Source organism: Dipodomys spectabilis, unplaced genomic scaffold (assembly GCF_019054845.1).
Source record: "Dipodomys spectabilis isolate Male_0828 unplaced genomic scaffold, ASM1905484v1 ptg000424l, whole genome shotgun sequence".
Lineage (NCBI taxonomy): Eukaryota > Metazoa > Chordata > Mammalia > Rodentia > Heteromyidae > Dipodomys > Dipodomys spectabilis.
Genome location: NW_024871101.1, coordinates 1729427 through 1873605, shown reverse-complemented (window position 1 = coordinate 1873605; position 144179 = coordinate 1729427). Strand labels below are relative to the sequence as shown.

The 144179-nt window shown below is 36.0% G+C and overlaps 1 non-coding gene and 1 pseudogene across 1 annotated transcript; both read left to right on the top strand.

Moving 5' to 3' along the window:
• Positions 1-4873: 4873 nt before the first annotated feature.
• LOC122097696 lies at positions 4874-4980 on the top strand. The gene has a single exon (XR_006145565.1). It is a non-coding gene; the product is annotated as a U6 spliceosomal RNA (small nuclear RNA).
• Positions 4981-54919: 49939 nt separating this feature from the next.
• On the top strand, positions 54920-83937 carry LOC122097669 (annotated as a pseudogene).
• Positions 83938-144179: the final 60242 nt, after the last annotated feature.

The window sequence follows — 144179 nt, the reverse complement described above, 5'->3', positions numbered from 1 at the left end:
CAACCTATTGAAAGAAACACATTGAGAGTAAATGTTTGCTTCTTAAGAAAAATGTTATACCAAAGCATATTAAAATACATTCATATTCATTATCACATTCTAAAATTTAGAAATAAATATCAATATTAAATTATTCATGCTAAATCTGGTGGGATAAAAGCTACCATGATTACATAATTGTAATAATCGGATATGCTGGTAAATGCAAACTGATTTTTTAGGGATAAATTGGAGCTTGTAATTGTGGCTGATGCAAAATGCTATCATTAGAAAAAAAATGTTACCCCTTATCAATCTTTTTCATGTACATACAGTGTTTGGTGGTATAAATGTGTTCAACATATCATATACATCATTGGGCTTAACTGTCATGGAATTATAGTGAGAACAGATACTTGCTGTGTGTGAAAGGCTCAATGGACTAAAGGGTATAGTGCTTAAAAAGAATTCACAAGACTATTATTGCATATACTAACTTTCATATATAATACTTCTCTCATATTAAAGAGGTAAAGTTCTATATTGGTTTATTCATTCTTTATATTCTTGAGGATAACTATCACTATCATTTCTGTTTGCCCAAAAGAACTTACAAAATATTAGTTGAATGTCACTTTGCAACAATGGTAAAGCAAGGTAGACTACTATATTTTTATCCAAAATGAAAACAATTTATAAAACCATAAGACTGCTGAGCTTTAACGAATGCTTAAAAGGCGAAAGATTTATATAATCTGAAGAGAAACCAAATTGTTTAAATAGGGATACAGGTGGACCCATTGCAACAATGAGATGTACAAGTCGTTATGTCAAAAAATGAACTTTACAACTTTGGCGGGGTGGTGGGGGGGAAGGGAGGATGGGACAGGAGATGGGGGGGAGATTGGAAGGGATGGGAAGGGGAAACAAAGGAGGAGGCAACAATGCTTGATAAGAAAGGTACTCATTATCTTGCTCATGCAATTGTAACCCTTCTGTACAGTATTTTCACAATAAAAAAATGTTTCACAGAAAAAAAATAAATAATGTTTACTGTATATGTCCAATATAATATGCTCAGATATTTTTATAATTTGGGTAATATCTGGAAATTAAATGTTTATAGTATGCATAAACACTATAAATGCAATTATGTATAATTCTATAGTCATGTACATATACAGTGATTATGTGACTATTTAAGTGCCTTACTAACCTAAGTAAATAAATCTAAGAGATTAAATAAATTCCATTATGGAATAGTTCTAGAATTATATAATCTTCTTGAATTCCAGGAATGATACTTTAATTAGAATTGTATTGATGGTACTCAGGAAAATCCAAACATAGAATTTAGCATTGTAAAATCCTCTAGTAGAACTAGAGAAATAGGATCATCTGGAAGTGGAGCTGTGTCTCAAGTGGTAGACTCAAGTGGTAGAGAACTAGCCTTGAGCTGAAGAGCTGAGGGACAGCGCCCAGGCCCAGAGTTCAAGCCCCACAATCGACAAAATAAAAAAAAAATTGGATCATCTTACTTGACATCTGTAGGAGAACAGACTTTGATCAAACATTTTATAAAAACCCAATTAGGCAATAGCAGATCTGTGTCAGTGAGAAGACAAAAAAGCCTATTCTGCTTCTATCTGTATTATTCTACTTGTTTATGGAATGGGCTGTTTGTTTTATTTTAAGCCATTTAAATTACAAGTATTTGGACAGTCTGATTAACCATATAAATAACCAGACCAATCCTTAAAGATTAACAAACTAAATTGATTTACACATCAGGTTTGGAATTTTTTTCATTTTATTTTATTGTATTTTTTTGTGAACATACTATACAGAGGAGTTACAATTACATGGGCAGGATAATGCATACATTTCTTATCAAGCATTGCAGCCTCCTCCTTTGTTTACCCTTCACATCCCTTCCCAGCCTCCCCCCCACCCTCCCACCCAATCCGTCCCCCCTCCCCCCCCCCCCACACCAACGTTGTAAAGCTCATTTTCAACATGACAACTTGTACTTCTCATTGTTGCAACAGGTCCACCTGTATCCTTAAACGACTTGTTTTTCCCCATCTCCTCCACAAGTTATACCGACATCAAATATAGTGAAAGCAGGGGTTATACTGTGGGGGAGGGGCATACAAAGCAACAAAGAAATAATCTTATAAATGCGTTAGAAACAAATGCATGAAAGAAAAAAAACATTAAAATAGATATCTAAGGGTTCATTTTCCTAACATCACATTACCTGAACTTTTCCACTTGACTCATACATGTACTAGATATTGCAAATAAGGGAAACCATGGGACCTATGTTTCTTTGGGCCTGGCTTACTTCACTTAATATAATTTTTTCCAAGTCTTTCCATTTCCTAACAAATGGGGCAATGTCATTCTTTCTGATGGAGGCATAGAATTCCATTCAGGTTTAGAATTTTTGTAATTTATCTGTCATGGGAAATAATCAATGTATTTGGACACTGTAAGGAGCACTATGAACATGAGTTGATAGAACATAAAATATCTGACAATGCTATTTTAAAATTTTCCTATTTGAAGTTAATCATTTTATATTCATGTTATAAATATGAAAAAGGAGTAGTTTATAATGATGCTGACTTCATTTGAATGTTTTAGGAAGATCAACAATTTACCTAAATATGTATTTTATACATATTACATATAAACTATATAAATTGATGACATAGGACAAGTTTAAAATTCTCAATATGCAAATTTCTTCTGCAAAGAAAACTTTTACTTCCTTATGGAATTTTTTCTTTGCCAATATAAGTGAAAACATTTTCTTGTGACCTAATCTGAAGGTTAGAATCTCTATATAAAACATTTATAATATGGTTTAAAGGGAAACCTTAATATTGCTTAAGTGATATTATTGAAACAAAGAATTATTTTCCATACAGCAATTGACAAGACTTTTATGTGAAAATAAACAACTACAGACATGATTAAATTAACTAGCTTGCAGAAAGCAGAAGTCCTCCATCAAAAAAAAAAACACCAGTAAACTCCATTTAGTGACTTATATCTGGCTCAGGGACATTAAGAAAAAAAAGGAAGGAACAAAAATGTTATTTTCCACATGCAATCATAGTAAGATCTTGCAGAGACAAAACCCTCTAACTTATATGTTAGTGGCTCATACCTGTAATCCTAGCTATTCAGAGGCAGAGATCTAGATAATCTTTTTCAAAGACAGTCCAACTATTAAATTCTGAAAGGCTCTATCTCCAATTGATCAGCAAAATGCCAGAATGAAGTGGTGGCTTAAGTAACAGAGTATCAGCTATGAGCAAAAATGCCAAGCAAGAGCACAAGGCTCTGAATTCAAGCTCCAGTACCGGCGTGCATGTGTGCACACACATATGTCCAAAATTTAATTTCACTTTACACTAGGAATGTAGCACAGTTCATTAATATTCAACTTTTAGTCACCAGTTAAATTACCTTTGCTACAAATTCCAAACTTTCTAGACTTTAAGATGATCTAGAGAACAATTTTATCTTATTATTGTGTTTTACTGTATTTCATTTATTTGGGTAGTTCTGGAGTTAGGCAATCATGCTACCACTTGACCCATGTCTCTAGCTTTTTGAGTTTTAGGTTATTTTCCAGACAAGATCTTATAGATTTTTGCCCAGAGATGGCTTCTGACTTCGATCCTCCTAACTAGCTGAGATCACATATATGAACCATCACTCAATCTATTTGTTGAATTGGAGGTCTCGTTAAGCTTTTTTGCTTTGGTTGGTCTCAATTTCTGCCTCCTAAGTATGATCCTTCTTATTTCTGCCTCTTAAGTAACATGGATTACAAATACATACCACCAGATGTGACTTCTAAAGAACTTTAAAACCACATAAAATAATTTGGTGTCAATAATTATAAATACAATCAAGCCACCTTGCCAGCATGTGGGAAATGGTGCCAGTTGAGCAACATATTATTCAACTCTCAAAATCAGATTATTAATAACCAGTTAGGTTACTTATTTTACTTTTCTCTTGCCACAACTATACAAGCGTGTTTTGAAAATAGTTAATTTTTACTAAATTACTAAGCAATTCTGAGCTATCATTACACTGATCAACCTTACTACTATATATACATCAGGGGTTGAGAAGGTAGCCCAGTGTTAGAGTGCTCACCTATCATGCATATAGCCCTGGGTTTAATTCCTCAGCACCACATAAACAGAGAAAGCCATAAGTGGTACTGTGGCTCAAGTGCTAGCCTTGTGCAAAAGAAGCTCAGGGACAGCACCCAGGCCCTGAGTTCAAGCCACAGGACTCAAAAAAAAAAACTACTATAAGCAAATCAAATGTAAGTCACATATTTTACAAACTTATTTTAAAGTATAATTATAATAAATCTGTGATACATATATACACAAATATATATGCACATCAATAAAATGGCTTATATATAATAGAATATATGTCATGGAATAAATACAGGTGACTTTTATTCATCTGGAATGTATACACCTACCAATTAACATGAAAATTAAGATTTGATGGTAATTTTGTTTTCCTCACACAGCTACTACTCATTGTCATAACAATTTATAAGATCAATAGAATCATTTTAAAAAACAATTTAACTATAACATTTAAGTGTCATGTGTGACTCATGGCTCAGGACTTAATTACCTTATACAATACAGCCAATCCCCCATATGCTGAAGATGAAAGGAACACATCAGAAAATTTCTTGTGAAATGATTTGAATTAAAACACACAGGTCAAAATAAACTCTGGATGACTATGATAGTAAAGGTGGGAAAAGTCTAACAAAATTAATACTACAAGTACTGTGTTTGGCATGATACATCTCTCAGTTACTTAAAGAGAGCTTTTGGTGCTCGCTTTGGCAGCACATATACTAAAATTGGAATGATAGAGAGAAGATGAACATGGCCTCTGCACAAGGATGACACGCAAATTCGTGATGTGTTCCATATTTTTAAAGAAAACTTCTCTGAAGAGGAAATAAGAATGGCCAATAGACGCATGAAGAAATGTTCAACCTCTCTAGCCATAAAAGAAATGCAAATCAAAACAACATTGAGATTCCACCTCACCCCAATTAGAATTGCTATAATCAAGAAATCTAATAACAATACATGATGGAGGGGATGTGGACAGAAGAGAACCTTACTGCATTGTTGGTGGGAGTGTAAACTTGTTCAACCACTTTGGAAAGTAGTATGGAGGTTCCTCAAAAGACTCCACATAGAGCTCCCCTATGACTCAGCAATCCCATTTTTGGACATTTACCCAAATGATTACAAACAATATCATATACGAAAGCTACCAGCACAGCTATGTTTATTGCAGCATTATTTACCATAGCTAAGATATGGAACCAACCCAGATGCCCCTCAGTAGATGAATGGATCAAGAAAATGTGGTATATATACACAATGGAATTCTATGCCTCTATCAGAAAGAATGACATTGCCCTATTTGTTAGGAAATGGAAAGACTTAGAAAACTATGTTAAGTGAAGTAAGCCAAAGAAACATAGGTCCCATGGTTTCCCTTGTTTGCAATAACTAGTATATGTCTGAGACAAGCAGAAAAGTCAGATAAGATGATGTTAAGCGAAATGAACCCTAAGATAGGGACACAAGTGGTTTTTCTTCCTTTCTATTGTTTCTAACCTATTTATAAGGTACCACGTGATTTTTTTTTGTTGCTTTGTATGTCTCTCCCCCATGGTATAACCCCTGTGTTCACTGTATTTGATGTTGGTATAATTTGTGGAGGGGAAGGGAAAAAACAAAATGCTTAAATAGGAATACAGATTGACCCATTGCAACAATGAGATGCACAAGATGAGATGCTATGTCGAAAAACAAACTTTACAATTTAGGCGGGGGGGGGGGGGGGGGGTAGGGAGGGTGTAGTTGAGGAGGTGAGAGGAATGGGATGGTAGGGGAAAAACAAAGGAGGAGGCCACAATGCTGGATAAGAAATGTACTCATTATGTTGCTATGTAACTGTAACCTCTCTGTACAGTATTTTCACAATAAAAAAACATTTCAAAAAAGAGAGTTTTTGAACATGGAGCATAAAGCAATACTTTCATTGGGTACATGTTCAAATTCAAGGAAAGAATTTTTAGTACTCTGACAAGTAAGCCTGAACACAGCACAAAGCCTGAAACTCCTAATCATTCTTCTCAAAATTTGACAATGACTCATTCTTGCAGAGCATTTAACTATTTTTCTCTCTCCTTCTAATTTACTCCTAAGCTAATATTTTCCATATCCAGCTTAACCAATATTAGTATGCCTATAATGTAAGGCTCTAATAAACTTTGAAATAATCATTTTATTGATTAACTTCATTTGGGGATGAAAATTAAAGTGAGTTGTCCAGATATCGCAGAGGATTGTGAACTGACATTTGCATAATAAATGAAGTATAATTTTTTCTCCCTACTACAAACTACAGTCCCTCAGAAAATGGAAAGAAAAATAGAACTTAGTAACTTTTCTTATCTATAACAATATTCAAAGTATATTTTCAAAGAGAATGAGAAAGACTTACACTGGAAAAAATAACTTTCACAGCTGCAATGCAGTTAATATGATGATTCACTGGATCTTGCAGTGAAGACAGGACTTTTCATCTTATCACTTTAAAACGTTATGAACCACTTTATCTGAAGAGAGAAGAAATCAAGAGAGTGTTTGTTTGTTTTTATGCGAGTCCTCAGGCTTGAACTCAGGGCCTGAGTGCTTTTTCTAAGGAGTTTTTGCTCAAATAATTTAGTTTCTAGCATTCTACCACAGATCTACTTCTAGCTTTTGGGGTGATAATTAGAGATAAGATTCTTATAGACATTCCAGTCCTGGCTGGCTTGGAATTTCAATTCTCAGATCTCAGCCTTCTGAGTAGCTAGGATTACAGGCATGAGCCCTCAATACCCAGCTAGCAGTGTTTCTTGGTAACTATTATGCATAAGTAAATAACCTGATCCTTGTGCTCAGTAGTCCTGGAAATTACATACACACACACACACTCACATACACATACATACACACACAGATACACATACACAGATACACATGCACAAAAAAGAAAATAATTGACTTCATTGGTAGTCTTCAAATTGTAGTACGCATCAGTTATATGAATGAATTCTAAACTAGCTGATTTCTTGGGCCTACCCACATCCAGAATTTCTGATTTATTTAGCAGGTCATAAGGAGAGCCTGAGAATTTGCATTTGTAGTACTTTTCAGATAATAGTGATGCTGTTTGTCAGGGAACCACATTTTATGAGTCACTTTAGTAAAAGAAACTGTGAAGCAATGTAAATGTACAATAGTCTCAAGAGGAATACCTTATAATTTGGCTACATCTATTTAATTTGTTTTTTTTGGGTCCGGTCGTGGGGCCTTAACTCTGGGCGCTGTCCCTCAGCTCTTCAGCTCAAGGCTAGCGCTCTACCACTTGAGCCACAGAGCCACTTCCCGCTTTTTTCTTTTTGCTTATGTGGTGCTGAGGAATCAAACCCAGGGCCTCGAGCACGCAAGGCAAGTGCTCTACCACTGAGCCACCTTCCCAGCCCCACATCTATTTAATTTTAAACATTATACCAAATAATATAAGAATTCTAATCAAAATCAATACTATTTTAAACTAGGCATTTAAAAACATTTTGTAGCCGGGTCCTGGTGGCTCACGCCTGTAATCCTAGCTACTCAGGAGGCTGAGATCTGAGGATTGTGGTTCAAAGCCAGCCCAGGCAGGAAAGTCCATGAGACTCTTATCTCCAATAAACCACTAGAAAACCAGAAGTGGCACTGTGGCTCAAGCGGTAGAGTACTCGCCTTGAGCTGAAGAGCACAGGGACAGCACCCAGGCCCAGAGTTCAAGTCCCACGAATGACAAAAAAAAACATTTTGTAAAATTCTAACACTATTTTCTCAACTATACACAGACTCATTGGAAGCTTCTCTAAAGCCTGTAATGTGTTTCTAAAATAGAACTATAACATTTCCTACCTAGAGTAAATGACTGTATGTAATAGTGGATTCCTATAGTCTAGCAACCTTCAACACACACACACACACACACACACACACACACACACACATTCATAAGTATCTACCTATAGATAAATTTTGCTCACAATCTATCGTATTTCATATGTCCCAAGAAGTATGAAATGTTGGATGATTTTTTTTATTTTTTTAAGATTTCTTAATCTTTTTTTATTGTGAAAATACTGTACAGAGGGGTTACAATTACATGGGCAAGATAATGAGTACATTTCTTACCAAGCATTGTAGCCTCCTCCTTTGTTTCCCCTTCCCATCCCTTCCCATCTTGGATGATTTATTTTTATATATTGTATTTCTTTGTGGGAAAAATGTCAGTCTGTGTGAAATGGTAAGAAATAATATTGCTGTATTTAACTTAACTGTGATTTACTCATAACCAATAATTTTTCTTTTAAAAATACATGCAGGGCCGGGCGCTGGTGGCTCACGCCTGTAATCCTAGCTACTCAGGAGGCTGAGATCTGAGGATCGCGGTTCAAAGCCAGCCCGGGCAGGAGAGACCGTGAGACTCCTATCTCCAATAAACCACCAGAAAACTGGAAGTGGCGCTGTAGCTCAAGTGGTAGAGCGCTCGCCTTGAGCTGAAGAGCTGAGGGACAGCGCCCAGGCCCAGAGTTCAAGCCCCACGACCGACCAAAAAAAAAAAAAAAATACATGCAGGGCACCAGTGGCTCACACCTGTACCTATATTCAGGAGACTAAGATATGAGAACTAAGGTTCTGAGCCAGCTCAGAAGGACAAATTGTGAGAATCTTATCTCCATTTAACCAGTAAACTGTTGGAAATGGAATCATGGCTGAGGTGGAAGTGGAAGAGTGCCAGACATGAGCAAAAAAAGCCAAATAAGACTATAGGGCCCTGAGTTCAAGTCCCAGTACCAGCAACAAAGATTAGGGATCAGAACCAATCTTAATTATTCATTGTTACTACTTTGCGCCTGGCTCAATGATGAAAATAATAAGATGATCAATGTTTTGCTGTTTTTCCTTCAAAAGCTAAAAATTGTGATGTCATTCAAAAAGTTCGTTGCTCAAAGAAAATTTTTTCATTTAATAATTTCTGTGGTGTACAGGGGGAGTTTTGAAGGAAAGAAAGTGCCACAATAGCTATATAGCACTAAGTAAGATGATTCCTTTTAACCAAATTATCTTAAATCAAGTTTGATTTTGTTTCCAATTCTCAACAGTGTAAAGAACATTTTTTTTTACCCAAAGCACTAGGATAACAAAATGAGTAAAGGCAGTAAAAACCAAAGCAAGTGGGTTGCATTTAATGTGTGATTTCTGCACCAATAGAGACATCTAGTGCTTTAAATTTCCTGATTACAGAGAAAATAAATTAAGTGTGTGTGTGTGTGTGTGTGTGTGTGTGTGTGTGTGTGTGTGTGTGTGTGTGTGCATGTGTGCGTGCGTGTGTACATCCATGCTGGTACTGGGGCTTGAACTCTGGGCCCAGCCACTGTCCCCTAAGCACTTTTTGCTCAAGGATAGCATTCTACCATTTCTGGGCAGCTCAAGGCTAGCCCTCTACCATGTGTCACAGTTTCAATTCTGGCTTTTTGGTGATTAATTGGAGATAAGTGTCTCATGGACTTTCCTGTCCTGCCTGGCTTTGAACTGCAATCCTCAGATCACAGGTTCCTGAGTTGCTAGGATTACAGCCATGAACTACCCACATCTGGCTTGTCAAAATAAGTTTTGCTTATAAAAGAAACAAAAATGTCCTTATCCAATGTAGATAAAATACCTAAAGAAACTTCATTGCCTAAAAGAATTAGTATAAACATTGAGTTCTGTAAAAATCTATAGCAATCTTCTATAAGCATTATAATAAAGTGTTCATCAGCTATTCCCAATCAATATTTACTTCATAATTTTTTCAAATACATACCTCAAGCAAAATGAATCAACTATAATGAATATTACAATATTTTCTGGGCAAATTCTGTGTTAGCTTATTGAACTCAAAATATTTACTTATAAAGCAATACTATAGTTCAGGTTAAATATGGCCAAAATTGAAGGTTTTAAATGAAATCATGCAAACATTTAAAAGAAAAATGACCTTGTGTGTTCAAATATTGAATTTTTTATTGTTTAATTTGCAATTTTAATATAGATGTGATACTTAAATAATCACAGTGCATGGATTTTAAATAAACTTTCAGAACTCAGAAGATTAAGTTATTTAAATGCATACATGAAGCTTTACTATTGTGTTGTGCATACAATTTTGAATGATTTAGATCCAGGACAATAATTACATTAAAAAAATTGTCACTTATGCCTTAATGCAATGTTGATATTAGAAGTCTATAGAATTTAAATATTCAAGAAAGAGCTCTCCATAATATTTACCTTTAGTATTAGTCATTTTTAAATTTGGTTCTGAAAACATGAATAATGATGCTAAAACTTCCAATTTAGGCCAATTCACAAACTTATTTTAGTTGCAATAAAGCTCAGATCCCAAAATATTAGCAAGAAATCCATTTATCATGGATTCTACTGATAAGATTAATGGATTAATTTTCAAAGTGTATAGCAACTCACATATATCTCAGATAACTGTGAAGCTTGTGAAAAAGGTGCTTATTTTTAAATTGTTTCTCTAATTTTTCAAAATTGACATTTTTATTATACTGAATATGAACTTATTATACACATTTTAACTGCTACACATGACATAGGTCTCAGAAATATAATTAGGCTTATTGTAATCAAGGTTGGAGAGGAAAGAAACATCAATTTTCCTTATGCCAAAAGATTGTCACAGTTTTAAAGGCATTAGTTATATTCAGATCTACAACAATCAAGGAGTATATTTTCTACTTTAGTGATTATATCTGGATTTTTTAACTTAAAAAACCCAAACAGTACTTTTTGATTCTTAGATGAAATATAACTAAGCATCACACTTGAAGAGATCATTAAAAGTAAAGAGAATGTCAAATCCAGATATAATCACTAAAGTAGAAAATATACTCCTTGATTATTGTAGATCTGTATATAACTAATGCCTTTAAAACTCTGACAATGCACTTGCTGGGCAAACACTTTGCCACTGAGCACATCCCAGCACTCAAAATATTCTTAACTAGTATATGTCTGGGACAAGCAGAAAGGTCAAAAGCTATGTACATATGGCCAGATAAGATGATGTTAAGCAAAATGAACCCAAAGATAGGGACACAAGTGGTTTTTTCTTGCTTGCTACTGTTCCTAATGTATTTATAATGGATCATGTGATGTTTTCTGTTTCTTTGTATGTTCCTCCCCCACAGTATAACCCATTTTCACTGTATTTGATGTCGGTGCCATTTATCTTGTATATATACTTCTCTAGCTTAGAGAGGGAAGGGAAAAAACAAAATGCTTAAATAGGGATACAGGTTGACTCATTATAACAATGAGATGTACAAGATACTATGTTGAAAACAAACTTTACAACTATGGCTGGAGGGGGTAGTTGTGGAGCTGGGAGGGAAGGGATGGAAGGGGAAAACAAAGGAGGAGGCAACAATGCTTGATAAGAAATGTACTCATTACCTTGCTAGTGTAACTCTAACCCCTCTGTACCGTATTTTTCAATAAAAACATAGTTAAAATGTTTTTACTGAGAATTTATACACGTTTTAATTTCCTGTCACTAATTTGTAGAAAAAACTCATAATGTTTGTGTAGGTGGATCCATAGTGAAAGAAGTCCTTTAAAAGTTGAAATGTTTAAGTGAAAGGTACATGGGGAAATTTAAGCTAATCACGGCAGGCATCTAAACAGATAAAGATGAGCCCATAAGATCCAAAAGGGAAGAACTTTGTCTTTAAAAACTTGGTGCTCATAAACTTAAAAGGAATGCCTTTTCCCAGTTAAATCTTTACTTCTAATATCAGAAAAAAAACTGTCACTTTCTTTGCTTTCCTAATCCACATATATATGCATACATGTATATTTCCTGTTTTTTTATTGTGAGAATTGTTTATGTTTCTATGACTGTTGTCTGTTGCTCTTAACTGTTAAGAGTGTGCATCAAGATAATAATCTACCAGCTCACTTCAGGTTTAGTGCTTATTCTTTACTGTGAGTCGAATAAGCAGCTAGTAACACAGCCTTTATCCTAGTCTTCCTCTGCTGTTTACAGTACTCAGTAGAAAGGGATAGCTATGCAAAGTCAGCATCCACTTGTTGGGCTTCTTTTGCTTCTGTTATATCTAATACGGAGTTGTTGTCTTTGGAAAATGCTATCAAGCAGAGATGCACTGGCATAAGACAACTCCAGTTCCCTTTGAAGGGAGTGAATTTACTCTGGCAAGTTGGGAGCTGTCACTACCTAGTAAGATCAAAATGCGCCCCCTCCCCTTCACTTGTTGCTGTTCAACTCATAGTGACCCTTACATTAAATGCAGAAAGATGATAAGCATTTCCTAAATCACTTCAGATCTCTAAACTCTTTTGTGGATATATTTGTCAAGATTCAGAAGATTAAATACACACTGGAGTCTGAACGGGACTCCAGGATTACAGTCATCATATACATTTCCACATGACACACACACACTCCATAAAAGCAAGAAAGTAGTAACTCACCAGAATTCTCCAGGAAAAAAAAAACAGTTTTTTTTTTTTAAATATCTGTTCCCATTCCCCCATCCCCACCCCGTCCCTTCACCATACCCTCTCTTAAGCCATTAAACTCACTTCACCAACTGCTGTTCTCTTCAATACCTTCCAGTCAAGGAGCAACTAAATTGGGAGAGGGGTGCTCCAGTGAGGCTCCTGAGAGAGCCTGCTGGAAAGCAAGGAATGAGGGGGGTGTTAAAGAAAGAAAGAAATGCAAAATTGTTTTAAATAGGGGGAAAATAAGGAAAGAAAAAAAGTAATAAGGAAGGAAAGAAAAAATTAAGGAAGAATGGAAAGAAAGCAGAAAGCAAGCACAACAGCTGTCAGTGCTGCTGAGCCGCTGCTGTCCAAGGATTATTGGGTGCTGAAATGACTTCCCCAACACACCCCTCTAGTCCTGCTCACCCACTCCACAGACTTCCCTTCCTTTGGCTCATCCCCCTCTGGTAGCGTAAACCATTTCCATGGCAACCTGTCGTCACACAATTTAAGGTGGTCCGTAGTAACCAGTCATGTGTGTTCTACATGCCCCAGGCGTGTGATCTTTCTACTACTTTCCATTCTCTTTTAGTGTTGAACTTTCTCGGATGAAATAATACTCCCTTCCCAGACGGAAAATCAATTTCCTTTCTTCCTTGCAAATGTTTCCTAGTCTCAAAGCTTTACTGTCTCCCACCAATACAACCTCCTCTCTCTCTCCCAAACACACACACACACACACACACACACACACACACACACACACACACACACACACACACACAAACACCCTTCCACATTTCTTGAATAATTTCTAACCAACTTAAGTTCCTGTCCAAAAGGCACTTTTGCTGAAATATGTGCTTTTTTTCCCTAGTAGATATTTTCTTAACATATTAATCACACAAAGTCTCTTCCCTTACTTCAACACCTTTCACTCTTAGTTTGGATAGAAATACTCAGGTTTTCCCTGTTTTCTACTACAGTCGCTAACACTTATAAAGAAAACAGCTGGATATAGGTTTTCTTTAAAGAAACAATTTCAAAATGTAATAGTTAAAAGCCTAAAATAGAAATATCCACTAAAATAGATATTATCCATGTGAAATCCACTAACTTTAATATTAATGTTATAATTGTTTGTAATGTTTAATTGCACTAAACCATTTCTCTAGGGCAAGATAAAGTTAATTCATTTTGCCTGTACCTAAAGATTATGTCTCATGAATGCTTTTCTTTTTAATATTTTAATTTTTTTATTGTGAAAATACTGTACAGAGGAATTACAATTACATGGGCAAGATGAGTACATTTCTTATCAAGCATTGTAGCCTCCTCCTTTGCTTCCCCTTCCCATCCCTTCCCATCCTCCCCCCCCCCCCCCCCCCCGCCCCCCCATCCTCCCCGCCCCCCCATCCTCCCTGCCCCCCCTCCCCCCCACACCAAAGTTGTAAAATTCGTTTTCAACATAACATGAATGCTTTTCAAGGAGGAAAACATCTACACAGAATCTTTGAAGTTATAGAAAAATCCATAAATTTGTAAACCTTTTGATTACCTGACTACAGCTTTGCTTTGCTATTATGTATTAATTACATTTGTTATCTATAAAAGAGATCTAAGCAGACTAACTTCAATTTCAGTTCAGTTCACAAATTTCTCAAGATATATTTTTCAAATCATTATCAGATGGTGCTGAGGTGTCAGTGTACTAGTTAATTTATCTAGGTAGTTTTGTAATTCCTTCAAACTAGAATTGTGAGTTAAGGAAATTCTGGATACTCTACCAATATATTATTTATCTATCCTATTTTTTACTCTTGGGTAAGACCAGAAAATTATATTTTTGTTCTATTCATTTATTTTAATTTTCATTGTTCTTCATAGTATATTTGTTTAATAAAAACAATTAGATAATATGAAGAAACAAACCAAAAATTACTATCCCTTGAATTCCTATGAATCAATAAATTACAATGAATAATCAGAAAATTATATTAAAATAATGCTGATTCATTTTTCAGCTCATTAACAGCTCAATTTTACCATAGTCATGATTCTAAACACAATTATGAAAAATATATTTTCTAAGACATTCAGAATACACACTCATTTGAGTGGAATAAAGTTTTTCTGGAAAAAAATGAAAATTAAATGTCAATTTCAATATCTAATCATAGTAGAAACTAAAAGGAAAATTAATGAAACTTTCTACAGGGTTTCTCATCATATCTTTGATTACATATTTTGATGAGCTTGAATTAAACGACACTAATACTCTGAAGACTCCTTTTTCAGAGTTTCCCCAACTAATCTCCTCACATTCTATGCACCTCACTTGTTATAACACCATGGATACTGTTGCCAAGAGACAAGAAATATTATTGCATCATTACTGCTCTTATAGTTAGCTTTTTCAAATGAGAAATTTAAATGAGGCAATTCAAATTTCCAAAGTATGAAGAAAAACAATGCTATGTGTAAACTAATAAAAATTAAATTAACATCCTTTAAGATATCTGGACTTAAAAACAGTAAAGATATACAGATAACCCATATAGATATCCAAATATTTTTATTTTTTGGTTTTGTAAATGTCTATTCATGAATTCAATACTAAGTGATAAGTTCTGAAATACAAACTTGTCTTTTACTCCTCAATGAGTACTATTCTCAAAAAAATCTTAACAGTCAAAATGCATTCTGATTAACATTTTATGATGTCTTGAATGCAAAAAATGAATTGAAATATTTACAATAATAAGTTCTTCCCAAGGCATTTCTTCATCAAACTATACAAAAAAATATGCACATTTGGATGGCCTCAAGGTGAATCAAGATACCTGTTTGATTTTTTTCCTGGCACTATTATACATGCTAAAGAAAACAATTTTTGAATAAATTTTAATAATGACAGGAAGAAATGGCACTGTTATTGCTGATAACATGATATAGTATATCCCTAATATTCAACCAAAATATATCTGATGAGTAAATTCAGTTAAGTTACAGATGACAAAATAAATGTATTAAGATCAATAGTGTTCCTCTATATTAAAATTAATTTTTATAAAAAGAACTGAAGCTAAAAAGTAAAATATTTTGGAATAAATTTAATCAATGTGACAAACTAAGCAAAAAAGACCAGAAGACTTTGTCTCCAAAATAATCAGCAAAAAACAGGCTGGAGTTGTGGTTCAAGTGGTAGAGAGAAAGCAGAGCAGGAAAGTCAAGTAAGTGTGAGGACTTGAGTTCAAAATATGATACTAGGAAAGAAAGAGAGAGACAGAGACAGAGGCAGAGAGAGAGAGGGAGGGAGGGAAGGAGGGAGAAAGAAAGAAAAAAGAAAGAGAGAAAGAGGACTAAAAGAATAAAAAAGAAAAAAGCAAAGAAAAAAGAATGAAAAAGGAAGAAAAGAAAAGAAAAAATGAATAAAAAAGAAAGAAACAAAGGGAGGAAGTGGCGCTGTGGCTCAAGTGGTAGAGCGCTTGCCTTGAGCTGAAGAGCGCAGGGACAGTGCCCAAGCCCAGAGTTCAAGCCCCACAACCAAAAACAAAACAAAGAAAAAAGAAGAAAGGGAGAGAGAAGAGAAACTAAGGGAAGAAAGGATTTCAATAGTACCTCAAAGTTATCTATGGAAATGTATATTAATATCCAAGTATTAAAGCTACTGCTCAAAGACTTGTTTCTTTTTATCTTTATATATACATATATTTATTATTGTAAAGATACTATACACAGGGGTTACAGTTACATGAGCAAGGTAATGAGTCCATTTCCTGTCAAGCATTGTTACCCCCTCCTTTGTTTTTCCCCGACAATCCCTTTCCTACCCAACTCCTCCTCCCCCAAAGTTGTGAAGTTAGTTTTCAACATAGTGTCTTGTACATTTCATTGTTACAGTGGGTCATCCTGTATCTTTATTTCAGCATTTTGTTATTTCCCATCCCCTTCCCAAATTAGAAAAATTGTTTCTTTAAAGAATTATTTGACATCTAATTTTCCCTAAACACATGACACAAAGCTGAGCACTACTATCAGGTATTATTTAGAAGATTTTAAAATTCTTCAGATCAACTCATTATTACAATCACTGAGGTAGATACCATTATCTACATAGTTTTTGGTGCCAGGAATCAAACCTAGGGCTTCACACACTCTAAATAGACACTGTAGCACTCAATTATGTCTCTTTAACCCATATTATCCACATTTTAAAATTTATGAATTTGAGAAATTATCTAATTTGTTCAGGTAACATTGCTTTGAAGTGGTAGAAGTTAAAAATCCTAGGTCTATTTTTTTGCACAAACAAAAGTATTTATACTTTTGTTTAATGTATACATATTACACTGCTTTTCAAGAAGCTTGTTATATTTTCATATACTTGAGATAAAGATAAATTTGCTTTATAAGTGGACATGCTCAATACATAGTGATACTTCTACTAAACTTCTTCAAATGGACTCTAGAGATGTTCCACACAGAATAAGCACAACTCTATGAAGAATAATGACATTTATAATTATACTTTAGCTTACATCTACTTTTAGGAGACACATTTTTGCCTGAATTTTTGATGGTATGTGGGCTGTGCTGGTACTCAGACTCTGGGCTTCATGCATAGGAGGCAATTGGATAATACTACACTACATTCTTAGCTGTTCTTTTACGTTTCAAGGGATTTTTTCCATACAGAGTTAAAAAATTTATAAATACTGCATATATGCCACGTTTATTCCCCTCAGGATTTATTTAATCAGACAAGATATATTTTTACTATCATACAAAATGCCCATACAATGTATATGGAAGGCACAAATAAATACTGTAGGAAGACTTTGAGACCATGCTGGCCAGCATTTGGGGGAACTAAGACTGTAACCATTCTAGGAATATATTCCAAAATACAGATACATGATAATTTAGAAAGTTTTATTTACTGAGTGATATATTTATAATTAAATATATTTAAGTTTTAAAGAGGAAAAATAGCAAATTTTGTTTGAATTATATGAATTTGAGTTTACAACATATTGATCTCAGTCACAGAAAGCCAGAATCAATTGATAAAATCAAGTAACTTTAAATAAAACAAGATTTAATTGCACAAAACAACCTTTTAAAGCCTTTTTTAATTATTTAAAGAATATAAACATTTAAGTAAGGTAAGACAAGTGGAGTTTATCCTAAAAAAAAGTGTAGTTGTTAAGAAAAGAATTAAAGGAATAAAGAGTACTGCAGGCCTAGAAGTACCAAAAGGAAATGACACTATCATTTATTTTAATATGTATTACATATCTGCTTTGTATCTCTATTAATAAGAAGTGTAATAAGTTATTTTAGTTTCTAAAAATCGGTATATAATACATGCTACATAATTTTCAAAGATAACATTCAAAACATTTGTTCAAAATTATCATTATAGATTTAACATAAGCTAAACTATCCATTTTCTTTGACTTAAGTTTGTATTTACAACTCCAGAATTCCAAGCTATATAAAATCCTCCTTAATTTCAAATAGAAAGGAATGTGCTTCAGCACATCTGTTTTCTTTTTTTTAATTATTGTGAAAATACCGTACAGAGAGATTACAATTACATGGGAAGATGATGAGTACATTTCTTATCAAGCATTGTTGCCTCCTCCTTTGTTTACCCTTCCCATCCCTTCCCATCTCCCGACCATCTTCCCTCCCATCCTCCCTCCCCCACCCCTTCTGACAAAGTTGTAAAGTTCGTTTTTCGACATATGACTTGTACATCTCATTGTTGCAATGGGTCCACCTGTATCCCTATTTAAACTTCTGTTTTCAAATCATCTTTTTCATGGTACAATAACCATCTTCTTTAAAATAATCTAGTTTGAATAGGAACAAGACTATCATAGCTCTGTGTAGATGGTGATATTTTATACTTTGTGTTAACTATTAATGGTTTAAGTTTGTTCCTTCCTATTTACTTCATCTCCCTCTTATATTTTACAGCATGGATTCTGATCTCATCTTTTCTAAGGATTTATTTCTGCTTTCATGAGAGAATTTTTAAATTGTCCCACTACTAGACTGAAAGCCCTATGAAAGTAGAGAATTTGCATATTTTTCAGACCATTGTATTCTATAACACAGAATACATGACTAGCATATTAAAAAATGCTCAACTTTTTTAAAAATATTTTTTCTTTGTTGAGATGGGGGTTTTGCTGTGTAGCTCAGGCTCCCTTTGAACTTGAGACCTTTCTGCCTTAGCTCCCAAGTACAAGGAATATAGGCATGAACCACTATTCCCAAATTTCACAATTTTAATGAATAAATTTGTGAGTGAATGAACTTCATAAAATTAAAGTGATAATAATTTCAATTTTCCTTTTAGGCTATATCTATTCTTCTCAAAATCTCACTTGTTTAATAGTTTTCTTTCTCTCTCTCTCTCCTTCCCCCCTTTTTTTTCTCTCTCTCTCTTTCTTCTTTCTTTCTTTTCTTCTTCTTTCTTTCTTTCTTTCTTTCTTTCGTTCTCTCTCTCTCTTTCCTTTCTCTCTTTCTCTCTTCCTCTCTTCCTTTCTCCCTTCCCTTTCCTTTCCTTTCTTTCTCTAGTCCTGGAGCTAGAGCTCAGAGTCTGGATGCTTTTCCTTAGCTTTTTTGCTCAAGACTGACTATCACTTAAAGCATACATCCACTTACAGCATTCTTTTCTCATTAATTGGAGAAAACAGTCTTGTGGAATTTTCTACCTGTACTGGCTTTGAACTATGATCCTCAGATCTCAAGCTAAGTAGCTAGGATTATCGGCATAAAACACTGACAACTGGCTAGTTTAATGGCTTTAGGTACTGCCTATGTGATGATAGCTTGTAAACTTCTATTCCAAAGTTGAACCTCCCTCCTTGAACTGAACATTTATACGTCTAATTGCATACTTGACATATCTACTTTGATGTTGAATGTGCTATTTGTTATCCAAATTAAGTTCACATATTGTTCACTGTCCCAAAACATATCCTGGTGAAATTTTCATACACTTTTTAGTTAATTGAGTCATCATGGACTTCATCTCTTTCTCTTACACCTAAATGCAATCCAAGTTCTATCTTTAAAATATGAGATGTCAAGTAACTTCTTATAACTCCACTACCTCCCTTCAAATCCAGAGTATTATCATCTCATACTTGGACTGTTGAAATAGACTCCTAATTAGTCTCTTTGATTTTTTCCTTACCTTTTTTTAGTACAGAAGCCAAATTAAGTCTCTTAAAAACTTTCTACTCAAAACACTCCAGAACATTCCCACTATAGTTATTCCAAATAAGATAAAACAAAGACATAACTATAAATATATTTAAATATAAATAAATATAACAACATAAATATATTACTCTTGGAATGTATCACTTTATAACATTATTTTTATTATCTTATTCATTCTCTCCTACTACAATTAAAGCAGAGTTTCTATTCACTGATACAGATCAAGCAAATAAAATGAACATATACATAGCAGATACAAATATTTCTTGAGTAATGTGTAAATTTACTATTGATCAGGCACTTTGCCAGGCACCAGATATTCAAAGAATAAGAACAAGTATCTTCTCTCAAAGTCTTCATATTCTAATTGAGAGTACATATTCTTTCAGATTTCCAGTTAGTTACATTTTATTTAATATTAAAAAGAATAACTTTTATTACAAAAAATTAAATATAGTCAATGTTTCTTAACAGAAGGTTTGGGTTAGTCTTTTCTTTTTGTTTTTTTTTATTGTAAAAATGGTGTACAGAGGGGTTACAGTAACGTGAGTAAGGTAATGAGTACATTTCCTATCAAGCATTGTTACCTTCTCCTTTATCACCTACCTTCCTTTCCCTCCCTCCCCACCTCCCTACTTCTTCCCCCACCCCAAGTTGTAAAGTTCATTTTCAACATAGTGTCTTGTACATCTCATTGTTACAATGGGTCAACCAATATCCTTATTTCAGCATTTTGTTATTTCCCTTCCTCTCCCCAAATTAGAAAAATGTATATACAAGATGCAGGGCACCGGCATCTAATACAGTGAAAACAGGGGCTATACGGTGGGGGAAGGGCACACAAGAGAAATTTTTAAAAAACACATAGTAAATATTAAATACATTAAAAACAATATCAAGAAAGAAAAAAACAGTTGTGTCCCTATCTTGGGGTTCATTTCACTTAACATCATCTTATATGGTCATATGTACATAGCTTTTGACCTTTTCTGCTTGTCTTAGACTTATATTAGTTATTGCAAATAAGGGAAACCATGGGACCTATGTTTATTTGGGCCTGGCTTACTTCACTTAATATAATTTTCTCCAAGTCTTTCCATTTCCTAACAAATGGGGCGATGTAATTCTTTCTGATGGAGGCATAGAATTCCATTGTATGTATGTATGTATGTATGTATGTATATATATATGTATATAATATATATATAATCTACTGAGGGGCATCTGGGTTGGATCCATATAACCATGTAATTAATATGTCATATAAATAAATGCATAGCATGGATATAGTGAAATAAATGTTTCTTAAATATATAAAGTATATGTAAAATAAAAAATATGATGATAAGAGAACAACTCAAATTATATCAAATAGCCTTCTTCACTGTAGAATTGTACTCTGAAAAATATCTGGAAATTACATTTTTCCTAATAGCATCTATTAAATGCTTGAAATGGGACTGAAAATTCTACATTTCATTGAAGTACAGGAAACATCTGCTTCAAATTTAAAATAAGATTCCTACATTTTCAAATAGCATTGTGATAAACTGAGAAATAAAATTTTTATTCATATATATTTATCATTTCATACAAACACTTCATGAGTAATAAATTTAAAATGTGTAAACATTTATGATCAGATTCAGAGTTACAATGTTATTTTCTTAATTATGAGTTATAGAGTTCCTGGTAAATTAGCCTATTTAGCTGATATGAATGATACTTGCATAAAACTCTTTTTAAGATTAGAAACGCCATAAAACTGGATGTAAAGGTGTAGCTCAAAGTGTTAGAGTGCAAGCCTTGAGCAAAAAAAGTTCAGGGACAGCACCCAGGCATTGCGTTCAAGCCCCACTACAAACAAAAAGATTACAAACAGTAACAGGGAATCGTGTGTGTGTGTGTGTGTGTGTGTGTGTGTGTGTGTGTGTGTGTGTGTGTGTGTGTTGTGTGTGTGTATGGTAGTAGAGTGGTTATCTCATTCCTGTAATCCTAGTTACTCAGGAGGCTGAGATCTGAGGGTTGCAGTTTGAAGCCAGTCGGGGCAGGAAAGTCCATGAGAGTTTTATCTCCAATTACACCAGAAAACTGGAAGGGGCATTGTGGCTCAAAGTGGTAGAGAGCTAGCTTTGTGAAAGAGCTCAGGGTCAGTGCCTGAGTCCTGAGTTCAAGCCCTGTGACAGAGAGAGATGGAGAGAGAGAGAGAGAGAGAGAGAGAGAGAGAGAGAGAAGGGGGGGAGAAACAGTAGTACCAAATCCCTCTTCCATGCACATTAAGCTTAGTACTGATAATTCCTTTACTTAGAATGTTCTGATTGTAGTGTCCAGATTGTACTAGATATTAAAAGGTAAAAGGTAAATTAGAAAAAGTATCAGTTTTCCAAATGTCCACAGACAATATATTACTTATTTCTAAGAGACACTACTGCCATATAATATGAACAGTTCCTCTTAAAACTAACATACTACAGAAGCCTTGGAAGCTTTACCTAGAGCTTCCTACTTCAAACAGTTCAAGTCTCCCATCTTATGTTAAGCCATACAGGTCTTTTCTCTCTTCCTTTCTAGGTATTCCATATTCAAAATCTAAACAATAGATGAAAAGAAAGTATTTAAAAAAAAAAAAAGAGACCAGGTGGGGCTGGGAAGGCAGCTCAGTGTTAGAGTGCTTGCCTTGCAAGCATGAGGCCCTGGGTTCAATTCCTCAGAACCACATAAGCAGAAAAAGCCAGAAGTGGCGCTTTGGCTCAAGTGGTAGAGTGTTAGCCTTGAGATGAAGAGCTGAGGAACAGTGCCTAGACCCAGAGTTCAGGCCCCACGACTGACCGAAAAAAAAAAAAAAACATTCATTGTACTCATAAATTGATGTAGTGAACTGAAACTCATTTTTACAACTCCATAAAGGTAGTTAAAAAAAAAGAAAAGAAAAATGGCCAGATGCTTGTAGAGCATGCCTATAATTCAAGCTACTCAGGAGATTGATCACTTTTCATATCCAGCCTGGGTAGAAAAGTCTGTGAGACTCTCTCCAGTTTACAAGCAATATTCCAGACTGGAGGCATGAGCATGGCTCAAGTGGTAGAGAGTTAGCCATGAGCACACAAGTCCAGTGAGAGCTCTAGACCCTGAATTCAAGCGTTAGGAATGAAACAAATACAAAAAGAGGGGGAGGAGAAATAAGGGAGGGGAGAGAGAGAGGGAGAGAGAATGAATGAATAATGCCAGGTTTGGTTGCAGGGACTTCTATAAAAAAAACTGTCATAATGAAATCCACCTAAAATTATTTTTAAAAATCAAAAAACTCTATATTATAACACTTCACAACTGTCAGAGTAAATTACAGAACAGCTGAAGTATCCAACAACAGATGAAGGAATAAAGAAAATGTGATCTATACCATGAAATGTAACACAGCCATAAAAAAGAATAGCTGAGTATTGGTGGCTCAGATCTGTAATCCTAGCTACTCAAAAGACTAAGATTTGGCAATTGCTATTCAAACCATCCCAGGCAAAAAAGGTTTGTGCAACTCATCTCTAATTAACCAGCAAAAGCTAGAAGTAGAAGTGTGATCCAAGTGGTAGAGTGCTAGTCTTGAGTTAAATAAAGCCAAGTGAGAACATGAAGCTCTAACTTCAAGCCACTGTATGATGTTGCATGCACACGCACATACATGTGCGCACGCGTGCGCACACACACACACAGAATACATTATTTGCAAAAAATGCAGTTAAGAGGATGACATATTAAGTGAGACAAGCCAAATTAAAAAACAAACATTTTATTTTCATGGATATACACATATATATGTATACATATATAATATGCTTACGCAGATAAATACAATTAAGAACAGAACATGAAACTAAGGTACTTAGGAGGAGACAAGTAAGGGGTAAGATTAGAAAAAAGAAGGTGAATATTTTCAACATAACATCTTGTACATCTCATTGGTGCAATGGGTCCACCTATACCCCTATTTAAACAATTTGTTTTTCCCCTTCTGGCGTGGGGGGGGGAGGGGTGCTGTCAGGGGGGTGGGGAGGTGGATGTGAAGGGATGAGAAGGGGAAACAAAGGAGGAAGCAACAATGCTTGGTAAGAAATGTACTCGTTATCTTGCCCATGTAATTGTAACCCCTCTGTACAGTATTTTCATAATTAAAAAAGAAGGTGAATAATTTTAAAATATGTTCTGAAAGAGAATAAATATGGTCAACATAGATTGCTTGCAATGATGAAAATTGAAACAGGAAACCTGCCAAAATTGTTTTGGCAAGGGGGAAAGGAAAAAAGGGAGGAAGAGTGATAGAGGGGTAAGATTGATTGGAACATATTGTAAACATGTATGGAAATTAAACAATAAAATCCCCTTCTGTATATCTAATAAAAAGCTAATAAAATTTGAAAAAAGTTTTGAAATTGGGTGGGAGGTATGAATTAGGATGAATAGTATCAAGTATGTTATTATATCTGGGTATAGAAATACCATACTGAGACCCTTGATTTTGTACAATACACAAAAATTACTATGGAAAATAATAAAAATTCTTTCTGTCATGATGTGAGTTTTACTTTCTGAAATGGAACCATTAGGAAAATCATATCTTCTAATGGAATAAATAAAGCATCTTACTACTGTACAACACACCAAAAAGTTTTAAGAGAAAACAGGTGTCAGTGGCTCAAGCTCATAAACCTAACCACAGGAAGCTGACATCTGAGAAATGCTCTTTGAAACCATCCTCCCAGGATGATAAAAAAAAAAAAAAATGAGGCTCTTATCTAGAATTAACTAGAAAAAAAATCCAAGTAAAGACATGATTCAAATTAAAGAATGTCAGCTGTGAGCAAAAATGCTGAGCAAGGGTACAAGGACCGAATACTAGCATTAAAATAGTAAAAGTTATACCTCCTTTGTTGAGAGACCAGGTATTTAATTCTAGATACAGGGAAACACAAATACTCATGTCTTTAATTATAATTACTTATTCTATCCTAGTTACTTTTGCCACCAGCTTTTCTGAACACTTGATATAACAAGTACCTTAGTTACTTATACTATATTAATATTTGGGTTCCGTGAAACACATTCTGAGCTGGAGAATGTTGGTTCATCCTTGGAATACTTGCTACCTGGAGATAGAAATCAGGAAGATCACAGTTCAAAGTCATCCCAGGTAGAACATCATGAGTCAGGATATATGGACACCTGCACATCCATGTACATTACCCCACTACTCACAATAGCCAAAGTATGGAGACAACCCAGATGCCCCACAATAGATGAGTGGATCCAAAAAATGTGGTTCCTATAGACAACGGAATTTTACATTGCCATTAGAAAGAATAAAGTAATGTCATTTGCAGAGAAATGGAAGGTACCACATTTTTTGGATCCATTCATCTGTTGTAGGGTATCTGGGCTGTGAATAGAACGGCAATGAACATGAATGTGCAAGTGTCTTTACAGTATCCTGGCTGTGATAATTTTATAGTTATGTTATAAAATGCACAATAAAAATTGATATTGTTATAATTTGTGGAGGGGAAGGGAAAAAACAAATCGTTTAAATAGGGATACAGGTGGACCCACTGCAACAATGAGACATACAAGTCGTTAGGGGAGGGTTGGGTAGGGGGATGGAGAGAGGATGGGATGGGAAGGGCAAACAAAGGAGGAGGCAACAATGCTTGATAAGAAATGTACTCATTATCTTGCTCATGTAATTGTAACCCCTCTGTACAGTATTTTCACAATAAAAAAGCAAAGAAAAAAAAAAAAAGTCATCCCAGGTAAAAGGTTCAGGAATCCTCATCTCAACCAATAAAAGCAAAATACAGTGGTGGCATGGTCTGTCATGCCAGCTACACACAAAGTATAAATAGGGCTGGGAGCTAGTGGCTCACTCTTGTAATCCTAGCAAATCAAGATGAGATCTGAAAATTGTGGTTAAAAGCCAGCCTGGGCAGGAAAGTCCATGAGACTTTTATCTCTAATTAACCACTTAAAGTCAGAGTAGAGATGTGGCTCAAGTGGTAGAGCACTAGCCCTGAGCAAAGAAGCTTAGGGATAGCACCCAAGTTCTGAGTTCAATCCCCAGGACTGGTGTGTGCATGTGTGCATTATTGAGATAATGGTCCAGAGTAGTTCAGGCAAAAAGCAAGACTATATGAAAAATGGCACAAGAAAAAAGGTACAGGAGTCTTCCTCAAAGTGGCAGAGTACATGTGTAGCAAGCATGGTGTGCTAAGTTCAGATGTTAGTTTCACTGAGAAAGAGGAGAGGGGAAGGGAGAAGTGAGAAAAAGAGAAGAGAAAAGTTTCTGAAGAAGAGGGGTGGAGAGAGGAAAAGAGTGGAAAAGAGAGGAGAAGAAATGGAGAAAGAAGAGCAAATGAATATGATGGGGAAGAGAGGGGAGGAGAGTAGAGAGGCCAGGAGAGGAAGAGAAGGGAGGAGGACATGAGGAAGAAGAGGAGGAAAGAAGGGGGGAAGAGAGAAGGAGGGGAGAAAAGAGGAGGGAGGAGAGAAGGAGGGAGAAAGATTAATTGTGATGGAGAGTAGAGGTGAGAGGAATTAATCTAATGGGAAGGGGAGGGAAGATGAAACAAGGGAGGGAACAGAAGAGAGGAAGAGGGGAGGAGAGGAGATCAGGCAAGGGGAGGGCGCAGAAGAGGAGGGATGGAGGAGAGAGAAAAATCTGATGGAAAGAGAAGGGGAGGGGGAAAAGAATGACACTGATAGAGAGGGGGACTGGGAGAAGGGAAGGAAGAGGAAGAGGGAATAGGGGAGGGAAGAGGAGGAGAGGAGGGGAGGCTAATAGAAGGAAACAAGAGGAGGGGAGAAGGGGAAGAGGAGGAGAAATGAAGGTTAAGAGAGAAGGAGGAGTGGAGGAAGAGAGCAGAAGCAGAGGAAGGGAGAAGGGGGAGAGGAGCAAGAGCTGGAGGGGAAGAGGGAATGGAAAGAGAGGAGGAGAGGAGCAAGAGAGGAGGAGGATCAAAGGGAAGAGTAGGGAAGGGAGGACATGGTGAGGAAGGAGGAAACAGGTTGGGAGGATGAGGAGAGGAGGGAGGAGAGGGGGAGGGGAATACAGGAGGATGAGAAGAAGGGAGGGGAATACAGGAGGAGGAATGGAGGGAAGGATGGAAGCAGAAGCAGGAGGAAGGAAGAAGGGAGGGAAGGAGAAGTAGAAGAGAGGGGAGGAGATGAGGAAGAGAGGAGAGAGAAGAAGAGAGGAGGCGGGAACAGGACAGGGAAAGAGGAGAGGAGGGAGGAGAGCAGAAGGAGAGGAGAGGAAGAGAGGAGAGGAGAAAGGAAGGAGGGGAGGGGGAGGGGAGGAGAAATACAGGAGAGGAGGAGGGAAGGAGGAAAGGAGGAAGAGGGAAAGAGGGAAAGAAAATGAGCACTAGGAAGGAGGGAAGTAGGGGAGGAGCAGGAGAGTAGGGAAAGAGATGGAGGGAAAGGTGTGGGAAGGAGGAGAGGATGAGGAAAAGAGGAGGGAAGGAGGCAGGAAACAGGAGGGGAAGAAAGAAGAGGGTAGGATAGAGAGGGAGAAAGAAAGAGTGCAGAGATTAGAGGGGAGGGGAATGAATCTTATGGGGAGGACAGGGGGAGGAAGAGGGAAGGGAATAGGAGAACAGGAAGAAAGGAAGAAGAGAGGAGAGAAGAGGAAGGGGGAGGGGAGGAGGAGAGGAGAGAGAAAAATAAATCTGATGGAGAGGGGAGGGGAGGAGAGAAAGAATGAAAATGATGGGGAGGGGACTAGGAGAAAGGAAGGGAGAAGGAAGAAGAGGAAAGGAAGAGGGGAGGAAACAGGAGGAAAGGAGGAGAGGAGAGGAGGAGGGGAGGAGGAGAGGAGAAAAAACAAATCTGATGGGAGTAGAGGAGAGGGAAGAAAGAATGAAAATGATGGGGAGGGCACTGGGATAGGGGAAGGGAGAGGGATGAGAGGGGAAGGAAGATGGAGGGAACTGGAAGAGAGGAGATGAGAAGAGAGGAGGGGGAGGAGGAGAAAGAAAATGAGGACGAGAGGAAAGAAGAATGAGAGGAGAGGAGGAGAGGAGAGGAGAGGAGGATGGGAGAAGGGGAAGAGGTAGAGAGGGGAAGAGGAGAAGAAATGGGGAGGGGAGAAGGAGGGGAAGACAGGGAGAGGACAGGAGATGGGGAAGGGAAGAGAGTTGAGGAGAGAAGAGGAGGGAAGGAGAAGAGGAAGGCAGGGGGAGGACAGGAGATGGGGAAGAGAGGAGGTGAGAAGGATAGTAGGAGAGGGGAAGAGGGGAGGAAGAGGAGGGGAGAGGAGGGGAGGAGAGAAGAGGAGGGGAGGAGGGAGGAAACAGGAGAGGAAGAGAATAGGAGGAGAGGAGGAGGGGAGGGGAAGAAAGTGGTAGGAGAGGAGGGTCAGGACAGGAGACCAGGAGGAGAGAGGGATTGGAAGAGGGGGGGAGGAGGGGAGGAAGCAAAAAGGGGAGGATAAGAGGGGAAGAGGAGGGGAAGGGAAGAGAAGGAGAGGAGTGGAGGAGAGGAAAAGAGGATGGGGCAGACAGGAGACAGGGAGGGGAATGGAGGAGGAAGAGAGAAGGATCGGAGGGGAAGAGAGGAGGTGGAAGGAAACAGGAGAAGGGGAGGAGAAGAAGAGGAGGGGAGGACACAGAGAGGGCAGGAGGGGACTGAATGAAAAAGGGAGAAGGGGAAGACAGGAGGAGAGGAGGAGGAGGAGGGACAGAAACAGAATAGGAGGAGAGGAGAGGAGGGGAGGGGAAGAGGAGGAGAAGTGGAGGGGAATAGAGGAGATAAGGAAGGACAGAAGACAGAGAGGGGATGAGAGGAGGAGAACAGAAGGGTGGGAGGAGAGGGGAAGGGGAGGAAGAGGGAAGGAAGAAGAGAAGAGGGGAGGAGAGGGGAAGAGAAGGAGAAGGGAAGGGAGGAGGGAAAAGGAGGTGAGGGGATGGGAGGGGGGGAGAGAAGACCAGGAGGAGGGTAGGAAGGGAAGAGGAGGGAGGAAGGAGGAAATAGGAGGAGAGGAAGAGGAGCAGAGGATGAGGAGAAAAGGAAGGTATGAGGGGGGAAGGAATGTGAGGAGAGAATGAAGAAGGGAGAAGAGTAAGTAGGGAAGGAGGGGAAGACAGAAGGGGGAAGGAAGGAGGGAAGGGGAAGAGAATAAGAGAAAAGGAGGAAGGGAGGAGAGAATGGGAAGGGAGGAGAGGAGGAGGGGAGGGGGACAGGACAGGAGACTGAGAAGAGAAGAGAGGAGGAGATAAGGATTGGAAGAGAGGGAGAAGTCAAGGAGGGGAGGAAGAAGCAAGGCGAGAAAGAGGGGAGAACGAGGAGAGGATGAGGAGGGGAGGAGAGGGAAAGAGTTGGGTAGGGGAGGAGAGGGGAAGAGGAGAGAGGAGGGATAGAGGAGGAAGTAAGGAGGAGAGGAGGAGGGAGGAAACAGGAGAGGAAGAAGAGGAGAGGAGGAGGGGAGGAGGAGGAGAGGAAGAGGGGGAGGACTGGATGGGAGGGAATGAAGAACAGGGAAGAGGAGTATGGGAGGAGGGGAAGATGGGAGGAGAGGAGATGAGGTGGGGAGGGAAAAAGAAGAGGAAGTTAGGGAGAAGAGGAGGAAGAAAGGAGTGGAGGAAGAGGGCAGAAGTAGGAGAGGAGAAGATGAGAGGAAGAGGGGAGAGAAAGGGAGTAGAAAGGAGTAAGTGAGGAGGAAGGGAGTAGTGCAAAGGAAGAGAGGAAAGAGGAGAGGAGGAAAGGAAGGGGAGGGGAGGAGGGGATTACAGGGGGAAGGAAAAATGGGAGGGCAAGAGGAAAGGAGGGGAGGAGGGGATAAGATGGAGCGAGGAGGAGAAAAGTAGGAGAGAAGAAGGGGAGTGGAGGGGAAGAGGAGAGGGGAGGTGCGAAGGAAGAGGGGAGGAGGAGGGAAGGAGAGAAAGAGGGATGGAGGAGGAGAGGAGAAGGTCATGAGGAGAGGAAGGGAAAAGGAGGGGAGGGGAGGAGGAGAGGAAGAGGGAGAAATGGAGGAGGAGGTGAGGAGGGAGGAAACAGGAGGAGAGAAAGAAGAGAAGGGGAGAAGGAGGAAAGGAAAGGAAGAGAGGGGGAGGGGAAGACAGGGAGGTAAAAGGGGAGGAGGAGCAGAAGAGAGAAGGGAACAGGAAAAGAGAGAAAGAGGAGAGGAGGGAGGAGAGCAGGAGAAGAGGAGAGGGAGAGAGAAGGAGTGGAAGAGGGGAGGAGGACTAGGGGAGGGGAGGAGGTCTAGAGGAGGGGAAGTGGAGGAGAGAAGGGAAGGAGGAGAGGAAGAGGAAAAGAGGAGGGGAGGAGGAAAAGATGAGGGGAAGAGGGAAAGAGTAGGGGAGGTGGGAAAGGGGAGGGAGGAAAGAGGAGGGGAGGGAAGAGAGGAAGAGAGAAAGAATGGATTTAATGGAGATTAGAGGGAGGGGTGAAGGGAATGAATCTGATGGGGAGGGGCATGGAGAGGGAAGGCAGGAGGACAGGAAGAAAGGAAGAGGGGAGGCAAGGAGAGCAGAAGAGGGGAGGAGGGGAGGAGAGGAGAGAAAAATCTGATAGTAGAGGGGAGGAGAGGGGAGGAGGGGAGAAAGAATGAAACTGATGAGGAGGGGACTGGGAGAGAGGAAGGCAGTTGGAAGAGGGGGGAAGGAAAGGGGAGGGAAGATGAGGAGAGGAGGAGATAAAGAGAAGAGGAGGGGAGGAGAGAAAATCTGATGAGAATAGAGGAGAGGGAAGGGGAGCGGAGAAAAAATGAAAGTGATGAGGGCACTGGAATAGAGGGAGGGAGAGGGAAGAGGGGGGGAGCAAGAGTAGAGGGAACAGGAAAAGAGGAGAACATAAGGAGAGGAGGAGGAGGAGGAGGAGGGGAGGAGAAAAGGAGGAAGGGAGTAGGATTGAAGGAAGGAAAAAGGGAAGGGGAAGGGAGGGAATTTGGAGGGGTGGTGGAGGGGAGAGGAAAAGAAGAGGTGGGGAGGAGAAGGGGAGGACTTGAGGCCAGGAGAATGGGAGGGGGAGAGATGGGAGTTGGAGGAGGAGTAGAGGGGAGAGAAAGAGGATGTGAGGAGGGGAAGAGAAGAGGAAGGGAGGAGATGAGGAAGAGAGAAGGGAAGGAGGAGGGGAGGAAAGGAAAAGGGGAGGGAGAGTAGGAGAGGAAAGCAGAGGAGAGCAGAAGAGGAGAGAAAGCAGAAGGAGATAAGAAGCAGATGAGGGGAAGAAGGGAAGAGGGGAGGAGAGGAATAGGGGAGGAAAGGAGGAGGGAAGGAAAAAAGGGGAAGTGGGGAGAAGAGGAGGGAAAAAGGAAAGGAGGGAAAAGGGAGGGGAGGAAGGGAGGTGGAAAGAATGAATTTGAATGAAGGGGCCTGGCTACTACAAGTGCTAGTGGCTCCCAAATTATTCCAATGTATAGAAAATGATTAAAAATACAGTGACCCATTCTTCTCCCACAAAATATATTATGATATATGAAAACAAACTAAAAATACAACCAACATTATAGAAAAATTTACCTAGGATTAAATGCTTTTTATATAACTGTACAGAAAATGAAGCAAATAAATATATGGTCTCGATCCTCCTTAGGCAAGCAAAATATTTACAGAACAGTAATGTATTAATAGATGATTATATGAGAAAATGCTTTTCCACTGTTTCTTTTTAGTTAGTTCCCTTATAAACTTAAATTATAATTTATTAAAATAGTTTTCTTCACATTTGTGGGAGCAAAGTACATGAAATGTTAATGAGGCAAAGTTATACCTAGCAATGATGTAAATCTAATAAAAAAGCAACAAAAATGAATCAAGTAATAAAGTACTAAAACAGTGTATAATTCATGAAGTGTTTAAAATATGGCAGTATTCATCCAAAAATACTTCTAAAGTAAACTAGCATTTTTTGAGAAATTCAAACCAAATGAGAGAATAGAAAAGAATAAGGACTATAATTTCTGAAATTCTGTATGTTACAGATTTGAGCTTTGTATGATTTGTCAGTAAAGGCTTTTACTTTTTTCAAAAATGCCATATTTGAATTAATATACAAAGTTGCACTAAAAATCAGAATGAGTTTTATTAATATTATAGAGCCACTTTTTCATAGTTTAATGTCCAGGAAAGAGTATAGATAGGAGGTATAAAATAAAAATAATAAATAAAAAATATAAAAATGCAGAATGAATTGCATGACATAGTTAACATTTGAGCAAGAAAGGTTTCAACATGAAAACATAATAGGGTTTTTTGCAATGTTACAAATCATATGCTTACTGAATGCAAACTACATTCAGGAATTTTAGGAAACAAAACATCTTTATAAGATATTGTTCCTCCCTACTAAAAATTTAGAATTTAGCTACGAATTAAAATACATACACTTTAAGCCAGAAATAGGTGGCTCATACCTGTCTGCAATCCTGACTACTCAGGAGGCTGAGATCTGAGTACTGCATTTCAAAGCCAACCTGGGCAGAAAATAAGGGTTGCTTCCCTTATGAGGTATTTCACCATGTGAATGGATGCATACTTCACCAGTGTTCGGGCCAAAGGAAAGGATCAATACTATAGAAAAGTATTTGGAAATTAAGCAAGCATATTGGGACTATGTTTCCTGATTATAGAGAAGGCATATCTTAATTATGTTATAGTATATTGTGTTATATTCTACATGATTAGTGAAGATAGAAGATCAAATATTGACCCACTTTTATATTCAGTTACTGAGTGGATTTTTCAAATGGTATCACATGCACAAAGATCAACTACTATGCATATCAAATATAAAAATGTCTAAGAGCAACTACTATGCATATCAAATGAGAAAAGTCTAATAGCTTCAAAATTAAGTATTTTGCAAGTCAGAAGAACTGCTTAACATATTTAAGAATTATTCTGCAGCTATTTTTCATAAAGGAGTATAATCTCTTGTACTATATAACACCTTCACTGCCAGTTTTATGAGGTATCATTCACCTAATGCACTATCTCAAAATGAACTAAGGTAAATAAAACCAAAATTCTAATTACAACTCAAGTTTTAGTAATAAGATAAATTTCAAAATGCACAGCAAAATAGATCATGTCACTTATAATTAGTAGCACACAAAGAAATATTGGTTATGGTCATTTCTCATTAAATATCTGGATTAAAAGATGTGAAAGATTTACTATTTTACATTTAAATTCTAGTTCTACCATTCAAGAGCTATGCAATCATGGATGAATTATTTAAATTTCACACTTACTATTTCTCAAATGCACATCCTTCTCTCACAGATATTAATGTGAGAATATGCTATGTAAAGTGCCCACATAAAATTCAGACATTAAGAGTCTTCAATAAAGTAATATTGCATGTAGAAGATCTCTAATTTTAAAATGATGTTACCTTGAATAAGTTGTTCAACATGTACAATATTTTCTCAACTGTAAACGGGAGTAATAATACTTGACATGCAACTGACTATTTGATGATTAAATGAGCTAATAGAGTAGGCATTTAAAACATACAAGCTAGTAACTTTCTTGAATTTATGACATTTTCTTTTAAGAAGTGCTTATCTTCTATGCTACTTTACAAAACACATTTTGGTCCTGTGACTGTGAGATAAAGAATAACTGTGAAAGTTCTTACGAAAAGCAATAAAGCAGACCAGGCAGCAGTAGCTTAAACATGTAATCCTAGCTACTCAGGAGGGTGAGATCTGGGGATCATTGCTTGAAGCCAGCCTAGGCAGGAAAGTCTGTGGGACTCTTAAAAGGCCAAAATTTTAAAAAGCTGAAAGTGGAGTTGTAGTAGAATGCTAGCCTTGAGGGTCCCAGAACAGGGACACATACACACACACACACACACACACACACACACACACACACACACACACACACACACACACGCACACACACACAAACAAGCAATACAATATAATCCAAACACTATTTTTCAGTGCTTTTCTGGAAAAAGATCACTACCCTGAGTGTACTGTAATAAAAAAGAAAAATCCCAAATGTAGGTTATAGTAAATGATATTAAGATATACATTAAGGTTCAAGTTACTAGGAAAATAAGGTACTTAACTATTTTACACATAAGTACACTTTTTTATTTATCTAATTTGCTATATAATTAAGGCTTTATAAAATACTGGTGGAGGGGCTGCGAAGGTGGCTCAGTGGTAGAGTCCTTGTCTTGCATGCATGAGGCCCTGGGTTTGATTCCTCAGCACCACATAAGCAGAAAAAGCTGGAAGTGGCGCTGTGGCTCAAGTGGTAGAGTGCTAGCCTTGAGCTGAAGAGCCAAGGGACAGTGCCCAGGCCCAGAGTTCAAGCCCCATGACCTGCAAATATGTGTGTGTGTGTGTGTGTGGAATAAGTTCCATAAAAATACATATACACATTTAATTTACTCTCTCCACTGGAACAATCTATTTAGTATTAAAAAATAAATATACTAACAATACTTTCACAACTTAACATACCTTGAAAAGTTTTGAAATTGTGTGAGACTTACAAATCAATTGGTTAAAGAATTTTTATGCTATAGCACAAATATTTAGAAACAAGAAACAAACACTGCTACTACAATCATTCTTCTACTTCTACCTTCTTTTTGGAGTTCATTTCACTTAGTGTCATCTTTTTTTAAAATTTTTTTGTTTATTTATTTTTTATTGTGAAAATACTGTACAGAGGGGTTACAATTACATGGGCAAGATAATGAGTACATTTCTTATCAAGCACTGTAGCCTCCTCCTTTGTTTACCCTTCCCATCCCTTCCCAGCCTCACCAGGCCTCCCCACCCAATCCTCGCCCCCGCCCCCCAAAAGTTGTAAAGTTCGTTTTCGACATGACAACTTGTACTTCTCATTGTTGCAACGGGTCCACCTGTATCATTTAAACGACTTGTTTTTCCCCTTACCCTCCACAAATTATACCGACATCTTCAGCTCAGTGGTAGAGTGCTTGCCTTGCCTTGCCTGGGTTCGATTCCTCAACACCACATAAGCAGAAAAAGCCGGAAGTGGCTCTGTGGCTCAAGTGGTAGGGTGCTTGCCTTGAGCTGAAGAGCTGAGGGACAGTGCCCAGGCCCAGAATTCAGGCCCCACAACCAGACCAAAAAAATAAATAAATGAAACAAAAATACTTCTACCTTTTATTGAACATTAGTTATCTCTTTTGTAGTTTGATAGCTTTATTATCTCATCTAATCCTTATGAGACCTCTCTGGAAAAAGTATTACTAATCTCATTTCACAGATGAGACTACCCATTATGATACAGTCACAATATAAAAATTAGTTCAAACCCCAAACCCCAAACTTAAAAAAAAAATCTACATATAGCCTTAAATCACTGATGCATTCCAATCCCAAAAATCTTAAATACATTTCAAAAAGTATTTTTTGTAATTGTACTAGGGCTTGAACTTAGGATCTTGTATTCTCACTTGGCTTTTTCGCTCAAGAATGTCACTCTACCAGTTGAGCTACAGCTCTAGTTCTCAAAAAAATAATAGAAATTAAGTCACAGAAATGTATGCACTGGATGATGTTCATAATACTTACATAGAAAATGAATATAATGCATTAAGTAAACTTTCTTCCATCTTTTTCTGTTTATGTGGTACTGAGGAATCAAACCCCAGACTTCATGCATGTTAGTCAAGCACTCTACCACTAAGCCACATTCCCAGCTCTTCAAATAAACTTTCAAAGTGTAAGTTCCTTAAGGTTAGAAACTATACTAACCACACCTGTAGCTGTGAATCCTATACAAACTTTTGCCCCTTACTTCTCATTCTATCTCTATTTAAACCTAATGCTCATATATTTAAACCTAATATCTGTACCCTGAAAAAAGGAGAAGATGAACTGAGATGCAGTCTTCCACTAGCATCATGCACATATTGCATCTCCTTTCTCTCTACCTTTTCTCATGCCTTTGTTCATAAGGGCAATAGTGGAACCTGTTACATTCCTTTCCCAATAAACTTTCCTATCACTTGCAGTACATTTTCCATACTGCCTGAATTCGTCTCTCACTGGACACTAACTCTCTAATAACATTGTGTCATGTTTTGGTCTTAAGGAACACAATTTAACAGGATGCTTTGTTATTACATTCATTGTGCTCTAAGTTAATGTTATAAGTCAAATAATTATATTATCAAAATATTATGGTATATATATCTGTTTGTATACATACATATATTTATGTTAATACATATATGTGTGTTATATATATGCCCATACATGTCAGTCCCCTCAGATTATTACCATTATCCAAGAAAAAAAGCTATTTGTAGGTAAAACTAACTTTCAAAGAATAAATAAGACTGAACCAAAAGTTCAAATATTTAAAATAATGAAAGAAAAAATTTCAAACATGCTTTCAAATAAATTTATAGATGGAAAATTTGATACATTGCTCTGCAAAACAACTGAGTCTTGAGTAAGCTAAAGATAAGGTAAAATAGTATCTTAACAAGGTAGGCATATATTAATAGGCACTAATTAATAATAGTCATACAATTATACGGATTATTCACTGGGGCTCACCCATCCACACATACATACATACATACATAAGTACATACATACGTACATACATGTATACACAAATAATCTAGTATAAGCCAGCCAAGGACACAGAAAAGTAGCATTACAGCTGGTTAAAATAACTATTAAATGAGAATTTCAAAGACCCACTTTTTCCTTTCTATTGAAAATAGATTAGTAATTTTTAAAATGTTCAAGATTCCTGATTACAATTATACCACTTTTACTTAATAACACTTCAAACAAAATAAAACTCTTACTGTTAGGACCCGATTGTGTGGCTTCAGATGACTGCATTCTCTTTCACTGCTGCATCCCTAACCCTGGGAAGATAAGAAGGCCTAATGTCCCTCCCAAGTCTACATTTTCTGGAACCGCAGCACATTCCAGATTTCTCCTTTCTTCCTTTCTGTATCAAAACTTCCAAGTGTTCCATATCCTCAATATTTAAAAACTTTTAGTCCTTGAAAACTAATTCATGTTGAAAAGTTGCCAGAAAAAAAGATGTTATTTTCTAACAGAGTATTTAAACAATTACATGAAAATCAGGAATGCTGAGAACATCTGATATGTAAGAAGATGGTGATGAGATAGGGTTAGCATCTTTAAAATGATTTTTCAAATCATACAAGACATATATCATTGTAAATACAAAAACCTCAGAAAGTAAAGTCAATTAGAGTCAATATTGACTCTAATATTGTTTATGGGACTTGGCAAGTAGGATAACAACTACCATCTTTAATCTGCTCCTCTGTAAAACAAAAGCTATGTACTAAAAATTTAGAACCTTAGAATCTCCAAATTAATTTCTAATTGTTTACTGCAAAGACACAATGTCATGTGCACATACAGCACAAAACTGATTTACCTTGGAATTACCTTTATTGCAGTTTTCAATTTTGTTTCAGTATGTACAGCTAACAGTAAAAAATATCCTTGGTGTTCTTTCATACTTTTATCACAAATATACTAAGAAAATGTTAGTATTTTATAACCTCCTTGAACACAAAGGATCAAATACACCATTCTTTTCCCATATCATTTATAACCAACAGTTATCTGTAATATTCTAAGTAACTGCTTTAATCCAAGGATTTCAAGAAAAATTATAATTTAAAGTTAATTTTAGGGTAATAGATTAGACCAAATCCAAAATTAATTCTGTTCATACCATAATTCTGCTTTATCTCACATACAGTAAACCGGTTTACATAAGAACTAACACTATTCATTTCTGAAATGATCCAAATCAAACCTTACCTAAAATTAGAAATCTTTTATTTCTAATAAATTAGTTCCACTTCATTCCTCTTAGAATATGATAGCAAATATCTCATCTAAAAACATGGTAGTAATTTAAAATCTATTAAAAGGAATAAGAAAATGTCATTTGATACCAAATACCTAAATTTTATTCACAACTTATAAATTGTCTCATAATTTGTCTGTCTACTGAATTAATAATACTAAGATCTTAGTGTGGCATCATTTCTTTTGTGTTCTATTAAATGGAAAAGGGAAAATGATATGTAAACAGGAGCAATAAAATAGAAGTTTTATTGACTTGTATTTGTTTATGCATTAAAATACTGTAATGATTTCCTAATTGCTTGATGATTAACAAAGAGCAAGTGATATCTCATCTCATTCATCTGGTTCTAAGACCTGTAAAACTCCTTAATAATTACACAGCTCTTAACAACTTCCCTTTTTATGTTGTTGTATTAGAAGAGATTCAACTAAAATTTTATTACTAAGATGATGAATTTGGTATGTATCTTTGACAGGTAGACTTTTTATTAGTAATGCCAATGAATAAATAATTTAATTATACAAAAGGCAGAGTGTCAAAATCTTCCAGTTAGGATGTAGCTATCCTGAAAGTAGAAATAGGTATCACTCATTACTTCTATTGGCTTGATCTAGTTGCTGTATCTGAAAACATTTTCCTTTCCCCCTTGGTGTATCAAATAATTTTAAGTAAGATATCTTCTATTAAACTTTTAGCATGCTAGTCAAAACTACTGCTTTCTCATTGGGCATAGGTACTTAACACCTGTAATCCTAGCTACTCGGGAGGAGGGAGATCTGAGGGTCAAGGTTCAAAGTTAGCCTGGGCAGATGAATCTGAGACACTTATAGCCAATTAACCATGAAAAAGTCTTAAGAATTGGCATGGCTCAGCTGTGAACAAAAGGAGAGCTCAAGTCCCTATGTACAAGTCCCAATAACAACACAGACATTAAAAAAAAAAAAAGCCAATTGTTTTCTACTTACAGTCAGTGCTACAATATTAATACTATTAATACCTAATGTTTTTTGTTTAATAATGCTAGTTTAATTCTTAAAACCAAAGAGGAGTTTGCTACATTTCTAAATCCTACAGTTGTGGAATGGAAGGAACCTAAAATTGTTTACTAATGGAATAGATTCAAGAAAGGTAAATCCTGACAATTACAACATCAATCCAAAAACACTGTATGAAAAATCTTACACAAAGTTCATAGAAGACTCATATCGATGCATGAGCTGGTGCCTCACACCTTTAATCTTAGCTACTGAGGAAGTGGAGATCTGAGGATCATGGCTTGAAGCCAATCCAAGCAGGAACATCTGTGATACTTGTCTCCAATAAACTACCAAAAAGCTGCAAATGGAGCTGTGTCTCAAGTGGTAGAGCACTAGCCTTGAGCAAAAGCAGGTCAGGGACAGCACTGAGGCACGGAGTTAAAGCCCATGTGTGCATGTGTGTGCATGCGCGAAGTGGCTGTTTAAAAATTTGCATATTGTTTGTGATATGTATAATATCATTTTTCCTATGATTACAAGTTTCAAAATTGTTTCCCCATTCTAGTTTAGAGACGACAAATATTTTTAAAGTTATTCTACATTTTCATAACTAATATGGTTCATAGATTAAAACTGATTAGAAATTGGTAACATTTAATTATACCACACTGTAGTTTTTTAAAGTTATTTACAATTTAAATCTTCTGTAGTCTTGTGGAGGAATATATAGCCCTTAAATAGTAATCTAATAAGAAAGAATTATTCATTTGATTTTAATTTTTATATAAAATTTATATGGCCAGGCTGGCCTTGATCTTACAGAATTATAAGCTTCTGAAGTGCTAAATTGTATTCATGAATTATTGTGTTCAACTATATATATATATATATATGTATATATATATATATATATAGTAATTATAAATTTATAAGGTCCCTAGTTAGGTAACTTGTAGTTATACTATTCATAAAGCTATCAGTCATAAAATTAGGAGCAATTTTGCTAGCAACAAATTGATTCATTTTACCCTTATTGGCCCATGTTCATTAGAGAGGGTTTTTTTTGGGGGGGGGGAGGTTGGTGCTGGTCCTGGGGCTTGAACTCAAGGCCTTAAAATTTTTCTGAATTTTTCTGCTCAATAATAGCCCTCTACAGGGGCTGGGAAGGTAGCTCAGTGGTAGAGCACTTGCCTTGCATGCCTGAGGCCCTGGGTTCGATTCCTCAGCACCACATAAGCAAAAATAAAAAAGCCAGTAGTGGCACTGTGGTTCAAGTGATAGAGTGCTAGCCTTGAGCTGAAGAGCTGAGAGACAGCACCCAGGCACAGAGTTCAGGCCCCACAACCGGACCCAAAAAAAAAAAAAAAAAGAATAGCCCTCTACAAATTGATCCATAGTCTATTTCCAGCTCTTTTGGTAGGTAAATGGAGATTAGAGTCTCACAGACTTTCATGTCCAGGCTAGCTTTGAACTGCTATCCTCATAGCTCAGCCTCCTGAGTATGTAATACTACAGGCAACAGCTACCCATGCCTAGCTACAGAGTACTTTATAGTATTAATTTGTTGGAAGTAGATTTATGCTTAGTTACTAACAGCTATCAAAATGAAAGACTTCTATTTGGATTAATCAAGTAGTTCTCAACTAGATAAATTCACTTAAGAAGCATAATTTCACAAGATATTTTTGGCTATTGAAAAGAATTTTTTTCTATCCTTTCAGGCCATTTACTTCCTCTAAATTCTTCTTAAGCATTTGCATATTTCTCTCCATATAGACAATAAGACTGGATATGATGACAACTCTTAGAATGAAAGGAATAGAACTAATTTAAAAATTATAAAACCTTGGAGCTGGGAAGGTAGCTCAGCGGTAGAGTGCTTGCCTTGCATGCATGAGGCCCTGGGTTCAATTCCTTAGCACCACATAAGCAGAAAAGGCCAGAAGTGGTGCTGTGGCTCAAGTGGTATAGCACTAGCCTTGAGCTGAAGAGCTGAGGGACAGTGCCCAGGCCCAGAGTTCAGGCCCCACGACCAACCAAAAAAATTATAAAATCTCATAAATACTAAGTATACTGTTTCAATTATTTGCAAGGAAGTCTGTTGTTTTTAAGTATCAAGTTATATAAGGAATAGAATTATTTGGTTCTAACATAGCTTATTTACTTATATGAAATAAAACACTTATAAAAGACAATAATAACCTATAACTAAAGTTGTTTTCCAGAAGATGCCACGGTGATTGTACCATTCTGACTTTTGATAACTAATTTCTAGATAGCACTTTGTCAGAAGCTCTTAAGGATTCTAGTAAATATCAAGACACATGCAACTGGGTATTAGTGGTACATGTTTATAGTCCTGACTATTCAGGAGGCTGAGATCTGAAGATCAGGGTAAACCAACCCAAGCAGGGAAGTCCATGAGACTCTTATCTCTAAATTAACAACTAAAAAGCTAAAAGTGGAGGTGTAGCTCAAGTGGTAGAACACCAGCCTTGAGCAGAAAAGCCAGGCCCTGAGTTCAAACACTAGTTTTTCAAACTGCTTTCCTGCCAGCTCAGGCAGGAGAGTCTGTGAGAATCTTATCTCCAATGAATTACTCAGAAAAAGCCCGAAATGGTGCTAACCTAGCCTTGAGGCTCAAAGATAGTGCCCAGGCCTTCAGTTCAAGCCCCAGGAACAAGAAAAAAAGAGACAGACAGACAGGCAGACAGAGACAGAGACACAGAAAGAAACAGGTAGTGTCTGATCATTAATGTATCCTCATGCTTGATTAGACCCACTTTATATAGTAAAATATTAACTAAATCTGCACCTCCATTGCATTATCTACAAATTCCAACAAATTCTATTCTAATGCACAGAAACATGTTGACTTTTATAAATATGGAGTCACACTTATATAAGTATTGCAAATAATAAAGAAAATTAAAAACTAACAAAAATACTGAGGGAGAAATACTACTGGTTTAAACATTAAAGTCATAAGATGGTAGAGAATATGCTTGTCAAATAAGCATCTGTAATTTTTTTCTCCGATTCTTCATAGTTGAAAATTTGTTTATTAAATCCATACTTCATTTCTTTTATTTTGTTCTGAGGCTGGTACTTGAACTCAGTACTTGACAGTTTAACTCATTGGCTAGTAATCTTCCAACTGAGCCAGTTTTCCAACTCTTTTATACAATGGCAGTTTAGTTTGAAATCAAGGCTTGTGTATGGTCAACTTACTTGCTCATGCTACATCACCTGAGTCATGCCTCAATCCTATTATATTGTTTATTTTCAAGATGTAATATCATGGACTTTTCTACCTGGGCTAGCTTCAAACCATGATCATCTAGATCTCAGCCTTTAAAGTATCTATGATTATAATCTTGAGCCACCAGGGTACCATGCAAGATTTCTTAATGAAATTATCAAAGGGGAGTTTCAAGATAATCTTTTCTACTCTATTCATGAATATATCTTAAATGATGAGTTTTTTTGAAGGCCAACATAAAATATTGAAGGCTTACTTCATATCACTCTCATATATGGTCATAAACAAGCTAGATAATCCATAATTTTCCATCTAATTAGTAAAATTATGCTTCATTAAACTTGGGATCTTACCTCAAATTATTAAAAGTTCAGCTAGATCGACTTGAAGTACTGGATAATTTCTTTTAACAAAGAATTAAATCTGAAAACAGGAAGAAATACAAGTTACTAATTTTTCTGTCGTGTAGATCATTGCTTAATTTGGGTTAAGCTTTAACTTCAGAACTTATTTAGAAATGGGCCCTTAAATTCAATACCATACAAATTAACTATTTTATTTTCAAGCAACACAGCTACCCACTTGATAGGCTTGTTTGTTATTCTGGAGCTTGTGCTCAGGGCTTGGGTGCTGTGAGCTTTTTTGTTCAAGGCTAGTTTGCTCTACCACTTGAATCACAACGCCACTTGTAGCTTTTTAGAGGTTAATTAGAAATAAGAGTCTCATAGACTTCCTTGCCCAAGCTGGCTTTGAATCCCAGATCTCAGCCTCTTGAGTAGCTAGTATTAGAGGTATAAACCACCAGCATCCTGCTCCCAGTTGTTTCTGAAATAAAATTTTAAAACTTTTCTTTGCCATATATGGTAACATTTGTGATCAAACTGATTGTAGTTATATGACAAAGTGAATAAATGCTATTTCAATTGTTTTCTGTGATTTAGGGCCAAAAGTAATCATGGATTAATTTGAAACAATGTGTTGTTCATAAATTTTTGTTTTGAATTTGTTTTTTAATGTCCCTTTCATTTTAGTATTGTGGTAAGACTCAATGACACACACACACACACACACACACACACACACACACACACACATATAAAATGTCACCTATCTTATTCTCAATACCCATTAAAGAAAAAATATATATACACGAAAATTTGTACTTTAAATCCCTGGGCAACAACTGACCAAAGTAGTCCTTAAAATTATGATGTTCTTATAACACTAAGCGAAATGAAATCCAAGACATGGACACAAGAGGTTTTTCTTTGGTGGTGTTGTTTTTAATGTACTATGTGATTTTTTGGTTTCTTTTGTATGTTCCTCCCCCTATGGTATATCCCCTGTTGTCACTTTTGGTATTATTTTGGTACCCTGGTATTGTATACATTTATTTGAATTAGGGAAGAGAAAGAGAACAACAGAATGGTGAGACCAAGGACAGGGGGAAACAAAGCAAAAGCGATATACACAAGACAATATGTTAGAAATGATCTGTACAACTTGGGTGGGTTGGCGGGGGGGGAGGAAAAATAGGAGAAAAATGAGGGAATGGGTAACAAGGTTACCAAGAAATATACTTATTACTTCATCTAACTGTAACCCCTCTATACATCATCTTGACAATAAAAAATAAATAAAAATAGAGCTGGGTGATAGTGGCTCATAGCTGCAATCCTAGCTACTCAGGAGGCTGAGATCTGAGGAACACAGTTGAAAGCCAGCCTGGGAAGTAAAGTCCATGAGACTTTTACCTCAAATTAACCACCAGAAAACTGGAAGTGGCACTGTGGCTCAAGAGGTAGAGTGTTAGCCTTGAGCTGAAAAGCTCAAGGAGAGCACCTAGGCCCAGAGTTCAAGCCCCACAATTGACCAAAATATAATAATAAATAAATAACAAAAATAAAAATAAAAATAAATTATGATGTTCTGCTGGGTACCAGTGGCTCACACCTCTAATCCTAGGTGCTCAAGAGACTGACATCTGAGGATTGCAGTTCAAAGCCAGCATGGGGAGGACACTCCACGAGAAACATCACCAGTTAAGCACCAAAAAGCCAGAAGTGGAGCTGTGTCTCAAGTGCAGAACATTAGCTTTGAACAAAATACTCAGATACAACACCCGGGCGCTGAGTTCAAATCCCAAGACCAGCACAAAAAGCACTATGATGTTCCAAGTGAATGAAAATATATGACAAACATGGAAGAGGTATCTGCAAATGAAAAAGGCAGTTAACCTGATAGGTATACTTACATTTTGTAGACTTTTGTCTGACACACACCAAATTTGTCCTATGGATAGACTTTCTTCTAACTGAAAAAGATAAGAATAAGAGCTATTATATATCAGGCCCATAATCCACTGTAATCAGTATTCTGTTTCTGATATGTCAGGTATGCAGTGCTAAGCACACAATAAGTAATCAATATTTCATTGAACTGTTCTTGGAATAGTTCTTGAATTTTTAAGGCACTAAACCCAAATAAAAGCCTGCTTTTTAATGAAATGTTAACATTTCTGAATAATTTCCAGCACATAAAATCTTTTAGTATATTAAATAATATTCTTTTATTTATCTAAAAATATTTACTTCTACCCTATGTCCTGGTAATTCCATTTATACCTTAGAATAGGCAAGGATGCTCTTAAACATCCTACAAAGCACAAGAAGCCTCTGAAAACAATGAACTAACCATCCCAAATAGTCTAAAGCATTATTTGAGAAACCTTAAGAGGTAAAATCTCCTGACTATACTATAGAAAAACAATGTCCAAATATCAGAGAATGTGAATATTAAAACACAGACAACTCAAAAATTTATAAGGCTCAGGTTTTTAATATAAGCTACTCAAGATGCTGAGAACTGAGGACTACAGTTTGAATCCAGCCCTGGCAAGAAAGTCTGTGAAATTCTTATATCCAATTAACTATCAAAAAGAAGCCAGAAGTAGAGATGTAGCTCAAGTAGCAGAATATTAGCTTTGAGCACAAAAGTTCAGGGACAGCACCAGGCCCTAAATTCAAGCCCCAGGACCAGCCCTAAAAAAATTACAAAGCTGGGCTGGGAAGGTGGCTCAGTGGTAGAGCGCTTGCCTTGTATGCATGAGGCCTTGGGTTCCATTCCTCAGCACCACATTAGCAGAAAAAAAAAAAGCCGGAAGTGGCACTGTGGCTCAAGTAGTAGAGTGCTAGCCTTAAGCTGAAGAGCTGAGGAACAGCGCCCAGGCCCAGAGTTCAGGCCCTATGACCGGACCCCCCTCCCCCCAAAAAAAATTACAAAGCACATTAGGCTCTGTTTTAGTCTGTTATTAGTTAAATTAAAAGAACTATGAGAATTTGTTGTTAGGGGATTTAATTTTTTGAGTTCCAAGTATATTTTAGATATGAGACCCTTATCCATTGTATGGTTAATGAAGATCTTATCCCAACCCATGGGCTTTCTATTGATCTTGCTAGCTATGTCCTTTGCCATGCAGAAGCTCTGGAGCTTCATGCGATCCCATTTGTTCAAACTTTCTTTGATTTGTTGTGTTTCTGGGTCTCACTTTAGAAATTTTCAGCCTGTGTTAAGGAGACCTAGGGTTTCTCCTATCCCTTCCTGTAACGTTTTCAGGGTGTCTGCTTTGACTCTGAGGTCTTTAATCCATTTGGAGCTGATTCTGGTGCAGGGTGATATGTAAGGATCTAGCTTTAGTTTTCTACAGGTGATTAACCAATTTTGCCAGCACTGAAGAGACTGTCTTTCTTCCAAATCCTCAAAGAAACAACTGCCTGATAAATAAGTGGGCTAAAGACTTAAAGAGAAACTTCTCTGATGATGAAATAAGAATGATCAATAGACACATGAAGAAATGCTCAACCTCTCTAGCCATAAAAGAAATACAAATCAAAATAACATTGAGATTTTACCTCATCCCAGTTAGAATGGCTATAATCAAGAATTCTAATAACAGATGCTGGAGGGGATGTGGACAGAAGGGAACCCTACTGCATTGTTGGTGGGAGTGTAAACTTATTCAACCACTTTGGAAAGTAGTATGGAGGTTCCTCATAGAGCTCCAGCAATTCCACTTTTGGGCATTTACCCAAATAATCACAAACAAGGCCACACTAAAGCTACCAGCACAACTATGTTTATAGCAGCATTATTTACCACAGATACAAAACCAACCCAGATGGCCCTCAGTAGATGAATGGATCAAGAAAATGTGATATATATATATATAGGAATTCTATGCTTCCATCAGAAAGAATGACATTGCCCATTTGTTAGAAAATGGAAAGACTTGGAAAAAATTGTATTAAGTGAAGTAAGCCAGGCCCAAAGAAACATAGGTCCCATGGTTTCCCTTATTTGCAGTAACTAGTATATGTCTGGGACAAGTAGAAAAAGTCAAAACCTATGTACATATGACCAGATAAGATGAAGTTAAGTGAAATGAACCCCAAGATAGGGACAAAAGTGGTTTTTTCTTTCTTGCTATTGTTTCTAATGTATTTATAAGGTACCATGTGATTTTTTTTTGTTGCTTTGCATGTTTCTCCCCCACAGTATAACCCCTTTTTTCACTGAATTTGATGTCAGTATAATTTGGGGAGGGGAAGGAAAAAAAAACAAAATGTTTAAATAGGGATACAGGTTGACCCATCATAAAAATGAAATGTACAAGACACTGTTGAAAAACGAACTTTACAATTCAGGTGGGGGGGGGGAGGGTAGTTGTGGAGGTGGGAGGGAAGGGATGGAGGGGAAAAACAGAGGAGGCAACAATGCTTGATAAGAAATATACTCATTACGTTGCTCATGTAACTGTAACCCCTCTGTACAATATTTTCACAATAAAAAACTTATTAAAAAGAAAAAATAACTATGAGAATATCTTTAATAGAATTTTAACCTAAGACTTTCAATCTAGGATAAAGACTGTTAAAGTGATAAGAAAGCAGCAGTAAATAAAAGCAGTCTCTGCAAGTAATGTATACTTTTAGTGGCCATGAAAACAGGCTAGAGGAATATAACAGATGTGTGAAAAAGAGCTTGCATTTTTTAACCTTGCTTTTATCTTCCATTCTGATAAGAAAAACCCTCTTCTTTTGGCTTTTTCTTGCCTTAACAATGTTTTCAACTAACTCCTTCATGGTAAAATAATGTTAAGAAAAATATTAAACAGAAATTTTTCTGAACATTTAGGAAGACTAAAGCTTTTTTCTCCCTATATCATCCCTTAAGAATCAATGAACCATAAGGGAAGGGGTTGGTCAAAAGGGAATGAAGAAATGACACAGATTAACATACATTGTACACAAGATTTCCTTTGTTAAATGGAAAAGGATTCACTATATAATCTAAAATTAAGATAAGGAAATGGGTGGATTAGGAGAGGTGAGTGAGAATGTTGAAAGGGGTGAGACTGATCAAGATACACTGTATTCATAAACTGCTTTGGTGAATGGCAATTCCTTTGTACAATTACTTAAAGATAATAAAAATGTTTTTTAAAAGAATGAACTCAATTATAAAACACAATTTTAATTATAGAAGAATAGAAAAATGTCTTGCAACAAAATGACGTTTTAAAGTCCTGACTGTTGTGTTATAAATCAAAGGTTTCCAAAATATACAGAAAAGGGGCTGTGAATGTGGCTTAGTGGAACAGTGCTTGCCTAGCATACATAAAGCCCTGAGCTCCATTCCTCAGAATTATATAAACAGCAAAAGCCACAAGTAGCTCTGTGGCTCAGGTGGCAGAGTGCTAGCCTTGAGCAAAAAAAGCTAAGGGACAGTGCTCAGACCCTGAGTTCAAGCCCCAGGCCTGGCCAAAATAGTCTCCAGAGTTTGTCTGCCTGGGCTGGTACCCTCATATCTCAGTTTCCTGAGTAGTTAAGATTATGTTGGGCCATGGTGGAACATGTCTATAATCCTAACTACTCAGGAGGCTGAGATTTGAGGATCACAGTTCAAAGCCAACCTGGGCAGGAAAGTCCATGAGACTCTTATCTCCAATTAATCACCAGAAAACCAGAAGTAGTGCTGTGGCTCATGTGGTACAGTGCTCGCCAGGAGCTGAAGAGCTCAGGAACAGTGCCCAGGCCCAGAGTTCAAGCCCCACAACCAACCAAAAAAAATACAAAGAGCTCAGTAAACTAAACAAACAATGATCCAATTAATTAATGGGCAAATAAACTGGACAATTATCAAATGGTCAACAAGTACATAAAGAATACTCAACAAATCAAAATGATAATGAGATTTCATGATTCTCATTCTAATAGGAATGGTCTTCATTAAGAATACAAACAAAAGAGGCACCTCCTATTACTCAAGCCTGTAACCCTTGTTTCTCAGGAGACTGAGATCTGAGCATCTTTGTTCAAAGGGATCCAGGGCAGTAAAGTTTGTGAGATTCTATCTCTAATTAACCAGCAAAAAGCCAAAAGTGCAGGAGTAGCTCAAGTGATAGTATGCCAGCCTTGAACAAAAAGAAAAGAAAAAGAAAAAAGGAAAAAAAAGCCTAAAGGACAGCATCAAATTCTGAGTTCAAGCCCCAAACACAAACACAAAAACTCTTAAACAGCAACAAATGCTGGTGAAGGTGCCCAGGGGAAGGGCGGAATCCTTGTGCACAGTTGACAGAAATGTAAAACAGTGCAACAATTATTTTTTAAAGTATAGAGGCTTCTCAAAATTCAAACCAGTAATTATGAACCAGTAATATCACTGAACATACATTTAGAAATCAGAAAAAAATCCTTTCTAGCCTCAAAAAAATACCTGTCTAAATGTAATGATGGAGGCAAAAGTCATCCACAATAAAACTATAAAACCTTGAAGAACATAGCAGAAATGGAAAGGTCCCTCATGCTTATGGAAAAACAGAATTAATATTATAAAAATGGCCATGCTACCAAAGCAATCTGCATATTCAATACACTGTCCATCAAAATGTCAATGTTGTTCTTGCAAAAATAGAAAAAAATCATAAAATTCATATGGAAGCATTATAGATGCCCAATAACAAAAGTAATCATGGCCAAAGTGTAAAACACTAGAGTTAACACAATACCAGAGTTTAAATTATACTGCAGAGCCATAGTAACAACAAGAGTATGGTACTGGCACAACAAATATACATAAAGACTAATTTAATTGAATAAAAGAGATACAAATGGATCCACACGTCTTCAGTCATTTAATTTTGACAAAGTAGCCTAAAATATATACTGGAGAAAAGACAGTGTTTTCAACAAATGGTGCTGGGAAAACTGGTTATCTACATGTAGGAAATTAAACTACGCCATTGTTTCTTACCCTGTACACAAATCAATTCCAAATAGATAAGACCTAGTGTAAGATTTGAAACTATTGCAGAAAAACACAGAAGAAACTCTGGAAGTTATAGGAATAACTACTAAATGCTTTCTGAACAGTGCCTAACCTTGCAAAAAAAGTTAGGATTACCAGCATAAGCCACCACAGTCCAGCTCATCTGCACTTTTATTATTACCTTTTAAGCAAGAATTGACAAGTGAGACTGATGAAATTTAAAAGATTATGCACAACAGAAGAAATAATTACCAAGAAGTAGCTCAACAGATAAGGGATTAGTATCCAGCTTATACAAAGAGCTAAAAATTTTACACAGAATAATCTAATAAACAAGCAAATGATATATTCATACATTTCTCAGAAGTATCTAAAGAACAAAGAAAGAAATGTCAACATCATTAGTTATTTTTAAAAGGTAAATTTACTTTAAGATTCCAACTTATCAATCATCAAGAAAACAAACAGCTACAGGTGCTGGCAAAGATGTGGGCGATAACCCTCACAAACTGTTTCTGGGAATGTAATGTAGTGCAACCACTATGGAAACTGATTTAGAGATTTTTTTCAACATACTAAAAATAGACCCACTTGCCATACCAGTTTTGAGTATATAGTCAAAAATTGTAAATTAATATGCAAGATAGATACGTGAATATTTATGTTTACAGCAGTTTGATCACAGTAACCAAGCTGTGGTATTTGTACAGTGCTCAAAAGTTAATAAATTGAAAATTAAAATATGATAGATATACAATATATAGTATTACTCAGCCATAAAAATGAAATTTTGGTCATGTGCCTATGGCTCCCACCCCCACCTGTAATCCTAGCTATTTGGGAGGATGAGATCTGAGGATCCCAATTCTAAGTCAGTCTGAGCAGGAAAGCCATAAGACTTATTTCTAATAAACTACAAAAGAGCCAAAGGTGGAGCTATGGCTTCAGTGGTAGAGGACTAGCTTGAGGGGAAAAAAGCTCAAGGACAGCACCCAGGTTCAAGTCAAGCCCTAGGAGTGGCATATACATGCAAAAAGATGAAATTATGTCATTTGCAGGAAAATGGCATTTCCAAGTTCCAAAAGCCAAATATCACATGTATTTATTCATTTGTGAAATCTAGACCAAATAAAATTATGTATATGAATGATTTTGTTTGTAAATGGGAAATTTATAAACTGGTAATTTCTACTCAGATTAAGTTATTGTATGCAGTAACAGATCTATATGATATTAAATTTATTTTGCAAACAGGTAAAATGTAGACTTGGGTGGTACTCTAAATTTACTTCCTGAGAATATGTAGATATGAGGCCCATTCATCTGTACATTTTTTGTGTGGATGCCGCTACTAGGGCTTGAACTCAGGGCATCCCACTGTCACTTGGCCTTTTTGCTCAAAGCTGGTGCTGTACTACTTAATACACCCCAACTCTGGCTTTTTTCCTGGTTAATTCAAGATAAGATTTTCATGGACTTTTCTGCCAAACTGGCTTCAATCAGCAATCTTCAAATCTCATTTTCATGAGTAGTGAGGATTACCAGTATATGCCACCACAGTCCAGCTCATCTGCACTTTTATTATTACCTTTTAAGTAATTGTACAAAAGCATTGACATTTAACAAAGTCGTTTATGAATGCAATGTACCTTGATCCATATATCGCCCTCATCTATACTTTTGAAGAGATTACCATAGTTTGACCAATACAATATAATACTATACCATACTCTTTTCACAATAGCATATAACTTTCACACACCACTATATTTTCTAATCTCAAAATTATCTGGTAAAGAATGCTATAAATATTTTGATGCAGTCAAATCCAATATGATTAACTGTACTTTAAAGTGCAATTATTTTATACATGTTTTCAACTTTAAAAGTCTATTTTTGGTAATACATTGATAGCTGAACTGACTAATCATGACAAAAATTCAGTATTTTACAGAATTTTAATTTATCATAGTTTATGTCAAAGTTCAACATTCAATAGCAATTGAAATAACACATATATATATAATGATTATTTACATATAATCCTAGTTAAAAACCATGCAGTTAAAAATATTTTAGTTAACTATACCTAGGTGAACTCTATTGTAGCAATATGTGAATGATACTGCTTTGTTTAAATCTTCATATTTAGAGCTTTCTAGATTCCCCAACAACCTAAAGGTGACGGAAAAATCACTTGACTGTTTAGACTGTTTAGGGTAAGAGGTATTGCTAAACCTGGTAGGAAGGAAAAAAGAAAGCCAAGATGCAAAATAACATAAAAGAGTAAGAATGATATTGAATAAATAATAAATAAACAACCCACCACTTGGCTTGAGTTTTTTGTTCGTTTGCTTTCTTTGTTTTGGGGGGCTTTTATTATTTGCCAGTCAAGGCAGTTGTTCAGTCTGCTTGATGGGTTGGAAGTCTACCACTTAAGCCCCATCTAGTCTGGACTTTTTATGGTATTACAGAGATGGATTCTGTCATAATTTTTTTTGGCCAGGCTGGTTTCCAAAAAAGAAAAAAAAGGTGAAAGGACTGAAATTCAATCCTCACTACAGACACGCAGAATAAAATTTTAAACCTAGCCTTAAGAAATAAGATAGCAAAAAATAAATATGAAAAAAATTATAATAATGTTCTTTCAAAATTCATAAAATCAAAAACAATTTTCCAACTGGTTACTATTGCCAAGGTAAAGATTTTTTTGCTTGAGATTAATAGCAAATAATAGAATTGCATTAATATTTTCATATCATTATTTTAATAAAAAGGGCATTTCTCTTAACCAAATTGTGGTATTTGAAAAGACAGTTTTAAAAAATTCTTGAAAGTTTTCTGTGGCTCTCTGCATATAACTCAAAGGAATGACAGACAAACAGAATAGGTAGAAACAGAGAGACAGACAGAAATAGATAAATAGGCAAAATACAGAAATGCTTAAATTTAGTAGACCAGTGTAGTCTGAGGTTTAGACAGTTGTATAAACCTATTAAGTGGTTAAGAAAGATATTTTTAAGTATTTTTTAATCTTCACAGAAAAAAACTAAGCTTTTCAACAGTGAAGTACAGATGCTTAATATGGTAATGTATTTCTTCCTTTTGGAAAAATGCAGCTTATTTGATATTTATATACAAATACATTTGAGATTATTTGTATCTGAGATTATTTGTATATCAAATATAAAGTGCGTTCAAAAATCAAAGGTAATGTTCAGATAGTTTGAATTATGAAAGTCATTTTCAGACTGTACTTTATCCAAACCTTGATTCAGTTTTTTGGGTGAATTATGTTTTTTTCTTTAAACAGAATCATGGAGCAGTCATAACTACGTACCAAATTTGATTCCTATCACCAATGATTAACACCGATTTGTGGGGGCTCAAAAAAAAGGACAATCATAACAATAAAAGAAGTCTATTGAATTATATATTTTCTACTTATTGAAATTTTGAAGATGATGACTATTTAAAGTCAAAGTTCTTAAATTCCTCTGGGAGAATAATTATGCTAATTTTTCTAAAGTAATAACTGAGGTCTTCCTTGAAATTTCTAGGAAGCTGACATTGAAATTAGGAAATAACACAATCAATAGCGTTCTTTTATAATTCCAGAAATGGTATGTAATATTATCTGTGGGCATTCATAAGTCACATATAAAACGACAAGTAGTTTTTAGTACTTCATCTAATTTGTCTGCCCATTATACAGACTTCAGAGTAATTTTTATCTTAGTATTATTAATCAGGAAGAAAAATTCAAATAACCTGATAGGCATTAATATTTCACAACCTCAATTACCTCAAAATTTTAGCGGAACTTCTCTGTGTCCCAATTTTGTCTAAAAGAAAAGCAAGATGAACATCATTACTGTTCTTCCTCTCAACCGTAATTCATAACTCAAATTGTACAACAGAAATTTTCCTGACCCCCTATAAAGGTTCATAACTAAAAACGTACACACTAGACCACCCCTCCCCCCGCAGTTGTTAAGTAAAATCCGTTCATAACTAAAACTGCTTAACGGATCACCCCTCCCCCTTTCCGAGGTTCATAACTAAAACTGCTCAACGGACTGCCCCCCTCCCGCTAAGTTCCTAACTACAAATGCTCAAGTAAATTACCCCTCCCCCATACACCTGCTCTGAGATCCACACATAAAAACTTTCAGGAAAATGCCCCAGCCTCCAAGTTTATAACTAAAATCGCTCCACCGAATACGGCCTTGCCCTGAACCTTATAACTAAAACATGCTGAAGGAAATCCGCCGAAATTCCTAAATAAAAACATTAAATGGACCATCTGCTCCTCCTCCCTGTTCCGATTTCATATATAATAACATTCAATGGACACCGCCGCCGCTGCGCAAGTTTATTACTAAAAATGCTCCGCGAAATACCCCCTAATCCTCCGCTCCGAGATTCACTTCTAAAAACACTCAACAATATCTCCCTCCTCCCAAAACAGACTTAGAGGTTCATCTCTAAACATGCGCTCCACAGAAAATCACCCCACTTCGAAGTTTATGCCTAAAAAACGCACTCCGCAAAATTCCGCCCTCCGAAATGTCTAACGAAAAACACGCTCCGAATCCCCCTCCGCACCCGCAACTCCTCACACTGTACACTCAAACATTTAAAAAAGAACTTTAAAGACCTTCTACCTTTTTCTTTCCACCGTTAAGACGAGTTGGGAGAAAAGACCACGACCGGGACAGACGGGAGAGGGTGGGCACGGGAGAAGGTGGGCGTGAGATCTGAAGGAAGAGACCCACCGGAGCCGGAAGGTTAGGGAGGGTTCTACTGATCACAAAGGAAAGGCCTAGAAAGGTTGTCAGGGCAACCCAGACGGGTCAAACGGTAGTGAGCTAGCTTAAAGAGCCACCCACCCATTAAAGCACCTGAAAAGGAGACTGAAGATGAAGAACGAGAATAAACTTGATCTTCCACCGCCCCCAAGCGACTGGTACGGTCCTAACCGCTGCTTCTCCCTGCAGCCATCTTGGCGTTGCCCCAGCTCCGCCCCTCGAGGCTCTCTGGATCTCCGCTCGCGTGAGGAAACAGAAACAGGAAGTGGGGCTACAAGCCCACGAGCGCGCGAGCTGGTCGACCCGGGAGGTGGCCTCGAGACTGGCACGTTGAGAAAAGCGCGGGCTTTGACACGCGCTCTTTTCCAACTCGTGCAGCCGCCGCCGGGTGTCGCCTCTCCGCGGGAAGCGTTCGTGGAATATGGACAGTATCGTTTCTCTTCTGCCAAGGTGCTGTCCAGGCTCCGACTCCGGGAACGGGAGGAGGGCGGGGGCTGCGGCCCTGGGAGGCGAGTGGGAGGGGTCCTGACCTTTTAGGGTGCCGTTTGGCCGCCTTTACCTACTTTCTGCTTTTTTTCTCCTCCCCTGACTGGCACCTGCTGCCATCGTAGATCGTGGAAAGTAGATGTGCTTTTTGGAAGAGGACGGGGGAGTTTAAGACTATTGATAGTCCATACGATCTTATTGAAGACTTTTACCACCTCTCTTGCGAGAATTAAACCCTCTAATTTGAAATGAATGGGGAATGTGTAGCCCAGCGCACCGAGTGGAGCGACACGACGGTTCTCGTGGTTTGGAGAGAAGGCGTAGGCTTTAATTATAATTCCAGAACCAATACATTGTAGCGGACGGCACTGGTATTTTCTGGGTAGCGGTGACCCGCAGCCATCCAAACTTAAATGAACTGCTTTTAACAGGGCTTTGTCCCATTAATACGAAAAATTCCTGTAGTTGCCAAACCTATAAAAATTCAGTAGCTCCGGTGTTCATATTTATGGTTACACCTTCCAACTAAACTATGTGTAGCCCTGACCAATAGAAAAATTAAATTGTATTTCATAACCAAAATGCCATCACCTGCAGCTCCAAATTACTGAAATTCTTCCGTCTTCCAGGAGTTGGCATTACAGAAGATGCATTAACTTTACACTCCCAAAATATGGGTAACAGTAAGTAATTGCTTGGTACATATTTAAAACTCCTTTGCTTAGTTTTGTTTTGAGGTCTCTTATTCCCACTCCTCCTCCTTTCTTCTCCCCCTCCTCTTCCCCTCCCCCCTCCTCCTTTGTCCTCTCCCTCCTCCTCCTTTTCACCTTCCCACCCTCCTTTCTCCTCCACCTCCTCCTCTTCTCCCTTATCCTCCTCTCCCTCCTCCTTTGTTCTCCCTCCCCTTTCCCCCCTTTTCCTCCCCTCCCCTTCTCCCTCTCCATTTTCTTCTCCTCCTCCTCCTTCCTCCTCCTCCTCCTCTTTTCTTTCTTCTCTCTTTTCTTCTTGCTCTACTCTCTGCTTCTGCTCCTCCTCTTCTCCTTCTACTTTCCTCCTCTCCTCCACCTCTCCTCCTCCTCCTCCTCCTTATTTCTTCCTTCCTTTCTTTCCTTCTTATTCCTTCTCTCCTTTCGTTCTCGTTTCCTTCCTTTTTTCTCTTTTCCTTTCTTTCCTTCTTCCCTTCCTCTTCCTCCATCCACCTTCTTTCTTCTCTATATCCTTTCTTTCCTTCTCCTCCTCTTCCTCCTCACCTTCGCTCTTCCTCCTTCTCCTCTCTTCCTCCTTCACCCCCTCCCTCTCCCCTTTTCCCCCTTTTCCTCCTCTCCCCTTCTCCCTCCCCCTTTTCCTCTCCTCCTTCCTCCTCCTCCTCTTCTTTTCTTTCTTCTCTTTTCTTCTTGCTCTCCTCTCTGCTTCTGCTCCTCCTCTTCTCCTTCTACTTTCCTTCTCTCCTCCACCTCTCCTCCTCCTCGTTATTTCTTCTTCCTTCCTTTCTTTCCTTCTTATTCCTTCTCTCCTTTCCTTCTCGTTTTTCCTTCCTTTTTTCTCTCTTCCTTTCTTTCCTTCTTCTTCCCCTCCTCTTCCTCCTTCCACCTTCTTTCTTCTCTATATCCTTTCTTTCCTTCTCCTCTTCCTCCTCCTCTTCTCCTCCTTCTCTCTTCTTCCTTCTCCTCTCTTCCTCCTTCATCCCCTCCTTCCTCCTCCCCCTCCCCTGTTCTTCCCCTTCCTCCTCCTCACTCCATCCGCCCTCCTACTCCTTTAATTTTTTCTTATTCTTTCTTCCTCCTCCTCTCTTTTCTTTTTTTTGGGGGGGGGGTCTGGTCATGGGGCCTGAACTCTGGGCCTGGGGGCTGTCCCTCAGCTCTTCAGCTCAAGGCTAGTGCTCTACCACTTTAGCCACAGCACCACTTCTTTTTTCTTTTTTGCTTATGTGGTGCTGAGGAATCGAACCCAGGGCCTCATGCGTGTAAGGCAAGCACTGTACCACTGAACCACCTTCCCAGCCCCCTCTCTTTTCTTCTTTGTGTCCTCTCTTTAATTCTCCTCCTCCTTCTCCTTGTTATGTCTTTCCCTCTTATTCCTTCTCTCTTGCTTTCCTTCTTTCTTCTCTCCTTGCTTTCTTTGCTTCTTTCTTTTCACTTTCCCTCCTCCTCCTCCCCTTCCTCTTCCTTATTCTCTCTTTTTAGATGTCACTAGCTTTATCTTGAAATACAGAAAGAAATTTTATGTTAATTCATACTGAGAATATTTTGAACATCTTATTGTGTGGTGAGGAAGGATTACCATATGACATTTCATGAACAGATGAGTGAAAAAGGCCCATTCATGACTGCACTTAAAATAATAGGGAGTAAAAATATATTTCCATAAACAAAAATAAAAACCACCGGACTAATTAAAGTCAGTTTTTAATCCCACTTTCTGTTAAGAAACGTGATTTAGATCAACATTTATATCCTTTGCCACATAGTTTAAAAATATGTTTAAAAAAATATTAACTGAACCACCAATTTCATCAAGCTGTTATAAAGATAAAATGAAGGGAGAGAAGTATGGGCTCAAATAGTAGGGTGACTGCATAGCATGCATAAGCCCTGGGTTCAGACCCCAATACTACCAAAACAGAAAAAAAGGGAAAAGAAACGAAATGTAATTGTCTATCAAATTGTAGTTTTGTAAACATGCTCTTAAGTATAACCAATTAAGTTGAAAATTGTTAACCTCTTTTCCCAGAACTTTTAGAAGGATTTGAAGTATAACTTTAAAGTATTCTTTCCTACTATAATAATGCTAGTAATTTTGATCCACCTAAACCAGGAAGCACTGTTTACTTTCAAATAATAAGGTAACAGATTATTAATTTTTATTGAAAATTATGCCTGACTGTAGTTGTTTTTAGCCTAGAAAAAAGATGAGCTATTCTTCAGTCTATCATATGAAGTGAGTTTAACTGAGTTGATACTGTCTGCTGTGATTACTTGTCTTGTTTATCTGTGTGAAATGCTGACCTTTTCCTTAGAGCATAGACGAGGAAAATGACACAGATGAGCTTGAGTAGTTTTACCTTTTATAAAATGTGAAAATATCATTGTTGTGCTATATCGAAACACTGTGTGATAATATAATTCAGTTACTGTGATTATTTTGATATCTTTCCAGACAAACATACTAAATGTACGATTATGTTTTATATTATATCTCACTTAAACAAATTTGAATGGCCAACTAGTTTTCATACAGGTATTTTATATTTGACAGCTATATTTACACAGTATGTTTGAAGACTAGGGTTGTATTAATTGTAAGAGTGAAACTAGTAGAAAAAAAGATATTTCCTAGTTTTTGTTTTGCTACTCTTTTTTCTTTTTCTCTGTTATTATCTCTTTTTCAGTTGACTTTTTTGATGCTGGTACTTGGGATTAAACTCAGGGCCTGGATGATGTCCCATACCTTTTTCATTCATGACTGATGCTCTACTATTTGTGCCACAGCTCCACATCTGGCTATTTGGTGAATAGTTCAGACATAAGAGTCTCATGGACTTTTCTGCCTGGAATGGCTTAGAACCACAATCTTCATGTCTCAACCTCTTGAGTAACTAGGATTATAGGTGTGAGCCACCAACAGAAAGCTTCAGTTAACTCCTGACTCGTGTGATTATTGTATTCAAATATGATTTTTTTTTTTTTGGTCTGGTCGTATGGCCTGAACTCTGGGCCTGGGTGCTGTCCCTCAGCTCTTTAGCTCAAGGCTAGCGCTCTACCACTTGAGCCATAGCGCCACTTCCGGCTTTTTTCTTTTTGCTTATGTAGTGCTGAGGAATCGAACCCAGGGCCTCATGCATGCAAGGCAAGCGCTCTACCACTGAGCCAACTTCCCAGCCCTCAAATATGATTTTTATAGGATGTTTCCTTTCTCATCTTCTATCCACTTTTTATTGTTTATTCCTTTTCTTATCTGTTTTAACCTTCGTTTAATTCTCTCTACCACCATTCTGATTATGTTTACTTGTGTACCTTAATAGACTGTCAATTTCTGGAGGATAGATCATTTTTATCTTCAAATCGCACAAAATGAGGAAATGACTCTGTAATAATAAATAATTATTTTACATTTTAAAAAATTCTTAACATATATAGAACACTACCCAAGTGCTGAGATCCAGAGTAGTGTATACATATGTAGATATATGTATATGTGTATGTATGTTTGTGCAAATATGTGCACACACATAAATATAACACAATGAAATCCATTAAATTTGAGTTGATCTGGACTGAAGTTCCTTGTTCCTGTATTTAGCAACTTCTCAGTTATCCATCTTTAGACTTCAGTTTTTATAAACATCAATAAAACAAGAGTACTGACAAATGATTTTAAGGTTGCTTTCAATTCTGATTATCTCAGCTGTGATTCTTTGATCTTAAACTAGACCTCCCTGAAATGCACAAACAGTGATAGATGTTCTGGGAACTTATAAGAGAAAAGTTGACTATTGTTACTACTGTTTTATTCTAGAGCAGATTCTAGGGTAAGAGAAAAGTTGACTATTGGTACTACTGTTTTGTTCTAGAGCAGATTCTAGGGTAACATTTCTTTTGTCAGTCATGGGGGCTTGAACTCAGGGCCTAGGGACTATTCCTGAGCTTTTTCCACTCAAGGCTAAAACTCCACCACTTTGATCCAACTCCACTTCTGGCTTTTTCTGCAATTAATTAGACATAAATTTCTCATGGACTTTCCTGCCTGAGCTAGTTTGAACCGTCATTCTCAGATCTCAGCCTCCTGAGTAGCTAGGATTATAAGCATAAGCTACATGCACCCAGCTTAGGATAATTTTTTTAAATTTCTTCCCTCTTAACTCCTTTTTTTCAACATCTAAAATATGTCCAAATGATTCCATAATTTTGCTGTATTAAGATACAGCTTTTTTTTCCTTTTTTTGTGCTGGGCCTAGATGCTGTCTCTGAGCTTTTTTGTTTTTCCTCAAGGCCAGCACGCTATGACTTGAGCCACAACTTCACTATGGACACTATGGACTTCTTTTTGGAAGTTAATTGGAGATTAGAGTCTCATGACTTTACTATCCAGGTGGGCTTCAAACTATGTTCCTCAGATCTCAGCCTCCCAAGTAACTAGGATTACTGGTCTAAGCCACCTGTGCCTGACCATAGAGTTTTTCTTTAACTATAGATAGACATAATTTTTAAATTTTTAAATATATTTTGTTAGCTTTAGTAAGTTGTACAAGGAAGTTTCATTTTGACATGTCCATATATACACAAAATATTCTTTGATCAGGTTGGCACAATTGGTTCATCCTTGTAATCCTACCCATCTGTGGGGACAGTAGTGTGAAACCAGTCCAGGCAGAAAACTCTGCAAGACGACTCCATCTCCAAAATAACCAGCAAAAAGCCAGGCTGTAGGCATGCCTAGTAAGCAGCCAAACCAAGCATGTACCAGGCCCTTAGGAATTTTTGGTTTGGAGGTTTTGATTTTTGTTTTTCTGGCTTTTTTTTGGTAGTACATGAAAAAAAAAAATACGTTGATTATACTTTCCATCACAGTCTCTCTTTTTTTGGTGCTGGTCCTGGGTCTTGAATTTAGGGCCTGGGCCCTGTTCCTGAGCACTTTTTTTGTTCTCAAAGCTATCACTCTACCTCTTGAGCCACAGCACCACTTCTGGCTTTTCTGGTTAATCAGATATTAGTCTCAAACACTTTCTTCCCTGGCTCTCTTCAAATGGTGATCCTCAAATATCATTCCCCGTGTGGGTAGGATTATAGAGTTACCCACCGAGCCTATCATGATCTCTTATTCTGCTTCCTTGTTCCCAAACCAAATCTGCAAACTTAATCTTTCTATTTGCATACATGTACATGAAGTCCTTTGACTACATTCACCCTTCTTCAATAATACCCACACCCCACACAAGATCTATTTTACTTCTTATCATTCACATTTTATTGTATGCTAATTGCTTATATATATTTCACAGTGATATTTTACATATGCACGCACACTAATTTAATCAAATTGACCTCCTCCATTTCCACTACCCTTATTTGCTATCTTAATTCACAGTTGCAGTGGATTTCAATATTGTTCATTGTTAATTGTTTCTTCCTCTCCTCCTCAAATCCTCTGAAACAGTTCCACAATTACAAACACATTATAAACATACATATATGATCTTGTATGTGTTTACACATATGATTATCTTTTTAATATTTAGCAACCATATATGAGAGGAAAAAAATGTATGCTATTTGTCCTGAACCTGTCTTACTTTGCTTAAACATGAACTCCACCTCTAACCATTTTTCTGCAAATGACATAGTTTCATTCTTTTTTAAATAACTGAACAACATTGTGTATATATGCCACAATTTCTTGATCCATTCGTCATTTGTTTGACTTTTGTGCACAATATGCAATGAATATGGGAGCAAAAGTACCTGTATTATCTACTGACTTATGTCCTTTTGGATATGTGCCCAAGAATGATACTGCTGGATTTTTGTTGATAACTATTAAAGCTGTTTTTAGAATGGTATTTATCTCACAATTTTTTTATGTCTTTGACATCTACTTTATTTTTATGTCAGTATAATTTTAAGGTCCTATTTAAAACATCTAGCTATGACTTATTTCATTATTTTGTTTTGTTGTTGTTGTTGTTGTTTTTTGGGGTCCGGTCGTGGGGCCTGAACTCTGGGCCTGGGGGCTGTCCCTCAGCTATTCAGCTCAAGGCTAGTGCTCTACCCTTTGAGCCACAGGCTACTTCCAGCTTTTTTCTTTTTTGCTTATGTGGTGTGGAGGAATCGAACCCAGGGCCTCACGCATGCAAGGCAAGTGCTCTACCACTGAGCCACCTTCCCAGCCCTCATTATTTTGTTTTTGTGTGTGCCAACTAGGCCCTAAATTCAGGGCCTGGTGCTGTCCCTTGGCATTTTTACTATCACTTGAGCAAGGTTTTTGCTGATTAATTGGAAGAAAGAGTCTCATGGATTTTGCTGCCTAGGGAGGCATCCAACTATGATCTTCGTATCTCAGCTTCATGAATATATAGGATTACAAGTGTAAGGTACCAGTACCCAGCTTCATTATTTTCTTAATCTTTTTTTTTTTTTTGGTCAGTCATGAGGCTTGAATTCTGGGCCTGGGCACTGTCCCTCAGCTCTTCAGCTCAAGGCTAGCACTCTACCACTTGAGCCACAGTGCCACTTCTGGTTTTCTGAATGGTTTATTGGAGATAAGAGTCTCATAGACTTTGCTGCCCGGGATAGCTTTGAACCATGATCCTCAGATCTCAGCCTCCTGACTAGCTAGGATTACAGGCATGAGCCACCAGCACTCAGCTATTATTTTCTTTATCTATTGTGACATTGTGGGATTTTTACAAAATTCTTTTATTGTATCATTTCTTTGATTCTTCTTGCTCTGTGATTTACTTCTTTCCCTATTACTACTTGAAAAGTATATACTACTACTTTTGCCCTAACATACTTATTAAGTTAATGTCAAAATTAATGAGAAATACTTTCTATCCAACTAACACAAAGATTTTTTTTAATATTTTCTTTCATTTTCCCAATTCTAAAATTTTCCTCATTATTTATGTTAGCTCTGCCTTAAAAAAAAAATTCCAGTGTAGATTTTGTGATTCTCTTGTGTAATCAGTATTTCTCTGGATTTATCTGTATTTAGTAGTCTCTGTGCGCAATAAGCCTTTATATCAGACCTAAGTATTATGTCAGACCTAGTTTTGTTTCTTGAAAAATACAATTGGTGCCTGATGTTGGTGGTTCACACTTGTAATCAATCCTAGCTACTTAGGAGGCTGTGATCTGAGGATTGTGGTTTGAAATCACCCTGAACAGGAAAGTCCTTGAAACCCTTATCTCCAATTAACCACCAAAAAGCCATAAGTGGAGTTGTGAGCTGTGGCTCAAGTAGTAGAGCAGAGCACTAGCTTTGAGAAATGAAAGAAAGTAGTTCAGGGACAGTGCTCCGGCCCTGAGGTTAAGCCCCAGGAAAAAAATATACAGTTTTTTAAAATTATTCACAGATTCTGTATTTGCAAATTTACTTACATGGTAAAGTTTGCATTGTGAAAATCAATATATATGGTACTTTCATGGTCATTCTCAGTCCTAATCAGAACAGTAAAAGTTTTAACTCACTAGACAGACATGCACATTCCCATCTGAGGAAGGAAAAAGACATGAATACTCCATAAAGAAATGTATTTTGCTATCTACTTAGTGCCATACTTTTCATATCTGTGTGCTTTTGGTTGGTGATTTCATATTTTAATGCTATTCACTATATTGCCTGAAGCTCTGGCTAGTATTCCTTAGTGTGAGAAGACTATGATATACTTTATGGAAAAGATAACATGTGTTAGATAAGATTCCTTGGGATTCATTTCTCTTAGCATCATCTTATATGGTCATATGTACATAGCTTTTGAGCTTTTCTGCTTGTCCTAGACATATACCAGTTATTGCAAATAAGGGAAATCATGGGACCTATGTTTCTTTGAGACTAGCTTACAATATAATTTTTTCCAAGTCTTTGCATTTCCTAACAAATGGGGCAGTGTCATTCTTTCTGATGGAGGCATAGAATTCCATTTTGTGTGTGTGTGTGTGTGTGTGTGTGTGTGTGTGTGTACCACATTTTCTTCTTTTGTATGCTTTTTTATTGGAAGAATACTGTACCGAGGGATTACAGTTACATGAACAAGGTAATGAGTATGTTTCCTATCCAGCATTTTTGTCTCCTTTGTTTTCCCCTACCACCATCCCTTCCCTCACACCTCCATATCCCCCCCCCCTCGCCGTAGTTGTAAGGTTCATTTTCAACATAGTGTTTTGTACATCTCATTGTTACAATGGGTCAACCTGTATCATTTAAACATTGTGTTTTTCCCTTCCCCTCCCCAAATTAGAGAATTGTATATACAAGATGCAGGGTACTGACATCAAATACAGTGAAAACAGAGGTTATACCATGGGGGAGGAACATATAAAAAAATCACATGATACATGATAAATACATTAGAAACAATAGCCAAAAAGAAAAAAGATATTTGTGTCTCCATCTTGGGGTTCATTTCACTTAACATCATCTTGTCTGGTCATATGTACATAGCTTTTGGCCTTTTCTGCTTGTCCTACATATGTACTAGTTATTGCAAATAAGGGAAACCATGGGACCTATGTTTCTTTGGGCCTGGTTTACTTAATATAATTTTTTTGAAGTCTTCCCATTTCCTAACAAATGGGGCAATTCTTTCTGATGGAGGCATAGAATTCCATTGTATATAGTATAGGTATGAGTCAAGCGGAAAAGGTCAGATAATGTGGTGTTAGGAAAACGAACCCTTAAATATGTATTTTAATGTTTTTTGTTTCTTTCATGCATGTGTTTCTAACGCATTTATAAGATTATTTCTTTGTTGCTTTGTATGTCCCTCCCCCACAGTGTAACCCCCGCTTTCACTATATTTGATGTCAGTATAACATGTGGAGGAGATGGGGACAAACAAGTCGTTTAAGGATTCAGGTGGACCTGTTGCAACAATGAGAAGTACAAAATGTCATGTCAAAACCAGCTTTACAATGTCGGTGTGTGGGGGGGAGGAGGGGTATGATTGGGTGGGGGGGAGGGGGAAGGCTGGGAAGGGAGGTGAAGGGTAAACAAAGGAGGAGGCTGCAATGCTTGGTAAGAAATTTATGCATTATCCTGCCCATGTAATTGTAACCCCTCTGTACAGTATGTTCTCAAATAAAATTAAATTAAATTAAAAAAAAAGAATTCCATTGTATATATTTATACCACATTTTCTTGATTCATTCATCTACTGAGGGGCTTCTGGGTTGGTTCCGTATCTTAGCTATGGTAAATAATGCCCAAGATAGAGACACAAGTGGTTCTTATCTTTCTTGTTGTGGTTTTTAATATATGTATAATGTACCATGTGATTTTTTTTGTTTCTTTTGTATGTTCTTCCCCTATGGTATAACCTGTATTTTCACTATTTTTGATCCCTGTGCCCTCGTGTATATACATTTTTCTAATTTTGGGAGAGGAAGGGAAATAACAAAATGCTGAAATAAGGATATAGGTTGACCCATTGTAAACAATGAGATGTACTAGATACTATGTTGAAAACGAACTTTACAACTTCCAGGGGCAGGGGAAAGGGGTGTAGGGAGGAGTTGGGGAGTTTGAGAGGGAAGAGATGGTAGGGGAAAAACAAAGGAGGAGGTAACAATGCTCGTAGGAAATGTACTCATTACCTTACTCATGTAATTGTCACCCCTCTGTAGAGTATTTTTGCAATAAATATATATATACAAAAAAGCTTCTTTGGAGCATGAATTATAGTGCTATTGGCTGTGATTTCAATGTTAATGAAATAATAAATATTAAATGAGATATGTTACCAGAAATAGACATAAAATTACATTATTGATCAGCTGATGACAATGTGGACTCTTTTTTGCTGTCTAAGACATTCACTTTATTCAGTGATTAGTTTTTTTTCTTAGTGTATTTTGAAATTCTTTCTTAAAATTTTATTTTATTGTAAAGATGCTGTACAGAGGGGCTACAGTTACATGAGTAAGTCAATGAGTACATTATCTGTTGAGCATTGTTACCCCTTCCCTTGTAGTTCTCCCACTATTCCTTCCCTCCCCCACCTCCCACACTCCTCCCCACCCCACCTCTACCTGAAGTTATAAATTCATTTCCAATATACTTTCTTGTGAGTATAATTGTTGCACTTGGTCATCTTGTGTCCTTGTTTCAGTGTTATGTTATTCCCCTTCCCCTCCACAGATTAGACAAATGTATATACAAGAATCTGTACCAAAATCAAGTACAGTGACAAGGGGATATACCATAGGAGAAGGACATACAAAGGAAACAGAAAAATCATATAGTACATTTATAACAACAGCAACAAGGAAAGACCCCTTGTGTCCATATCTTGAGGTTCATTTCACTTAGCTTCATCTCATATGTTCATATGAACATAGCTTTTGAGCTTTTTCTGCTCATCTGATAAAATTATCCTATTTGTAAAATGACTATTGCAAAGGAAGGAAACCATGAGACCTAAATTTCTTTGGGACTGACTTACTTCACTTAATATTATATTTTCCGAGGCTTTCCATTTCCTAATAAATGGGGCAGTGTTATTCTTTCTGATGGAAGCATAGAATTCCATTACACATACACACACACATACACACACACACAATATCACATTTTCTTGATCCACTTATCTACTGAGGGGCAAAGGTGGACTCAGTTTATCTCTAGAAGCAGTGTTTCAGTAATTGCTAACGTGGTGTTTGTGGCGAATTACATGTATTGATTGTATATATTTTGAAACTTAAGTGTTTTGTTTGAAATTTTTGCTCAGTCTGACTTATATCTTTAGATGTTACAGTTCAGTTCTTTTTTTTTTTTTTTGGTCCATCATGGGGCCTGAACTCTGGGCCTGGGTGCTGTTCCTCAGCTCTTCAGCTCAAGGCTAGCACTCTATCACTTGAGCCAAAGCTTCACTTCCGGCTTTTTCTCTTTATGTGATGCTGAGGAATCAAACTCAGGGCCTCCTGCATGCAAGGCAAGCACTCTACCACTGAGCCACCTTCCCAGCCCCAGTTTGGCTCTTTTGAAGTTATTTTAATCTTTAACATTTGGAAGTTTACTATGGCATGTCTAGGTATAGATTTATTTTGATTTGTCCTATTTGAGATTTTTGTGGTGTTTGGATGGATTTTATTCCTCTCATTAGCTGTGGAGAACACAATTTCTCCTTGATTGCCACTCTTTCACACACTTTATTATGTTTTTGTAGGAATCCAAATAGTATACCTTCACATTCTATTTCCTTTGCTCTATTTTATTTCATCTTAATTGTGTGTGTGTGTGTGTGTGTGTGTGTGTGTGTGTGTGTGTGTGTGTGTGTGCGTGCGCGCGCGCGCATGTACATGTGCATGCATGCTGGTACTGGGGCTTGAATTTGGCCTGGTGCTCCTGCTTAGGTTTTTCTTTCTGTCATTTTACCACTTAAAACTTCATTTCTGGCTTTTTGCTAGGTTATTGGAAATAAGTCTCAGATTTGTCTGCCTAGGCTGCCTTTGAGCCTAGATCCTTAGATCTCAGCCTGTAGAGTAGCTAGGATTACAAGTGTGAACCAACAGTGCTGGACATTCCCATCTTTTCTTTTTCTTGGTAACATTGGGGTTTGAACTCAGGACTTCATGCTTGCTAGTCTTGCTTACTATTCCTTGAGCCACATCTGAATCCCTGCTTATTGCTGGTTACTTTGGATATGGTGTCTCATGGACTTTTCTGTACCACTAGCTTCTAACTATGATCCTTCCAACTCCTGGATTTATTTCCATCTTAAGTCAGACCTATATTGCAGTTTACTGATTTTCTCAAGTTTATATAGCTGTCACTTTCACCCATCTATTCATCTAAACCTGTTGGAATCCTGAAATTTCCAGGCTGAGGATGTCTCCAACTTGAGATTGTATTAAATTAGTGTTTTAAAGCACTTTAAACATTCACACAGTGAGAACAAGGAAGTTTATTCTTAGGAAAGGATCACAAGAGTTCAATAGTTATGTGCTTATGATCATATAAAATGATGCTTATTGAAATGAACTCCGATAAAGGAAACAAGAAGGTTTGTAACTCATTTGTGGTTCTATTTTTGTTTTCTTTCCTTTGTTCTTTGGTTTATTCCCTTTTGTCACTGTTTTTCATTTCTGTACCCTTGTCTTGTATAGAAGTTTATCTGAATTAGGGAAGGGAAGGTGAATCACAGAAATGATGGTACAAAGAGTGACCCAATTCAGCAGTGATACTATGTTGGAAATGAATTATACAACTTGGGGGGAAGGTGAGACAGGAGAGGAAAAACTGGGAGATAATGAGGGAGGAGGTGACATTGTTCAAAAGAAAATGTACTTATTATCTGACTTATGTAAATGTAACCCCTCTGGACATCACCTTTACAATATTTTTTAAAAGAAATGATCAAAAACTAAATTAATGTTTTAAGTTAGTTTCCTAGATTATTCCACACTTGAACTCTAAATTGATGCAAAGATATATCTGTGATTATGAATTTTTCAGGAGCTGTTGCTACACTTCTAACTAAGACTCACAAAGACAATCTTATCGCCTCTTCCTTTGTCTACTGTTAGGATTTATACTTTTTGGGGGGGGGGTCCGGTCGTGGGGCCTGAACTCTAGGCCTGGGTGCTGTCCCTCAGCTCTTCAGCTCAAGGCTAGCACTCTACCACTTGAGCCACAGTGCCACTTCCGGCTTTTTTCTTTTTGCTTATGTAGTGCTGAGGAATCGAACCCAGGGCCTTATGCATGCAAGGCAAGCGCTCTACCACTGAGCCTCCTTCCCAGCCCCTAGGATTTATACTTTTTATGTAAAAAATATAACTTTAAAGGAATGTGTATAATTTTATTTTGAAACCTCAGCTGAAACATCTTACCATAGCAGTTTTCAGGGGCTTCAAATGTTTAGTTACTAGTAATGGTTCATTTTCCTTTGTCTTTTTGTCTTCTGGGATTTCTTTAGCAGTTTAAAATTTTATTTTATTTTTAATTAGAATTCATTAATCAGTTTTATTTTAATTAGCATTCATCCTATAGTGAAACAAGAGTTTCATTATGAGAATTCTATAGAGGTGAACAGTATACTCTGAGAAAATTTACCTCCTTTATTATTTATTATTTCCATGTCTCCCATACGTTTCCTCTTTTTACTTTGAGCAAGCACAACCCTCTTTTTAACATTCCTATAACTCCTCTCCCTTTTCCAGTGTTTGGTGAATTTCATATGCTGTTCCCTACATATATATGTAATATACTTTGATCTTCTTTATATCCTTACCTTTCCCTTTCCTACATCTCACTGGTTCCATCAAGCAGTCACCTATATACTCATGACCCATTATATCAATATTATTGTTACTATTACTATTATTGCCATTATTTTAAGACTAGATTTCACATCTGAGGGAAAATGGGATGTTTGAATTTAGAGGCTGGGTTTATCTCCCTCAAAGTGATAACCTCCAATTCCATCCATTTTCTGCAAATGACATAATTTCATTTTTATTTATGATGAGTATGTATATACATTATTTTTTATCAGTTCACTGGATATTAGACACTAGCTGTTTTCACATTGTGGCTATTGGGAACAGGCTGAAATAAACATGGATATGCAGATCTCTCTCTTGTATACTGTTTTACACCTCTTCAGATACACCGAAGAATGGTATCAGTTGACCTATTTTTAAGTTCTTGAGGAACTTCCAATATAATTTTTCCCATAGTGGTTGCACTTGTTTAATTTCCCACCAACAATTCCTCCTTTCCCCTCATTTTCTCCAGCATTTGCTGTTTTCTTTATTATAGACATTCTGTTTGGGGTGAGATGGACTATTAGGACATTTTTAATTTATATTTCCTTTAAGCTACTCTGACTTTTATTGTTTCTCCAGTCTTCTGATGGATTTTTCTAAAAGTTTAGAGACTCCTTTAGTCTAAAGAGTAAAAATATAATATTGTGTAGACTTGTGTAATAGAGATCCTATTACAAAGAAGAGCCCATTTGGGGCCAATACTCTATACCATCTTAACTTTATCCATCTTAACTATTCTATTAAATAACCTAAAGTTTGATTGTAATAGCTGTTCATTATTCCTCAGCATTTACAATTTTCAGTAAATTCCATCTAAAACAATTAATTTCGTAATTCAGTTTAAATTGTAGTGAATTTCCCTATAAAGGTAGCAATTCATCTTTAACTGCAGTGACATTTCCTACAAAGGGAAGATTGGTTAAGACTTTTTTAAGGAGAAATTATTTAAGAAATGAAAAAAATTAATTTCCTTTCTTTTAATCTGTAGCAGTGATTATAATTTTCATTAGTTTAATTTTCTTTTTTTTTTCTTTTTCTTTTTAGTTTAATTTTTTCTTTCCTACCCTAGGTAACATTTGGCAATATCTGAAAAGGCTTTTAGTTGTTCCAACTAGGAAGGGGGTGCTACTGACACCTAATGGGTAAAAGACAGTGATGCTGCTGAATGTTCTAGAATTCACAGAATAACGATGAAACAAAGAATTATATGACCCAAACAGTACTTACTGAGTTTAGAAAAACAGCTATTTTTATAAAAGGAGATATAATTTTCACCTAGCTGAAATTGTCAAATCTTAATAAATTTTCATCATAGTTTATAATTATCCAGAAATTTATTCATTTGCTTACTTTTAAATAATTATAGTTACTTCGAATTCATGTCCTAAATACTACTCAAGATAGCATGTTCATCTTTCTCAATATCTGAAAAAAGGTGTTAAATGTGAAGTATGAAATCATTGAGAGATGAATAAGATAGCCTATCTAGCATTGGTAAATAAACCATTCTTATTTCTTGAACTGTATGTGACCTTTCAAAAAACACTGATCCTTCATTTGTAGATTTTTCAAAGAAATATAAAGTTTACAAAAGTAAATTTAACCTGTTCCTAAGTATCAGAAAATGCAAAGAAACTTTCTACCAACTAAAACACAAAGCAGTTAAACTTAAATAACTACTATTTTAATCTCTGTATATATATATATATATATATATATATATATATATGGCAATAATTCTTATACCATGAAAATTAAAACAAAAGATTCACGATATTGTTCATTGAGGTTTTATTGAAGAAAATACCTTTCTTTTTACTTTTAATAATTTTTCTATTTTTCAGTGAAAATTTAATCCTAAAATAATTTTAGATTTGAAGAAAAGTTACAAAAAAGTGAGTTTTTATATACCTTTTAACAAAGTTCCACCAATGCTGCCATATATAACTGTAGTATAAATAGCAACAAGAGAAAATCAATATAACTACAATACTTGGACATTACCAGTTGTCCTAATAATATACATTCTGCGTTTTGGGATAAAATCCAGGATACCGTGTTGCATTTTGTCACCCTATCTCTGTTCTCTAGTTGGTGACAGTTATTATATAACCTTTCCTAGATTTCTATGAACTTGATATCTGAGTACACAAATGTCTCTTACTTCAGGATTGTCTGATGCAGATTAAGGTTATATTTTTAGCACACCATGGAAGTGATGGCTGTATATACCTTTCTCAGGTCTTCTTTTCAGACAGTAAGAGATACTAAAAGCTTCACTGTTAGCTCCTCACTGGTGGCTCACACCTGTAATCCTAGCTACTTAATCCGAAAGGATTAATCCTAAGGATTATTATTCAAATCCATTTGGACAAGAAAGTCTGTGCTACTCCTACCTCCAAGTAACCACCAGAAAAAGTCAGAAGAGGAGCTATGGTTCAAGTGGTAGAGCATTAGGTTTGAGCAAAGAAGCTCAGGGGCAGCACCCAGGCCTGAAGTTCAAGCCCCAGGACCAGCACAACAACAACAAAAAGCTTTACTATAGCTGGGTGCCAGTGGCTCATGCCTATAATCCTAGCTACTGTGGAGGCTGAGATCTGAGGATTGTGGTTCAAAGCCAGCATGCGCAGGAAAGTCTGGAAGACTCTTATCTACAATTAAGCACCAAAAAGCCACAAACTGAGCTGTGGCTAAAGTGGTAGAGCACTGGTCTTGAGCACAAAATCTCAGAGGCAATGCCCAGGTCTTGAGTTTAAGCCCCAGGACTGGCACAAAAATAGGTTATTGGTGCTGTTGACCTTGGTTAAGATGGTATCTGTCAGATTTCTTCACCATAGAAATGTGTTTTCCCTTTATAATTAGTAGATACTATTTCTTAATTTGATTTTTAACGAAAGCAAGAACAGAAGCAGTATAAATTTTTCTAGTTCCTAAAAACCATCTTTATTGTTGGCCTAAATTACATAAACTTGTTGGATAATTTGTATAATGCTAATACCATATTTGCAGTTAGTTATGTTGAGAACATGACTCTTTGAATAGCCTTAACATATTTTCAGAATCCTTATTTAACTTGAAGTTTGCTGCAAAAGAGCCTAATAGGAATACCAAGAAATATGATAAAAAAGGAAAAGCTGAAAAGACCAAGATTAAGAAGGTAGAGCACTTTTAATATTCTCACTCCTTATTTATGTTGAAAGTACAGTTAAGTATGTTGAAAAGTGGTTAACTGTATACAATGTATTTTATATTGAAACAATTAGCATCACATTTTAAACAATGTTTATTTAAATAATAAATAATAAATTTAATAAATAATAATGGCTTTGTTTCTATGTTTAAAAGTTTGTTGGTGGTTATATTTTCAGCTTTTAAGTGCCTCTTATATGACAAACAGAAGCTATGAAATAGCAAATGGGCCCTTTTCAGACACTAAATCTGGAAATACCTTTCTCTTAAACTTCACAGCCTCTAGAATGTGAGAAATAAATTTATATTATTTATGTCATTTAGTTTATAGTATTTTATTATAGCAGCCCAAAGAGACTTAGTAACCTCCTTATTGAACATATTATCTGCTTTCTTGAAGAAGCTGAGGCATCAGAAATGTGTCAGATTTCTATTGATCCTTCTCTTCTAGGACCTGCTGCCACAACATAACATCTCCAATTAAACTATATCTTTATACTTACGTTTACTTTTTGCCTTTCATTTCAAAAGTTAACCTGGCCTCCCTTTGCCATCCTAATACTCAACTCTTTACCTCACTTTTAAAAATCTTTAAATAGATGTACAAATGGGTTGCCATTCAACAAGTCTGTTTCTTCAAATCTAAAATTATTTTAGGATTAAATTTTCACTGAGAAATAGAAAAATTATCAAAAGTAAAAAGAAAGATATTTTCTTCAATAAAACCTCAATGAACAATATGGTGAATCTTTTGTTTTAATTTTCATGGTATAAGAATTATTGCCATATATATATATATATATATATATATATATATATATATACAGAGATTAAAATAGTAGTTATTTAAGTTTAACTGCTTTGTGTTTTAGTTGGTAGAAAGTTTCTTTGCATTTTCTGATACTTAGGAACAGGTTAAATTTACTTTTGTAAACTTTATATTTCTTTGAAAAATCTACAAATGAAAGGTCCAGTATTTTTTGAAAAGTCACATACAGTTCAAGAAATAAGAATGGTTTATTTACCAGTGCTAGATAGGCTATCTTATTCATCTATCAATGATTTCATACTTCAAATTTAACAGTTGATCAATATCATCTTGATCAATATCATCACTTTCATCATTCTCCCCATCCCATCCAACCTAACCACTCCCCTTGATATTCTTAGTTTTATAGGATATGTATTGAATATTATGACTTGTTTCCTCTCTTCAGTTGTCTTTATTTCTGCCCTGGGCCTTTGTTTCATGAACCATCTCCTTTTCATTATCTTGAGTTCTCTACCTTCTTATCTTCACTGACTCCTTGCCTTTAGCCAAAATTATGCTTTTAAGTTTATTCAACCTTAAAATACACCTAGGTTTCATTAACTGTCTCCTCCCTGAAATGCCTAAGAGTACTCACATTGAATTTTAAATATTTTAAATTTCTCTCCACTCATTAGCTTGTTAAAACCACAGTTCTCACTTATTTGGGACTGTGTTCAATAGTCACAGGGACCTCCCAAGTCACTTTGCCAAATATTTTGATCTGATATATTTGATTTCATTGGTTTTGGACACTGAAATCATTTGATTTGCTTCTGTTACTGTACATGCTTTAGGCTCCACTTTTCAAATCTCCTCAACCTTTTATAGACTCTTCCCTGATTTGTGATCTAATATTAAACTAAATTATTTTACAAGTGGTCAGGAAGCAGATTTGGATTGGAAATAATAGACTGAAGAATTCTGAGTGCATTAGCCAAGAAGACAGTTTGGAGAGGGGCCCACTAAATGCTAAAGTTCCCATAGTTTTCTTCCTAGGCTGGCCTCTAACTACTATCCTCCCAATCTCTGCAACCTAAGTAAGTAGGTGTGAGCCACTGACTTCTGGCTGTCTTTTTAAAAATCTGGATTTTGCATATGAAAGAAAACATGATATTTATCTTTTTGCATCTGGCTGTTTTGACTAACATGAATTCCACTTCTATTCATTTTCTTACACATGAAAATTTTATTCTTCTTTATGGTTTAATATTGCTGTGTTGTGCATATATGTTACATTTTCCTTATTTAATTATCTGTTAGTGGGACCTGGATTGATTCCATATCTTGGCTATTGTGAATAGTGTTGCAGCAACCATGGGTCTGCATGTATTATTTTTACATAGTAACTGATTCCTTTCTGTTTGTACCCAGATATAACATGATCATATGGAAGTTCCAATTTTAGCTATACTGATTTCCATAGAATCTGGACAAATTTACTTTTCAGTTATCAATGTATAAGGGTGCATTTCTCTATGCATCCTTGCCAGCATTTTTAACCTCACTTTAATAAAAAAATTTAGATACTACTTTTTACTTTCTAGGTTTTCATAGAATATGTTTGTAATATCCTATGATGATGAGTTTATGTGAAAAAAACAGATATGTTATACAGAAAAGCAAATATTGTTACCAGCATTATAGAGAAGGCAATTAAAATTGTGTCGAGCTAGAGACATGTTCAGTGGAAGAGCACCTGCCTGGCAGGCATGAAGTCCTGACTTAAAAGCTCAGTAAACCAACAACAGTATACATCTGTATCCAGTAATTCTGCATCTAGGAATTTATTTTACAAAAATACTGGAAAGTGTATAAAGTTTCAAGTGTTTTATAGTTATCAGATTGCTGTTACCTTATTACATAATTTAAATTAATATCTAACCATCAGGAATCTCATGCTTGTGTTCAAATTTTAGCCATTTCTGTACCACCTCCATTTTACTGTAGTGAAGGACCATTTGAATCATTTATTTAATAATTTTTCTTTAAATTTACTTATTTTCCTTTAAACTTTATCCCTAGCCTAACTTATTATACCAGGAAAAGGAGAGAGAGAGAGAGAGAGATACATAGTGATATATGGTAAGTGTATGAAGAAAATGTCCATGTAACATCTAATCATTTTTTGTTCCATCAGTAGTGTTACACATTAGAATCCTGGCTAATAGTACAGCCATTAGAAATGATGATGTAGTTACATATTTTTTACTTAAGAGGATGTTCTCATTTCATGCATGAGAAAACAGCTTCTAAAACATGAAAACAGCTTCTAAGGCAGTGTTCTCTATGTTCTTTAGTAATAAATTCATTTATATTGTAATAAATATATATTGAAACTAGATATTGAAATAGTGAAAATGTCTCAGTGTTTTGAACATGAACAATTTTAATTTTTAATTGTTCTATATATGCTCATTTGTAAAGTATTAATGAACATGTGTTTTCTAATCAAAAGATAAACTAAAGAACTATATTATGCTTCTAATACTTTAAGACAAAATGTTTCCAGAAAATATAAATTAATAGATCTTACAGATTATAGGTTAATTTGGAGTCATTTCTTTTAAAATATTTTGTCTTCACCAGTATTTTCTTCTGCTCTTTATCTTCAACAATATGTACTTTGCTTTTGCTCTGATTAAAACAGTCCATTCAGAGAGGCAATATAGAAGTTGCCAGAATTCATGCTGAAAAGGCAATCTGTCAAAAAAAAATCAAGCAATCAACTTCTTGAGAGTGAGTGCTAGAATTGATGCTGTCACAGCCAGAGTTCAGACTGCAGTAACAACGGGCAAAGTAAGACAATATCTATAAATAGAAACTCTTGGTTTAAGCTTAATTATAGTATGATAGGAAGAGTTGTCAGAAATTTAAAGTTGTTATAATTTCCTGGTAAAGGCCATCATGGACTGGAATAATGTAGTAATAGAGTACTTAATGAAAAAAATTGTGGTGGTATTGGCTTTTCAAACTAAGATGTGATTTTTTTCTAATGAAGTAGAAAATCAAAAGTATATGATAGACAATGCCTAGACGAGAATACATAGTATATTTTTACTCCTAAGGAAAATGTAGGCACTTTTCATAAATGATATATAACTGACAGGTTTAAGAGACTACAAAAATGCCAGCATTATTTATAACATGGTATGCTAAATCTGTTTTATACTCCAAATAGGTAGCAAAGTCCACAGCAGGTATAGTTTTCTATGGATGCTGCTCTGAGGACTATGAACCTTGAAAAGGTTAAGAAAAAGACTTTTATTATTATTTGATAGTAAGATAACATTTTTTCATTGTAATATTTCATATGAATGTATTTTTAACATATTTCTGCCTTAATGGACAAATTTGAACACCAATTTGAAACACTGGATGTTCAAACACAACAAATGGAAGACACAATGGGTAGGTCTACAACTCTAACACCACCACAAGTAAGAATTTCCTTGTGTAGAGTAGCTTTTTAAAAATCATCGGACTTCAAAATACAAGAATCCCATCTTTTCATTTCTAAATAAACGTAGTATACTGCAAAATGCAATTAGGAAATTAATTGCTTTGCCCCTAGATTTTCAATGCAAGATCAGAGTACCACATTAGCTAGCCTGCTTTGGAGTTGTGGAAATTATATTGGGTCACATGTCTAAAATATAGAACCTAGTTACACCTTGCTGCTACTGGTACTATTTTATTACGTTTATTATAATTACATAAAAACTTTAAGAAGTAAATATTAATTGGGTGAATTAGTGTTTTAATATGTATAATCTTCAAATCAGATTAAGCATATGTCTCAGACATTTATAATTTATGGTGAAAACTTTCTGGCTTTTTTTTTTTTGGGTCCAGTCATAGGGCCTGAACTCTGGGCCTGGGCGCTGTCCTTCAGCTCAAAGCTAGCGCTTTACCACTTGAGCCACAGCGCCACTTCTGGCTTTTTTCTTTTTGCTTATGTGGTGCGGAGGAATCAAACCCAGGGCCTCAGGCATGCAAAGCAAGCGCTCTACCACTGAGCCAACTTCCCAGCCCAACTTTCTGGCTTTTTAAAATATACAGTACATTACTGTTAATTTGTTCACCTCACTACAATTGCTCTGATTTAAGAGTAAATTAGTATTCACCAATCAAACCTCTCCCTAGCCCTTGATCCTCCTTCTCTGACTTCTGGTAACCACCATTTTACTCTCAACTTCTGTGAGATGAACTTTTATACAGTCTACATTTGAGTGAGATCATAAAATATTTGTCTTTCTTGTGCCTATCTTATTTCACTTAACTGAAAAGTCTTCAGTTTTACCTATATTATCACAAGTGATATTATTTAATTATTTTTATGGATAAATAGTTTTTCATTGTGCATTCATACCACATTTCCTTTAACCATCATCATTTGGGGGATCTCTAAAATTGTTTTCCATTTCTTGATTATTGTGACTAGTGTTGGAAGGAATATAGAGGTGCAGATAATTCTCTGACATACTATTTTCATTTTCCACTGGGGGATTTCTGAATCATGGTAGTTCTTTTAATGTGTTGTGAGGCACTTACTGTTTTCCCTAATGGTTGTACTAATTTACAATCCCATCAGTAGCATGTAAGTGCTCTCTTTTCTGCACATCTCCCTTTTGCATGTGCGTTAAGTGGTCCTCAGTTATGGTTTTATGATTAATTGAATTTTGGGAGCACAAGTAAATTGGAATGATGACTTGAGTATGTGTGCTAGGACTCCTAATCCCTGCCCTGCCATTAATTAACTTTGGGACGTTGATTACAGCACCTATGTTCCTGGGCCTCAGTGTGTATAACTGTAAAATGTAGATGTTGTATTTGATGATGTTTAAAAATACCTTCCAGATTTTAAAAAAAACTGAGATTGATTTGTGGAACAGCTCAATTTCAATTATGGTGCCTTTTGCTGGCGACATGCAAATGCACACAAGGCTTTCTTCATTAAAAAAAAAAAAAAGAAAAAAGAAAAAATAAAACAAGCCGGGCACTGGTGGCTCACGCCTGTAATCCTAGCTACTCAGGAGGCTGAGATCTGAGGATCGAGGTTGAAAGCCAGCCTGGGCAGGAAACTCCATGAAACTCTTATCTCCAATAAACCACCAGAAAACCAGAAGTGGCGCTGTAGCTCAAGTGGTAGAGCGCTTGCCTTGAGCTGAAGAGCTGAAGGACAGCGCCCAGGCCCAGAGTTCAAGCCCCACGGCTGACAAAAAAAAACCAAAAAAACAAAAAAAACACAGATGAATTGATTGAATATACTACTTGTATCCTGCTAATATGCAATATGGGATTATCCAGTTTGTAAAACAATTTAGTATTATTTATTCTCTTCTTATTGTAGCAACCAGATGATCCTGTTAAAGTAAATTTAGTTATGTCATTCTGACCAGAACCTTCCAGTGGCTCCATGTTACCCCCAGAGTAAAAGTCAGATTCTGAGTAATAAGATCTTGTAAGACTTGCTTCACACTACTTTTCTGGCTTGCTTATTTTATTACTGCTTATTTTATTCAGGCACTTTGCTTCTTTATTGTTTGTCAAGCACACGACCATATTTCTGCTTTATATAGCCAATCTATCATTTGCAGTTTCTTTGAGTTTTCTTCCTCCAGACATCCATATGACTCCCTCCTTCCTTCCCTTCAAGTGATTTTCTTTTAACTCTACTTAAAACTACATAACTATGTACTTTCATGCCCTACTTTCCACCAAGCCTCCCTTCTATATCTTTTCCATAGTACATATCATTTTCATTTTTTAAATTAGCTTATATCAGTTATACTGAGTAGGGAGATTTCGTTGTTATATCTCTACACATGTTGCCATATTCCAATCAATTGGACTCCTTCTATCACACTCCCTGAACATTGTCCTCTAAGAAATAGCGTCACTAACAGGTCTTCCCATGCCATTTACATAGTTTCAAATTGTGTATTTTGACAGTATTTAATCTTCTGTTTTCTCCCCCAAGCACATCCCTCCCCACTAGTCCAAAGAGTTTATTCCACTTTGATCCTACTGGTATTGATTTTGGTCTTCTCTTGAGTTTCTTGGTGCTGCTTTCATATGTACCTTTGATGGTTACACAATTATTCACCTTCTTTGTTTTATCATTCTCCCCTCTCCTTCTCTTATGTAGTCTCTGAGTGTGATTCATATTCTATATCTAACCCTCTGAAGTAATTATGTGTATGGATATTTATACTTACGTGCATGGCCATGTGTATGTATGTCTTTTAGGTATAGCTTTCACATTTAAGTGAAAAAAATGTGGTACTTTGTTTTTTTGAGTTTGCCTTATCTCACTCAGTAGGAAGTCCTCCAGTTGTACCCATTTTACTGAAAGTGACATTTCATTTTTCTTTATAGCTATGTAATATTCCATTGTGTGTGTGTATGTATTATATATTCTTTATCCAACCATTTGTTGCTGAGCACCTCAGTTAATTCCATCTTTTGGATTATTGTGAACAGAGTTGTTAATAAACATGGCTATGTAGATGTATTTCTTGTTTATTGATTTGCTCTTTCTTAGATGTATGCCCAATAGTGGTATGGCAAGGACATGGGGATATCTATTTTTAGTCTTAAAAAAAACCCTCCATACTAATTTCCACAAACACTGCACTAGTTTACATTCCCACCAAGAGTGTATGAGAGATCCATTTTCTCATATCCAGTCTAGAATTTGTTGTTTTTTGTTTTCTTGATGGCTGCCACTCTAACTGGAGTGAGATAGTGTCCCAGTGTAGTTTTCATTTTGAGCTTTCTTTATGGCTAAGGATATTGAACACTTTCATGTATCTATTACATATCACTTTCTAATATAACATGTGCTTCTTTAAATTTTTATTTTTTCCCTTCAAATGCATACACTAAAATGTAAATTTTAATATTAAGACATATTTATTTTCAGTATTAAAAATTAAAAGTAGAGCTAAAAATTCTGCCCCTACTAAACTACATGCCAACCAACAATGTGTAACAATTCCTTTTCTTCATATCCTCACCAGCACTTGGAGTTCTCCAATTTTTCATAATAGCTATTTTTAGTACAGTGAAGTGATAGCTCATTCTGATTTTGATTGGCATTCCTGTAATGATTAGTGATGTTGAACAGTTTTAAAATACATTGCTGGCCATTTGTTCTCTTGTTGAGAAATGTATGTCCATTGTCCATTTGCTAATTAGGTTATTTTCTTTAATTTTCTTTTTTTTTTTTGGTCAGTCATGGGCCTTGAACTCTGGGGCTGGGCACTGTCCCTCAGCTCTTCAGCTCAAGGCGAGCACTCTACCACTTGAGCCATAGTGCCGCTTCCAAGAGTTTCACAGACTTTTCCAGCCCAGGCAGGCTTTGAACCACTATCCTCAGATCTCAGCCTCCTGAGTAGCTAGGATTACAGGTGTGAGTCACCGGTGCGCGGCTATTTTCTTTAATTTTTTTACTTTTGAGTTTTTAGGGTTTTTTTGGTCGGTCATGGCGCTTGAACTCTGGGCCTGGGTGCTTGTCCCTCAGCTCTTCAGCTCAAGGCTACAGCTCTACCACTTGAGCCACAGTGCCACTTCTGATTTTCTTGTGGTTAATTGGAGATAAGAGTGTCACGGACTTTCCTGCTGGCTTTGAACTGTGATCCTCAGATCTCAGCCTCCTGAGCAGCTAGGATTAAAGGTGAGAGCCACAAGTACCTGGCTACTTTTGATTTTTTTTAATTCCTTATATATTCTTGATATTAAGTCCTCATCAGACAAATAAGTGGCAGATATTTTCTCCCGTACTGTTAGTTATCTCTTCACTATTGTATGTTTCATTTGCTGTGCAGAATCTTTTGTGATTTGTATAATTCTTTGTGTCTATTTTGTTTTTTTTTTCCTGTGCTTTAGAGATATACCCAAAAAAAATTCATGGCCCATACCAATGCTATGGGGAGTATTTCCTCCATGTATCCTTCTAGTGCTTTCATACTTTTAGGTCTTTGATCCATTTTGAATTGATATTTCTACTAGGTGATATAAAAGAGAAATTTCAGATCTTTATATGTGAATAGCCATTTTTCCTGGAATCACTCATTGAAGAGGCTGTCATTTCTTCAAAGTATTTATTTTGGTACTTTTGTCCAAAAAAAACCAGTTACATATTGATGTGTGGCTTTATTTCTCAGATATCAATCTGTTCCATTAGTCTGTGTGTCTTGTTTTTAGGCCAATAGTACTATACTGCCTGTGTTACTTTGGCTCTGTATTATGTCTTGAAATAGGGCATTGTGATATCTCCAGCTTTGCTTTTTTTGTTCAATACTTTTTTCAGCTAATTATATTCATATGTGCTTCCATATGAATATTTGGATTTTTTTCTAGTTCTTTGAAGAATGTAATTGGTATATTGATGGACATTGACAAATAATGTAATCTCTTGCTTCTATGTCAGATTTTTTCCCATATTTTCAATTTAACTATATTTGTAAATTAAATTTCATTTATGCTCATTGGAATTAAAACACACAGCTATATTAAAATTATGATGCTCTTCTCCCCTTCCTACAAGTCACTGGCATAAATATTTTTTATCACTGCCTCCATAACATGTAAAACATTTGTCTGGCATACAACAGGTGTTCGTTACTTTCTGTAGATTGTTGAATAAATTTAAATATATGACAATGTACATGATTTATAATGTAGGACTTCCACTTCCAAATGTATGCACTAAAAGTCCTTGTGTATACAAAGATACACAAATACATGCTTATTGCACTTTCTCTATATAGGGAGAAATTACAAAAAAATTTAAATGTCCAGAAATAGAATGGATTTAAATTTTATTTCTATACTGACATATTCTATAGGAATTAAGTTGAATTAACTAAATACTTAGGAATAAAAGTCATAGAAAAATATCATGTAACAAAATCAAAAGAAGTTTTCAAAATACAAATAATTCTACTTTAGATATAAAGTAAAATGACAAAAATGTTATCCACATGTGCTGTATTATTTTCTGAATTTGTATTATATATTTCAAACATTTGTAAAGTGCATAAAAAGAGAAACTAAGGCTCCAACAATAAGGTTGATGGCTTGATCAAAATCATACAGCTTCTTACTTGTAGAGCTATGATCACATTTTAGAACTTCCTTTGTAAATACAAAATATTTTGTATAGCTATGTTTTCCCTGAGTGCTCCCTGTACCTTAGTATATATCTAGGTATAGGGCCAAATGTAATCTCAGGTACTGTAATCTCATACATATTCCTGTAATCTCAGTACTATGGAGATAGAAGCCAGAGGCTTGAGATTTAGGCCAGCTAGACATCAGCTATCAGACCAGCTTGGGCTACATAGGGGCAGCATGCTATCTTCCCTCAAAAAACTCCAAAAACCTTACAAAGGTAGTTCAGTCATTGTTTAGTATCTATAGACACCAGGACTTGATAACATTCAAATACATTTTTATATATACATATATATATATACACACACACACATAGGTATATATATGGCATGCTATTAAAATACAACATTTGTATATCCTCTTATTTATAATTTTAAATATCTCTGAATTACTTTTAGTACCTTATGCAATATAAATCTTATATGAATAATTATTACACTGCATACAATATAGACACAGTGTTCTTCCAAATACTAGAAAGTGTTCCTAAATATCAAATTTGCATCAATCTGAAATATAGTTATTATACTCTAAAAGTTAAATCATCATGGTTTTGCTTATATGCTGAATTTAAACCTAAGAAAAATAATAATAGGATATAATTGTAACTGGCTTGCATGAGGAACCAGTAAGACAGGGGAATGAGAAATCAGGCTGAAGAGGGATGATCAAAGTGCATTATATGCATATATCTATCTATACACTCATATATATCAATATATCTAAAATGTTTGAAGTCCATTTATATATACACATATATACTTATATATATAAATGTACACACATGAAAATAGCATTTTGAAACACGACAAAATCTGTTAAGAACTGGTAAGAGGTTCTTATTCATAAGCAATAGATGGGGTGAATTTGTTCAAAGTACAATATGCATGTATGAAATAAAAATAACAAACTCCTTTATGTAATTTGTATCAATAAAATTTTGAAACCACAGTGGATTGTGATGGAGTATTACAAATGGAGTCATTCCATTAGAGAGATACATTCCTCAGAGGTACAAATCATATATGAATCTTACTCCTTGTATTTTTCAAATTATTTCATTATATAAGGCTTTAGAATTTAATGTTAGGAAGTGGCACTGTGGCTCAAGTGGTAGAGCGCTCACCTTGAGCTGAAGAGCCGCAGGGACAACACCCAAGCCCAGAGTTCAAGCCCCACGACCGACAAAAAAAAAAAAAAAAAGAATTTAATGTTAATAGAAAAAGCCTTGGTTTAAAATATAACAGCATGCTCTCTGGGTGTAATGAAAAAAAATTATTAGCATAAATTAAATTGTACAAAGTAAAAGGATTTTATCATGGCACTTTCATGCATGAGTATATTAGTTTGAATATATTAACCCTTACTATTGCTATTTTTGTACCTCTTGCTTTCCCTCCTTTTTCTTCCCCCTTTACCTCCTAGTAGTCCCTCTTCTTCTAGTGTAGCCTTGATTGTGTTGTTTTGTTTTATTTCCTTCTAGCTTCCACAAATGAGGGGAAATGTGATATATGTCCTTGTGGAGCTAGCTTATATCACTTCATGTGATGATCTCTAATTCCCTTTTTTCCTTTTTATTTACTTATTTATTTATTTTTATTGTGAAAATGCCTACAGAGGGGCTACAATTACATGGGCAAGGTAATGAGTACATTTCTTACCAAGCATTGTTGCCTCCTCCTTTGTTTACCCTTCCCATCTCTTTCTCCCCCCCCCCCCAAAGTTGTAAAGTTTGTTTTTCTATATAACGTATTGTTGCAATGGGTCCACCTGTATCCCTATTTAAACAATTTGTTTTTTCCCTACCCCTCCACAAAGTATACCAACAGTATGCAACAGTGAAAACAGGGGTTATACCGTGGAGGAGGGACATACAAAGCAACAAAGAAATCATCTTATAAATATGTTAGAAATAATTGCAAGAAAAAAAAAACATTTTAAATTCCTTTTATAAAGTCCAAACTACCCTTTAAAGCTCAAGTTATTGAAGTATAAATTCTACTATCCCTTTTCTAGAACCAAGTGGATATGTTTCTTCAAGAAATGACAGATGAAGCTGGGTAAGATATTATTCAGGAGCTATTGGATAATCTTAGTTCAATATCTAGTTTCTAAAATTCTTTAGTGTATGGCCAGTGGTGTGATTCAGTGGTATAGTGTTTGCTTAGCATGTGTGACATCCTTTGTGAAATTTCTAGCACTCCCAAACTGTGATATAGATGAAAATTTTAGTATTTACTACCATTGATTAGAATTTGTTTTTTGACATTAAAACTTAATGATTTGAAGACTGTTGTCATCTCATTTTTGGCAATCATAAAAGTGTGGCTTTGTTCTTTAAAATCTCTTGAAGATGGATTCTTTTAATATATGATGATAAATGAAAGAAGGTAACCAAGAAAGACAGTATTTTTCAAATATTGGCTTAATACCTACTTATGAAGAGCATATTTGGATTTTTCATGAATGATCTTCCCAAAAAGCTTCATTGAATAAGTCTAATTTGAGTCCTGAAAACAAAATATACAAATAATTCAAAAGAAAGCCATATTACATGTGTTTATTTGCTTTTTTAAGACAGCAAATAATCAACACTATTTATAGTATTGCTATTGGAAACAGGATGTTCAATATAGACTCTTTATTTCTTAGTCTTTCATGTTTGAAGGGAATGACTTGTTCATTTCTGTGTTACAGATGTCATGTTATACCATAAATTTAAAAAATTCATGTTTTAGCTAGGCAGAGATGGTACACATCTGCAATCCTAGCTACTCAGGAGGCTGAGATCTGAGGATTGTATTTTGAAGCAAGCCCAGGCAAGAAAACTCATGAGACTCTTATCTCTGATTAACAAGCCTTTATAAAAAAAAAATCTCAGGGATAGCACCTAGGCCATGAGTTCAAGCCCTAGGAACAACACAAAAATAAAATAAAATTTTCTAAAATAACAAAACTGATTATTTTAGATTTTATCTTCAAGAGTAGATTAATAGGTTGAAATAAAGTTTATATAGTCTGTTTTCCCTCTCTGGAAGGAGAAAGTTCAATAGGGAATAGAGTTAATGGATGTTGCTGTGGTATAATTGCTGATCACTAATTTGTCATTGGCAAATTTTAATACCCAAGTTAATAAAATAAGCTACTCAATATTTGATTACAAGGCTTGAAGATAGGTTGTCCACTTTTTTGCCTTGTTAGTATTCTAATTCAGCTCACATGCTAATAAGCAGGTAGTAACGGTGGGTTTTTATTAATTATAAAAGAAACAAAGGTATTATGTGTTAGAAGACTCCATATTAGAAGAACTTATTTCTGTTTATCTTAGATATTAAATGAAATTTTTTACTGAAAGACTAAATGAAAGCTAGGTACCAGTGGTTAATACCTGCAGTCCTAGCCACTCTGAGATCTGAGGATCATGGTTCAAAGCCTGGGTAGGAAAGTCTAGGAGACTCAATTGACAACCAAAAAGCTGGAAGTAGAAGTGTGGCTCACCTGGTAGAATGATAACTTTGAGCAAAAAAAGCTCAGATGCAGCACCAGTCTGAGATTAAGCCGCAGGACAGGCACAAAAGAGAAGACTAAATGAGATCATAGAACTTAGAAATAAATTACAGTGTTACTTCCCCTCAGTCATAAATCAATATCAGCAGGAAACTCTTTGATAAAGTTTAAAGCAGTATTTCTCAACCTGTGCAGTGTTGCCATTTTGACCAGAACATTTTTTTCCTGTGCATTGTAGGATGTTTAACAGCATCCTGACCACTATTCACTAGTAACAGTTAGCAACCTTTCCCTCAGTTGTGAAGCCAGACATGTCTCTAGATTTGAGAAATGGGTTAGGTCAGTAATGGTTGGTGGTGAGAAGAGCAATAAAAACAAGTTAGAAGTACTGATACAGCAAAACTAATGTCCATACTTAATGATATGAAATATCCAATTGCTATTGGATTTTGTAACTCTCGCAACAAAATTTTAGTATCTTTCCCTTTCCAATTAATAATGTGTCAATAGCATCATATAATGATTAGTAAAATTACTGTGTTTTCCATATATCGTTTTTTACACTAATTGACATGCTCAGGTTTTGAGAAAAGTGGTAAGAATAATTAATACCCTAAAGAAATAGTATAACGGAGATTATAATAGTGAACCTTGGAAGCAAACCAGCCTTGGTTCAACCAGCATTGGTTCAAATCCTTTTTCTGACACAAGGTGATCTTTAACAATATACTTAACATTTTTGAACCTGTTTTATAATTGGATTCAGGGAATTAATTATTTCTATGAAGGTCAGTCCAGAGCTAAATACTGAAATTGAAATTGACTTAAATATTAGATATGTATTGTGAGACTACTTTTACCTAGCCTGATTTACCTTTTTTCAGCATATTAATTTCCATTTGCTGTGAATTAGACTTAATAATCTTGAGTTAATATAGTACATCAGATGACCATTGCTTTGGTCTTATGTAGAAAAGACAAGATCATTTCTCAATCTTTTATTAGCTTGTCTATTTTGATTGAATCATCCACATGGATGATGTGGGCTCAACAAAAATACTTCGAAATTAGTAACACATTTATCCTAAAGTATGTATTTAGGAGATGTTTTAAGTTCTATTTACAGATTTATGAGTCTATTCTATGTTTACTTAAATGGAAGTAGTGGGGAACTTGATGTAAGGGATGACACTTATCAAGATACAACATACTAATAAAGTGGCAAGTTGAATTGAAACTCCTTCATATAACTGTTTAAATATAACAAAAATACATTTAATAAATTAAGGTAAAATCTGGGATGTAGTATTTAAATTTGAAGTACTTATTATAAAATACTATAACAATCATTTTTGTTAATCTTTTTCAATTGATTTTTAGCCTTAATCTCAATGTGGAGTTTTCACAAGGCCAAACAGTCTGTTGGCTCCAGCATTGCTTCCATGGAACAGGTTGAGGTTGGTTTTATTTTTATTTGTATTCTCTTGATGTCTATTTAAATAATTTCAGATATATATATATATCTTACGTGAAGTATGCACATATTTACATTAGTAAGCAGATCTACTTTTTATATTATTAAAAGTATTTTTCATTTTTTATAAAGAAAAAATACTTTTTAAAAATTCTTAAATATTATTTATTACAGAGAAGAAAAAATACTGTTATGGAAGAATCATTGAAGTAGAATATCTACTTGTACTAAGTTCCCAAATGAACATATTTTCTACTATATTATATCATAAATTAGCAAAATGTGGTTAGCCTAGAGTTTTGTAAAGAGAGACATTTTCTATGTACATTTCATTTGCAAATCGATTTTGCTCCCCTTCATTGCTTTTCCTCTATTAAGTTTTCATTTCTTTAAAATGTTTAAAAAATTAAAATCTCCATGCTGTTTTTGTATACGTTTCTGACAGGATTATTTAAAATGTTACATGTTTAAAGTATTAGTGATTTATATTTGTTACAACCTTAATGACCTGTAAAATTTTCTTCCTTTCAGGATGAACTGTCACAGAGACTTGCCTTCATGACCAAGTATAACATAAAAGAACTGGTGCTTCTGTTTCCAACACTTGCTTCTAAAATATTCTTCTAGATTAAAAACACTATATAGTATATGCCAGAATGCTTAAATATTATTTGTATATAATGCTTTGTTTTACCTTGCGATGTTTTCCTAAGAAATCTAAGCATTTCTGTATGTCATTTTTAGTTGTATATATACTTGTATATATTATGTATAAGAATGTCAGAATCATGGGGCTGGGAAGGTGGCTCAGTGGTAGAGCATTTGCCTTGCATACCTGAAGCCCTGGGTTCAATTCCTCAGCACCACATAAACAAAAAAAAAAAAAAAAAGAAAACCGGAAGTGGCACTGGGCTCAAGTGGTAGAGTGCTAGCCTTGAGCTGAAGAGCTGAGGGACAGTGCCCAGGCTCAGAGTTCAAGTCCCATGACTGGACCAAAAAAAAGAATTTCAGAATCATACTTCTGTACATATCTTTGACAAAGACAACATTAATTTCCTATAAGCATGTCTTAAACATTAGATCAAAATTATAAGACCAGACTACAACTAAGTAAAGTACTTTTTATAAATATAGAATAAAGGTTGGGGTTTTGCCAATAGTTTTATTTATTTGAATATTTGTTTCAGGTTTCATTTTTAATTATATTTTTATTTTCTTTAAGTAGTTGTACAAAAATGTTACTGTTCAACAAATCAGTTTATATGTACAATGCATCTTGATCAATATCATTACTTTCATCATTCTCTCCCATCCCTACTAACCACGGTTTGGGATTCTTAAATTCAAGGTATTTTTAAATTTATGTCTGATGACATGATTTAACAAAATAAAAACAGGAAGTTACACAAAGAATAATGACATTTCTGTATTTTATAGGTTTTTTTATTGCTATGTAGAAACACAATTGACCATTAATGTATATTCATCAGCTCTTGTCATTAGATATTTTGACTCAGCAATTTAATGACTAGTATTCTAAATCTCTAAATTAAAAAAATGTTTCAGTAATAATTTTATTTAACTAGTAAAGTTTTGCAACATTAAATCACAGAAGTTAATGCTTGTTCATCTTTAAATTTTCCCTTTGCTAAATATCATTGTTAAGATTCCCAGAGAAATCTAACTTTTTATACTTTCTGACATATTTTAATACTTCCATTTGTATTTATAACTATTGTACTATATTTGAGACTGACGCGCTACCTACTGTGCTAATGAGGCACCTTTGTACTGTATTTGAAAGGAGTTGATTTTCATGGTATTCATATTATTTATAAATTTAGTCTTCTAATGATTATTGATTACTTACCCAGAATATTGATCCATGTTTTTAATCCAGCCAACAAAATAACAAAAAAGAAAAACAAAATGAAATAACTTGAATTTATAACTACTGTAAGTCCTGGTTAAATGTGTTCATTCTCTTAAAACAATAACTCTTTAGTAATTGGAAGAAAAGATGTGGACATAAATAAGTCAAAATGTTGTGTTCAGCTCTTCAAATGACTTCCATCCCAATAGAAGTTGAGAGCAAAGCATTGTGGGGGCACCAAAGTTATAAGTATATAGAGAATAGACTTGTGCTCATTAGGACCCTTGGATTGGGGGACATATTTGATGAGCAACTGTACTACTTCTTATCTCCTCAGTAATATCTGTACCCAGCTAAAATGAACAAATTAGTACATGCCTGCAAATTTTGATATAACAGTATCAAATATATGCAAGTGAGTGACCAAGTAGTATTTCAGCAAGTATACCCCTAATCAAACAGGTTAGTTGTCTTCCCTTTCTCATTCCAAAATTAGATACATAAGCTTCAATATTTTCTGAAGCTCTGTTAAACAGCAGATCTGCTTAGAAAATCTTTTTGTTGTAAGTCATGAAGGTATTGAAAGTGCAATTAGGAAGCAACTTTTTTACTGAGTACATCATTAAACCCTTGGTATTTTTATTATATGGTTTCAAGGAAACAACCATTGAGGAAAAATACATGAATACTCAGTAATCCTAGAATCCTGATTACTTTTTTTCCCAAAACACTACTGAAATCCCAAATCTTCAGAGACATACCACTTTTTAAGAAAAATTTCAATCTAAACTTTTCACATTATCACTAGCAATTAAGCACATTGACTTTTATTATTATTATCTTTAAGTAGCTGTACAAAAGAGTTTCAATCCAACAATGTAAGTACAATGCATCTTGATCAATATCATCCTTTCTATCACTCTTCCTCATCTTTCCCAACCCACCCATACCCACAAGTTATGTAAGCACATTAACTTTGACCTTCCTTTTTAGGTATCACTTGATACTGCGAAGTCCTATTTTCGTAAGGAGATATCTTAAGATACAGCAAAGTACTTAGCAGATCACACAACTATTTAAATATAACTGTTAGTGGGACTAACAGAGCTTTTCCATACCATGCTGTATAACGCATGCACAGGAATTTAAAATTTTTTGTTTTTGAAATTTAATTAATATTTTTACCATATTTGGTCAGACCTGTGCATAATAAATCCATGAGCAAAACAGACTTCCTGTATTCACTATTCATGTATGGGAGTGTAGATGAATGAGAACATTTATTGATAATTAAATGACAAAATTGTTCTTGCTAATTTTTGTTCAAGCTTATTTAACTTTCTTGGTACTTGATAATTGTGACTGACGTAGTAATTTTCCATTTTGTTAGTAACGTATGCTTTGTCCAGCATGTCATTTTCCTAGTGGATCTCTAGTACTTAAGAATTTTTCACTGAAATCTTATTGAGAGGATATATCAGCTGCCCACTCAAGATTGCGGAAGAGATCTCCAAGGTACAGTCTCGCACAAATGGTTGCTGTTTTTCTCTGAGATTTCAGGCTACCTCTTCTATGCAGGAGAAGAGGCAGCCAAAGCATTTAACCATTTCTTAGGCTTTTCTCCTTCCTACAAATACCCTGAAAATTATGCTGAGAATGTCTAGAGCTTCTACCCACTCATGGGACAAATGGGAACATTATGACTCAGTAAACAACACGACTGGTCAATATGCTATATCCATAACAAACCAGTTGCCTTTCTTGCCTTTAAGATATGATAAATGATAATATTTGGCTACACAAGTAAAAACAATTCAATATAACTTGTTTTAGAATGTAAAATTTTATTGACCCTCACTCAACCTAATTGTTCTCATGGCAAGCTTTTCTCATTATTGTTACTCAATTTTTAAGAAACTTGAATTTCTCCAACACTTATTGAGAACTGGTTTCATATGTGCTATAAAATTCATTTTGAAACTTTAAAGGGAGCCAGGACAGACAGAATAATACTAACCTGGTCTTATTGATTAATATCTGAATGTGAAATAATACTGAATCACCTCTCCAAGGTCAAGCAAGCTCACCTGTATAACTGAACTAATAAGAATTTCCCCCACTTTCTCTGTTCTAGAGAATATTGACATCCTTTGCCTACATGGCACCTAACAAACAAATTATCTTACCTACTCCCAAAGATGGAGAGGTTATGTGAGGATGGACTTTTATGTCACATATAAAAAATAACCTACCATAATACCTGCATTCATATTATTTAAGATCTATTCCTTGAAACTACATCTTTTCATGCAAACTCCTCAAAATACATCCTAGTTTTGTACTATGAACAATTCACATATTCTGTGTGCATTTAGATAATTAAATTCAGAAAGTCACCTTCCTTGCCTTAGTTAAATGCTAGAAAAATAGAAATAGGTCCAATTTTTTTTCCAGGTAGATTTTTTATAGGAGTGGGAATTAAGCATGGGTCAGGTCTACTTCCTTGAAACATAGTTAGGTGGAATTGGCAGGCAGCGGTGAAGAAACTGCTCTGCACCTCATTGGACTTTTGAGGACAGAGCTTATGAAAAAGATTGATAACTGAAAATCTGATAAGATAGAGATGGTAGAAGTTAACAATATGAACTGTATCTACACTGCTGCCTTTCCAAAACAGCTTTGTGCTTTCAGCAATTTTTGGTGCTTTTTCTATCCTACCATCTTATTAAAATAAAATCCCATTTGTGTTCTTACAAGAGGAGAAACATGACATTTGTTAAATGGAAATCTCTAAAATCTAGGCACTTGTCATCTAGATGAACCTGAGCAAATTAGTAACCCTCTTTGTGCCTCTGTCTTAATTGGTCAAAAGTAAAGAATTATATTTTCTAGTATAATATTCCTCAAAGGACCATTATGATGACTAACTAAGGAATGATCCATGTAACATTCTGAGCATACTGACAATGAGAAAAATGACGAGCTCAGTTTTAGCCTCTGAGCCTCAATTCCATATGTCAACTGAGAATAAACATACCCACTTTACTTATCTCAAAGACCATTGCTATGATCAAAGAACATTACATAAGTGAAGAACATCTGAAAATGAAATTAGCTCATGTGGCTATGAGAGTTTATGACTTCTTATTCCCCTGAAAGTAGATAGGGTAAGAGTCATCAGAGAAGGTTAAAGGTATCCTTAGAATCTTGGAATCTTGGGTCTAGAAAGGCCCTTCATTGTTTATATGATACAGGTGGAGCTCAGGAAATACATGTATTTAATGTACAGAAATAGACAATATTAGCCAGGTGCTGTGGCTCAGATCTGAGGATCATGGTTCAAAACCAGCCAGGGCAGAAAAGTCTGTGAGACTCTTATTTCCAATTAACCAGCAAAGGGCCAGAAGTGGAACTGTGGCTCAAGTGGTAGAGCACAAAAGCTCAAAGACAGTACCCAGGCCCTGAGTTCAAGCTCCAGGACTGGCACGCACACACGCGCGCGCATACACACACACACACACACACACACACACGCACACACAGAAAATAGTGACATAGTAACAGGAGATGTGAGATGAGACAACTAATGTTGGATCTTAGCCTTTCTCACCCATGTTCTGTACCTTATGTTCCTGTCTTTCTTCTTCCCCCATGACTACCAGCTCTTTGTTCTTGGAGGCCAAGCAGGACTGTTTTAGAGGCTGTTGAGTTAATGTGATCAATCAAGATTCTCCCTCACCAGCTGTATTCAAGACATACTATTGGAGTTAAGAATTTAGGAATCCTTTTGAACTGAGGAATAAATGATGTATTTTTAACAGTTTGTACTTTTGAATCTGGCTCAACAGGTACAATTGCTTTGGACTCCTTAACACACTAAACAGAAAACTTTCATACTCAGAACAGGACTTAAGATGTTAGGCGAAATGAAGTCCAAGATAAGGACTCAAATGTTTTTTTCTTTCTTGTGATTGTTTCTAGCATATTTATAAGATGGTTTTTTGTGTTGCTTTGTATGTCCCTCCCCCACGGTATAACCCCTGTTTTCACTGTATTTGATGTCAGTATAATTTGTGGAGGGGAAGGGAAAAAACAAATTGTTTAAATAGGGATACAGGTGGACCCATTGCAACAATGAGATGTACAAGAGGTTAGATAGAAAAAGGAACTTTACAACTTTGGCCAGGGGGTGGGAGGGAGAGGAAGGGGGAGAGGGGAGGGGGGGAGATGGGAAGGGATGAGAAGGGGGAAACAAAGGAGGAGGCAACAATGCTTGATAAGAAATGTGCTCATTACCTTGCTCATGTAATTGTAATCCTTCTGTATGGCATTTTCACAATTTAAAAAAAGAACAGGACTTAATTTCTCCTACCTTAGCTTCTAGATAAGACATAATAGTTCTTGTGTAAGGTAAAATTAGATGATATTTTTTAATTCACTATTTGAAGGTTAACAGTGGGCTGAGGGAATGATGTATCCAATCCTAAAGTTAAAGCCAACTGAATTGACTACCCCCAGAGAGTTGTGCAGTCACCTAAATGTTCCAATTCTGCCTGAAGTGCCATTATCTTTTTATAGTTACTATCTCACTGTGTACATGAGATAAATAAGTTTTAAAATACAAAAATCAAATCTACCTATATCCCCTTGGTTCCCTCCCTGCCCCCACACTCTGAACAATAATTAAATAAGAGTATCCATTGATATTTCCTTTTAACATTTATTGTGAGAAACCTTAATTTGCTCTCCATCAGTGTTACACTTCAGTTTCAGTCTGTTAGAAAACACTGAGGCAAATTGATATGATCTGGAAGTTGATAAAAAAAAAATCCATGACAGACTAACTTCCTTTAAGGTTTTAACAACTGGAATCACTTTGAACATCCCTAAAGACATCCTTTCATCTTCTGCAAACATACATAGTTTCCATGATGAAATGATAGTGTCCTATCAGATGTCTATTGATTAAGGCAGCAAGTACAAAGATTTATTATAGCATTATAAAAAGAATAAGAATAAATAAGAAAAGGGGAGTATAGATGCTAGAAATCCTGTCAAAGTTAGAACATACCCATTAATTTACAACTCCTGGATCTTTAGTGTACCTCTTAATTTTCAAGGTTTGAACTATTAAATGACAGCTTGAAGTCTATCTGCTTCAAAAGATCTGCCTCATAGGAATATGACTATAAGCTCACATGGAATAAACTGTCTGTTAAAGCTACCCAGAACTTGTCCTCAGAGCTTATAATTTCATTTGCACAGCATTTGTGGACTGGCTCATTTCAAATAACTTGGCCATGGTGAAAGTATAAGCTAAAACTTATTGGGACTTTTCATTCCATTTGCATTCATAAACCCAATTGTTATTTTTTCTTTTTTCATTTTGTGCTGGTCCTGGAGCTTGAACTCAGGGCTAGGTGCTGTCTTGAGCTTTTTTTGCACTAGGCTAGTGCTCTACCACTTGAGCCACAACTTCTCTTCCAGCTTTTTTGGGTGGTTAATTGAAGATCTGAGTCTTACAGATACTTTTGAACTTCAATCCTCAGATGTCAGCCTTCTGAGTAGCTAGGATTATAGGCATGAGCCACCAGTGCCCAGCTTAAATTTTTTTCCATTTTGATTGTTAAATGGATCTAAAAATGGCCAAATCCTCATTGACAGATACAAGCAAATATTGTAAAAAGCAGCACTTTTTCTCTTCCCTTTCCAAATATTGCTTATATGGTAGCCAGATTTTTATTTGGTTAATGATATTATACCCTTTTACATTTTAACTTGCCTATGATGTTACACTGTAGTGAATTTCTTATGGGTAGTATCTATTTGGGTCTTTTTTCCTTTATCCACTATGACAGTCTCTGTCTCTTAATTGGGGTATTACATTATTACAATTTAAGGTGATGAATAGTATGTTTAGACATAAATCTACCCTACTATTTGTTTTCCCTTTGCCCCTTTTCTTAATTATCTCTTTTATTTAATTTTTGTCAGTCGTGGGGCTTGAACTCTGGGCCTGGGCTCCATCCCTGAGCTCTTGAGCTCAAGGTGAGCACTCTACCACTTGAGCCATGGCACCACTTCCGGTTTTCTGGTGGTTTATTGGAGATAAGAGTCTCATGGACTTTCCTGCCCGGGCTGTCTTTGAACCACAATCCTCACGTTTCAGCTTCCTAATTACAGGTGTGAGTCACCAGTGCCCAGCTAATTATCTCTTTTTAGTTTTGTCTACACTCATTTGGATTTCTAGAGCATTTTCTATGACATCTTAGTTTCTTGATTGGCTTATCAGCTAAAATTGACCATAACCTACCTTAAAATATACCTTACCTCATTTACTATATAAGAACTGTCATATCTCCCCTCTCTGCCTTTATATCATTTTCATGCCTTTTACTTACTTGTTATAAGTACTACATTGTTTTACCTTTCTAGAGTATTATTATACTTTTAACAGATTTTTGAAAAGAGTTATATAATGTACATATATACATGTATTTCACACACACACATATATATACATGTATATGTATCTATACACAAGCCCCTGTAATTAACAATATTGCTTTTTCTTTGTGAAGATCCATATTTCTAATTGGTATTGTTTACTTTTGGCCTAAAGCACTTTCTTTAATATTTCTTGTAGCATAGGTCTGCTTATAATAGTCTTTCAGTTTTTCTATATCATAAGAAGTCTTTATTATACCTTCATTCTTAGAAATATTTTTACTTTAGTATTGACAAGTTCTTCATTTCTATATTTTAAGGAGTTTCACTCCACTGTGCCCCTGCTTGAATTTTTACTAAAGAGAAAAGTGTTGTCATTTTTTATTCTGTATATTATTTTTTTCTAGAATTTGATTAAGATTTGCTTTGGCATAAATTATTCTTCACATTTCTTATCCTTGGAGTTCACTGAATTTCTTGTACAGATGTATAAAATTTATATATTTCATCAAGGATAGACAATTTTTAGCCATTTTATTTTCAAATATTCTTATCCCTACATTCCTGGATACTCTAAGGACGAATATATTAGCTCTCTTTAAGTGTTTCCAGAGCTTATGGATGTACTTTTCACTTGCAATTTTTTATTTTGTGTTTCATTTTGCATAGATTTTATTTGTGTGTCTACAAGTTCAATAACTTTATCTTCTTTTTCTTTTAAATTATGTAATTTTATAATTTGTAATCCTTAGGGAATTTTAAATCTCAAGCATCTAGTTTTCATATTTAAAAGTTTAGCTTGGGTCTATTTTATATTTGTCTCTTCTTAGCTTTTCAACACATGGAATACACATTTAGCAACTGCTTTATCATCCTTATCTGCTAATTCTAACATTTGTCTCAATTCTGGATCACCTTTCCATTGATTGATATTTCTCTCTATGGCATTCATTTTCTTGCTTCTTTTAATGGCTACGATGTTTTGTTATTATCAATGTGAATTTCCCCTTTGTGGATGCTTGATATTTTCATTCTTATGAATATTCTGGGCCATAGTTATTTTACTTGAAAAGAGTTTCATCATTGCAGCTTTTTTACTATAAGATTTTTAAATGGAAGCATTTAGTCTAGAGTCTAAATTCAAGAGTTCAATATTTGCTACCACTGAAACAAACCCCTTTCTGAATATCTTACCTTATTCAATGTGAATTATGAGGTTTTCCAATCTGAAAGTAGTAATGAGTCCTAATTTTAGCTTCATATTTGTACTACTTTTTAATGCTTCATATTTGTACTACTTTTTAATGCTCTCAGTTATTTTTCCTCAAATATTTTCTTTATTTGCACGCACAGATGAGTAGTTTGCTGAATACTTAAAGTGGACCTTCTACAACATCTTGGGATTCTCTCTTCTCTCTAATATTTTGTTTTGCAAACAATCCAATTTGATTTTCTTGATCTCTCAGCTCTTCTTTAATATGGAGAATCTCCTCTATCTGAACTACCTCTCCTCATTATGTAGCCTGGGAACCTTCTTAAGGATTCTGTCCCAAGAGCATTAATTCTTTATTTGGCTAAATACACTTACATGGTGCTACCTGTAACAGGCAGTGATCATTTTTACCAAAATTAGCTTATTTAATTCTTCCAAAATAAGGAGATGTTATATTCCCTTATTGTAAATAAGGAAATTATTACAAATGCATTAAGTAGTTTGTTCAATATGAAAACAGGAAATACAGTGTAGAAGCAGGATTAATACCCACTTAATACTGGCTTCACAATCCATATGCTTAGCAATCATATAGGACAAAATACTGAAGCTTAGCATTTGAGGATTCTATTCTTCTTTTGCTCTATTTTACTTGTTTTTCAATTTACTTGCTTATTTATTTTACCTTTATCAGGGTTTGAACTTAGAACCCTGTGCTCTTTCTGGGCTGTCTGGCTCATATTTGGCCCTCTACCACTTCTGCCATACCTCCAGTTCAGCATTTTGCTCATTTGTTGCAGATAGAGTCTCAAAGACTTTTTCTTAGGCTACTGTTGAACCTCAGCCCTCTGGATTACAGGTATAAGCCACTAGGAGTTAAAGATTATTCTTCACAGCATTTGAAAATGAACAGTACATAAGATAATAACAATTTCATTCATGTTAAACGACTGTCCTAACTTTGATGACTGTATCTTTGTTCTATAAGATCCTGCACTTATTCTTTGGAAATGTTTGGGGGTGAGGAAGCATGATTTTTGCAACTTAACTCTCAAGCACTTTAGAAGGCAAAATAAAAGACAGATATTGAATTTTTAATACTTTTTTATGTATGATAGGAAAAAAATGTGCCAAATTACCATCTTCAACTGTAGTGGCTGACTAAAGGAACGAGTCACATAGTCTTGTCCCAGATTCATACAGCTGGAAACTGGCAAGGCTAGGACAGGAACCTATGGTTTGGCTCCTAACTCCATTGCTGAAAAGTGGATATGTTGCCATTTAAGCTCAACGAATTTCTTTGTATTTGGGACCTATAGAAAATGAAACTTAAAATTAACGTGAAATTATTATTATCATTCTCTTTAAACTCAATTTTTCTTAACAAAATAACTCTGAGGGCTTTACTAAAGGTCTCCAGTGAATGAAATCAATTTAATTTCCCCCTGAAGTTCATTCCACATTGCATCTTACTATTCTTAGGTAGATGTGAGATGCCTTATATTACTAGGCATGAACTGTCACAACACAATGTGTCTGCTTTAGGGAACTCAGTGAGTCACAATTAGTTATTTAACTCCCCATTTTTGAAGTATCACTATTACATTTATCCTTTTATAAAAAGCACAGGCATTTGTTTGAATAATGTCCAATAAAAGAAACACCGATGGAGTGTATATTTAATATGGAATTGTTTTCCAAACACAGTATTGTTTAAAATCCAATTGGACACATTATAAATGTACAGCACATTAATGCTTTGTAGAGGATGCTGGAAATAAGGAAAAATAGAGATCACACAAAAGACTGCAGTGACTCCAAATTTATGACAGTAAACAGAAACCTAAATTGTGTTGACTGACATTCAGATTCCCAGTTTAGTCCACAATTTGAAAAAGATGTAGCATTAACTCATTGTATCCTTTTGCTTTAAATAAGAAGGAACCCAATATTTTCTCTTTGATCGTACTGTATGACTCTTAAATACAAAAATGAAATCATTTTTCATAAGGTTGGTGAAAAGGGAAATGACAGAGATAGAAGGAAAAAAACAACTTGGAAGAATCCTTCCATTATTCTTGGGCCTCTTGAGTAGCCAAGAGCTGGAAGTGAAGAAACTTTAAGACAGCTGGTAAGTATATTGAACATGAAAGACTTTGTCACACTTGTCGTGTGTTAATTGAATTCTCTTTGACAGTGAGCAGAAAAGCTGGTAGGTGACCTAAACGGAATTGAAGATAGGGCTTCAGCAAATCAATTACCATCTCAGTGTTGGTGAGCAGAAACACATCTTGCAGGTCTGTGCGGACAGACAGCAGGGTGGAATGACAGCAACAAATGGGAACTGGAATAACGACTACTTAGAGCTCCTGGGGTGATGGACCTCTGCTACCACACATGAAATCAAGCAAGAGGAAAACAGGAGCTGAAAGAATCAGACAGTAAATCAAGAGCTGGATTATGCAGAGCTGATATAGGTTGCTTCCAAATGCTGATTAATGTTGAGTAGTAGATTAAAATGAAACACACACAAATAGAAGAGTCATGAAATCTTTCTAGCACAGACCTATGAGAGCTAACCAACGTCTGCTTGCTGTCGTTCCATTGATGTGAGAAGGGATAAAAAGGAAGAAAATGATCATGTGCTTTCTATTCTTCTAACTACATAACTGATCATTTGAAAATTTTATCTTTTTAGATAAGTATTGTCTATATGAATTACACCACTCCTTGACCTCATTTCCCCAAAATAAAGAAGTAAAATATTCTGTGACCTGTTTCATTGCAATATGATTCCATGTGCCACAAAAGAAAACCATGTAACAAAGTCCATATGCTATTAATTGAAGGATAGAATAATCCAAAATAATGTTTAGAATAATGTTTAAGAGGCTGTGCTTTAAAAGACAAGAGCCTGGAAACTCACAAAAAACAAAGGAAAGAATAAGAGAAAAATCAAAGAGAAAAGCAAAAAAAGAGCAAATAATGGCAAATGTTTATTTTTCAGTTTCTATTACTTGATTTTATCTACAGAACATACTCATTTCTTCCTCAACAGCCCTCTTTATTTCCACACTGCTGAAAAAAATCTTTTATTAATGTGTGTCAGTCGTCAAACATAAAGAGTTCCATTGTGACATTTTCATATATCCATGTAACATAGCAATCATATTCATTTACCTCCTCCAATTCCCCTTCATTCCCTTCTGGAGCAATACTTTTATAGGTATGCTGTTCTTTCTATTTCTCAAGGTTTGAAAATTATGGAAAATTTGTCACATATTTTAAGAGAAAAACCTGAAAGTCCATTGACAAAGGATAAAAACCCACATGAGAAGCGAAGATGGTGAACAGAAGAATTAGACAAAGCCAGGTGCCAGAGGCTCATTATTGTACTCAGAAGGCTATAACTGAGGATCATGATTTGAAACCAGTTTGGGCAGGAAAACCCATGAGACTCATCTCCAATTAACTATCAAAATTGCCAGAAGTGCAGCTCTAGACTTGAACAAAAACAGTTCAGGGACAGAACCAGGCCCTAAATTCAAGCTCCAGGACTGGTATACAAATAAAGAATTAGACAACTATGAAAATTCAAATATTAATTCCTTAGGGTTAAGTGGAGTCAGTCTGTTTCATGACTCTAAAAGGTGGGATCTTGGGTAAGTCATTGGGCCTTTTATAGAAGGCCTCCTTTCTTCATATGTATTCTAGGTAGAATAAATCTATAACTCCCAATTATGTAGTACCAGAATTATACACTATTGAAAAATGTAATACAAATATAGATATACTTGTCATTGTTGTGATTAATATAACAATGATACTGATGGAAGCAAAAAAATGTTTCTTTCAGGGGAGCAATTCAACAAATATCCACTCAAAGTATACTCATTAAATTTCCCCTATAAGCTAAGAACTTGCTGAGTTGTGCTGAATCCCCTCCTGGAGCAACTTAGAAAATTATAATTAAGTAATTGTAAACCAAAAGAAAATCCCTTAGATGCACATCCTATGAAAAAGCCTTGATAAACAGCAAGAGTTTACCTTTTTCAGGAAACAATTTGAAATCTGCAATCAAGGAGGTACATAAGGGCTTCATAAAGATTGACTATAATCAAGCATGTAAATTACTCCTGGAGTCACATCCTGTACTTGAACACTACAACCAGTAGATGGCGATTGTAAGCTTTATGCCTAGGCACCAAATACAGAGAAAAAAATGGAGTGAGAAAGAGGAAATGAAGGGAGATAGAGAAGAAGATAGGAAGAAGAGACAGGTTGTGGGGATGGAGGAAAAGATGCAATCTGATAGAAGCTGGGCTTATAGTTTTAAAGAATCCCTTAGGTGTGCGTAATTCATATTTATCTTGCTAGCAGTTACATTTGCAGCTATTCCTGCTGTTAGGAAAGAAATGTGCATTAGTATCCAAGAAGGTACTGGAGTAAATAATTTTCTTATTACATAATCCTCCAAACTATGTAAAGCTGTATTTTAACTGTGTTACACAGACCTTTTAACCCAGTGTAAGAAATGCTAACTCTTCTATTCCCTAAATGTCTCTTTCTAGTTCCATTGGAAAAATTAACAAAAGAAAAGCAAAATCAGAAGACAGATTTCCCTATCAATTACTGGAGGCATGTACTAAATGCAGAACAGAAGAGAAAATCTACTCTAGCTGACCTTTTGAGGTACAGGTTGAGACTAGCTCCAAAAGGAGAATCAAATATGAATAAAACCCTCATTTCCCTGTTGACTATGATACATGAAAGGACTTCAAATTATAGGACTGAAAGTGAACAAGGGAAGGAAATGAAAAATGGAAGGCTATCCTGACTCTTTGAGGATATGAATCCATTTCTCTCCATTTTGGTGTAAACAGAAAATGTTGAAGTAATCATTAACTCTATCATTCTGATATGGGTTCAGAATAGTTGAAGGCAATTTACCCAAACATTCTTAGTCTTTGAAACTGCCAATTTCTGTAGATCAGAAATCTATCATAGTTCTGTCTTATCAGGCTAAAATTAAGGCCTGCATTCCCTTCTGGAAGTTCTAGGGACATTCTGTTTTCTTGTCCTCACCAGCTTGTAAAGGTCACTTATATTATTTGGCTCATAGCCCCTTCTTTCATCTTCAAAGCCATCAATATTGCATATATCTGATCATTTTTCCTTAATCACATCTTGTTCTTGACCACAGCCCAGAGAGTTCTTTCACTTTTAAGGACGCATGTGATTGATTGGCCCACAGATATAGTCTACAGCCCAGGATAATTTCATTATGTGAAGGTCCACACCTTTAATCATACATATAAGAAAGTCCTTTATGCTGTTTGGGATAAGATTTTCATATATTCTGGAGACTAGGAGAAAGAGAGAGAGAGAAATAGAGAGATAACATACTGATCTTACAGAATAAATTATACCAACTGTAACTGGTTAGCTGTCAAAGTTTCAACTGAACTGTTTTAAAAAATGGGTATAATGGGTCACTACATTGAGAAAGGCATTTGAATACCTTTAACAACATTGTTTTCATCAGTATGAGTTTGGCTCTGAAAGGAAATTTAAGCACAAATCAAACAAAAAGATACATTGGTCCTGCTTCACACAAAAAACCATCTCTTGCACAAGACCTAATTCATAGCATTTTACATAGAAAACTCTCAGTTCTCTAATCACCACCATGCCTATTTTACAGATGAAGAATCACAAGAATCACATGAATAAATCACATGTTACTTCTAAATTGTATAAGCAATAACCCACTCAACTGGCTCTGGAAATCAAGCTCTTCACTATATTCTAATGTGTCAATGTTTGTTAGGTTTTCACGATAAATATTCATTTCTAAACACCAAATTAATATATAGTCCTAATTATTTTCCTGATTTTGGAATGATAGCAGTTTTTTCTGTTTGATCTTGAAAGAAGAGATGGTGTCAAAGCTATCAGTGCTACCCTTTTTCAAAGTTGAGTTTCCCAAAATGACCTTCAAGTTTCCTTTATATTCAGTGGTCCATATCTTCATTGCTATTTTGGCAACTATTTCCACCCATGGATCTGATAGGAAGTAGGAAAACTCTTAAAAACTATTCTCTCCAGTACATTTGTTCTTGCCAATTTCATTTGAATGAGTTTCTACAATTACGTTAGAAAAAAAGAATAAAAAGGAAAGTATGTTTTGCCTGTACCTGATACTCCTTACCTCTCAAATTAGAGCTAAATGTGAGGACACAGGAAATGTATACCGAGTATTTATCTACAGGAGTATAAAGATAAATATTTCTGACCTTCACTTTTTTCTTTTACTTTTCTTCTTTTCATTTTTTCTTTTATTTTTCCCTTCCCTTCATCCTTTTTTTAAAAAAATTATTTCATTGTAAAGATGCTGTACAGAGGGGTTACGGTTGCATGAGTAAGGTAATGAGTACATTTCTTTTTTTTTTTTTTTTTGGGTCCGGTCGTGGGGCCTGAACTCTGGGCCTGGGCGCTGTCCCTCAGCTCTTCAGCTCAAGGCTAGCGCTCTACCACTTGAGCCACAGCGCCACTTCTGGCTTTTTTCTTTTTGCTTATGTGGTGCTGAGGAATCGAACCCAGGGCCTCAGGCATACAAGGCAAGCACTCTACCACTGAGCCATCTTTCCAGCCCTACATTTCTTTTTTTCCTGGATATTTTTTAATTCTTTTTTTTCATTTTTATTTATTATTTATTGTGAAAATCGAGCATTGTTACCTCTTCCCTTGTTGTTCTTCTACTATCCCTTCCCTCTCCCACCTTCTTCACTCCTCCCCCCACAGATGTTGTAAAGTTCCTTTCCAATATTACTGTCTTGTGGGTATCATTGTTGCAATGGGTCATCCTGTGTCCTTGTTTCAGCATTTTGTTATTCTCCTTCCTCTCCCCAAATTGGACAAATGTATATACAAGATGCAGGGTAGCAAAATCAAGTACAGTGGCAACAGGGGATATAGCATAGGGGGAAGAACATACAAAGGAAACAAAAAATATTGCATAATATATTAAAAACAACACCAAGAAAGAAAGACCTCTTGTGTCCATGTCTTGGGGTCCATCTCACTTAGCATCATCTTATATGCTGACCTTCACTTTTTTTTTTTTTTTTTTTTGGTCATGGGGCTTGAACTCTGGGCTTGGGCACTGTCCTTGTGTTCTTCAGCTCAAGGCGAGTACTCTACCACTTGAGCCACAGTACCACTTCGGTTTTCTAGTGGTTTATTGGAGATAAGTCTCATGCACTTTCCTGCTCAGGCTGGCTTTGAATCATGATGTTTAGATCTCAGTCTCCTGAGTAGCTAGGATTACAGGCGTGAGCCACCAGCACCCGGCCTGACTTTCACTTTTGAAGTTTACCTTTACAAAATGCCTGGATACAACCATCTGCCATTCTTAAAGGCACCATTTAGAAAGAAATGTTACAGAAAATAGACCAAGCCCATTATTTTCTCTCACCAGCATAAGATTATATATTAAAGTTATTTCAACATTATAACAAGTTATTATTTATATTTTTACAACACATAATTGTTTAATAATTTTTGAAGACTATTCACTTATGATAGTATTCTTTGTATTAATATGATAGTATTCTTTGTATTAATCATTATGGTAAGTAGTCATTTTTGCTTTATTTTTTCCTAAGAATTTGTGTGGTGTTGGTTTTTCCTAGCATTGAGCTGCTAAAATCTTAATCTTTAAAATAATGTACTTTTTGGATGCTAATGAGTTAACTGATAGCTAACAGTACTTAGTAACTATAGGGGTTGGTCAATGGAAAAACCAAGACAGGATTAGAGGTCTAAGACTTTCAATTCTACCATCTGACATTCCTACAGGGAAGAAAGAAGGCTAGAAGGGTAATTTGATGACCAATGGCCAATGGTTTAATAAACCATGCCTACAGAATTGATTTTATGGATATCCTATCCATTATTTACTTCCACATGCAATATACGATTCATTTTTCTCCTGGAAAAATGATTTATATGTAACACTATAAACCTCTTTCAATAGTACTTGTCAGTCTCTTTACTAGCTCATCATCCCTTTTTGGTTTCCTCCTGACCACATATTTCTCTATGCATTTTCAAATAAAAATAAGAGCCACAGAAAATATATCATATGATTTATGAGATTATATGATGCCATATTCAATTTATTGTTCTATAGTTTGATTTATTAAGAAGTGTGCATATTTATATGCACATTATCTACCTGAGTTCCTTAATCATACCATATCATTACCCTTTTTAGCTGATGTACAGTAGTTTATTATATGGCATAGTATGTTTTTTAAACAATACCTCCTTAATTGCCATTTGGAATATTTCAAGTTTTTTTTTTACTATTTCAAACAATACTGAATATCTTTGCATATGTATCTGTGCACAGGTACAAAAACTTCATAATAACCACATCACTTTACAGTTTCTAATCATCTGTCTTTATGATGACACATTTTAACTTTTAGTAGATGAAGTAAAATTGCATTCCCAATGGTGGTGGTTCCAATTTATTCTCTTATCTATGATATTTTAAAATACTCAGAGTTGTGAACTGGTGGCTATGCCTATAATCTTAGCTACTCAGGATGCTGAGTTCTGAGTAGGAGGCCAGCCCTGGCAGAAGAATCCTTGTGAGACTCTTATCTCCAATTAACCACTCAAAAAACAGAAGTAGCACTGTAGCTCAAAGTGGTAGAGCACTAGCCTCAAGCAAAAGAGTTTAGGAACAATGCTCCGGCCCTGAATTCAAGCACCTTGACCACACACAAGAAAGAAGGAAAAGAAAGAGAAAGAAAGAAAGAAGGAAAGAAAGAAAGAAAGAAAGAAGGAAGGAAGGAAGGAAGGAGAGAAAGAAAGAAAGAAAGAAAGAAAGAAAGAAAGAAAGAAAGAAAGAAAGAAAGAAAGAAAGAAAGAAAGAAAGAAAGAAAGAAAGGAAGAAAGGAAGAAAGAAAGGAAGAAAGAAAGAAAGAAAGAAAGAAAGAAAGAAAGAAAGAAAGAAAGAAAGAAAGAAAGAAGGGAGGGAGGGAGGAAGGAAGGAAGGAAAGATGGAAGGGAGAGAGAGGGGGGAGGGAGGGAGGAAAGAAGGAGAGAGAGTGAGAAAAAGAAAAAGAAAGAAAAAAGAAAATGAAAGAAAGAAAGAAGGAAGGAAGGAAGGAAGGAAAGAAAGAAAAAGGAAGGGCAGGAGGAAGGAAGGAGAGACAAAAAGAAATAAAGAAAGAGAGAGAGGGAGAGAGGGAGGAAAGGAGGGAGGGAGGGAGGCAGGCAGGCAGGCAGGCACACAAACTACTCGGTTTCCCACATCTTTTAATTTTGTCATCTTACTTGACAGAAAAAAATGCTGCTTCCATTTTCATTTTATTGGTAACTAATCAGGTTTAACTATTTCATATGTGCATGTAACATTTGATTTTTCTCATTTTTGATGTGTTTAGACAGCTGAGCAGGGGTGCTTCATACCTTTAATGCTAGCTACTTGGGAGGCGGAGTTCAGGATATCATAATACATGGCCAACGTGGGAAAAGTTTTCCAGACTCAACAGAAAAAAAATCTGGATGTGGTGGTATATATCTATTATCCCAACTATGGCAAAAATAACCAAACTATATAAAAGGCTGGAGGCATAATTCAAGAGATAGAGTGCCTGCCTAGAAAGTGGGAGGCCTTAAATTCAAATACTAGTGCTGCCTAAATCAACATCTGTTAGTATTGTCCCCACATTTGGTCCTCAGCTCCACTCATACTTGAGCTCCTCCCTGCTCTGCAGTTCCCACCCTACAGCTGGCCACTCCCTCTCTCTGCCCAGACTCACCAGGCGCGCGCAGATGGGGGCAGATGCCATGTGCTCCCTCTCCTGGGGAGATATGGCCTCTCTAATAAACCTTAAAATAATGTTTCTCCTGTGACTGCCTGCCTCTATGTGGTCCTCTGGGAGGGTCCTGAAGGACCCTTTCAAGAACATTTTGATTCAAATATTTCTCTTACTATTATTATTAATATGCTAGAATAATTTAAACATTAAGAATGCTAATCCAGCCCAGCACTGGTAGCTCACACCTGTAGCCCTAGCTACTCAGGAGGCTGAGATCTGAGGATCACGGTTCAAAGCCAGCCTAGGCAGGGAAGTCTGTGAGACTCTTAACCTTCAATAAACCACCAGAAACCGGAAGTGGTGCTGTGGCTCAAGTGGTAGAGCGCTAGCCTTGAGCTAGCGCTCAAGAGGTTAGAGACAGTACCCAGGCCCAGAGTTCAAGCCCCACGACCAACAAAAGAAAAAAAAAAAAAAGAACGCTAAACCACGGGGCACCAGTGGCTCACACCTGTAATCCGAGCTCCTCAGGAGGTTGAGATCTGAGGATTTCGGTTTGAAGCCAGCCTGGGCATGAAAGTCTGTGACAGTGAGCTGTGGCTCAAATGGTAGAGTGGAAAAGCCTTGAGCAGAAAACCTCTGGGACAGCTCCCAGGGTCTGAGTTCAAGCCCTACAGCAGCAGCAGCAACAGCAGGAGGAGGAGGAGGGGGAAGGAGGGAGGGAAGGGGAAGAAAAAAAAGAGACGAGATTATTCTGAGAAACACTATCAAAGCTAGAAGAGGAGGAGGTGGTGGAGAGAAATCCGGATGGAGTGAATAAAGAGTGGTACTCCCTAGATGCTATGTGGAAAATCAACTGTATGTCTTGTGCGTGGGGATGGGAGGAAAAAACTGTGAGAGAGCAAGGGAAGGTGAGACGTGATTCAAAAAATTATATTCATTACCTGATTCAAGTAACTGTAAGCCCTCTGTATATTACGTCTACAATAACAATAAAAATAAAAAAAATTTAAGAATACTAATCCTTGTAACAAGAGTAGGGATCGGAGGGGGAAAATAAGGGAAAGCAATGGAAGGGGTTACATTGATTAAGAAGCTTTGTATATTTATCTGACATGGAATTGAAACCTCTTTATACAACTATTTAATAATAATAAATTGCAACCTTTTGAAAAAAGAATACTAATCATTTTTCTGTTTTACATATTAAAAATATTTTTCTATTTCTCTATTTTGTCTTCTAATTTAAGAAAGTATATACTTTAGAAGATCCAGAAATAATGTATATTTTGTCACATATAGTTTTAATAATGATATAATCATATTTATTCATTTTTTTCTTTATGTTCACTTTTTACCTTCATTTTGAAATACAGACTCACAAGTGGCAACAAAAGTGGTACAATCCTCTTCCAATTATCTATAATATTAACATTTAAAATAAGTTGTTTAACATCAATCTCAAGAAGCAATATTGTTAATCATTATTCAATGCATTACATATCTTAGTTTCCACAGTTATTTTAATTTATTTTGTTTGTAAATTATAAATGTAAACAATTTGTGTGTGAATATAGTTCTGTCATTTTATCCTATGTATGTATTCTTACAATTACTACTGCCATGCACAGCTCTTTAACGACAACAAAAAACTTTCTCATGTTATATCTTCAATATCTTCCTCTTCCTTGCCAGACCTAAAATACTGGCAACCATTAACCTTTTTCTATATCTATAATTTTTATCACTTTGGATGATTATATAAATCAAAGCATACATTTTATAATCTTGTGAGATTGGTCTTTTGTCCATAAGTACAATATCTGAGATCTACATAGGTTCTTGCCTATATCAGTACTTCATTCCATTTTTAATATATATATTTATTATAAAGATACTGTACAGAGGGGTTGCCTTTACATGGATAAGGTAATGGGTGTATTTCCTATCAAGCATTGGTACCCCCCTCCTTTGTTTTACCCCTACTATCCCTTCCCACCCCACTTCCCCAAATCCTCCCCCTCCACCCGTCAAGTTGTAGAGTTCATTTTCAACATGTCTTGTACATCTCATTTTTACAATGGATCATCCTGTATCCTTATTTCAGCATTTTGTTATTTCCCTTCCCCTCCCCAAATTAGAAAAATGTATATACAAGATGTTGGGCACTGGAATCAAGTACAGTGAAAACATACCATGGGGGAAGAACATACAAAAGAAACAAAAAAATCACAAAGTACATTATAAGTAGGTTAAAGACAACAACAACAAAGATAAAAACCTCTTGTGTCCCTATCTTGGGGTTCATTCATTCCATTTTTTTTGATGCAAGGTATTTCATAGTATTTTTCTGGCCATTAAGCTTATTTAACCAAAAATGATCTAAAGGTCATCACACAAATGTTGTCATCAACATTTGTGTACATGTTTTGGGTATAAAAAGAAGTTTTAGTTGATTTAAGATAAAGCCCAAAAGTGAAGATTTTCAGGCTATGTTTAACTTTATAAGAAGCTGCCATATTTTTTTTCCAGAATGACTGCAAAACTGTATACTCCCACTAACAACATATAAATAATTCAGTTTCTCTGAATCCTCATTGGAATTTGGTATTGTCACTGTTTTCTATTTTTTTTTTATTGTGAAAATACTGTACAGGGGGGTTTACAATTACCTGGGCAAGATAATGAGTACATTTCTTATCAAGCATTGTAGCCTCCTCCTTTGTTTCCCCTTCCCATCCCTTCCCATCCTCCCCCACTCCTCCAATCTTCCTCCCCCCCACCAAAGTTACTTTACAACAAACTCGACAACTTAGCCATTTTGATAGGCATGTAGTGATAACTTATGATTTTAATTTATATTTCTTTAATGACTAAGGATATTGAACACATCTTCCTGTACTTATTTAACATTTGGATATCTTCTTTGTTGAAATGTGTTTTCTTGATTTTTGTGTCATTTTCTAGTGATACTATTAACTTCATTGCTCTTTTCCTTAAAAGAAGTAGTTTTCTTTTTAAAAACTAATTCATAGCCTTGGAATCATACATCAATTCTTAGTTAATGTTTCTTTTTTTTTAAGGTTTTTTTTTGGAGGGGGGTCTGGTCGTGAGGCCTGAACTCTGGGCCTGGGAGCTGTCCCTCAGCTCTTCAGCTCAAGGCTAGTGCTCTACCACTTGAGCCACAGCGCCACTTCCGGCTTTTTTTCTTTTTGCTTATGTGGTGCTGAGGAATCGAACCCAGGGCCTCAGGCATGCAAGGCAAGCGCTCTATCACTGAGCCACCTTCCCAGCCCCTAGTTAATGTTTCTTATAACCTTCTCTTTTTATTTTTGTGGTTTATTATTTGAAGATTTTATTCTAACGTAATTTTTTGGGAATTCTGTGAAATTTGTCATTAATATTTCCTGACTCAACAGTCAACTGTAATTGAATTATACATTTACTAACCACTCATTGATAGGATAACTTTATAGTGCATATGTTTAATATGTTACTTGGCTAATTAACTTATAATCATATACTAATTTTATATATCATTCTTCATATGCTAATTGCATAATTTGTAACCAAACTCTTTTTTATTGTGGTTGTAGAGTTGATATGCAGAGAGGTTACAGTTACATGAATCAAGTAATGAGTAATGAGTACAATTCTTTTTTTTATCTTTAAAGTATATTTTATAGTTATCGAAGAAAAGTTCTAGTATAATGTAATATATTACATAGGAAAACATTGCAGCTAATAAGTTATAGGTCTAATATTGTTCATTCTAGGACAGGAAGTTGCCTTGGTTTTGAACAAATTGTTTAAATAGGGATACAGGTGGACCCATTGCAACAATGAGATATACAGATCATTATGTTGAAAAATGAACTTTACAACTTTGGCTGGGGAGGTACAGGGAGTAGGAGGGGGGATGGGTGCGGATGGGAAGGGGAAAGAAAGGAGGAGGCAACAATGCTTGATGAGAAATGTACTCATTATCTTGCCCATGTAATTGTAACCCCTCTGTATGGCATTCTCACAATACAAAAATTAAAATTAAAATTTTTTTAATATTAAAAAAAGAAAAAACAACTGGTGGAGGTACAATTCTTTTTGAACCATGTTTCCCCTTCTGTTGCTCTCTCCCAGATTTTCCCTCCCCTTCCCACCCACAGGTTGCACAGTTCATTTTTTACATGGTGTCTAGTTAGTACCATTGTTGTATTTTTTCACCCTTTCAAACTCTTAACTACGTTGAGCTTTATATCTTATCTAAGTAATACAATACTGTTTTATTTCTTATAGTTATATCATATGCTATAATATTTAATAGAACAGTTTCTACTTATGTATTATTTCCAAGCATGAATTTATTATATATTTATGTTAACTATACATTTAGTCTAACATATGAATTTAAGTTAGTTCCACAAAATAGAATCCTATTGTGGTTTTGTTTGGCATAGCATTGAACTTACAGATTATTGGAGGAAAAGAAGTGACCATACATTTATTATATTGTTTCACTCATTTTATTTCCAGATCATTTACAACTCCATTTATGTCACTATTTGTCATTGCCTTACTATACCACATTGTATCTGTGGGGAATGAAGGTAAAGTTAAAGTTTGGAAGGCATACACACACACACACACACACACACACACATCCACACATGGCTATATATACACAAACACATACATATGATTAAGCCTTATAGGTATCTTGTTTTGGCATGTAGTAGAGTAAGCTAAGAAGGATATAGAAAAGACACTGAAATACAATGGACATGTACAGAGAAAGACCATAATGTGGCTGTCTGATTCCAGAGCCCCATTGAAACCTTGGGAGATTCTTAAAAGCACTTGCAGATAACCAGAACCAAGCGCAAGCTCTAATGCTAGATGAAGTGAGTCAGTAATACTGGATTGGAAAATTGGCACCAGGGACTTACCACAACCTGAGATTGGGGCAGGCAATTTAAATAATTAAGAACTTAGAGAAATTGGATTAGTTTTTTTTAAAGTTGATTGCTGGACACTGGTGGCTCATACCAGTAATCCTAGCTACTCAGGAGTCTGCAATCTGAGAATCATGGTTCAAAGCCAGCTCAGGCAGGAAAGTCTGTAAGACTTTCTCTCCAGTTAATCACCAAAAAGCAAAGAGTGCAGAGTGGAGCTATGGCTTAAGTGGTAGAGTGCTAGCCTTGAGCATAAAAGCTCAGGTACAGTACCCATGCCCTGAGTTCAAGGTCCAGGACCAGCACAAATAAATAAAGAGGTGTGTGTGTGTGTGTGTGTGTGTGTGTGTGTGTGTGTGTGTGTGTGTGTGTGTGTGTGTGTGATGTCTGCAAGCCATTGATATATAGACAGAATTTCTCTACCTCTTATTTTACTCCTACCTTGATACGTTTACCTCATAATATTTTCCTCTGATACATTTAATGGGTACACATTCATTTGGCTTGGGAAAAAAATGTGGCTTATAAGCCTCTTTGAGGAAGTACTTTAGAATTAAGCACATTGAAAAAAAGCATCTTGTGATTATCCTAGGTGGCAGAAATAAGTCATAAATCAGAGGAGTAGCCTTTAAATCCTACACACTGCTATTGACTCTCACACTTTCTATTTGTGTAACTTTGGACAGATAAATTAAGCAAGAGAGGGACAAGGCATCCAAATTGGAAAAGATGAATTGAAATAGCCTGGGCTAATGACATGATCCTATGGATGCTCCCTCCCCCAAAATCCCTCTAACCCACAAGGGTTAGAACTGGTGATTTGTTACCTGACACAAAATCAACTTACAAAAATTGGTAGCTTTTTTATACACTAACAACAAACTTTAATGCAATAAGATAAAGAACCTTGAAATAAGCCTACACAATTGTGGTCAATTGATTTTCAATAAAGGTACTAAGAGCACATAATGGGGAAAGGACAGCCTATTCAATAAAACTAGATGTCCATATATTTGAATAAAAATAAACTTTATCTTAGCGGTTACATAAGAATCAACTAAAAGTAAATTAAGAAATGAAACACAGGATAAATATTGAAATTTATAAAATTAATAGAAGAAAACATAGAGGAAAGAGACTATGCCATTGACCTACGCAGGTATATCTTGGGTATGACCCCAAAAGACAGGAAGTGAAAGCAGAAATAGAGTAATGTTGTTATTACATCAAGCCAAAAAGAGTCTTAATAGCAAAACAAATAGTAGAGTGAATAGATAATCCACAGACTGAAAGAAAACATTGGCAAACCACAACAGATAACTGCTTGATACTAAGAAAACAAATAACAAATAGCCATTTCTCAAAAGATGACATGCACATATCCACAGGATATATGAAAAGATATTCAATGTGTCTAGTTACAAAACATATGCAAATTAAAAACAAAGGGAAATATCTTCACATATCTGGTTATCTGTTATCAAAATGATGAGTGATACGTATTGGCAAGTTCCCCAAATAGCTGAAAATAAGAATGTCAATTGCACGAAGAAATCTGAAATCAGTACACTAAAGATATGACTGTACTCCTACCTTCATTTCAGCATTATTCACAGTAGCTAGGAAATGAAAGCAACCTTAATGTCCATTAATAGTGAATGAATGAAAATTTTTAAATGTAGTATATGTACACAACCAAATATTATTCAGCTTTAAAATACCAGAGAATTCTGCCACTTGGATGAACCTAGAGGATATTATGTAAAGTTAAATGCATAGAGATATAAACTACGTGTTCTCACATATGGTTTCTAAAACAATCAAACTCATAGAAGTATAAAGTCACATGGTGGTGACAAGAAAATATGGCAGGGTAAATGGGTCAATAGGTAGATATTAGGTGACTGGTGCAAATTATATTTAGGAGGAAGAAGTTCTGCTATTCCATTGCATGGCAACAACATATTGTGTACTTAAAATTAACAAAGGACCACACTAAAGCTACCAGCATGACTATGTTTATTGCAGCATTATTTACCATAGCTAAGATACGGAACCAACCCAGATGCCCCTCAGTAGATGAATGGGTCAAGAAAATGTGGTATATATACACAATGTAATGCTATGCCTCCATCAGAAAGATTGACATTGTCCCATTTGTTAGGAAATGGAAAGGCTTGGAAAAAATTATGTTAAGTGAAGTAAGCCAGGCCCAAAGAAACATAGGTCCCATGGTTTCCCTTATTTGCAATATCTAGTATATGTCTGAGTCAAGCAGAAACGGTCAGATAAGGTGATGTTAGGGAAATGAACCCTAAGATATGTATTCAAATGTTTTTTTTTCTTTCATGCGATTGTTTCTAACACATTTATAAGATTATTTCTTTGTTGCTTTGTATGTCCCTCCCCCACAGTATCAACCCTGCTTTCACTGTATTTGATGTTGGTATAATTTGTGGAGGGGAAGGGGAAAAACAAATCGTTTAAATAGGGATACAGGTGGACCCATTGCAACAATGAGATGTACAAGTCCTTATGTTGAAAAATGAACTTTACAACTTTGGTGCGGGGGGTGGGGGTGGAGGTAGTGTGGAGGATTGGGTGGGGGGGCGGGGGGAAGATGGGAAGGGATGGGAAGGAGAAACAAAGGAGGAGGCTACAATGCTTGATAAGAAATGTACTCATTATCTTGCCCATGTAATTGTAACCCCTCTGTACAGTATTTTCACAATAAAAAAATAAAAATTAAAATTAAAAAATTAAAAAGTTAACAAAGGGAAGGATTTAAATGCTATCAGCACAAAGAAATTGTAACTATCTGAGGTAATGAATTTTAGGAACTGAGAAAGCACAAGGAACCTTCAAATAAATACCTGAGAAAACCTCTATGGTCATGAAAACAACTGGCACTTGTATGCTGTAGAAAGAACAATGCCTCAGCAGATGTGCTTACACCTGTGTTGAGTGGGGCAGATTGTATATGTTGTGATCCCATCCTGGCAGAGAGACTAAGTGTATTGCCAGGGGGTCTGTATCATTGAGTATTTTCTAAGGCCTCCTAAAAAGTGAAAACTAACCGGGATTGAAAAAAAAGTGAGAATTCACTTGGGAACTAAAAGCCTGCAAAAGTGAGAAATGTGGCTCTCATTTATTCAAATAATTGCTTCCAGATGAATTACCTATTTTTTTAAAAAAAGAATAAAAACAGTATAGGCAGTTAGGTGTGGACAGTGCAGAATTTCTGGAATAGCAACTTGAAAATCTGCAAATGGAGCTGCAAGGGGAAGACTACTTGGTCTTAATGTATGTACACACAAAATAATTATTTCTCAAGTAACAAGGATTTTAAACTTTTCCAAATTGTTTTTCACACTTAAATTACATTTAATAACTTGGTCCCTTTTAAAGTTAAAAATTAGTTTTACATTGTATCAAAGTATATATTATAAACTCTGTGTGTGTGTGTGTGTGTGTGTGTGTGTGTGTGTGTTTTGGTTCTGGAGCTTGAACTGAGATATTGTGCACTGTCCTTAAGTTGTTTATGCTCAAGGCTAGCACTCTACCACTTGAGCTACAGCTCCATTTCTACCTTTTTGCTGATTAATTGGAGATAAGAGTCTCATAGACTTTTTTGCCCAGGCTGTCTTTGAACCAAGATCCAATCCTCACATCTCTGCCTCCTGAGTAGCTAGGAATTTAGACATGAGCCACTAGTACCCAGATGATCAGATAAAATTTTAAATCCTGCATCTTCAAGATATGATTTATAATAAAAGGATTATAGTGTATTTAATGACATTTTCACCCAAATATTAATATATATATTGACAATTTTAAATTTGATAAATAACTGTGTAAACTAGTCTTTTCAAAGCTACCATATACTTGATTTGAAAATTATCTTTGTCGCTGTTCTTCTTAATGTACTTATAATGTACTATGTGATTTTTTGTTTCTTTTGTATGTTCTTCCCCCATGGTACAACCCCTGTTGTCACTGTATTTGATTCTGGTGCCCTGCATCTTGTACATATATTTTTCTAATTTGGGGAAGGGAAGGGAAATAAAATGCTGAAATAAAGATACAGGTTGACTCATTGTAACAATGAGATGTACAAGACAGTACATTGAAAACAAATTTTACAACTTTGAGGTGGGGGGAAAGGGAGATGGGAGGAAGGAGCTGGGGTGGTGGGAAGGAAGGGGATTTTAGGGGAAATAAAAAGGAGGGTGTAACAATGCTCAATAGGAAATGGACTCATTACCTTGCTCATAGGACTGTAACCCCTCTGTACAGTATCTTTTTTTGGGGGGGGGGTTCCGGTCGTGGGGCCTGAACTCTTGGCCTGGGCGCTGTCCCTCAGCTCTTCAGCTCAAGGCTAGCGCTCTACCACTTGAGCCACAGCGCCACTTCCAGCTTTTTTTTCTTTTTGCTTATGTGGTGCTGAGGAATTGAACCCAGGGCCTCATGCATGCAAGGCAAGCACTCTACCACTGAGCCACCTTCCCAGCCCCTGTACAGTATCTTTACAATAAAAATATACATTAAAAATGAAAATGGAGTATATAGATAAATGACTAGATTAGAATATCAGAGATTATATCTTATAATTTTTTCAACTGATATTTTTTCTCACACATCCTTTAATGACAAAATCACCCCTTCATACGATCATATATTTATGATGATAAGGTTATTAGGAAAGGATTCCATATTGGTGTTACTTTTCAAACAAATGAACAGAAATGTATATTAGAAATGTGGAAGTGACAATAGCCCTTGTACATGGAAAAATATATTAGCTACAAAAGCATGGGGTCTAGTTTTATATCTATGTATAAATTTTCAATGTGTCTAATAATTTTAGACTGCTGTGAATGACAGATGAAAATAATAAAATATCAGGTGTTTAAAATTCCTGAATTTACATTTTGCAAAATATCTAACTCATTAATATAATTTTGGTGTTTTATTATAAATAATGAGTTAAGAAAGATTTTATGCATGGCATGGGTGGCTCACCTCTGTAATCCTAGCTACTCAGGAGGCTGAGATTTGAGGATCGTGATTCAAAGCCAGACTGGACAGGAATGTCCATGCGACTCTTATCTCCAATTAACCACTAGAAAACTGCAAGTGGTGCTGTGGCTCAAGTGGTAGAGCACTATCCTTGAGCTGAAGGGCTGAGGAACAGTGCCCAGGCCCAGAGTTCAAGCCCCACAACCACACAAAAAAAATTAGGCTGGCATTAACAGATACATGGGCAATCTATTCTTAGGAAGAACTAAGTTGAATAAAATTTTTGGTCTGTCTGTCTATCCCACATCCATTTTGATGAACTAAAGGTATCATACTTTGTTGTGTAATATTTTTATTACATAAATCCAACTTGCATATCTGGGTAATAGAGTCTGGAGACAAATTCTCAAAATTCTTTTAAACTTTTCATTAACTTGTTGTAGTAATTATAATGTTTTCAGGGTATAAAACTTTTGGGTATTTTAATTATCATTAGATATTGAAACATGTATGAAAGACAAAATAATCACTGCAAGTAGCAGTAGTTATTTATGATAAAGCGAGACTTATTTGTTCATCCTGTACTCATTGGTCTCTTCTATTTTGTCTCCACATAAACTTACATAATTTCAAATGATTTAAATGTAAACATTTGTTATTTTTTGTTATTTTAAAAATGAAATGAAAGTGATATCCAAAAGCACTTTCATAGTCTCATAAAGTTTTGTGGATTATGGGTTGGTTTAAAGAAAGACAAGCCAGGTGTCTGAATGAACTTTTGTTTTGTGTAGGGTCTCAGGCTAGCCTTGAGCTCATAACCCTCCTGCTCTGCCTGCAGAGTTGCAGAGGTTACTGGTGTGTGCCAGTATACCTGGCAAAAAGGGAGTTTTCTTATAGTGTTTAAATTAGTATAGCTATTAAGGAAAACAGAATGAGAAATTTTTAAAAACTAAAAATAGAACTTCATGTGATCTAGCAAGTCCACTCCTAGAAGGAAACATAGGGGGAAATATCCCAAACATTGGTTTTTGCATTGATTCCTTGAATATGACCTTCAAATCTTAAGCAAGAAAATACAAAAATGACAAACAAAAATAACACAAACCTTTAGCACAGCCAAGGAAACAATCACTAGAGTGAAGAGACAAATAAGCTAAGAGTGCTGATTCGTGACTGTGATCCCAGGTTTACAAGAGGCTGTAGGTGAAAATCTCAATATACTATGTGAAAAAACTAAAGCAAAAAAGGGGCTAGTTAGAGTATGTGAATTGTGGTAGAGTACTATCAAAGGAAAAAAATGAAGTAATAGAGATTTGGATATCCTTGATTACTTAAAATCTTAGATTTCACAGTAAATAATTTAAATGCATTTTGTGTATCATTGGAAGTGGAAAACAGAGTTAATCAGGAAACATGGTATCTTTCTGGTGTTAGTAATGTATAGTTGAAAATGGAAAATTGTATACATTTAAGATACACAGAATAATGATTTGATGTATGTGTGTATGTATGATCATCACAAAGAATTAGCATGCTCATGGCCTCAGAAATACCCTTTTGTGGCAAGAAATTCTTAGTATACATTCTCCTAGCAAATATACAGTGTATTATTAACTATATTTATCATGTTTTAATTACAATCTAGAAATTACTCATTTTATAATTAATTGCAAATGTTTACCATTTGACCAAAGTTGCCGTATTTTCTTTAACCCTCCTGTCCCTGGATAATACACTTCTTTGTTTATAGGTCCTGGGGCTTGAACTCCGTGATTGGGTGCTATCCCTGAGCTTTTTTGCTCAAGGCCTGAGCATTATCCCTGAAAATTTTTGCTTAGTGCAACCACTCTACCAATTTACCCACAGCTCCATTTCTAGGTTTTTCAGTGCTTAATTGGAAATAAGAGTCTCAGGGACTTTTACTGTCCTGGCTTGCTTTGAACCATAATCCTCTGATCTCAGTCTCCTGAGTAGCTAGGATTACAGACATTATCCGCTGACATTCAACTTGATTACTACCCTTTTACTCTCTGTTTCTATGACGTTGAGTCATTTACATTCCACATATAAGTGAGATAATACTGCATTTGCTTGTGGTGCATTTTTCTTAGCATAATTTTCATCCATGTCGTTGCAAATCATAGGAAACCTTTCTCTTTTGTTGTCGGTTGTGGGGGGAGGTGTCTGAACTGTGGGCCTGGGTGCTGTCCCTCAGCTCTTTAACTCAAGGCTACCGCTCTACCACTTGAGCCACAGTGCCACTTCTGGCTTTTTTTGCTTCTATGGTGCTGAGGAATTGAACCCAGAGCCTCATGCATGCAAGGCAAGCACTCTACCACTGAGCCACCTTCCCAGCCCGAACCCTGTCTTTTTAAAAGGCTGAGGAATATTCCATTGTATATATTCTTTGATTAAAAAAAAATCTGTTCATCTATCAATGGAACTTTGGACACCTAGGTTATTTCCATACCTTGACAACTGTGAATAATGTTTTATTGAACATGAGAGTGCAAAAATGAGCAGGATTTGGGATGGAATTTGCAAAGCTATTAGTAAGTTTTCATGGCCTTTCTTCATTCCCCCCAAATTTTTAAATGCAAATCTACCTATCAACTCAGTTTTCCCAGGGCAGCGTCCTGCATGGCTGAGAAAACCAAGTATTAGCAACTACACTCACACTTTCCCTGAAGGAGAAATGGCAGGTTGCTAGGACCTCTCTAAACAATGAGTTGTGCCTTGAAGGGGGTTTGCAGGTAAAAATGGAACAGTTCCGCTTAGTCTCTTCTTTTGGTACATTTTCAGAATTTTATGACTCAGTTGTGTAATGGAATTTCTCTGCTGCGTTCTTACAAAGATATTCTCATTGGTAGTTGCTAAAATCAATGTGTACGTAGTGTGTATGTAGGGGAGGAAACCAGTACAAAGATATATATGTGTGTGTACATATATACATATATATGCATATATGCATATATATATATGTATATATATATATATATATATAGAGAGAGAGAGAGAGAGAGAGAGAGAGAGAGAGAGAGAGAGTGGCCCTGGGGCTTCACTTCAGGGCCTGTGCTCTTTTGCTCAAGGCCACAGGTTCATTTCTGGTTTTCTGGTGATTAATTAGAGATAAGAGTCTCACTGACTTTCCTGCCTGGGCTGAGTTTGAATGGTGATCCTCAGATCTCAGCATACTGAATAGCTAGGATTACAGGCATGAGCTACCATGGCCTGGCTATAATTATTAATTGTACAAATTAAGGGGCTTCATCATGACATTGCTGCATAATGCACTTTGATCATGTACACCCATCTATTACTCTGTACATCTCCTTTTGGCTCTCTGTCTTGCCTTTTCTTCATGACTAATATTTCTCCTTTTATATTGATGTCCTTTTATATTTCCCCTGTGTTGCACACTGAGAAAAATATTGTTATATTTGTAAGCCTGATAAGCCTGACTCTGGCTTATTTCAGTTAACATGATAATGCTCCATTTTTGTCCATTTCCCTACAAATGGCATAATTTTGTCCTGCTTTATGGCTACATAAAATATTGTATATATGTACCTTATTATCATCATTCATTCACCCATTGATGGGCACTTAGTCTGATTTCATAACCTGACTAGTGGGGATTCTGCAGCAATAAGCATGGGCATTAAGCTTATATTTTGCCATTTCATCAACAGCATCTCCTTCTGATGAAAACTTGCTTACAGTTTTGAAGACAATATGGACTGGTAAAGCCAGTAACAAGCAGCATATTTTCCTATGCAGATGTTGACTACCTATAAATCATTCACGTTTCACTCTCAATATATAATGTTCAATAAAATTGTGTGATGCTAGTCTGGGCTACAAAGCAAGCCTTAAGTTAAAAAACAAACAAATAAAAACAACATAAAACAACATAACCAGAAAAAGGGGCTGGGAAGGTGACTCACTTGGTAGAGTACTTGCCTTGAATGTATGAAGCACTGGGTTCGATTCTTCAGCACCACCTAGACAGAAAAAAGCCAGAAGTGGTGCTGTGGCTCAAGTGGTAGAGTGCTAGCATTGGGCTGAAGAGGTGAGGGACAGCACCCAGGCCCAGAGTTCAGGCCCCACAACCAACAACAACAACAAAAAGAACCTCTGCAGTTTCATGCAATCCCATTTGTCCAACGTTTCTTTGGTTTGTTGTGTTTCTGGGTCTCTATTAAGAAAATTTCGGCCTGTGCCAAGGAGACCTAGGGTTTCTCCTATTCAGTCCTGTAATGTTTTCATGGAGTCTGCTTTTATTTCAAGGTCTTTCATCCATTTGGAGTTGATGCTGGTGCAGTGTGATATATACAGGTCTAGTTTTAGTTTTCTACAAGTGTTTAACCAATTTTGCCAGCACCATTTACTGAAAAGGCTGTCTTTTCTTCCATTCTATTTCTTTACCTCCCTTGTCAAAGATAAGGTGGCTATAGGTCTGTGGGTTCATTTCTGGGTCTTCAGTCCTATTCCATTGGTCCTCAGGTCTCTTCTTGTGCCAGTACCAAGCTATTTTGATTACTATGGCTTTGTAATAGAGTTTGAAATTTGGTATTGATATTCTTCCAGTGCTGTTCTCTCCACTAAGGACTGTTTTTGCTATTTGGGATCTTTTACTGTTCCATATGAATTTTTGGATGGCTTCTTCTATTCCATTGAAGAATGAGGTTGCAATGTTGATAAGTATTGCATTGAATTCATAGGTAGCTTTTGGCAGTATTGCCATTTTCACGATGTTAATCCTCCCAATCCAAGAGCATGGGAGGTTTGTCCAATTGCTTAGTTCTGCATTAATTTCCTTTTTCAGGTTTTTAAAGTTTTCATCATACAGGTCCTTCACCTCTTTGGTTAAGTTAACTCCTAAGTATTTTATTTTTTGTGGGGCTATTACAAAAGGAGTTGCTTTCCTAATTTCAGCCGTGCTCTTCTCATTAGTGGAATACAGGAAAGCTATTGATTTCTGAGGGTTAATTTTATACCCTGCTACTTTGCCAAAGTTTCCAATCAGCGCAAGTAACTTGGGAGTGGAGTCCATGGGGTTCTTTATTTATTTTTATTTTATTTACTTTTGGGAGGGGGTCCAGTCGTGGGGCCTGAACTCTGGGCCTGGGTGCTGTCCCTCAGCTCTTCAGCTCAAGGCTACCACTCTGCCACTTGAGCCACAGTGTCACTTCTGGCTTTTTTTTTTCTTTTTTGCTTATGATGTGCGGAGGAATCGAACTCAGGGCCTCATACATGAAAGGCAAGCACTCTACCACTGAGCCACCTTCCCAGCCTCCATGGGGTTCTTTAAATGCAAGATCATGTCATCTGCAAAGAGGGAGAGTTTTACTTTATCCTTCCCTATTTGGTTCCCCTTTATGTCTGCATCTTGTCTTATTGCTGTAGCTAGGCATTCTAATACCAGGTTGAAGAGGAGTGGGGAGAGTGGACACCATTGTCTCATTCCTGAATTTAGTGGAAATGGCTTTAACTTTTCACCATTAAGTATAATGTTGGCTGTAGGTTTGTCATATATAGCCTTTATTATATTGAGGAATTTTCCATGGATTCCTAGTTTTTCCAGAGCCTTTATCATAAAGGGGTGTTGGATCTTATCAAATGGACATAGCTAGCAAGATCAACAGAAAGCCCATGAACTGGGAGAAGATCTTCATTAGTCGTACAACAGACAAGGATTTCATATCTAAAATATACTTAGAACTCAAAAATTTAAATCCCCCAACAACAAATCCTCAAAGAATCAACTGCCTGATTCACAAATGGGCTATAGATTTAAAGAGAGACTTCTCTGAAGAAGAAAAAAAATGGCCAATAGACACATGAAGAAGTGCTTGACCTCTCTAGCCATAAAAGAAATGCAAATCAAGACAACCCTGAGATTCCACCTCACCCCAGATAGAATGGCTATAATCAAGAAATCTAATAACAACATGTGCTGGAGGGAATGTGGCCAAAAGGGAACCCTACTGCATTGTTGGTGGGAGTATAAACTTGTTCAACCACTCTGGAAAGCAGTATGGAGGTTCCTCAAAAGACTCCACATAGAGTTTCCTTATGACCCAGCAATCCCACTTTTGAGCATTTACACAAATGAGCACAAACAAGGTCATACCAAAGCTACCAGCACAACCATGTTTATCGCAGGATTGTTTACCATAGCTAAGATATGGAACCAACCTAGATGCCCCTCAGTAGATGAATGGATCAAGAAAATGTGATATATATATGCATATATATGTATATGTATATATATATACATATATAATAGAATTCTATGCCTCCATCAGAAAGAATGACATTGCCTCTTTTGTTAGGAAATGGAAAGACAGAAAAAATTATATTAAGTAAGCCAGGCCCAAAGAAACATAGGTCCCATGGTTTCCCTTGTTTGCAGTGATTAGTACATGTCTAGGATAAGCAGAGAAGGTCAAAGGCCATGTACGTACAACCACATGAGATAATGTTAAGCAAAATGTACCCCAAGACAGGAACACAAGAGGTTTTTTTTTTCTTTCTTGCTAGTGTTTTTAATGTATTTACAATGCACTATGTGATTCTTTTGTTTCTATTGTAGCTTCTTCTCCCATGGTATAACCCCTGTTTTCACTGGATTTGATTCCGGTGCTCTGCATCTTGTATATACATTTTTGTAATTTGGGGAGGGGAAGGGAATATTGCAGAACGCTTAAATGGGGATGCAGGCTGACCCATTGTGATGAGATATGTACAGGACACTATATTGAAAAGGAAAGTTACAATGTCGGGATGGGGGGAGGGCCAGACGAGTTGGGGAGGCTGGGAGGAAAGTGATGGTAAGGGGAAAATAAAGGGGGAAGTAATAATACTCGCTATGAAATGTACTCATTACCCTACTCATGTAACCGTAACCCTTGTGTGCAACATTTTTTACAATGAAAAATATTATTTGAGGATAAAAGGTATAAATTCAATGAAAGAAGAAAATAGATTAAAAGAAACAAAGAAAGGAGATGCAAAACAGCACAAACATGCAAATAAAGAGAATAGATTGTAAAGGGCATGAGTAGGAGAGTAGTATTACTATTATCAAATATAGTAAATGAGATGTGGACTATAAATGATATAAATGGTTGAATTTTTAATGAAGGAACATCATTAAAGAATACCTACTACTGTGTTTTTTTCATATCTTTTTTTTTTCTCTATTAAATTGTTTTGGTGATAAACATCTATAGTTTGTTTCATTCAGTTGTTTCTTCAGTCTTTCTAAAGACATTGTTACACAAGCCCACATATTTGAAAGAAAAATTACTATGACTTTCCACCAACTGACTTCTCCCAAATTCTTGGTTTTGTTTTTTCTGTTAGGTCCTCCTTGATTTCTTTCCGTGGTAAATTTACCAATTTTTATTACAGGCTTAACTTTTTTCTTTTATTTTGTCGGTTGTGGGGCTTGAACTCTGGACCTGGGCGCTATCCCTCACCTCTTCAGCTCAAGGCGAGTGCTCTACCGCTTGAGCCATAGCACCTCTTCCGGTTTTCTGATGGTTTATTGGAGATAAGAGTCTCACGGACTTTCCTGCCTGGGCTGGCTTTGAACGGCAATCCTCAGGTCTCAGCCTCCTGAGTAGCTAGGATTACAGGCATGAGCCACCGGTGGGTGCCCTGCAGGCTTAACATTTTTATGACAGTGAGGTAGTGATAGGAAGGAGAAAAATGAAGAATAATGAAATGGCTGGGAATGTGGCTTAGTGGTAGTGTGTTTCCCTGGTATGTATGAGGCCCTGGGTTCAATTCCTCAGTGCCACATAAACGAAAAATAATAATCAAATAAAATAAATAAATTTTTAAAAAGAAGCATAATTTATGTTATGGAATTGTAACCTCTTTGTACAACTACTTCACTTTTTAAAAGGGCACAATGAAAATTTTTAAATTCAAAACAAAAACTAGGTAAGGAAAAGTACCTCTCCACAAGATCTTACTCAATATGTTTCTTAATGTTATGTGGGTATGAGGCACAAGAAAGGGACAAAAGCAAAGAGAGAAATGATGGCAAAGAATTTAATGGATTATAAGCTGCTCAATGAAACTGGACCGTAGGAGCTGAGAATCCACCTAAGCTGTACGCTATGTAAGGACAGAGCTTGGATTTTTGGTGTGTCCTGTTTTGTTTATTCTGAAGAAAATTTGATGTTTTAAGATTATAACCATCTGAGAATGGTTTTCTGATTTTTGTAAAGCCATTTAGCAAAATGCCAACATAGGCCCCAGAGTTTGTAATGTAAAAAAAGCAATAAGAAAGACCTAATGGAACTTGTGAAGTATTCAACAAGATGTTTTGAATATAATAAGACTTCAATATATATTATTTGATATACATTATTTAAATATATATTATATATTATTTAAAATATATTAATGTATTGTTTAAATATGTAATGTATTTACATTAAAAAGAGAAAAGTGAATTTTTATAGAAATATTTTAAGTAAACAAAATTTGGACACAAATATCAGTAAGTGGCTAAATAATGATCACATAAGGAAACGATCGCTGGGCTCTGGTGGCTCACGCCTGTAATCCTATCTACTCGGGAGGCTGAGATCTGAGGATAGGGGTTCAAAGCCAGACTGGGCAGGAAACTCCACGAGATTCTTATCTCCAATAAACCACTAGAAAAAAACCGGAAGTAGAGTTGTGGCTCAAGCAGTAGAGCGCTCTCCTTGAGCTGAAGAGGTGAGGGACAGTGGCCAAGCCCAGAGTTCAAGCCCCACGACCGACCACCTCCCCAAAAAAGAAAACGATCATATGAGAGAATTATATGCACCATTGATTGAATAGATCTCTTGGCATGAAAATAAAAATAACTGAAAAAGACACAGAAAGCTGCAGGATGATATGATGGCAATTATTTTAAAATTACAATACAATATTATATTGTATTATATATAAATATATATATTATATATAAAATACAATATTAAGTGAATTGAAAAGAAATGGTCAATCTTTTAAATAATAAATGGCAATTGAATATATGTCCCTGTAAGTGCTACATGTTTTGTGGGTAGACATATATTTCTAAATTCATATAGAAAATGGTCAAAACATGCACATCAAATTGATGAAATGGTTGCCCTCAAAGGAGAGAAGAGGGTCAGGATTTCAGGAAGTAGTCAGAGAGGACTTACATGTAATATTTTTAACTTTTATAAAAAAATTGATGATGTATTAATTCATAATTAAGATTTATTTTTAAATGTTTAATTCTACCTAATGAAGACTGCTGTATTGTAGCAAATCTTGTGTATATACTTACATTGTTTTATTGAGCTCCCCTGACAACTAAGAAGATATATTTTTCACCAAATGTTTGAAACCAAGAGTCTACTTCCAATGGGTCCTTTGATCTGTTACTCCAATTGGAACCACACAGAATCCATTGTCAAAGCAGATAGTATTTTCCAGGTGAACACAATATTTCAAAATAAAACTTACTAGGCCTAATTCAAGGCTTTTTTCATCAAATTTGCAGTAATGCTCCCTATATACTTATAAAGGTTTCACATTAGTAAAGAAAACAATTTTTATATGGGGCTTCATCCCGAATTGCTACTGGATGAGAAGGAAGTGAACTGGAGAGTGAGCTGTCAGCAACTCTCCAGGATCTGAAGGAGCCCAACACATGCTCTCCACATTCTGACCTGTGTTGTCAATCACCATTCACCAAAGCTCATTCTTTTTATACAATTATCATCTGTTCCCCAGACATCACCATTTGGATATAATTTTTGCAAGCTGTCATTTATCATTATTTTGTAGAAAAAGAGACTCTGAAGCATTCTTTGGATTGGGTATGTCTTCTACATTCCATATGTTCTGGTCTTAAGAGAAGAAGTTTCTTCCTAAATATATGTTAGCAACAAAATATTAAACTTGTCACAGGGAATATCATTATTTGTACAAGAGAAAGAAAGCCTCTTGTACATAATGCACACCAGTGTGTTAACTCAAAGAAATAATAAACAAGTGTAAACACAAATATGACACTGTCATTTGAGTAATATGTTCAATTACATACTTACATGTAATGGAAAATTCACCTGTACTAAATTATAATCATTGCCTTTATTCATATCAAGTGATTTGTCAGGCATATAAATTGCCTCCCCCCTCCCCACCCCCACCCCCGCCACCGCCACACCTTTGAACAAGTCTGCTTTCTGCTTTTTAAAATTCTTCTGTCAAAATGTCAAGTGGGATCTGAATTCACTCTCTAGCAGAATTAGTTTTTTCATTTTCCTAAAATGGGATTTTCATTAAATCTGCAAAACCCACATAGAGGGCTTTCAGATTTTTATGTAGAAAATGATGATTTCCTATATTAATTTTACAAAGAAACATCTTTATTGAAGAAATTGTCTGGAAGATAAAAATATCAATTCTAAACTATTGGACTCCTTCCACGTGTAGCTGTCCTGTCATAGCAAAATATGCTTTCATATTACTACTGGTAGTGTACTAATCCTCCTTGCATCATATTCATCATTCTGAGCATATATTTATATTTTATCATATATTTACATATATAGCATTTTCTTCTTTAAAACATCCATTTTCCAAATGTTGGGACATATGTGGAAGATTTTACAGGAAGAAGTATGAAGAAATCTATTTGCCTCCAAAGACTACTCACAGAAAAGAAAAGTCATAGCACCTCATAGTATTATAGAAGGAAGAGAAACTAGAAATTATTTCTACTTCTGTTTTTGCTTGTTCTGTGGCATGCTGTCCCTAAGCCTCTTTGTGCTCAAGGCTAGAACTCTATCTCTTGAGCCACAACTCCACTTCTGGCTTTTTCTGAGTAGTTTATTATATAAGAGTCTCACAGGGCTGGGAACGTAGCTCAGTGGTAGAGCGCTTGCCTTGCCTGCATGAGGCCCTGGGTTCGATTCCTCAGCACCACATAAGCAGAATAAAAAGCTGGAAGTGATGCTGTGGTGGCTCAAGTGGTAGAATGCTAGCCTTGAGCTGAAGAGCTGAGGGACAGCGCCCAGGCCCAGAGTTCAAGCCGACGACCGGAGCCCCCCCCCAAAAAAATAAATGTCTCACAGACTTTCCTGCCTGAGCTGGCTTCAACTCATGATTCTCAGATTTCAGCCTTCTGAGTAACTAGGATTATATGTGTGAACCACAGGTGCCTGGCTCAACATTTTATAGATAAGAAATCTGAACATTTTAGAGATGAGTAGTTTAACAAAGATCACCTAACATTCATGCCATTGAATTTTCTGTTATCTTTTCCTAAGATAAATTAAATGTACATAACTGGATTTGTGTATCGATACTCGTTTCTGTACCATGCCAGTACCTTACTACCTTCATTGCTGTAGCTCTATGTAAGTAGGCTTTAAAATTGGTTAAGTCCAAATCCACTAATTTTTTTTCCTAAATTCTTAGGCTGTTTTTGGTCATTTGCATCCTCACATGAATTTTAAGGTTGGATTGTCAAATACTGCAAAAAAGTTAGCTAATAACTTAATAAGAATTCTGTGGGTTTTGCAGATCAATTTGCATAGTATTGCCATTTTAACAACATTAAGCAATTGAATATGTTTCCATTTAGTTGGTTTCTAGTGTCTTTCAAGGCTTTTTATTGTGGAGGGAAATACAACATAAGATCTAGCATCTTGAGTTTTAATATGTACAATAGAGCAGCATTGTTAATTACAGGCACAACATTATACATTAGAATTTATTCATTGCACAATTAAAACTCCATATTGAATAAAAAACAACTCCCTGGTCCTCCAACCTGTTAGTCCTAGACACTACTATTGCATTTTGCTTTTGGACATTTTCAGTAACATTTTATCGGTTTAAAATATAATTTTTATGTTTTGGGAAAATATTATATGTACTTTATTTTTTGCTGCTGGTATAAATTGAATGTTCTGTTAATTTCTTTGTCAAATCGTTTATTTCAATTTTTGAAAGTATAATTTTTGTTATATTGGTTTTCAATACCTAAAAAGCAATTGGCTTATTTGTTCATTCTAATATTTTTAGTGATTTCCTTAGTATTTTCTACAAATAAAATTATGTCACTTAGGGATTGACTTAACTTTCTATCTAGAATCTTACAACTATCACTGCCTAATTTCCCAGGCTAGAAATTTTAGTATGATTTCTAATAGAAGGGATTGGAATGGAAAGCATTGTCTTCCTGCTGATTTAAATGGAAAACATCCTGTCTTTCACTATTTAGTATGATGTTAGCTTGGGCAATTTTGTAGACATCTTTTGTAAAACTTTTCTTTCAGGATGAATAAGTTCTCATCTCTAATTAGTTTTTATATCTTTTTTATTTTTATTTTTTCTGGGTCCGGTTGTGGGCCTGAACTCTGGCCCTGGGCGCTGTCCTTCAGCTCTTCAGCTCAAGGCTAGTGCTCTACCACTTGAGCCACAATACCACTTCCGGCTTTTTTTTCTGCTTATGTGGTGCTGAGGAATCGAACCCAGGGCCTCATGCATGCAAGGCAAGCGCTCTACCACTGAGCCACCTTCCCAGCCTCTAGTTTTTATATCTTTTAATCATGCAGATGATTTTAATTATGTCAAGTATTTTTTCTTGGTCTATTGAAAAGATGAGATTATTATTTTTTAGCCTATTGATATCTATTATGTTAGCTGATTTTCAAATGTTATGCCAACTGCATTATTGGGATAAATATCATTTGGTCACCTCATAAAATTAATTTTATGTATTTCTGGATTCAGTCTTTATTGAGTATTTATATGTAGATATTCATAAAGCATTCATAAAAATATTGGTTAATAGTTATTTTTTCTTTTGAGAAAGTATAAGAGCTAAGTACATAAAAATTGGGAAAGATTTTTAAGGCTTCTAATATTTCAAAGAATTTCTAAATGATTGGATTTAAATATCTTTAAACATTTGGTAAAATTTACCAGTGAAACCATTTAATCTTGAGCTTATCTTTTGTTTAATTACTAATTCTATCTCTCATCATTGGTCTATTCAGATTCTATGCCTTTTTTATCAGTTTTGTTCATTTAAATCTTAAGAAATTTTCATTTTCACTGGTTATTTAATATATTTAAAAATATCCTAATATAATCCTTTGTTAATTTTTGTAAATTTGTTAATACAACCCATTTTATCCTTAATTTAGTAATATGAAACCTCTCACTGGGTTTCAATCTGTTAAAATGCATTTTCTAATTTATTTTAATTGACAAATAGTATATTTTGATGCTTGTAAATATGTCTATATTGTGAAATTACTAAATTAAGCTAATTAACATAAGCATTCTATCACTTAACTGTAGGTTAAGATCAGTCGGCATTTTTGAAAAATATAATACATTATTACTGATTTTACTGATTACAATGTTATTTAGAGGATACATTAAACTTATTTTTATCTAAATAAAATTTTAGTCCTTTGACCAGTATCCTTCCTGTCCTTTATTCTTATCTACTAGTAACCAATTACTTTGCTCTTTACTCTCTTGAGTTTATTTTTTTAGTGCAAACTTACATGATTGTCCAGTTCACCATAGGGCTTATTGGTATCAATATCTCTTCCTTTGTTCATGGATACATTGAAGAGGGCTTCAAGTAAAGAGGGAAGTTACCTGAATGGAGAGAGTTAATGAAGCTTCTGTTCTTTCCATTTATTTCCTCAAGATGAACAGTAAATTTGTGGCCAGTTCTTCCCAAACTTAGAAGAGAATTTTACATTATTTATGAGAGAAAAACTCTGAATATTTGGAAAGGATTGTTTTTTCACAGCGACTCAAAGTCTTATCCCTATAATACAGGATGCCTAAGGTAAAGGGAGAGTAGACTCAGGTGTCATAACTCTCTACTATAGTCAAAAATAAACAGCCAACTTCAAAGGACATGGTCCCAGTAGAAGATAACAGGGCCAGAGAAATGACATATTTGAATAAGGAGGTAGGCAACACAAAAGAGGGTCTGTAGTATGTATCTCGGATGGGACACTAAGAAAAGATCACATGCTATAGCCTAGCTTCACCTACACCTTAGAACTAGAGTAGAAAGCATAGTGTCATGTGTGTTTATTGCTTATACCCAGAACAGAAGTCATCGCTATTCAGCATACCCAAGTCATTGTGGAAGTATAGAGCTTTCAACAAAAAGGCAATGCAAACTTCAAAAAAATGAAGGTATACTGCTACCATTTCATAAATACTTAGTTTAAAAGTTGACCCAATCTTTTCTCAAATATCAACCAGTTACTAAGAAGAAAATGTGCAGAGAAGAAGATAAGATTGGGAGAAAGATAATGAATTGGGCATGTCTGCATTGTAATCAGGGACTCAGCCTCACACACTTCTAGCCTGAAGGGTGCGATTTCTTTCTAATTTTGAGAGAGTTTAAATTAGAAACCAACTAATCAAACCCAAACTTTTAGAGCAGCATATGAAAGGTAAACTCTAAACCCAAAGGGAAGAGAATGGTGAGGACAAGTTTAAATTTAGTATTTTTATTTATAGTTGATTTTTTCCAGTGCTGATTTAAGTTTAGACCTTATCAAGTGATTTATCTATGATTATGAGAATACAGTGAGCTTTGGGTCTCCATGTAACTGAGTGTGTGGGCACTATTCAGTCAAACCAGTTTCATCAGTTTGGCCTTTTGCACTCTAAATTATCTTCTGAAATGAAGTTATGATCCCTCTGGGTCTGAGGTCTGCCTGTTCCAGAATTTCCATAAATGACAATGGATTAGTGATTCTATAATTATGATGCCGACAAAGTTTAGTTACCCTAAGAACTTAACTAATTTTCTTAAAATTTCCTGCCAGCAGACACTTTTCTATCAACTATACAATTCCAACTCAAGCTTTAGGAAGTTTTTACTGTGTTCTTTCTTTAATTTTTCTTCACACATCCCCTTTTTTCTTCTGACATTCTATGAGTTTCAATATTTTTAAATCTTGGATTAAAATCATTTCTTTCTTAGTTCTGTCATTGACAAAAAGTAAAAAGTATTCTTCAACGGAACCAAAATAGTTTTATTGACCCTTGAGTATGTACAGTTTTCTAAGTCATTTATTTCTGATTTTAAAGGTAAGATATGTTTATTATAAACCATTTGGAAGCCAGGTGCTAGTGGCTGATGCCCGTAAATCTAGCTATTCAAGGGACTGACATTTGAGAATTGTGATTAGAAGCCATCCTGGGGAAGGCAAGTCCATGAGACTCATCTCCAATTAAATAGCGAAAAGCCAGAAGTGGAGATGTGGCTCAAGTGGTAGAATGCTAGCCCTGAGTGAAAAAGCTAAGAGACAAAGCCCAGGCCCTGATTCAAGCCATAGCACCAGTACAAAAAAATTGGAAATAGGGTACATCATTCTTAATTCCAGTACTTAAAAATATTCACAGTTACCATCTTGGTAAAATTTTCAGACTATTTTACTTTCATCTGATTGCACACATAAGCATAGAAGTACTTGTATGGATCTTCTATTAGTGCTATATTGTATATAAAATATTGCATTACATTTAGATTTATTTAACATTCCATGATCTTTATTTCACATCAATTAATATTATTTGACAATCTGATTTAATGGCTGTATAAAATTTCACTGAGAATATGGAGAAACTTTTAACTATTTTCCTTATCATAAGATATATTTCCATTATTTTACTCTTAAAAATGTAATGGGGTTGGAGCTAGTGGCTCCCTTGGGAAGTTGAGATCTGAGGATGACAGCATGAAACCAGTCTGGCAGGAAATTCTCCAAGACTCTATCTCTAATTAATCATCTGAAAATGCTGGACTGGATATATGGCTCAAGTAGTGGAGCACCAGCTATGAGTATCAAAGTCAAGTGAGTGCACTAAGTCCTGATACCAATAAAGCGCGCGCGCGCACACACACACACACACACACACACACACACACACACACACACAAACACACACACACACACCTAGGGATGGAATAGTGTCATGTCATGACTCTCAGGTCCTACAGAAGGCTGAAAGGCACTGGAAATGTAGAAAGAGCGTGGATAGCTTAGGGACCTCTAGGTTTTTGGAGCCACACAGTTATGCAGTACTTGTGTTTCACTTTTCCCTATGTCCTACAAAGGGTGTTGTAGAAACATAGGACCCTGATTTTTCAACAAGCATAAATAGAAAGGGCTTCTCCAAAAAAAATCACCTTGGTGCAATACAAAGTGCACTCTAAGACTGGCATTGTGGAACATTACATATCATTTTCAATGTACATCCTAACTGATGCAAACAATTAAAAAATCCCTCCTTGAATGAAACATCATTAAGATTGAATAGGAGACAAATTTGAATGGAATACTCAGTAGCATGTGATGCTCTGTTTGTCCCACCAGGGTGATGTTGATAGCACTGTCAAGACAGCTCAACTTCTACCCTTGATTAAGTTAGGCAGAACTTTGATTCCCACACCTGTGTGCTGTCAATAGGAACAAGTAGGAAGATGGGTTTCCACAGCTACCTAGCAGTAATGACATAGGAAGAGGCAGTGTGGGGAGTTCTAGATGAATCTCTTCCTTGCTATTCTCTAATATCAGAGGAGACTTGTGCATAGCAGATGTTCTAATGTCACTCAGAAGCAACAAGGTGGAATAAGGAAGTTCAGAGGCCCTTCTCCAAACCCAGTGGTAGTGAGACAGTGGAAATGAGTGGTGCATTATACTTGGGAGGTGTCATTAGGACAGAAATAAGTGCTAAACTTGTCTGTAAATTGCTGGCAAAAAAGGAAGTACACATCAGGTCTTTGAGGTAATGTTTAATCCATTCAATCAACCATAACAAATACCATAGACCAGGTAGTTATTCAAGCAACAAGAATTTATTTATCACAGGTCCGGCATATGGGAAGTCCAAGATCTGTGTCTGGTGAGGATTTACTTCCTGATTCATAAATGCCACTTTTTCATTGTGTTTTTACATCATGAGAGGGGAGGAATTCTCTTGGTCCTCTTTGATAAGCCACTAATTTTGTTTATGATAACTTCATCCTTATTATCTAATTACTTCCCAATGGCCCTGTATGAATTCTGGCAAAAGTATTCAAACCATAACACTTTATATTATAAAGTCCATGAGAAAAAGATGAAACCTATGAAAATGATGAAAGACAGTATAGATTTATTCTAATTTTCTCCTTTAAATATATGCTAACAAAATAACAATGTAATGCCATTTTCAGTCATCAGATTGGCAAATATTACAATACTTCCTCTAGTCTATTCCAGCTCATCCTGTTCACAGATCATTTAAAAATGTTACAGGTACACCTTTAAAAATGGAATTTGTATCAGTAAAACTTTTACCAATGTATATGCTTACAGAAATATTCAGGGATACATAACAAAGATGTCTATGCAGGATTTATGCTAATGAAAGCGTGAAATAATTTTGTTACTCAATGCAGAATGAGTGAAATAAATGGTAGCATATTTCCACTGCAGAATATGAGGGCACTGTTCAAAGACAGACTGGGTGCTGGTGGCTCATACCTGTAATCCTAGCTACTTAGGAGACTGAGAGGTGAGGATTATGATTTAAAACAAGCTCAGGCAGGAAAATCCTTGTGACTCTTATTTCCAATTAATCACCAAAAAAAGCCACAAGTGGAGCTATGGCTCAGTGTGGTAGACCACTAGCCTTGAGTACAAGAGCTCAGGTGGCAGTACTCTGACCCAAGATCAAGACCTAGGACCAGCAAAACAAAAGTCTAAGACATATCATTTTTGGGGGGGAGGGGGTCCGGTCATGGGGCCTGAACTCTGGGCCTGGGCGCTGTCCCTCAGCTCTTTAGCTCAAAGCTAGTGCTCTACCACTTGAGACACAATACCACTTCTGGCTTTTTTCTTTTTGCTTATGTGGTACTGAGGAATCGAACCCAGGGCCTTGGGCATACAAGGCAAGAGCTCTACCACTGAGCCACCTTCCCAGCCCCTAAGACATATTTTTATGTGTTGCTGAGAGAAAATATAGAGGATGCATTGTCAAAAGAAAAGCAGCAAAGGACAGAAAAAAAGTAATGACCATCATTTCCTTTTAATTTCTGGGGAAAAATAAAGATTGTAGCAGATAGATGCTAAGGGGACCTTCATAATCGTTTTTGTAGTAAAGGTTTTGTATAATCCCATTTTCTTGAGTGTAGATAAGACTTGTGTCTTGCTTGAAACCAACAGAATATTGAAGTGGTGATATAATGTAGGTGATTATGTGTATATGATTATATTATCTTATATAAATTTATAGTGCCTGTGTTATGAAAAGAAACCCTTTCCTTTGCCGATTTTCAGGAAGAAAGCAGACTTGTTAAGAAAGACTACAAGTGTGGAACTGAGGCAATCTTCTGGCTGACAACTTGCACAATACTAAAGGCCTTAGTCCCACAGTCCACCAATAATGAAATGATGCTAAGAAACCACAAGAGGTAAGTAGGAAATCTTTTCTCAGTTAAGCTTTAGATACTTAACTGCTGTCTGTATTATAGCTTTGTGAACCTCTAAAGCAAAGGAGTCAGCTAAACCACAGTCAGATTCCTGACTCACTGAAATAGTCACATAATATGAGAATGTTGTTTTACACTGCCAAATTTGTGGTAATACTGCTACACAAAACAGATAATTTGGTTAATAATAGATATATGTGATTACATATTGAGGAATACAACTTTTTTGAAGGTTGAGGATATCTCTTGAGAAAAGAGGCAGAATGCAAGTGAGAACTCAGTGTATATACTATAGAATTAAGAAATGTGAGGGAAGGGTTGGATAGAAAGGGATGTGTGAGAATGTTGAAAGGGGTGACATTGACCAAGATGCATTGTATTCATGTATCACTTTGTAAAGTTACAAGTCCTTTCTACAACTATTTAAAGATAAAAAATTTTTTTTGTCGGTCATGGGTCTTGAACTCCAGACCTGGGCGCTGTTGCTGAGCTCTCTAGCTCAACTCAAGCACTCTACTACTTGAGCCACAGCACCAATTCCACTTTTCTGGTGGTTAATTGGAGATAGTCTCATGATGTTCCTTCCCCAGCTGGCTTTGAACTGCGATCCTCAGATCTCAGCCTCCTGAATAGCTAGGATAACAGGCAAGAGCCACCGGCGCCCAGCTAATAAAAATATTTCAAAGAAAGTATACTAGCTACATAAGGAGAACGTAAATAAGGAAATGAGGCGAGGAGAGTAAATTTTACTACTGTCTATACAGTTTATGTGGACTGTATATGATCCCTAACATTAAAAAGAAGTAATAATGAATCTGTATTACTTTTTAATTTTAATTTTATTTTAATTAACATATTTGTTATACAGAAGGTAATTTTATTGTTACATTTCCACACATGCTTATAATATGTTCCAATCAGTCTGACTCCCTATATCACTTCCCCTTTCTAAAACAAGGCAGGAATGGGCATTCTACAAAGAGATAGCAGAGGAGATCTAAACTCTTTGCCATTAGAAAATGTGGTATATATACACAACAGAATGACATTGCCCCATTTGTTAGGAAATGGAAAGACTTGGAAAAAATTATATTAAGTGAAGTAAGCCAGGCCCAAAGAAACATAGGTCCCATGGTTTCCCTTATTTGCAATAACTAGTATATATCTGAGACAAGCAGAAAAGGTCAGATAAGTTGATGTTAGGTGAAATGAACCCCAAGGTAAGTATTCAAATGTTTTTGTTTTCATGCAATTGTTTCTAACATATTTATAAGACGATTTCTTTGTTGCTTTGTATGTCCCTCCCCCAAGGTATAACCCCTGCTTTCACTATATTGATGTTGGTACAATTTGTGGAGGGGGAGGGAAAAAACAAACCGTTTAAATAGGGTTACAGTTGGACCCACTGTAACAATGAGATGTACAAGATGTTATATCGAAAAACGAACTTTACCACTTTGGGGGTAGGGACGGGGGCAGGGTGAGATGGGAAGGGATAGGAAGGGGAAACAAAGGAGGAGTCAACAATGCTTGATAAGAAATGTACTCATTATCTTGCCCATGTAATTGTAACCCCTCTGTATGGTATTTTCACAATAAAAAAATAAAATGCTTTTTGAGATGAGTGCCAGTGGCCCATGCCTGTAATCCTAGCTACTCAGGAGGCTGATATCTGAGAATTGATGTTTGAAGCCCGTCTGTTCAGGAGACTCTTATCTCTAATTATCCAGCAAATAAAGCCAGAAGTATAGGTGTGGCTCAAGTGGCAGAGCATTAACCCTTGGAGCAAATAAACTGAGACAGTTTCTACACCCTTAGTTCATACACACACACACACACACACACACACACACACACACACACACACACACACACACAGAGAACTGTAGGTGTGACTAAAGCTGTAGAACTCCATGCTCAAATGAAAAAGCTAAGCAAGAGTGCAAGATCCTGAAGTCAAGCCCCAGTGCTACCAAAAAGGAACAAAAAGATGCTTTATAGATGATTGGTTAGTGACACATATGTCATCTCATCTGTTCTGTTTTGGATGGAAAACTAAGACACAAGCAAGTGAAATAACATTAATTACATTCTGTATATGTTCACAAAATTTTGTAAAACATCATTAGGATGGACATAATAAGACAATTAGAAATGTGCATGAACCATATTGTTGAAAAGAAGAGAACACTGAAATAAGTCAGTAATTTGTTAAAAAGGCAGTTTCCAAGACCAGGTTTGGTGATGTACACCTGTGATGTAATCTTATAGGCATGGGAGGCATAAATAGGAGGATCAGGGTTATAGCCTGCACCAAAAAAGTGAGACTCTATAGGAATAATAACTAAAACAAGCAATAGCTAGGAACATGGACCAAGTGATAGGGTCACTGCGTAGCAAGTAGGAGGCTCTGAATTCAAACCCTATTACTGCCAAATAATTAAATAAGTAATGTAAGTGAATGAATGAAAAGGTGATTGCCAAAACAGTACAAATCTTATATTTCAATTCCTAAGATGAGTCAAAAGGGATGCACAGTAATTTGTACAATTCTTTTTTTTATACTAAAGAAATACATTTCAAACTAGGCACTGGTGGCTTATGCCTGTTATCCTAGCTACTCAGGAGGTGGAAAGAGGTCTGAGGGATCACAGATCAAAACCAGCCCAGGAAGGAAAATTTCTTGAAATTCTTGACTGCAATTAACTACCAAAAAGCTGTAAGTGGTGTTGTGGTTCAAATAGTAGAGCACTAGCCTTGAATATAAATTCCAAGTAAAGGACAGTACCCAGGCCTTGAGTGCAAGCCTCAGGAATGGCACAACACACACACACACACACACACACACACACACACACACACACACACACACACACACACACACACACAAAGAAATACATCCCAATGAGCCAAAAGGAGTAGTGTTTGCAGTATAAACTCAAATAAGTTTTAACATATCCTGTTTAAGCTTCAGTTTTGCCTATAATAACCAGGATAATAATATCTTTCTCATAGGCTATTTTCTGAGGATTATATAAGCTTACTATAGTTTCTTTCTCATAATAATTGTTCAATAAATGTTTAAGTTGCATATATGTGCATTTATTTAAAACAGAAGACTTACTAGACATATAGAAACAGTTTCTATACAGGCATTAGGCATATTAATCTTCAAAAAAGTCAAGGATGTGACAGTACCGTATATGTCTGTGAGGGAATTTCAAGAAAAAGTGAAGTTTACAATCACATATCCAGAATACTCTATAGCCTGATTAAAAATCAGATTTTCATGGGGCATTGGTGGCTTACATCTGGAATTCTAGCAATTCAGGAGGCCTGGATCTGAGGCTCACAGTTCAAAAGCCAACTCTGGTTTTATTTATTTTTATTTATTTATTTATTTATTTTTGTCGTTCATGGGGCCTGGGCACTGTCCCTCAGCTCTTCAGCTCAGGCTAGTACTTGAGACACAATGCCACTTCTGGCATTGTGGTGCTGAGGAATTGAACCCAGGGTCTCATGCATGCAAGGCAGGTACTCTACCATGAGCCACTTTCCCAACCCCCCAACTCTGATTGTTTTTTACTTTTTTTTAATTATGAAAATACTGTACAGAGGGGTTACAATTACATGGACAAGGTAATGAGTACATTTCTTATCAAGCATTGTTGCCTCCTCCTTTGTTTCCCTTTCCTATCCCTTCACATCTCCCCACCCATCCCCCACCACCGCCAAAGTTGTAAAGTTCGTTTTTCGACATAACGACTTGTACAACTCGTTGCAATAGGTCCACCTGTATCCCTATTTAAATGATTTGTTTTTTTCCCTTCCCCTCCACAAATTATACCAACATTAATTACAGTGAAAGCAGGGGTTATACTGTGGGGAAAGGGACATACAAAGCAACAAAGAAATCATCTTATAAATATGTTAGAAACAATCACATGAAAGAAAAAACATTTGATTTTTACCAAAAAAAAAAAAAAAACAGCCATAATTGGAGCTGTGGCTCAAGTGATAGGACATTAGCCTTGAAGAAAAAAAAGTTAAAGGAGAGTACTTAGGCTCTGAGTTCAATCTCCAGGACTAAAACATGCACGCACACACACACACACACACACACACACACACACACACACACACACACACACACACACATTTTCTAGTTTCCAGTCATTGTTCTTTCTTATGTTTTTTTTGTTGGAAATCAGAATAAGACATAACTGTATGATAGAAATGTCTTTGACGGCAAAGGTTTTCTGAAGTCCATCCATTTGGTTCTGCTATTCCTGGTTGTGCTACAATCAAAGGGGATGTTATAATTGTTTATTATTTTAACAGTTTTGAGATCTGAGCAAGGAAGGAATTTCCACTTGTTTTATACAGCCATTTTATTAGCTTTTTTCCTCTCTGCAGGTCTGTATCTGCCACATGTTACACTGTTTTCTTTACTTTTACTTAAACTAGCCCCTAAGTTTGCAATTTGACTCTGCCTTAACTGCCCCCCACAGGCAGAGTGTCAGGAGGGCGCTCTTCTGGCATGTGCCTTCCCTCCTCAACACATGTTTGTCAAACTGTCACTTAACCTTTTAGACCATTAATTTGTTAGCAGATTTTTAACAGACCTTATAAGGGCATAACATCCCTGATGGGCCTACATATTTCCAGGAAGACTTACACTTTAAGGACCTTTCCACCTGGAGCCACCAGAGCCTGTGGAATTTGGGTTCTCATTGCAGGTGGCTGGGGCATGTGTTCCTAGAAAACAGATCTCCATGTAATCCCAGAAGTCTAATAGTCAAACACAGTTTCTACAGAGACAGAAGATATAATAAGATGTACACGGAGACACCTGAGGTAATCATCATTTCATGGCACTCAGGGAAAGTTTAGTGGAGAAAAATTGGGAGTTCGGGAAAAAACAAGCATAGGAAACAGAAATTCTGGAATGGAATAGCATTAGTCAGCATGAACTAACTAAAATGCATGCATGATTCAGTGGTGTCTGTTTTCAACTACCAGCATAGGCAAGGGGATGGTTTTTGGCAGTAAATATACAAATGTCCCAAACATTTTAAAGCAGGAATTGAAAAGGAGATACTAGAGATACTAAACAAATTTGTAGATATTTCTTGTCAAATGAAATCTTTTTATAGCAAGTAATTCAGTATGTTTTAAACATATCCCAAATACATTATACCCCATCATTTTTCTAGGCAATTTAAAGTTGTTATGGCTTGAAACATAACACAAAATTTTTAAAGGAAACACAAAGCACAGTTGTCCATAACATTGTTTCTCTAACTTGTCTACCACAATCATCTGAAGGTCAACATAAAACATAAAATGTGTTCCACATTTATAGAGTATTTATGTTGTTTTTGTCTGGAGTTTAATAAGCTTTTGGTTGTTTTTGATACTGCTAGTCAAGGGATTGCATCATTAGTATTAGTAAACAGAAAAGATGTTACCTATGCCCTTGATGTTCGTCAGTTACTACAACTTGATCCCAATTTTGGAGGATATTAATACCAATTGAATATCTCTCATGGGCTAGTACTGGTTTGGTTAGTTTATATGTGTTACCTATTTATTTAATTTAGCGAAGTGAAGAAAAAACAATGGAAATTATATTAAGTAATTTTGAATTCCTCATGGGAAACAAATTATGTATTTATGTGCAGAGATAAATGTTTTTGAAACTAGTACCAAATGTTCCCTGGGAGGAAGAGATAGACCTATCCAGAGCAGAATCAAGGACATGGGAAAGTTAATCATTGTTACAACCTCATCTCCAGATTATAACTCTCATCCAATCACTTTCTACTCTATGCCTATTCCTTAAAAAGCCTAGTTCCCCAAAGCTACTTTGTTATAATGAATCTGTTGACAAACGTTGTCAATAACATTCACTAGTTTGTACCACTTCAGTGTCTGTTTAAACTGACAGTTGTAGAGGTACATTATCTTTTTTTCTTAAGGAAGAAGGACATTTAAAGAAGAAAATGTTGTTGAATGGATTATGTTGCTCAAAAGTTAAATCCAGGGGCTGGGAAGGTGGCTCAGTGGTAGAGTGCTTGCCTTGCATGCATGACACCCTGGGTTCGATTCCTTAGCACCACATAAGCAGAAAAAGCTAGAAGTGGCGCTCTGGCTCAAGTGGTACAGCACTAGCCTTGAGCTGAAGAGCTGAGGGACAGCACCCAGGTCCAGAGTTCAAGCCCCACGACCAAAACAAAAAAAGTTAAATCCATTGGCCTAGATGAGGGAAACTACATTGTCAAAATAAAAGCAGTTATTAAGTGTAGCAGAGAGTGCAAATCAACTGGGGCTTATGTAAAAAAAAATACTAAATAAATAAAACTGAAGAGAAGCCAGGAAACCTGTGGAATGTGTTGTATTCCTTTGATCACAATAGTTGATGAAGCTAAGACTATAGTGGCAGGTCAAATAGTATGAATGTTCCAGCAAAGGTTCAGTGAGCAGCAGCCATTCCTCGGACCATAATAGTAATCATAATAGGGAAAACATGTGCAAATAAAGTTAAAACTAATTAGGTAAAGAGTCACATATGATTGAGATGACTTCATCTTAGGAGCAGGTCTGATATGTGTGAATGGACTTCCTCTCAAGGGCAAAAGTTGAGATTACTAGAAAATTAACTTGGTTACATATGAAAGCATTAAATTTTGAGATCTTCTTGGTATAGTGTTTGCCAGTAGTTTTTGCCTCTGACCTTTGCCAAATTTAATGTACTTTATAAATCATGTGGTTATATAATATTGTCCTAAAAAAACATTAAATTAGGACATATCAGAGGTGTATTGTCTTGGTGATTTGTAGAAACTATTTTGGTAGTACACTAATTTAGTGTTTGCTTCTCTCTGTACTTTCTGGGAGCCTAAAATATTGGTCTAACCTAGATGAAACAGGGAAAGAACAAGGAACCAATTAAATAGCCTACATATGTTTGTATGTGTATGTGTGCATACACGCACGTGCATGTGTGCATGTGCGCACACACACACAGACACACAGAAACACACACACACACACACACACACACACACACACACACACACACACACTGATCCTGGGGCTTGAAATCAGAGTCTGGATGCTGTCCCTTACTTTTTTCCCTCAAGGCTAGTACTTTATAACACTTGAGCCACACCTGCACTTTCACGTTTTGGTAGTTAGTTGAAAAGTCTTGCGGATCTCCCTGTCCAGGATGGCTTTCAACCATGATCCTCAGATTTCAGCCTCCTGAGTAGCTAGCATTATAGGTTAGTACCACAGGCACCCCTCTGGCCTACAGAGTTTAATTATGCTTCTCCAAGGCCAGGGTTATTTTGGTTTCAATTAGGTGTGAAACACAATGATTTTTCTTAAGACTCCTCACAAATGAATTTCAGATACTATGACAGGACACATATAATTTCTGTCAAGAGAATGAGGCTAACATTTGACTTTTTCCTCACACTCTATGCCCACAAGTTTTTCTTTTTCTGATTTATCGATTGCCATTGTTTTGTTATCACCTGTCCTCTTATTACACATATTCTGTGCCTAACATTTTTACGGGATCCCACTTTAATTAAGTATCTATTGGAGGAATAAATGCAGTAACCAACAATTACTGCCTATTGACTACGAATCTTGTTTCTGAGATGAGCTGTTATGTTCTTTCGTCTACATATGATCAAAATATTTTGCCAGTTGCTGATGGTGGCACACACTGTGATCCTAGCTACTCAGAAAGCTGAGATTAGAAGCCTGCCATTTGAAAACTCCAAGACTTCATCAAATTAACCAGTGAACTTCCAGACTGGAGGCACAGCTCAAGTGGTAGAGCACTAGCCATGAACAAACAATTCAAGTGAGAGTGAAAGCCCCTGAGTTCAAACCATCTGGTGTTATCCCTCCCAAAAAATATCCTGGGGTTTGAACTCAGGAACTGGGTGTTATCCCTCCCAAAAATATCCTGGGTTTTGAACTCAGGAACTGGTTGCTGTGCCTAAGTTTGGGTGTTTGGTTTTTTTTGGCTCAAAGCTAGTACTCCACCACTTGAACCACAGCTCCATTTCCAACTTTTTTAGCGGCTAAGTGGAGATTAGGACATTCGAAAATGAGATCCCATTGATTGCCACTGTGTAGATGTTGGTACTTATATCTAACCCAGCTATTTTAAATGGATCTGAATTGAAGGTGAATAGCATTATCCTACTAATCTTAGATCTCTTGCCCCAAGAACCACACATTGATCATATCATTAAGTTTGCTCAGACTGTGCCATGAGGATTGTGGACATATAATATAATTAATTCATAGCAATAACATCAGTGAGGGTTCCATGTGAGCAGAAACTGACCCTAAATTAGATAATATACATCTCTAGCATCTAGAAGAGTGCTCATCCATCCACAGATACTCATTCAAACATATCTAATGACTAAAAGATTGAATCTCCTCCAAATTTAAGGTCCGATTTCTTTTCAATATTTTAAAGATTAACAATTATGTACCCAAAGCAACACTTCATAAATGAATGACTAATTTATATAAAATTTAAGGTTCTAGAGAGTGGTTTCAAGCACTTGTTAGAATTTGATTAGCTGGACACCTAATTAGTTATATTGTACTCTGTGGATAAAAGAGTATATATAACAGAAAAGATTAATGCCTATGAGGGATTGGGCTAAAATCCAAAGAGGAACAGTTTTTCAGTGCCTGTCTAGCATTCAATAAGAAAGAAAATGCCCTGATGAGTTAACCCATATATTCAATTCCCCTTCACAGATTTATATCCACAATGAAGGAAATACCTAGTTATCCTTGTGTTAATATAGAGCTTAGTGAACTAAGGTTATCCAGCATACCCCCAATTGCTTTAATACTGTGTTTTAACAGTCACTCTGTAGCCATTCAATAAATATGTGCTGACTGTGACTGAATACTAAGCCAATTCTAATGTTTTAGGCATTTGTTCCATTCAACATTCAACAAGACTATCAAAGTTTTGTCCCAACAGAGCTTACGAAATTATAAAAATGAAACAAAATATGAAAAATGGAACAGACAAAATCAAAAGCTATGATATGAAGTCAATAAAGCCAAGAAATATGATAATAACAGGATAATAAATGGAGGAGTAGATCACTGAGGAAATGATTGCACAGAGTTCTCTGAGGAGATGGTGTTTGAGTTGATACAAATGATGAGAAGCAGGGCAGATATCAAAAGAAATTGATAAAGAATATTTAAGGAGTAGGGCACAGCAGATATAAAGAGCCCAAGACAAAGAATAGCTTTAAGTGTAACAAAAGAAAGCTTGGACATAGCTCAAACCTGTGATCCTAGCTACGCAATGTTCTAAAAATCTAAAGGATCCTTGTTTCAAGACAGACCATGGAGAAAAATCCATGGCTATTTTTTAAATAACCAACAAAAAGCTTGGATATACTCATGGCTAAAGTTGGTAGGGTGCTATAAGCAAGCCAAGCCAACATGAGTCCCTGAGTT